Source organism: Ctenopharyngodon idella, chromosome 4 (genome assembly GCF_019924925.1).
Source record: "Ctenopharyngodon idella isolate HZGC_01 chromosome 4, HZGC01, whole genome shotgun sequence".
Classification (NCBI taxonomy): Eukaryota; Metazoa; Chordata; class Actinopteri; order Cypriniformes; family Xenocyprididae; genus Ctenopharyngodon; species Ctenopharyngodon idella.
Window position 1 is genome coordinate 25,279,934 of NC_067223.1, and position 112,222 is coordinate 25,392,155.

At 37.5% G+C, this 112,222-nt stretch overlaps 3 protein-coding genes and 2 long non-coding RNA genes across 54 annotated transcripts; 2 read left to right on the forward strand and 3 right to left on the reverse strand.

Annotated features, from left to right (window-relative positions):
* Positions 1-8,376: 8,376 nt before the first annotated feature.
* LOC127511461 (serine/threonine-protein kinase pim-1) lies at positions 8,377-11,109 on the forward strand. The gene is made up of 7 exons (XM_051892275.1): positions 8,377-8,395; positions 9,337-9,669; positions 9,902-9,996; positions 10,080-10,142; positions 10,236-10,608; positions 10,717-10,875; positions 10,994-11,109. Exons 1-7 carry the CDS (start codon positions 8,377-8,379, stop codon positions 11,107-11,109), a joined length of 1,158 nt encoding a protein of 385 aa, XP_051748235.1.
* A 6,481-nt stretch (positions 11,110-17,590) lies between these two features.
* LOC127511265 (uncharacterized) lies at positions 17,591-61,945 on the reverse strand. Of its 50 annotated transcripts, none has more exons than XR_007929912.1 (27): positions 61,231-61,944; positions 47,604-48,087; positions 46,980-47,119; positions 46,679-46,883; positions 46,493-46,597; positions 46,208-46,399; positions 45,185-46,132; positions 45,017-45,088; positions 44,835-44,928; positions 44,648-44,764; positions 44,519-44,566; positions 44,322-44,405; positions 44,176-44,241; positions 43,595-43,655; positions 39,483-39,533; positions 39,232-39,276; positions 39,090-39,151; positions 38,804-38,851; positions 38,631-38,665; positions 38,364-38,514; positions 35,131-38,235; positions 34,374-34,468; positions 33,744-33,814; positions 25,835-29,715; positions 21,131-23,278; positions 20,761-20,831; positions 17,591-18,474 (listed from the first exon to the last, which is right to left on the reverse strand). It is a non-coding gene; the product is annotated as an uncharacterized LOC127511265 (long non-coding RNA). The 50 variants fall into 50 exon arrangements; XR_007929906.1 differs by having other exon boundaries at positions 38,804-38,856; XR_007929911.1 differs by lacking the exon at positions 39,483-39,533 and adding an exon at positions 43,439-43,489.
* A 15,456-nt stretch (positions 61,946-77,401) lies between these two features.
* Positions 77,402-79,630, forward strand: LOC127511234 (gastrula zinc finger protein XlCGF8.2DB-like). Its single transcript, XM_051892010.1, has 3 exons — positions 77,402-77,495; positions 77,996-78,107; positions 78,448-79,630. Exons 2-3 carry the CDS (start codon positions 78,041-78,043, stop codon positions 79,281-79,283), a joined length of 903 nt encoding a protein of 300 aa, XP_051747970.1. The 5' UTR covers positions 77,402-77,495; positions 77,996-78,040; the 3' UTR covers positions 79,284-79,630.
* Positions 79,631-80,068: 438 nt separating this feature from the next.
* Positions 80,069-85,386, reverse strand: LOC127511299 (uncharacterized). The gene is made up of 6 exons (XR_007929981.1): positions 84,819-85,386; positions 84,426-84,536; positions 84,272-84,340; positions 84,069-84,179; positions 83,610-83,723; positions 80,069-80,572 (listed from the first exon to the last, which is right to left on the reverse strand). It is a non-coding gene; the product is annotated as an uncharacterized LOC127511299 (long non-coding RNA).
* Positions 85,387-99,217: 13,831 nt separating this feature from the next.
* On the reverse strand, positions 99,218-111,406 carry LOC127511049 (uncharacterized). Its single transcript, XM_051891385.1, has 6 exons — positions 111,349-111,406; positions 111,100-111,253; positions 109,074-109,234; positions 108,687-108,893; positions 105,617-105,798; positions 99,218-105,513 (listed from the first exon to the last, which is right to left on the reverse strand). Exons 1-6 carry the CDS (start codon positions 111,404-111,406, stop codon positions 99,970-99,972), a joined length of 6,306 nt encoding a protein of 2,101 aa, XP_051747345.1. The 3' UTR covers positions 99,218-99,969.
* Between the last annotated feature and the right edge of the window lie 816 nt (positions 111,407-112,222).

Sequence of the window (112,222 nt, forward strand, 5' to 3'; positions counted from 1 at the left end):
CACACGTTACCTCCCTTTGGGCAGGGTGTGGTCTCCGTTACTTTCCCCTCCTAGGGGAACGCTTTCCTGGCATTTTGGTCATGGCTGAAAAACATGGGAATTGAGTCCCGAAGCACTCTTCCCCAGGGGTAAGGAACAGCAGCTTCGACCTTCTCCACTGTAACGCCCTGTCCTCTCCATCCCACTGGTATGGAAGACATCCTGGGTTTTACTCAGGGCGCTGGAGGGTTATGAATGTGGGCTCGCACCTGCATTGGGCACGCCACGGCTTGCCAGCATCTGCCTCCCTAACACTCGTAACGTGATTTAGTTGCTATGGCGCTTTCCATTGGACCCCATTACGTCAGTATCGACGTAACGTCGAGCATGACTGATTGAATGGGAACGTCTAGGTTACTATTGTAACGTTACGTCCCCTTGCCATAGCCCTGTGTCACTGCTGAATGGCCGGGTGCCCTGGCTCGGCTCCTCAGCAAAATATGAATGAAAGTGAGTAGGCCGGTCCTATTTATTTAGGAGGGAACGGGGGTTACAATAGTAACCTAGACGAATTTAACACACTGTTTTGTTATTTTCCTTTCTCAACTCTTACTCAATCCTTACTTCCACATTACTAGAATACAATTCCTATAATACAGGTTAAAATCAAGAACAGTAATTCTAATTGTAATAATCAATGCTTAAATTAAAAAAAAAAAATAGTTATACAAACATATAAATTGCAAATAAGGCAGTTTTTGCCTTTACAGCTGCTAAATCTTAATTATAAAATTATTTTTTTACTCCAGTTTGTTTATTGAAATGTAATAACTTACATAGTGGTGTTCATAACTTGTTTTCATGACAGACTGATTTAAACATACATTAAATAATCAAGACATCACTAAAATGTAAGGAATATACAGGCTAATATAGTGCATAGAGAAAGAGTTCATTTCTCTGGTGAACCTACAAGCTGTGGACACTGAATGACTTGCCTGAGGTAAATGTAATGCTACGTGACATTGTTTACAAGCTGTTTTATTGATGTGTTTCAGTAAGTTATACTGTATCTTTCAACATATCATTAGATGTTCATTCATGTTTATTCTGTAACTAGTATTAAAGAGGAACAGATGATCGTGTTCACTTGTGCTTGAACTGTGGCGTCTATACAGTGATCTGTCAAGTCACATCAAAGAGCGTCAAAACTGCATTTTCTGTTTGAATTTCTTGATAAAATGGACACAATATGACAGTTGATACTTTGATTATTATTAAAGTAAAAAAAAAAGGTGGTTAAAAATAAGACTGTTTGTCATGTACATATGTGTATAGAACCAAAAGATACAGAAAATTCATAGTACGATTAATAGATAAACTCAATTTTACAGTATGTAATATATTGCAGGTGTTTTACTTTGAGGATCATTGATAAAAGAGTGAATGGTTTGGTGAGGTACCTTCATTTTTCTTGTTCATCTCTTCCAGAAGGAACGTATGTTGTTCTGCAGCTTTCTCAGCATCCCTCAGTCGCGTCTCTAAAGCTCTGATGTTTTCTTTCTGCTCTGTAATGGTGGTGGTCAGTTCTCTGTTCTTTTCTTTCTGCTCTGTAACGGTGGCGGTCAGTTCTCTGATGTTTGCTTTCTGCTCTGTAACGGTGGTGGTCAGTTCTCTGATGTTTGCTTTCTGCTCTGTAACGGTAGCGGTCAGTTCTCTCAGTGCTGCATGGATGTCATGGAAGCACAGATTGCGGTATTGTTGGCTGTCAGTTGAAGCTTCAGCTCTTAAAGTGTCTGTTTGAGGTGGATTCTGTCTTCCGTCCTCAGAGCTGATCTGTTGACTGATCTCCTTCTCATTGAGTCCTCCATCTACCTGCTGCTGGACGACAAACACAAAGGTTTCCAACAGCAGCAGTATACATACTAAAGCCTTCATTTAAGGTGCACTTAGAATGTTAGTATGCTTTTCACATTAAAAATTGTCATCATTTAGAAATATAAGGCATTTTTCTACCCTGATTTTATCCCTCTGATTTGAACACTCCGTTTTAAGGGGCGTGTCTGCAGTGACTTCAGTGTAAATGCCCACTGCTGTGATTGGCTTTCCAATTGAAATAGCTAAGTATTACTCTGTAAAAAAAATTTAGCTCGTTTTTACTATTACAGCTCTCAAGGTTAATTTATAGTGAAAAGTGTTGCATTACATTTAGATCTATGGCATTCAGATCGTGGCATGAAAGGCTGCAGTGATGATCATTGTAGCCGATCACAGACGTTGTTGAGCGCATGAAAGCAGTACTCTCGTCATTGCAACTCAATTTCTGCAGACTAACGAATGCTTTTATCTTCACTAACAGTGCAAACATATTGTGAGAGATTTGTTGAATAAAACAAGTCCAGAACTCAGTCACTGATAAACTCGCACTGTTTGATTGACAGCTCCAGCGATTGCAAAGGAAGCGTTCTTCAATCGCTTTCTATTTATAATTTAATCACTTTTTAAATAACAGATTATTTTCATCCTACTTATAGAAACAACATGAAGTTGACTGTTTAGTGACTGGTTTGATTTACTGACACATAGACAAAGAACATCTGACTGTACATGAATCATTAATATCAGATCAGGCATTAGAATTAACACTGTTACTTACATGTTGTCGCTTTACTGTCGAGTCCATATCGTAAAAGTTTGCAAAGCCTACACCAAAATGCGAATGATTTATATATCAAAATATATAACCATATTCCTAGCATTAGGATCCTTTGAAAGGTAATGTTAATTTGACCTGTATCGCTCTTTTTCTCCTCCTCATCTCACTAACACACCAGTGGGCGGAGCTAATGTTGCAACAATGAAGTAGTATTTCTTCTGTGACGGCTGCGTTTCACCTATCTATTCCAGTATCAGTCGATCGATGGGTCTGGTGTCAATAAAAGCTTTTATTGAACTAACAAGGAAGTTTTCAGTTCTGAAACTTACAGGATATTCTTATAGTATGATGACCTCTTATATATCAAAAGCTCAAGGAAAAGTTGATTTCTCAATCATGACCCCTTTAAAGTTAATTGTTAATCATAATTAAAGAGTCGTTCCTGGTTCAGTAGTTTAGCTCTATTCACAATGTTTGCGGTAGTAGATTTATGCACTTAAGATAACGTTTACAATGACTTGTTTACTGTATCATAATGTGAGCTTTTTTACCTATGTAGCCTATATTAAATATTTGGGAATATCTATTTTCATATTTTATTAGGTTCTTTGATAAGGTTACAATACGAAGGCCGTAGCAACGTAACTTATGTCCCCAAACCTTTGGCGTGACGTGACACGTCACATAAGCTGCGCGCCAAGCAGCTCCGGCCGCCAGCCACAACAACAAAAACGAAAAAAAAAATAAAAGTGAAGAAGATGGAAGACGAGGTGCGGGAGAAATTGAGGTCGGGAATTTATATAATTAAAAGAAAAACAGGTCAGGCTGCAAAATCTAATGTTTGGGACCGGTTCTCAGAAATAATTGCAGCAGGAGACAACAGTAGTATCGGCTATGTGAAGTGCAACTCGTGAGAAAAAAATTTACAAACACGAGAGCCTCAAAACAGGCACTTCTAGCATGGCAAGACATATTTGTGGGGGGTCTAAGAAAAAGAACGACAGTGACACATCTCAAAATATTACTGCGAAATAGATTAAACCCCGGTACAGTGGATGCCATTCTTTTTTTGCACAGCGAACGTAAAAACGCTAAATGAACATTTCTGTGCGTTAAATGTGTGGTAGATGCTGTGGGCTATTGTCTTTCTCTTTCTCTCTCTCTCTCTTTTCATTTTTCCGTTTAAAATTGGACCTGGAGTCTGTTAAGATTGATTGATTGATTGATTAAAAAAGTTCAGCGGTTATCGCTGTAAACTGTCAGCCTCGTACAAATCTAAAAAAAATGTTTAGCCCATTAGATGAATAGGCTGCTTTCTAAATGTTGAAAATATTTACCATTATCTTGTTATTAATATGACCTGGTTTATGGTTCATATTCAATCGGATGTTGTTGTCAGTTTACAAGGCGATGTTTCCAAGCACTTTCAGGCTGAAATAAAGGCTGTTTATTTGACATTACAATGCCTATACGTCTGTTTAATGGTCACGGGTGCGGGTGCGGTGCGGGGCGGGGCGGGTTGTAAAAGTAGATACAGTGGTGCGGGGCGGGCTGGGGCGGGCCATATAATTTCATAAAAGCGGGACCCGCGGGTTGGAAAAAAAGCCGACCCGCGCATCACTATTAGAGATTGGTGGTGTTACACCGTGTCCTAACGAGATGCGACACGTGATGATAAAAGGTGTCTTTTCCATGTTAATCAGAGGTTTGTTCCTAACTAGCTGCGACGGTGACACGCAATGATTCTGTTTTAGAAACGGTTTCTATTTTTCTGCAACGTTGCGGCTTTAACAACAGCACAAAGTATGGCAATGATAATCTCAGGTAATGCTTTATTTACAGTTTTTTTAATTGCTTTGGTGCAATTTTCACAAGCAACTGGTAAATTTTCAAAACTCTTAGTACTAATATCACAACATATCAAAAGTGCACTTTTTTCAAACATCTCAGCATGTTTTCAATTGTGTTAGTACAATACACAAACTTTTCCTTTTCACTACGCAAAATAAGTGTTTCACCTATATAAAGGTTTCATTCACAGTAACTGCCTTTCATAATGCTATTACTATTATGCTAATGTTATTATTATTATGAATTCTTTTTACATTATAAGCAATTGATCTCATATGATAACCACAATTTTCAAAGTGTGTGTGGTCCTGGTAAACACTGCGTTGTGAACCGAATGTCCCAACAAGGATGGTAATACCAGTAATTTTAGACCGTGTTTGGACATTTTTTTGGTCCCCATGAGGAAAACAGCTTATAAATCATACAAAATTCTATTTTTATAAAATGTATAAATGCAGAAAGTTTTCTGTGATGGGTAGGTTTAGGGGTAGGGGATAGAATATACAGTTTATACAGTATAAAATTCATTATGTCTATGGAAAGGCCCCATAAAATATGGAAAACCAACGTATGTGTGAACAGACAAGTGAATTGCATGACAAAAAAATGTTTCAGTAACTCTGTATGTGTTTTTATAAGGTTAAAATTGTGTACTATTCATGAATTTAATTAAAATTGCCGCTTGAAATCCACCAAGTAAACTGACTAATGGTCTGTTTAGGAGTGACAGCGGAGCACCATAAATGAGGAAGAGAGGAGAGAAGTGATCGGGATTTATGTCTGAATCATTTGCTAATCTCTGGCCCGATTGGTGAAATAATAGTGTTTTGTTTTAAACTGTGCGAGTATGACCAAAAAAATTGATATAGCATCTTGGATTGTTGTAAAGTAAGTAAGTGAAGACGTGAATGCAGCGTGATCTGAATACAGGGGAATACACGCAAGTGAATCGCCGTCATTTAGAAAGAAGATTGCATTTGTCTATGAATCGAGATTGTGATCTTTTTTCGATTAATCGTGCAGCCCTACTCAAGCATAAGAAGGTATTGGAGCAGCTGAAGCCAACCCAAACCACAGCTTGTGTCAAGACTATAGACCTTGAGCAGAGTCTACAAAATTTTGATGATGAGGAGGAGGAGGAGCAGGATAAGGCTGATGAGAGGGGAGAATCAGCAGGGGAAGAGCATGGGGAGGAGATAGGACCTGCGCTTTCAAAACTGAATAAACACTTGCTTCGGAGGCGTCGTGAATCTAAAAAGGCAAACGCAGACCTCTGCTCTCTCATTGTGATACTCAGAGCCTAGAAAAACAGGTTGAGCCTCAGGCAAAATAATCTGCCAATGGGGTAATAATCTCATTTCAAACTGAAAACAAGATTATTTTTGCTTGTTTCAAGGAAAACTTGGACTGGAAACAACAAAAAATCTAAGTAAGAAAAGCAATTTTGCAGTGTGAGTTCACTGTTCATCACTCTGATGATTTCTTGTTATCATTTACATGCGTGAAGTGACTCAAACTTCATCCCTGCATGTGTTTTGAGTAGCATTCATCTGGGAACTCAATGTGCATCGGATTTGTAAGGTACATAATTTATAAACCTACACCAACACAGGAGAGTACGTCAATACGTTTCTAAATATGCAAACCGTTCATTGTGATATCAAAATAAAAGTTTAAACCCTCTGAGCTTACATGTTTTGATGCCCTCATATTCTTGTTCAAGAAAATACAGTGGCTGTAACATTTCTATCATAAAGAAGTAACCAAATATTAAAGATTGAGTAAACATTTTAATTAAATGTAATTTGGTCAATATTAAGCAAGGATCTGTTGTGAAGTGTAACAACACCAGGCCGTTGGCGAAATCTGCAGGCTTTTGTTATAATAAAGATATTATGTATTTTAACTGTGTTGTTCTATAAAACCATATGATTACTTGCTTTTTGATACTGTATTTGGTTCAAATATGACTGCCTCATTGTTATTACATATGTATTCAAGTCATTTTAAAGGCTTAGGTCTATTATTATTACCACAAAAAAACTATTTCTCAATTATTCGTCGAAATAATCAACAGATTACTCAATTATTAAAATAATCGTTAGTGGCAGCCCAACAGAAAATACAGGGTAAAAATAATCATACATGATAATAACATTAAGTGTTATAAAAAGATATGATGCATACAGAAATAAAAAAAGGTTAATAATTAGAAGAAAATAGACTTGCTATCTCCTATTAGTTTAACCTGTTAACTGTCGCCCCCACTTTTTTTTATAGACATGAAAATGCACTATCCAAACATAAATGGCTGTAATTCAAGAATACTTTGGAATATAGACATAAGGTTGGTCTTGTTTTAAAGATGGCAGATTATTGTAGAAGTGAAAAAACTTATGTAAGTGAAACAGAAAAAAAGTTATAGAAGTTTAAGTTTATGAAAATATAAAATGTAAAAATATAATATTTTATATAAAATATATATTTTACAAAACAAGATTTACTCTAAAACTGCAAGGAAATCAAAGCCAAAAATCTGAACAAGTTGTGTTCCAAATTTCAGGTTGATGTCTCAAAAAATGAGCTTTCAGTAAGATTTTGTTTGGGCGCAGTACCACACTTTTTCACTAGATGACAACCAAGCTCCATTACTGACCATATAAGGGCACCTCCATTTCCATATATGGTTTGAGTGATCTGAACCATATATTTCCATTATTTTCATACAATTTATGAAGTAGACATCCTATATAGAAGTTGTATGGGAAGTTTGGCAGAATTTGATATGAATTCAGCTTCTAATAAACATAAAAACAACATGTATGTGGGTTATAGATCACCGCCACAATCAAAAATGTATTTTTTTTTCTATTAAAAACATTTTCAGACCTTTTTTTCTCAAAAAAAAAATGAATGTATGTTATCTTTTGAACTCTTGGCATGAAAACAAACATGTTTCAACCAATCTTTAATGATTTTTCATGTTCATCGCTATTTCAAAATAAAGGTCTGAACATGCCTTATGAGTATGAAAATATGCTGGTTGCAAATTGATAAATTACTGCTCCTCTGTAATGTTTTTTGAAAATCAACATATATGAAAACTAGAGATTCTAAGCTTTCAAATGATATATATAGTTTTAGGTTTAGTATAGGATATTACTGTTTTAAATATGTAATGGCTGTGGGCCCACCGGTGAGCCAGTAACAGTTAACAGGTTTAAACAGTAAACAGCTTGATTTGTTGTATCATATCAACGGACTTGTCTGGACGCGCATGCGCATTAAGTTGCTTACAACTCTAGAATGCCTCAAAACGAGCACAAATAACCTGCACCGAAATACAAATAAATAAACAAGCATAAAGGTAATATGTACAGCGCAGTATTGCTATTAAGACTGAAAATCTTCTTTCATTGGCCATAACAAACTAACGCACGTTATAACCGAAAATATAACAGACAGCGGTCAATCATCACACACACGATCGCTGCAGAGATCAGATTGACGAACAACACCCATAAAACGCTTAAAAACATATGACAAACTGCAAAGATTATCGTCCATATCAGACTCAACTCTCTGTAGGAGGATGTTCACCTGTATCGCCAAACGCTGATCTCGGCAAACGAGGCTCTTTCGAAAACAAACACTTTAGCGCAACGAGCTCGTAATGAATGAAAGCGCGTGACTGCAGCGAGGCTTCACATGAGCGCGCGTGACGTCAATGATTCACAGTGACGTCACAGCGCTATATATGTCGTCACCGTCTGTGAGTTCAGTGAGAATCAGATCAGATGCAAACACTGGAAATCTGTGCAGACAACGATTGTGAGTCTTTACTGAGCTTCATGGCGAGAACTAGCGAACTTTCTCGTACTGTAGCAGCGATGGAGAACAGCTCGACAGGTGAATAAGTTAATGTTTTAATTTTCTATATGTAATTTTCATTTCAAACACATGAAATATATAGCCATACACGGCCGAAAGATATTTGCACAATATTTGTGTTTAACGACCCTACAGCCTTAATAAAAACATTAAATTATGAGGAACATGTTACGTTGGGAATAAATAAACTTCGTTAAGGTATTTCATTGGCAAAAAGGCAAACTACAGCTTAAAACTGAATGTAGGTCATTTTACTATGAAAAAAAAAAATGCATTAAAAAATACTACTGTATAAACAGTTATGAATAATTCCCAATAATCATGTTTCATTGCGTACAAATGAAATAATTAAAATGTGAAGCACATACAGTTTTACACTCTTCAAGCACAACATCACTTTTGGCCAATACTATATTTATAATTACATATTAAATATGTACATTATATTTTTTGCATTTAATTAGATTTTCAATTCTATTAAGTTTTATCGTGGCATTCATGTTTAACGTGAAATGTTTAATTAAAAGAAAGTCGATGTAGTAACTAGAAATACTTTTTTCTTTTCTTCAGAAAAACAGCCCAAAAGCATGAAGAGTCGCTTCTTTTCATTCTTCAAAAACACTCTGGATGTAAAACGTCGAGGCAACAAAGAAGCCGATCTACAGCCTCCGTTTGACACAGATTCACCTGATCCACAGCCGGGCCCGTCCCACCTGGAGTCAGCGACTCAACAGGATCACACTGATCCACAACCGGGCCCGTCCGGCATCAGGCAGAGAATCTGTGTCCCAAATCCAGAAGGTGGGTCTGGTGTCATTTTATGCCTGTCCTGTTTTATCACACTGTGTCAGTTGATTCTGTTAAGTGTATTTGTTGATTCCTAGTCCCGTGAAAGTGTTTAGACTTATAATATCTGGTGGCAATTTATAACTCTTCTGTTTCCATTTTTGTGCTTTTAGAAAAGAAGAATGACGGCAGTACGCTCATCAAAAGAACGTGGCGGACTGTAAAACGTGCAGCAGGGCGTCTCATAAAGCGCAACAGTGCGGCTCCACCTCGTCCACAGCCCGACACGGATTCAGCCCATCCTCAGCCGGGTCCATCTGTTCCTGAGCAAAAGGAATCGCTGGATCTGACTGATCTTGAGCTGGATCCGTCCTTCTTTGAGCCACCGGATTTTCTGGATCTGACTGATCTTCTTCCGTCATTTCCAGAATCTCCAGGTGCTCCTTTGAAGGAAAGCGAAGACCCAACCTGGTTAAGAACCATCTCTTGCCCGGGACCATCTCCCCGTGAGTATTTGACCTTATTTTGTTCCTCCACTGATTGTTTCAGTATGTCTAATTCTTCATCTGATTTTCTCAATAGTACGCTGATGAATCTTGATCCAATTAGTATTATTTTCCTGATTCTCTGTTTAAAGAAGTATGACTGTTAAGAAACTCTTATGATTGTAAAGAGACTCCAGGTCATGTAAGATGATGAATCTCATATATTAACATGTTTTTTGGTACATTTTCGCAGTTCCATTGTCTGAACTTTATGACGTGGAAGAGGATATTGGACGAGGATACTTCGGCACTGTGTGCAAAGGGATCCGGAAATCTGATGGCCAGCAGGTAAATCACTCTTACTATGTTCACCAATATGTTCAGTGCCTTCATCTAGTGCACTTAAAAAATAACTTCTTTTTCTTTTGCAGGTCGCCATCAAATTTATCAAGAAGCTTACAACAGGCCGGTTTGCAGACAGGTTTATCACAGTGGTAAGTTCGCATAATGCATACATTTAAATACAGATAATATATCTTAAATATTAGTGAAAGTCAGCTAATGGTTTGTTGACCTCTTTTCTCCAGCCTGGAGTTTCCGAGCCTCTGTTTGCGGAAGTGGCGTTAAACCTGCTGCTGAATCGGCCTCCGTTAAGCCCCAACATTTTGCACATGCTGGACTGGTTTGAGGAGGAAGATCGGTACATCCTCATCCTGGAGTATTCAGAGCCCTGCAGAAACCTGTACGGATTCGTCTTCCAGGAAAAGCTGAGCGAATCACAGGCGCGTAGCTTGATGTACCAAGCGGTGCTCGCGGCCAAGCACTGTCTTGACGGAGGTGTCTTCCACCGTGACATCAAGCTCGACAACTACGTGATCAATACGGCGACGAACCGGGTCCAACTGATAGACTTTGGCTGCGGTGAAGTCGCCAAAAGTGGCATTAAGGGTCAATTCATTGGTGAGTCGGCTTTTTGTGTTACCATTGCGATTAGCTCCGATACTAGCTAAGAATAGATTTGTGAAAATGGAGATTTGTACTGAATATCTCTTTCTTTTTAATGAACAGGATTTGCCTGCCCTCCTGAATATTTTGCGGACTTTGAATATGAGGCAGAGCCAACCACCGTCTGGTCTCTGGGGATTATGATGTACAGAACGGTGTGCAGCTGTAACCCCCTGAGAAAGGAAGATGGCCGCCTGAGTTTTGACTCCAGAGTCTCCGCAGGTCAGAGAACAGTTACTAATAACAGTGTTAAACACATTTAGTATTAGTATCAACGTTAGTTTGTGGACATACAGAACATACATGACTAACTGTCACTAACTCTTGTGAAACCTTACAGAATTTCAGGACTTGATCACATGGTGTCTGGCTCTTAACCCAGCGGAGAGAGCGACCATGGAGGACATCCTGCAGCACGAATGGTTTCGGCCTGAACGCATGGCCGGAGCCATTTAGGAGTCAGGTAGTATGACTTCAGAGGTGAGGCAGATGACGGCAGAAATTGTCCAAGCAGTGAGATCATGTGCTTCAACTTTTTCAGCAGATTCTCCAAGTCAGCCGGAGTGAGGAAAAAGCAGAGAGTCAGGGTCCTTCAGCTTAGTTTAAGGGCCCTGACACACCAAGCCGACGCTCGGCCAAAGTTGGGCCGCCGTTGAGCGTCGTCGTTTTTGCGGTGCGATCTGCATCGTCTGCACTTGTCGAACCTCGTCGGGTGCTTTCTTGCCGATTGAGCATGTTGAATTGACAAAGCACCGACGGTGAGAGAGAAAACTCTGATTGGCTGTTGAGTTTAGCCAACGAGTTAAATGAGTCCATGAGCCTAAAAGGGAAAGTGATGAAGGCGAGCAAAGAATTCAAGACGCCACAGACAGTTTGCTTACCATTCATATTCAAAGTGGTAGGCAAGCGCTGCTTTGCTCATGTTTTTTTCTCACTAGATCTCGCAGCAATGTTATTAAGTTTGCAGTGGATTCAAACACTTTTCTCGCAGTGTTGCGTGATCAAGATTGGTCCGTCTGTAAACCTGCGCTGCCTGTTATTGGTCCGAGCTGATAAACGGTTTCGTTTCGCTTGGCGTTTTATGTTTCTCACATGCAATATAAAAGGCAGCTCTTTTGGGCAACATGGGGGTGGCACCACTGCGACCTCTAACAAAATGTAGTCGCACCGGCAGGAAAAAGGTCATAAAATGCGATCATTTAGTCGCAGTCTGGAGCCCTTTATAAAAAGGAGCAGCAAATTTAGTGCCCCCCAGAAATTTTTTAGTGCAAAAAAGAGCATAAGATGTATTTCACAAAACAAGAACACTAAAGTAAGCTTATCCTGCGAGATCACAATGACTGTTCCTGCCAGCTCCTCAAACTGCTCCTTATATTTATATTTATTGGGTGGGTGGAGGGTAAATTACTTCAATAACTCATTTTTAATGTGAGTTACGTATCAGTTATTATAAACTTTTCTTTTGGTTGACACACACACACAAAAGGGGGCATTTCATATCATTTTTATATAAATAATTATAAAAAAGCTTAATTTACTCATTTTTACAAATAAGGAGGTCCCCAAAATGAGGTTTAGCCAGATTTAGCTCACTTTTGAGTACAAATTTGTGCCCAAAATAAATAAATGGGTATAAGCACAAACACACAGTGTTGCTTCTCAATCTATGAGGACATTTCATAGACTTTTTGTGTTTCTAATATACAGGATAGTTTTAAAGATTTAACCTAATTCTAATAGGAAACTTAAGGCATTTAAACATGGTTCACTGAAAGAATCGACTCATGAGAATGATTTAATTATTTCTCCCATAGTGAAAATAACAGCAAGACAGATTTATTGCATTGTCATTTAGTTCTCATGTAAACGTATGGCTTACGAACCGCCCAACCAGGGATGGGTATCGATTTAACGGTGCCTGCCAGTGTGCTGGCATTTTTGTGTTTTATAAGATAAGATACAAGAAGAACAAGAACAAAGAAACAAAGTACAAACAAATGGGCAAATTAATACAATAAATATACAGCAAAACAAAGATATAAACAAAATAAACAGTGCTTTAATTTCAGGAAGGCTGGTCTATAAAAGAAATCAAAGTAATCAAATAACACTGTAGTTTTCACTGTATAAATTGATAGATTAATGCTTATTAAAGCTAAAGTCATTCAAGCCGGTCATTTTGTGTGTATTTGATGGTTTAGATGCGCACATGAGCCTAAAGTATAATTTGCTTGTGTAGTTGCGGTCCGTTTCAGAGCACACAAACAGAGAGCGTCTCTTGCGTGAATTATTGTGCTTTTAATAGCTCTTTCTATTATCAAACACGTCCCACAATTTAGAAACAGTGCATTTTACAACTATCATCAATTCTGATGTTAAATTTGGGCTTTTAGGGAGGAACAAATGTGCACCTCTGTTAAACGGAAATGGGCTACACGATAGCTACTAGTGAATCAACATCATGTCTTCAACAACTTTCAGACTTCTACTTTTTAATTTTATTATTATTTTCTAGGTTCATTATTATGTTGGTTTGATCTTCAATGGCCTTGCAACCTTCAAAAATCAAAATGTTTGTTAAAACAATAACTATTATAAACAAAAATATAATAATAATGTATAATAAATATATATTATAATTGACTAAATATATATAAAATTTTTATATTTGTAGATATAGATTTCTAAAAAAAATATAAATTAGCTAATTTTTTTTCTGGTCATAATCATTATTATTATTGTACAGTCTGATTCAGATATGCTGTTTATTTTTTTACTGTAGGGTGGGGTGGGCGACATGCCAAAATATATCAATTTTTTCAGGAAAATCATAGATCAAGATTTTATCACGATTCTTTTTTTTAATGTTGTTTTGCAAGTGACTGAGCCGTACAGCCAAACTAATTTCCCTATTTTAAAAATAGCCTTACAAGGTAACAATATACAAATAAAAAGAATGATAAAAGATAAAAATCTTTTTTACATCTTTGTTCTTATTTTTTTTTTTAATAACAAAGATACACATTTAAAAGAAACGACATAATATACAAATTATATAAACAGTGCTTAATTTTTTTTCAGCTACAGTAGGTGGATTTAACCGTAGCATTCAAGAAAGAAATTGATTAAATGTCATTTCATTTCATTTATTATGCAGGAAAGGTTAAAAAGTAACATTAAGGTACAATTTAAACGGGCCTGACTCTGGCTTCAGGTTCCTGCTCTGCAGAACATGAAACATAAAACACAATTTACAACACAAGGTCAAAAAACATTAGCACAGGCTAAACAAATGCAAACAACTAAAAACAACAATGCAAACAGAAGTAGGGCAATAAATGAACAATCAGTGAGTACAAGTGTAACTGTTTAGAAGAAACAGTTTGTATGCCTTTTTGAAACATGTGATGGATGGTATTTTTCTTATGTGATGTGGAATATCATTCCAAATTTTGGTGTATGCATAAAAAAAGGATTTCTGACCATAGTTGTTTTTATATGGAGGGACTGGTATAAGTGCCTGTGAGACTGACCTAGTGAGGCGTACTGGTCTCATATTGTATGACGGATGAAGTGCAGCAAGTGTTGGTGAAGTGGCTTTTTGAATTTGAAAAATGTAATAGCGTGACTATTTATATAGTGCTGGAAAGTCAGAGCATTTGAGCGTGTAAGTGCAATGCAATGATGAGACCATTTTGGAAGATTACTGTGGATCTTAAGAGCTCGATTGTATAATTGTGCTATTGGTTCAGTAATTTCCTTAGTGGTAAGAGACCAGATTGGAAGACAATAAGACATTGTTGAAAACACAATTGCATGTAGATAAGTTTCAGAAACAGAAGAAGAAAGATATGATCCAATCTTGTTATACACATAAAGTTTCTGATTCAAGTTTTTTGTTAAATTAGAAATCCCGGCATGTAAGATGTGTATCAAGTAACACACCAAGATATTTATAAGTCTTTGTAGTGACAAGATCTTGATTTGCAAAGGTAATAGAATCAGCATAAGAAATGTAAAAAAATAAAACACTACAGACTTCACTGTATAAGTTTGCCAGCAGCAGAAGAGGAGAACGTTTATTAGCAGGTAAACAGGAAGATCAGCTGAAGCACACAGGTAAGTCACAGCAATCAAGTTCAGATCAACACTTAGCTTGAATGATAATAAAGTCTCTTTCCTTTTCTAGGATCCGATTAGCTGAAGATGAGGGCTGAAAAAGACAGATGGCTGACTGGCAACAGGCAGGAACACAGGTACGCGTAGCCAAATCCACTGGAAGGCAAGCCTGCAACCTTTAGCCAAAAAAGCGTAACGGCTAATGCTAACTGGCGGCACATGGAAAGTGTTAAAGATCACATAACCTCATTTCCTTCAATACACAAATATAAATAGCACAATAAAACCTATTATCAACTTCATTTCAGCAGAAATTATAGGAAGTCAAGGGCAATATATGATCCATCTCTTGACCTCGCTGACACACATCAAGGTAAATAAAGAGTTTTTAAAAACCCAAGTACGTGTTCATGTCTTTATACAAAGGGGTTAAGCAAGGGGAACAGAGGGTGACACGCTTTCTCCAATGGTCCTATAATATACAATCTCTGGTATAGCCCTGTAGTGTTAGACGAGACCAGAGTGAGTGTGGTGATTGTGAAGTGTGCTCAGGTGGTAGCCAGAGAGGATTATGGGAGAGGTAGTGTGCTGTGGTGACTGGAGATCTTGACAAATTTATACATTGATTCATATTAAAGCTAGTTTTTTTTTTTTTTTTTTAAGTTTAGAGCTTTATTTATCCGCTAGGGGCAATTAATTCAGAGTCTCATGGTGCTTCACATATATAACACATATACATTAAAATACACAAAATACATTAGAAAAAAAAAAGTGGCGCATAACGGAGGGAAGTGGTAACTAGAGTTGGGAATCGAGAACCGGTTCGTATCTACAACAAAGTGCGAAGATCGTATCCTTTAATAGACTTCTCCCCTTAATGAATATTATAACAATGAGTGCCCTCGCGCTACTCGTTATGCTATTAAAAGATCGCGTTCTCGATTTCATCACCCATATGATCCATTTCCTAAATGACAGTTCGCCCGTGTCAAACCTTTGACAAAAATAAAATCACAACATTCGAATTTGCGTTCGCGCTGCTGCTGATCTAGAGAGAGTTGTCATGTTTAGATATAAACAGCTTCACAAACGATCTGGAAAGACGTAATTAAAACAGCTTGTAAACAATGTCACGTAGCATGACATTTACCTCAGGCAAGTCATTCAGTGTCCACAGCTTGTTAGTTCGCTAGAGAAATTAACTCTTTAGCTAAATATATGCACTATATTTTCTTTGTTTTACTTAAGCTATTACTGATGTCTTGATTATTTAATGTATGTCTAAATAAATCTGTCATGAAAATTATAGCCACTGTGTAAATGTTTATATCTCAACAATGAATTAAAGTAAAAACATAATTTTATAATTAGATTTAGAAGTTAATGCAAATACTGCCTTATGTGCAGTTTAAAATTTACATACAATTTGTTATTTGAGTGTTGATTATTATATCTAAAAATAAATAGCAACTTAATTTAGGCGAATAGTTTGGGCTCTGTTGTTAATCTGTAATATTATAGTAATGTGCAAGAAAGGGCTCCCTATATAGTTTGCAGACTTTTTTTTATTTTTAATACCGAACCGTCAGTTTTGTGTACTGTTACACCCCTAATTATATACACAAAACCAAACAAGGAACTAATGAGATAATTAACAAACAACAGGTGAAAAATTTAAATGCGTTTTTGCAGTTCATTTAAATAACAGTGTCGTTTTGGGGGTCTGAAAATGCAAATGTTTGAAAACGGGTTTCAGAGTGCAAGTTTTTTAAAACAATACCAATGACCACCCCGCACATTTGTATAAATTGCACAATAACCTTGAAGAGCACCATATTATTGTCTATTTTTAGTACACAAATGAAAGAAAACAAATCAAACTTTATTCATAAATGGAAAAGAAGCTATTTAATGTTAAATGGAGAGGGTGAAGTGAAATGTTTACCCCTAAAAATAGACTTTATTCAACATCTTCAGATTACATTAGGGATGCATTGTATACCGGTACTGGGAAAATACCGGTATATATTTTATTTCAAACGGTACGATATCATGATTTTGCTCATTTCGGTATATGCTGCTGTTCCAAAGTTCACCGCTAGGTAGCAGTGTGCTGCACAAACTGACAAATGTGACAACAAGAGGAACAAAATGGATAAAGCAGTTGAATCTCACTCAACACGCCCAAAACTAATAAATAATGAGAGCAGTAGATGTATAATTTGGAATTACTTTGCTTATAAAAATGATGAAGAACCATCAAACCCTGCCAAGCATCTGTCACTTGCTCATCCTGACTCGTACAAGACAATACGTGCATCATTCAAACGATCTAATTTAGACATTTATTTTCTTTTGACACTGATCAACGCACGTACATAAGATCATATCGTTTAGATAACACGAAAGCTCCAGCGTGTGTTTGAACCAGTGATGTTTGGTTGAACCACTTCAGTTTAGTAGTTCTAACAGTATTCAGGTACAGAGACGCTAGTTACAGAAACTTAATAAAGTAATAAATGTAAAATAACTCTGGATAGTCACTGTTAAAATATTAAATAGGTAAATCCTTATGATTAATTTAAAGTTACAAACATTATTTAGTGACAGAGTGTTTATAACGACTCAAACCTGTAGTTCAATGTGATTTTCATTGATGATGGACAAGGACGTACATGCATTTCATTTTATTTTATTTGTTTTAGTTGATTTTACAGCGATCACCACTGCACACACTCTGATCAGAGAGAGATGGCAGCACCTGTTTCTGGTATATGTTGACATATTTGTACTATGGGAAGAAGTGGACAATCACTCATGGTTTTATGAGCTTTTAATAGCAGGAGAACTGTGATTCATTTCTCACTAGATTCTTTCTTTTTCTACATATTTTTTCAAAATGTCACTTTGACCTTTCTGAATAATGTTTTTAAGCACAAAGATGTAATAACAATTATTAGTTTTTTAATTCCAGCAAACATTTCAGGCAGGAAAAAGAAAACATTTGAAACTTGCATTTCTCATTTATTAATTTCCTCAATTTTGACTTGGACATGGGTAATGCTATGCTGATACTCTAAAGACGCTGGTTTGAATTCTTTCAAAGCTTCGTCATACTCTTTCAGGGCCTTCTCAAGTTGATCTCGCTCAATGCTCCCAAGAATGGCCCCAATAATCATGTCGACCCCCATGAACACCACTCCCAACCCAACACTGGCTAATGTTAATGCTCCAATTTTAACAAACGTACTTGTTATTTTTGCCAGAATTACTCCTTTATCAATTAAAAGACTAACTAAAGTAGTAGATCCCACAGTTGCAATACCATAAACTCCTTCCAAAACTTTTGAAATCAGTTTAAATTCTTCAGGAGACAGAGACAGGTTTAGCAGTTTCTCATACAGGGTGGGATCCAGCTTCTCCTTCAGCTCCTTGTCAATCTTCTCTACCTCTGCCTGGATCTTATGCATGCATTCAATCATCACATTACAGTTCTCCTGGAGAGTAGCAGCCTTGTCCAGCTCGATGTGTTCGAAGGAGCAGCTCAAGTGCTCGTTCATAACGTCGATTAGTTCATTGGTGGCATAGAAGTTGCTCTTCATCAGATCTCGAAACTGTTGACTTTTGCGGATAAGCTGCTCCCTTCTCTTAGGATTATCAGGGTAGAAGAGGTCACTCCACATTTTTCTTTATATTAGGATCCTTAAGAAGAGAAATCATTTTTAAGTTAAGTATACTTAAACAGGCTTTAATGCAAGTAATTAATAAACATTAAGTTAAAGGTACTGTTTGTAAGAATTAGAAAATTCTTGTTATTAGTGACACCGGTGGTATTTTCTATACCGTGTTTTTTTAATCACGTTTCATGCGTTTTGCAGATTGTTATGGTTAGGCTATTTTTCAGCTGCATTTTATTCCCTTTCGTCAACAGGCAATCACTTTAAGTCAAATTCAGTCACCTGTACCTGTTAACTAAGGCAAACGTGCCAGGAAAATGTAAATTTTAAGAGCTTTGGCTACAAAATGACCACTTCAAAGACCGTCCTAACCAGCCGTGACATGACAAAGGATTCTATTTATGAAATGGTTTCTATATTTCTGGGATTTTGCAGCTAATAGTTCAGGTCATACAGAACAAGGACATAAATGCACAATGAAAAGTATTTATTGCTTACAGTTTGAACGTTCTTGTTTCCTTTCATTTCTTTTCAAACTCTGAGGTAAATTATATATATAGTAGCTATTAAAGTAATGCAAAATGATACTCAAGCTCAAACCATTTTAATATTATACAAAGCTCAAACAAGTGTATTTCATTACAAAGATTGTATCAGTTGCTGAGTATGTATTTTTAATAATATTTTATGGTTTAATTTAGTTTGATTTTCGTGTTTAGCTGCGAACGGAGCCCGCCAACACGCTGTTATGATTGGCTGTGATTTCTGATTGATTTTGTCGTCTTGTAGCTTTGTCACGTCTGGTTAGGACACGGTAAGTTTAAAAAAAAAAAAAAAAAAGACACCGTAAGCCGTCTTTTCACTGCACACGACATTAGGATACGACTGTCGCATTTCGCCCCCTAGTGGCAGTCGCGCAGAATTTTCAAATTGGTTGTGCGTAGCCGTTACCATCGTTTATTCACCATGGTAGAGTGAATAAATATGAATAAATTAATAAATGCACATTGGATAAACTACCAACATTATTTCTGAAGGAAAAATATATTCCAGGTCTTAAATAATTAATAATTATTTCAAACTTAAATAATCATAACCATTTCACAGAAATAGCCTAGTGTCAAACAGGTCTGCAAAAACTAATTGTGAAGAAATAAAAAGACTGAATGATGACAAACAGAAAATCCTCAAGAGTGTTTAACCCCTGAAAGCATAACAACTATAAATTAATTTCCATAGAAATAGTACAGAAAAATATCAAAGTGCATTTAACGGGTAAAAACGCAAAAAAAAAAAAAAAAAAACGTAGTGTATGAGTGTTTAACTTAGTATTTGTACTAAAACTTCTATGAACAAGTAAATAAAGCTTGCAAATGGATGGATTTAAAATACTGTCTGTGGCTGATTTTTGTCAGCTCAACACAACAGCGGCCTGTTTTTATGTTCATTATAGGTCGTGGGAAAAAAAACAATCATGCACAAATAATAAACTTTTAATATCAATACTTTTCATACATTACAAAGAATAACTATCTGAATTTATGATTTATAAAAATGTTTTGTATTTCAGGTCTGCTTTTGAATGGCTCAAATTGACCCACGAACGTTTAAAATTTCTGTATGCACATTTCACAACACCATCAGCGTGTTGAAACTTTGCGTGCATGTTCATGACCCTAAATGAGAAAAAGTCACAAAATTTCAAGAAAAACAATATAGGTTAGATAGTATTTTAGGTAGATTGAAAAAAAGAAATGATAGCTCATTTTTACCATATGTGGCTGACAAAGTATTTTTTTGTATTGAAATAAGTGAGGAAAAGCTCCTTTTTTAGCTTCATAGGGTAGTAAAAAACTAAAGTATCAAAATATAACCAAGACATGTTATTATTTTGGGTCTGTACAGTTGCCTTAGAGCATTAAAACATGTGGGTCAAATTGACCCGCGAACATCACCAAAGGAACCAAAATTTAGTGTGTATATGTCAAAACACGTCAGCGGGTTGAAACTTTGCATGCATGTTCATGACCCTAAATGAGAAAAGTCAAAATTTCAAGGGAAAAAAACCCCCTGAAAACCAGGTTAACTGATGTTTCCGACAACTCAAAAATCAAAATGGGTCAAATTGACCCGCAACAGTACATGAGGGTTAACTTCCAAAGACACGCTTGATCATGTTTGATCATGACACAAAGAGTTTGAAATAAAATCATCAAAATGACTTCAGCACAGCATTAAAGTCTCAGAAGCTCAAAGTAACCAATGACACATCATAAGTCCACACTCATACATAAAAAAATGAAACACTCACCTCAAATAATATTTGTAGATCTTTCCTTCCTCTGAAACTGTTGAACAGGGGCTCTGAAATCTCCTTCACTTCTAGCAGGACGAGATGTAAGAATGAGACAGTCATTTGAACTCTCATCTGCTTTGTTATTCAGTCTAGTAGTTTGAAAGAACATTAAAAATAGTAATGTTTCCAAACTTCTGACTGGTAGTGCATGAACATATGAAACAAAGAAATATATAACCTATATAATTTGACATATATCTATATTACATATAACCGATATAAACAGCCTATATATAACTATAAGCTATATGAACCTACACACATCTTTGGACGGAAGTACGGAGAAAACACTGCTCTGCCGCCAGCAGTCCCTGATGGAGCTCACCTTCACCACTGCCATGTGAAACAGCAGCCCAATGTAGCGGTACATCTCACCGATGGTCGCATCTGTCCATTTATATTTGCAGCCCTTTGCCGTTGCTTTGGCAGCCTGCGCATTGGTGTTATGGCACAGAGTTGACACAGCACTTTCTGAAAAAAAGAGTTTGAATAGACTCATGGGAGAATGTGACTCAGCAGAGCTCAGTTGTGGTCCAGTTTCAAATGTGGGCAGGAATCGTGATGCAGCCACATTCCTAAACAAAACAAAACAAATTGTTAGCATACATTGTCCAAAGTAAACTGATGGGCAAATAGTGGGTATGGACATGGGTATGTATTTATCTGTTGATGATGGGCCATAGGACGGACAAATATCTACTGATTGGCCACAGGCCACGAGTATCTGTTGACGGGCCATAGGGGAATGTGGGGTAAGATGAGCCATTTTTTCTTCATGAAATAAATCACTTACTTCCTGCGTTTCTCCTGTTAATAAATGTAGCCACCTTATCAGCTCCACACACCAAGCCAAAGAAAATTGCGTCTGAGTTTTTGTGCACATGGCAAGTAAGTATCTCTATAAAACAATATTACGTTATAAATTACATATTGTATAATTGAAAAAACATAATGTTAAAAAAACAAAGGCCTCAACGCTAAATAAAATGGCGTCACTGTGAACCGTTTCAGCTGGTTTAAGCGTGCAGCACATAAATGTCCCGGATGTGTTAGTGAGGTCAGACTCTTCGTAATTTCACCAGTCACAGGATCCTTTTTACCCCAGCTGTGTTCATTAAACACCATAACATAAACTCTTTACTCTAAAACACCAGGATTTTAACACTGTGAGGTTTTCACTAAACCACCAAAACTGATACTATAGAAGACTGAGGATATACTGTAAGTTTTTTTATTTTATTTTTTTTTACCTGTGATAATTATTAAAAAGATTTAGCTTTGTTAAGGCAAGCTTGCCCTTCCCACCCTCCATTTTAAAATATGACATGAACTCACTTGTCATCCACCTGTGCCTACAAAAGAGAAAGGATTTAAATGGTTGTACACATGTGCTATAACATGTTTTAAATGTTGATGATTCTCATTTTGTGACCAGGGGTGCCCAATCCTGGTCCTGGAGGTCTATCTACCTTCAGAGTCCCGTACTGGCCCTGCTCCAGCAGTTCAGGTGCTCCTGAAGATCTTAATGATCTGCTTCAGTTGTGTTTGATCAGGGCTGGAGCTGAGCTTTACAGGAAGGCAGATCTCCAGAAGCAGTGGTGGGTGGACACTGTTCCCTCTCTGGAGTCCTGAAGCCCATTTGCAACTGAATTCTTCTGGGTTTGGCCCACTAATGGAGACCCTCAAGCAGTCTGTTACGAAGGTCTGAGTTGATCTGAAAATAACTACAATTACAAATATGAATGAAAGATCAAAATGCATTTGGAGCACACTGTTTGTTCTCTACTTTTAGTTAAGATGATTATGCAGTCATTGTGTAATACAATGGTTGGCAAACATTTTGCAAATTCAGTCATAGTGCCATGCCCTCTATCCTCACCCGACTCTTTGTGGAGAAGTTTCTCTCACAGTTTACAGCTGACAAGTGAACGACAAGTCCAACATTAATGAGTAAATCTGTTCCCATTCATCACACTCAATGACAAGCAGGGTCATTATTTCAGCTTGGTTCTTGTTCTAGGGAAGTCATTTTAGAGGTTAAGAGGAACCTAAAATTAGCAGAAAAGAAACTCTTCAAACAGCAGATAATCTCAGGCAATCTTCCAATGAATTAAAATAAATGTATTTGCTATTGTATTCACTGCTCACTATGAAGGCAAACTGGCTGGTCTGGTTTTAACATGCCATTTAAATTTATTGGAAGAGTGCCTTGGATTCTTCTTTGCTTTTTGAAACTTCAAAACCCCAAACGAAAGAGCACTTTCAATTTAAAACCTAATTCGCTTTTATATTCTAATCTGGGAAAATCAACAAACAAACAAGTACATTTACCTCTCTAACAAATCTTGTCCACTGCTCCTCAACACGCTGTCCTCTCCTCCTCATGACGGGTGGTGAAGTCTCCAAGTCCAAGGAGGTCATCGAGGTCTTGGTGGCAAAGGGAAAGGAAAGACCCAGGGAGAGTTTTGGGAACCTAAAGTTAAAGGGTTGTCAGTGTTGGTATTGTATTGCTGTAAATATAACCACTGACATACTGCATTATCATTTAATAACAATAAAGCTGAACCATAAGATAATATCATGAAATGTAATTTAGCATCTTGAATAATTGAGTCTGTAGCCCTAATAAAGTATTAATTTTACTGATGAACAATACAACTGTTTATTGTAGTAAAATAGCCATTCTTGTATTAGATGTTTTATATTAGATGTGCTACACACTCTTTCATTGGCAGTTCCTTTCAGCACATCATTGGACAACATGCATTTAAATATATATATATACTTCAAAAAGAATTCAACTCTGAATACAGCCGACCTGTTTTATTACACTTTTATGTGTGAATTTCTATGCACTTCTAGCGTGTGAACAGGACTTTTATTTTGGTCTGCCCCTGTGACGTCATAAGGCGGCGCCGCGCTCCTTGCTTTTTTTCACATAAAAGTGTGAAAACTGATGGTTGAATTGAATTTAGCCGAGGAGGAACAATGAGGTACATCTTTATTTATTTATTTTCTATGCTGTCTTACGTTTGAATAACTAAATTAATGCTATGCCTGACTATTTAAGTGACTATGTTCTGATTATAAACTAAGTATTACACTACTGAAGCTCAACACACCAGCAAATGACATCTCACCGCACGGAGCGTTCTTTAGAGCTTCCGCATTAATATAAGCCAGCTCGAAAACTTCCGGTGAGATGTCATTTGCTGGTGTGTTGAGCATCAGTAGTGTAATACTTAGTTTATAATCAGACTATAGTCACTTAAATAGTCAGGCATAGCATCAATTTAGTTATTCAAACATAAGACAGCATAAAAAAATAAATAAATAAAGACGTACCTCAGTGTTCCGCCTCGGCTAAATTAAATTCGACCATCAGTTTTCAATTCGACCAAAAAAAGCTTCAAAAAATAAATATTTATTGTGCACTTTAGTTAGATTAACTGAATAAAATGTGTGTTTTTACAAGTGTGCTGAAATCATTGATTTTGCGCTGCACTGACTGACAGCTGATGTAATTACAAAGGAAAAGCGCGGTGCTCGCTTTCTGTGTCATTCATTCACAAGAAAAGTTATTGTTTTTCAGGAGATTTTTGAGTACTTCATACTTCACATTGACAAAATGTCTTTAAACCTAGTTATTTTATAATGTTTAACATGTAGTCAAAAATGAAGTGTAAAACGATTAGAGGAAATGGCTGATATATGCGCAAATAAATGCTACTTTGCCGCCATCTGCTGGTTAAAGTGGTAATTATTGTCTTTTTTATTTTTAAATAAGTGTTTTCTATCAAATGTTGAATTTCTTACATTTTTAAACGTTCGGTTTTACAAATGGGGACAATCTCAGAAGGATGAACAAATAATGTTTGTGGTCATCACATTAAAAATATTTACATTTGAAGTGCTGGGAAAAATGCGTGTGCGTGTCTAATTGCAGTCACAGCGTTTTTAAACGGTCCCAATAGCTTCGTCTTTATTGCAATCAATAAAACTGGTTTATTGGCAAATTAGGTAAATGTGCTAACTGCATTAAAATATGAATACAACATTAAAAAGTCAACCACTGATGGTTTTGTGTCAATGTACAGCGACTACAGAATAAACCAGGAAGTAACCGTGCATATAGTCCATTCGAGCCCGAGTCCGACTATGTAACATCTGAAGTAGTCGATCAACCAGAAACTGATTCGCAATCACGACTGGAGTAGGACGTTTCTCTATGGTAAGTGTCACCCAGCGGGACACCACCCCCTGCGAAATCATTCTTAATCAAAAGCAACCACTGACAGGAATAACACAAAATAGGTATAATTTTAAAGCTTAGAAACTCAGCTTTTTAATGCATCCAACCACTTTAGTTCAACTCTTAACGAGTGCTGAGTCATCCCTCTAAAACGAAGTGTACCGCCTGCGAGCGCCACCTAGCTATAAAAAAATTAATAATCATATTTTTCAAAACTCCTGCCATGATCATCACAAAATTGGTGTCATTTGAAAGTTTAGAATCTGAACTTTACAATGAATGAATGTACTGCTGAGTTATTTGCTGAAAAATAAAAAATGTTTTCATAAATTATGATTTTTTTTTGTACTATGTACTGCAATGTGTCAAAAACATCACACAGCTCAGATAATCATGTGTTACATGTCATTTGAAAGGTCTCACAGAGTAGAATACAACAAGAGTAATTGTTTAGGGCTTTGACTAAACTTGAGCGAGTTTTTGTACGTGAAACCCCGCAATACTTATATGTAAATAATAAACCGATGCAGCAGTTATGTCATGTTTCCAAAATTGGACATCATTATTTACAGCAGATTATCACGATTAAAATGAGTCCAACATCAGCATAATTCAATGAACTGATCACGAGATATTGATCACACAATTACGACACATTAAAAACCCATAGGCGCTCTGATGCTAACTAAAACTAAAATGTAGCTATCACTTGGCATTTTAGCTTATAACTTCATGAAACATGCATAGACTGTAGAAAAAAGGCACATCAATACTTACAGTAGATTCTCCCGAATGAAATGAGTCCAAAATCAACATAATCCCATGCGTTGATCACGGGTTACTCCACGTGTGTCACGAACTTGGCCTCTGTGGCTCCCTCCGATCGCCACCAGAGGGCTCCCTCACCCGAGTATTAACTTTCCTGGACTGCATTTCCCATAACCCTGTACCTGGGCTGATTACACACTCACCTGATCCCCATAACCCGGACTATTTAAGCAGACGCACACATTCACCCATTGCGAAGTCTTGTTTTGCCCCGGCTGACACTACTGAGCGTTTCCCTTGTTTACTGCTATTCTGTGTATGACCTTGGACCTTTGGTACCCTCGTGTTTACTTGCTGCCTGCCCTGTGTCTTTCCTGACTGTTTCCTGGATTACTCTGCCTTGCCTGCTGCCTGTTCCTGTTTATGATAACGCTTTGCCTTGGACACTGTTATTGCTGGTGTTTGACCCCTGCCTGTACGACTATGATTGTTTATAATAAAGCTGCATATGGATCCCATCGAGTCTGCCGCCTCGTTACAATGTGAAAGTACGATTTTAAAAATGCCCATTAGGGGGTGACAAGGGCTAAACAAAAAAGGCTATCTTGGTTCCAAATGCTGTAACTTTTGACAAAAAAATTGGATCCAGATACAGCTCACATATAGAGGAACATCACCAAAAATGAATTGTCCTCCTATCTTATTTCCTTCAGGAGATATTGCATGACAAATTAGAAAAATATGTAAAAATTTCCCTTGAACACATTTTTTTTTTTTTTTTTGCACTTTATTAGCAGTTTCTCAGCATGAGAATGTCCAAAATTTATTTATTTTTTTTATTTAAAAAACTGTAAAAAGTTTTCTTTTAAATGATACCAACCTATGCAAAACTTTATTCCATCCAGACAGACAGCTGTACTTGCTTGCTAAGAAAACTCAATATTCACCGACCCGCGGGGCTTCCCCAGAATGAAGGCAAATGACCTCAGTCGCAGAGACCAAAGGGGAACCATACAATGGCTCAGAGATGGGAAGCTTCTCTTTGTGAAGTGGATGGACACACGAGATGTTACAATGTGTTTGACGATGCACAAGGCATATGACGGTGATGCAGTTCTCAGGCGTGTCAAGAGGGTGAATGGGAAAAGAGCAGAATCCCAATGTCAGCGGCAGTGAAGGACTATAATGAATATATAAGAGGTGGGGACCTGTCAGATGCCCTAATTGGGTATTTTCTATTTTATTGCCATTGCGGTGATAAACAGTTTCATTCTCCAGCAGCATCGTTCCAAAGCTCAGAACAAAAGTCTGCCATCTGCCAAAGCAGCAGGAGAGCCATGCTGTCCAGAGTACTTCGGGTCAGATGCCGCAAGTGGGAGGAGAGTTTGTGCTTCGCGCAAACTTTTAAAGTAAAGACTCCTATGTACTGTACAAAGTGCAGCGTTCCCTGTGCTTGGTGCCATCTAGAAACTGTCACACTGATGGACACTCTTGAGAATGTTGTTTTGTCAACAGTTGCAGCAATTTTCATCGGTTGCAACGAACTAACTAAAAGTTGGTCTCATTTTTTTTCTATAGCAACTTGTTGACATTTTTATAGTTATATGCAGTATATAGTTATTTTATATCTTAGATTTGTATATTGTGTTTTTTGCACTTGAAGAGTTAATTTGCAAAAACTGATAAACCACTTAAAAAAAAACGAACTGCCGTGCCTTATTCTCCACATACATCACGTTCTGAACCCTAAATACGTTTTGTCAGAAAAGCCGGTGTTGTCCACTGTCAGGCATCGTGAGTTCACGTTTTACTGCAGAAACCGACAAGCGCCCTTGTTGTTTGTGTACAGAAACCGACAAGTGACAAGGTGATCAGGTGACAAGGCTGCTAGTCACTTCAAAAAGACGCGCTAGCTGAGGGAAGTTTTGTCAAAGCTGACTAAAAGTGATCAAGGATTTATAATTTCAACTCCTGCAAGTCCTTGTACACCATACACGTCTTACATGTTAAAACCTTTTGAGTTTGTGTGTGTGCGTGTTATGATATATATATATATATATATAAAAAAAACATACTTTCTTTTTGCACATTTTTCTCTATACATTTGATTTATTTTCTTGCAGTTCATTATCTTTGTATATAATGAAATGCAAGAACTGCTACTTACCCTCATTTTGCTGAGGTATATAACACATGACATAATGTGTCAGATCATTCTCTTGTCAAGTGTAACAGTAAAAATACTGTTTTACAGGTAGAAAGCCTGTTTTTGCAATTTTGAATAATTTGGGTTTATGGAGGGAACTTGGAGACTTCAGAAAGACATTGCCTCCCTTCAGTTAAAGCTCAATCATTTTTGTGAAGAAGGTGATAGAAAGATTTATTTATTTACTGCCACATAGAAGATTCAAAATAATTCCCCTGCAGGGAAAAACAGGTCCTAAATTACAGACTCATAATAAAAAAATAGAAAATAGACTTTTAATGTGTTTATTATAAAATTGTGAATGTATACAAAAAATATATATATATATATATGCAATATTCCACCACTGTGTTGAAATTTACAGAGTTTTCTGTAAAATAAGACCATTTCTATCCTTTTACTCCAATGTATATGGGTAAGGCACTCTTTTAAATTCAGGTATGCCTGATTATTTTAGAAATTGCAAATGGAGATGATAAAGGTACACTTGGAGACACCAATACCTCATTTTAGTAAAATCTAAATAACTTCTGTTTAGAAGGAGATATCAAGTAGATTACTTTTTCCTCTGTTTACTGCCACCTAGTGGAGTCAAAAGAAAGTTTCTGCAGGGACAGACCAAAAAGATCCTAAATTACAGATTTAAAAAAATATATGCAATATTCCACCACTGTGTTAAAAGGTTTTCTGTAAAAGGAGACCATTTTTTTATCAATTTACTCCAATGTATGTGGGTATGACGCTCTTTTAAATTCAGATATTCCTAATTCTCAAAAAAAAAATATATATATTTATATATATATGCTGCAGAGTTGATGTAGCAGGATAACTGATTTATTTCTCATTCGATTCTTTCTTTTTCTACATTCTACTTATTTCATAATGTCACTTTGAGCTAAATTTTCATATATTTCTGCATGTTTTTAAGCACAAAGATATAACAATTTTTAGTTTATAATTGCAGCAAACATTTCAGGCAGGAAAAAGAAAGAATTTCTAATTCTTAATTTCCTCAATTTTGCATTGGACCTTCATAATGTTACGCTGATACTCTAAAGACGCTGGTTTGAATTCATTCAAAACTTCGTCATACTCTTTCAGGGCCTTCTCAAGTTGATCTCGCTCAACGCTCCCAATAATGGCCTCAATAATCATGTCGACCTCCATAAACACCACTCCCAACCCAACACTGGGTAATGTCCCTGCTCCAATTTTACCAATCTTACTTACAAAGTTTCCCAGAATATCTCCAGTGTGAATTAATATACGAACTACAGCAGTAGCTTTCATTCCTTCAACACCACAAACTGTTTTGATAGCTATTGAAATGCTTTTCAATTGTTCAGGAGACAGAGACAGGTTTAGCACTTTTAGTTTCTCATACAGGGTGGGATCCAGCTTCTCCTTCAGCTCCTTGTCAATCTTCTCTACCACTGCCTGGATCTTATGTAAGCATTCAATCATCACATCACAGTTCTCCTGAAGAGCAGCTTTCTTGTTCAGTGTGATATGTTTGAAGGAGCAATTCAAGTGCTCGTTCATAACATCAGTTAGTTCATTGGTGGCTCGGAAGTTGCCCTCCATCAGATCTTGAAACTGTTGACTTTTGCGGATAAGCTGCTCCCTTCTTTTCGGATTATCAGGGTAGAAGATGTCACTCGACATTTTTCTTTATGTTAGGATCCTTAAGAAGAGAAATCATTTGTGAGGAAAGTGTAATTAAACAGGCATTAATGTAAGTGATTAATAAACATCAAGGCCGGGACACACCAACCCGACTAGCGGCAACAAAAGCCGGCGGTGTTGTCGCCTCACGTCGGCAGTGTCAGGGAAAAAAACAGTGCTCGAACACACTGAAAGAACTTCAGCATGTTCTGCACCTGCGTATAAAGGAGATAACTGTCTATTTAAGCAAATATATTTGTCTATAGTCGTCATTCAAAAAGGGAAAGCGAAACTAAGACTGCATGTATACAAACCATAAACAAAGCAGCGCTTGCTTACCGTTCTGTATATCAATCATGCTGATCCACTCCACTCATGTTATTATGAAAATATTTGTGCATTCGAGTACTCGGGTAAGATGACGTAAAATCAGAACAACCTTCTGTCTGTGCCGTCATGACTTGCTTTCATTACTTTTGCTTATATTCTCGTGAACTGACTCGTTTGCTATACTGAACAGCCAATCAGAGTCCTCTCTTGAGGACCAACTTCAGCCGACAGTGTGGAACACACTAAGAAAACTTAGTCGGCCGACGCACAAAAACTGCCTGACAGCCGATCGTCGAATATAATTTCAGCTTACAGCCAAATGATCATCGAAGATCGTCGTATCACAAAAGTACAATTCAATTACAATTCTTTATCAATTAACTTGCTGTTAGTGAAGGCGGGATAGGCGGAATCGAGCTGAAGAACAACTCTCTCTTGTGTGCAATCAGATCTCCTTGCGCCTGAATAGTCAAATACACGCACACACAGATGTCAAAATGTTCATCGTGTGTGGAGTATCTTGCGTGAATACAGTCGGTTATGGCTTAAGTGGACGTAAACAGGTGGGGAAAAACTGGATATGTGTCAGTATATTACATCCATGCATTCAGCAGCCCAATTAAATACCTGTCTGTCTTTAATATTAATCAAACAACAAAAGATGTTAAATAAACCTACTGTATTTGAAAAAAGATATATTCTTTTAATTTACTATTGTTTTTGTAATTTGCAAATTTTCTTCTTTGATCTTTTATATAGCCTATATTATTCTCCTTATAATGGACTTCAATGGACTCCAAACAGTTGAAGGTCAAAATTGCAGTTTCAGTGCAGCTTCAAAGGGCTTTAAACGATACCAGATGAGGAATAAGAGTCTTATCTAGAGAAACCATCTGTCATTTTCTAAAAAAAGAGCGCCTTCTAAGTGCTTCCGTAAGTCATTAACACTAGAATGCTTCACACGGTCGTCAGTAAAACACAGGATTTGCACAGAAGTTGATTCTCAAAGATGGATCAATACCAAATATTCACGATCCAATTTTTATATATATTTATTTTCGTGATGTTTGCAAATTGTCTTTCTGAATGTTGCATTAGCACATTGCTAATGTACTATTAAATGTGGTTAAAGTTATCATTGTTTCTTGGGCAATTCCAGCGTTATGGACGTGACATTTGGAGTCAAAACTTGAAAAATAAATGCTCAAAGAATGCATTTAATAGCAACATATTGAACCGTCTATTTATATATTCATAATCCCTTAAAGGAGTCCAGACATTAGAAAAATGTCAATGTCTATATAATCGTTTTATATTTTAGATGATACAGCGTTACGGACGTGACAAAAAAAGTCACTAAGTTTTGGGTAGCAACATATTTTTTTAAGAATTTTGTGAATTATACTGTGAAAACCAAAAGTAATACTGCCCACCGAATGAACAAGGGTTGGCTCTCCACAGAACATAAAATAATTATTTTATTTTTCATGTTCGCATAAATAAGGAAAAAACAACGTTACGGATGTGACCGGTCTGAAAGCGGCACAGAAGACTGCTTTAAAACTTTCACAGAGACCTCAAGCAGGCATTTAAAGGTACAATATGTAATAATTTTGGCCACTAGAGGTCGCTAGAAGCCTATTCAAAACAAAGGCGTAGCTTGATGACGCCAAGTTTTAGAGCGGAATCTTGGGACATGTGGTCTCCACCTCAACGGACGGTGCAAAAGAATAGGGATAGGACTCGGGAACAAATCATGTTCATGGATGAGGTTATTGTAGTATGAAGCAGAGCAGGACCGAGTGTTGTGGAGCTGAACGAGGCCGCTGGAGCGATTGCACAACACACGCCTCACGAGCAGCAGAACTTTTATTATGCCACAGTCGCCGGCGCTGCTTCCGCTTTTCCGGTCATGAGTATGAGGTAACGCAGCTCTGTTTATCATATTAGATACATTTGAGTGTGTTGAAAATGATGTTATAACGTTACATTCGCTCGGCGGCTGCTGTGAGACACTGTTGCACACTGCAGTAAGATAGATCGATTTTAGAATATCATATTAAATATTGGATGGCTTGTGTTGATAAATGGCATGTAATTCATTTTAAAACGTATTGTATGATGGAGAAAATTATGTATTACGGTTAACACAAATAATTATGTCTATTAAAACGTAATATATTAAAGCGTCTTTGGTGTTTCCATGGTTTCTACAAAATAAAACCGGAAACCGAGGGTTAACGCGGGTATGACGCAATTGACAGGCGACTCCTCACACGTCCCGGATCCTTGGTTAAAATTGCAATTTTTTACAAATGTGAGACATTTGGGATATTGTAAGTACTCAAGTGAACAAAATATGTAACACTGGCCTAGTGGTTTTTGGATATTTTACTGCAAAAATATTACATATTGCACCTTTAAACCACCAAATATTGAACTCTGGGATACCAGTATGGTAAGACTCCACAATTGATCAACTTTTTACTAAACTTTATACTCTGTTTTGCTAAAGGTTATGGATTAGACCTATTTCTCATGTTGACAAGCGTGTGCGTTGTTCAAGAATCAGAGACCATGATTTTCCTTCTTACAGAACTGCTTGCTAAAATACATTGACAAATATTAATGTTTATCACGAAGCAGTTTAAAATCGCATGTTTTCCCCACAGTCAGGTGAACCGATTGACGTACACTATTGCTCGCAATCATGTCAGTTTTATGTTTTGTGTATGAATGATCACACGGTTTTCGTCTAGTTTTCACAGTTTAGAGTCAAAATGATCAAACTTTACTTCAAGTCAAAATGATTGCAATCTTATTATTTTTATTTTGTCGGCTTGATCGCACAGATTGTGATCAATAGGCTATTCATTTTTTAACCAACAGGTAAAAACACGACATCCCGAGGGAAAAGTCCTATCAAACACAATGATCTTCTATAAGTTGTACTGTATCATAAGCCTACCTTGATGTTCATATTTCGTTCTGTAACTGGCAAGAGGAAGAGAAGATCGGTTCATGTGCGCCTGATCCGCTTGATCTGTCACTTACAGGCGCTGCAGTAGCTAATCTGTCACGCAAATACCGGAGCTCTGCAGCCATTTACTGGTAAAAGTGATCGTTTTTTTACTTTTAAAACTGCGTTTTCCAAAAGATGGGCAAAAATCTTACACTAAACCATGTCAAATTATCCATGTTATCCCCATGAATGAAAGTTAGAAATGTGGGTCTTTTATAAAGTGAATTTTACATAAAAAGCTGTTTTTGTATAAAAACCTATTTTAAAACAATATTTATTTATATAAATTTAAAAGATATGATCAGTCCTCCAAAAACTGCACAAATATGAAGTAAAAACATGAGTAAAATTACATTTGTTTTTTTTAAAAACAATTATTTTGTTTCAAAATTACATTTCGTTTGACCCTGAGTGTGACTACACTAACATAAAAACAAGATATTACTCCAATTTTTTTTTTATTTGTAGATCTAGAAAGTGTTAACAACTGTACAAAGTTTCATGTCATTTGGACAGAGAGAACATTTGTTTTTATTTGAGCAAATGTTCTTTGGGGTCTAAAAAGACCCTATAAGGGTTAAAGCTGGCAGCATTAACAGTTTATATAACAAAATATATTGTTATCGATCAATATGGGAAAAAATTATCGAGATTACATTTTTGCCATACCGCCCAGATCTAGATGAAACACTCACCTCAAATAATATTTGTAGATCTTTCTTTCCTCTGAAACTGTTGAACAGCAGCTCTGAAATCTCCTTCACTTCTAGCAGGACGAGACGTAAGAATGAGACAGTCATTTGAACTCTCATCTGCTTTGTTATTCAGTCTTTTAAAATGATAGGTTCATTCTCAGAAAACACTGTGGTTTGCTTGTCAAAAGTGTATTGTTTTACGGTGCGTAACTTGACACCTACACCAAATTTATTATTCTCAGGTTAAGTAAGTTGATATCAACACATTCCTATCAGAATATTTTTATTTGATATGTAATAAACAATTATTGAAGTATTATTAGGAAGTTGCGTGAATAAGTATCATGAAAGCCATGTGCGTCTGAGGAAATCTTATGGCCCACTGAACAATAACTGTGAAATACGCTGGTTTCCATCAAACTGGATGTTAAAGTTCAAGAAATTATTAGCATTTTGCCCCTGAGAATCATTTACTGACCCACAAAAGAGAGTCTGAAAAAACAATCTTTCCATACAAAGAAAAAGGGGTGCAAAACAACACTGAACCCGTAATCACACGTAATCACAATTTCAAAATGTTTACTTAAGCCTAAAACATATTTACCTTGATAAACCCAGATTACAACTTACATGAACAGAGTCTTCAATGTAAGATCACCAGTGGAGAGCCGTTATGTATTTGTTACACACACAGAAGAGGCGATGAGTTTTTATTTCGTCTCACACTGCAAAATTAATAAACACAACAAGAAATTAGTTAATTTCACAGTAATGTATGTGTTTCAGCTGACTGGCAGTGTGACTTTGTATATGAATGAAACTGCAATTCAATAACCTCACTTTGCACAGTTTTCTGATACATTATGCAAAGAAAAAATTATACCACACAGACTAACTCACTGACATTAACACTCAAGCACTGTTTAAGCACTGTTAAGTATCTTTAAGTAGGCTGTATAACATTTTTAAAGTCCTCATGAACCGTGAGTTTCATCAAGGAATGCCATTCCAGACCGGAAGTAACTTTTCAGTTTTGTTCTTTGTGTACTTGCACAGATTAGTTGTTCACCACAAGACTAGTAACGCGCAAAGTAAAAAGGGTCAATTTTGATTTCATGACTACTTCAACTTTACCAGCATTGTAGTAGCCATTAAACAATGACAAAATGACAGAACACAAACGCATTTATAAACAAATATTACTTAACTCTCTTTTACAAACCATATTGCGCACATTTTAATTGTAATCTTCTCTCGACATCAATCATTTATTCATGACGCAGTTCCTCGCGCTGCTTCAGCAACCAATTTAAAACATAAGTGCCATAAACAAACACATGCAATTCACATATAAACATTTCATGAATATAAGCATCACTCCTCTTACCTGCTAAATTAATAAACACAAGTTCATTTCACAGAAGTTTCTTGTCGACAGGCAGTCCAGCAGTAACCTCACCCCGTTTCTCTTAAGGCTGATACGCGGAAGTGACTTAAACTGAAGTTCATCGGCTGTGTCCGAAATCGCCCCCTATACCCTCATTCACTGTTCCCTACATTAGTCCACTAACATAGTCCACTTGAAGAAGTGAATGAAACGAGAGAGTGAATTCGGACACTCGGTGCACCGGGAGGACTGGCTGTTTAATAATAAATACAAATAAATTAAAGCCTTGTGTTATCCATTGCTGCACATGAATGAGGTAAAGCTTTGTGTTTTACATCACATGTTTACAAGACAGCAAACTCGGAGAAAAAAGACAGCAAACTCGGGTTTGATTTGGGTATGCTACAGCCTCTCTGTGTAATAACTAAAATAATGTTTATATATCATATTTTCTAGCTAGTTTACTTTAGTTTTTTATTATACACCATACTTCAACCCAAGCTGAATAATTAAAAACAAGTTTAAATGGGTAAATCTTCTATAATTATTTTTGATTCTTAATTTTCTGTCATACTCAAATTCTTGTTAAAACACATTAGACATGCTTATTCTGTGCATTTTGAACACTTTTTGTGTGAAATTATATTTATTTTGTCCATCAGAAGTGTGTGCGACGCCCCTGCTTGATGCTTGTCTCTTGTTTATCTTGCCATAACAAACAGCTGGAGCAGCCAGAGAAACACTAACACTAAAACAGTCAAGAGTAAAACTGCCTAACTGAAGCAAGCACTGACCTCGATCATGGTGACAAACTTATTTTCAACAAATCATCAACATCTAAACCTCTGGTAATTCTCAATAACAACTTCTGTAGATGTATGTCAGAAATAAAGTCAATCTGGTTAGTAATAAGTGAAGCTGGTAATGCCGTTTGTGGAGATGTTTAATCAGATTTTGAGGGATTTAATGACTTTTATCTTCAGTTGATTTCATTGAAGTCTGGCTGAAGTCGTAGTTCTTGTTGTTCCTCTGTCCTTTGGTGATTCTGCTCGTTATCACCTAATTATCTCTTTAACTCCAACACCGATTCAGTGTTACATTTAACAGCCTGTAGTGTGCACACTGAGCAGTTAGACAGCCCAGGTGACACCCATCTCGGCGCCACATAGCTGTGCTGGCTGGGAAGAACAAAGAAATTTAAAGTTTTTCAAATTCAAATCTCTTGTCTTCAGTTTCTGGCCTCCTAGTGATGTGAAATATGAGTGGGAGTTTACACAGGGTGATTATTTTGACTTTATTTTGTAATTGAGCTGCGCATCTTGGATGCGGCGTCCTTCAAAAAAAGGCGAGGCGCCTATCTTTAGCGAAGCGGCCGCTTCTGGGACGCTTCTAAAACACCCCGCGGCGCAGCCGGTGTAAACACGAGCATTGACTAGAGTGGCCGCGTATCAGCTCCGGTAGCCGTGTCGCAGCCGTAAAGGCTGATTTATACTTCTGCGTCGGACCTAGACCGGAGCTTCTGTGCCATAGGCTATGTGTCTGTTTTCATTTATACTCCTGCGTCGTTGTCCGCGTCGATGTGCATGCAGACCACTAGTAGGCAGGTCATGTTGAGTATCAAGGCAAAAGCTGAAGAAGCAACTCGTCATGTACGTTGTCAGAGAAGCTTACAAATAGAAGTGGCAAATAGGTAACGACTTTTGTTGCAGTATGACTGCATGTGTCCCCTGAAACATTCCTATGGAAGTTGAAAACGCTCGCTCTTCTCCGATTGCTCCGCGCCAGTTTTTTGACCTGAGGGAGGGGTTCAGGCAGACCAATCAGAGCGCTTGAGGTCCGCGTAGAATTGACGCGTTGTTACATTTTTGAAGAGGTGCACGTCAGGCTACGCGTGGTAAAAACAACCTACGGCGTACACTCGACGCAGAAGTATAAATCAGCCTTAACGCGCCGCACACGTGTGCAGTGTAAACGAGGCTAGAGGCTGCGCGGCAGCACGTAGCAGGAGCAGAAGCCAAGAAGTCCTCGCTGCAGCCTGTAGCACGATGACGTAGCTGGATCAGATCCAATACGTACTGGACGTCGTCACGCGCATGCGCGGTGGTGTTTTGATGACGTCAAAGACGCATGCGCAGTACCGATCTCTGATTATAATGCGCATGCGCTGGTCTTGAGTGACACGCATGCTCAATATTGTATTGAGATGATGTTCTAACCTCTATAGTAGTACTGATGAATAGTAATAAATAATTGTTTACATTTATTTAAAGATTGATATTATAAATGCAAAATAGTCGTCTGGACAACATTTTAAATCACGTGATTTTAGAGTTTTTAAACCTAAATTTGATGGATTAATAGCATAATGTCACCGCAAATATTATTTTTTAATGCGTGTATATAGAACATTTTAAAATAAAGCCATTTTATTCTATTCAGGTCATATTTGCTGTTGAGTGGAAGCAAAAATGAGTCAAGTAATTGTCTCTGTAATTTTAATCCTAAAAGGTACAATACAATAAAGTCTGTATACAACTTAAAATACCAGTACACATTCATGGGGAAAATGCAAAAATATTAACAGCACCAAGAAAAAAAAAAAAAAACTTGTCAGATGTCAAAATAAACAAGTGCTGATGATATATATAAAATGATATGTTGACATTCAACAGTGATCTGTACATAAGATTCCTCTTAATTTGCTGTTCAGTGTCTGCAAGACATGCAAGTACATTTATAAAAAAAAAAAAAATAAATGAAAAAAAAAAATAAAAAAACCCCCCTGAATTTAAGTTTAATATACAAACTGATCACAGCAGTCAGATCAAGCAGTTGTCCCTCAAGTGACCATTTATATTTAACTTTATAAATTGTTGTCCTTGGGGCTATAGTGATTGCCGTCACAGATGGACCAGTCTGCTGAGCAGTAACCTTCAAACTCTTTGGTCGAGTAAAATGCACAAAGGATTCCTTTCCTTCCATCTCCAATATAGCCTGGCGGGAAGTCTTTAAATAAGTCCCCACAACAAAGGCAACTGGTCACTTTATATGGCACTCGATACATCTCCTTGTAGTCACTGGAGTATGCACTCCAGTTGACAACACCTATTGTAAGAAAGAGATTTAAAGCAATAAAAAGTTCTGAGCAAAGCTTAAAATGCATTTGCAGCTTAAACTTAATGTGTAGAACTGTCTACTGGTAAAAATATAAAAATAATAAAATGAAAACTTACTGTCAAGCCAGGCAAAATGAGCCTCTTTTCTGAATGATGCCTCACAAACATCATGGAAAAGCCAGCACGTCAGAGACCGTCTGAAGAAGGCCACATCTCCATCTTCTTTGACCACATTCATGAGGATATGTCTCAGGATCTCAGGTGGCATCTGCTTGAAGAAAAAAAAAAAAAAAAAAAGTAATATTATTCAATATAAAATACTAGTCAAATAATAGCATACATTTAAAATGTTAAAAATAACATTGGAATAAGGAAAACTCCCACCTTACTTATGTAATCAGCTTCCATTTCCAATTCTCCTAAAGAAAGAAAGAAAAAGAAAAAGAAAGAAAGTTCACACCAATCATGAAATATTTATGGAAAAAGGAACTTGAACATTTTATCATCAGTTGTCACAGTTGTTAGTTGTTACAAACCCATTTTAATTAAAGTTATACCTGTTTTCATTTCTTTGCGCCTTTTTCTGAGTAGCTTTCTTTCAGCATCTGATCTTAAATCACATTAAAAAATAAATAAATAAATAAAAAAAAACAAACAAGTGAACTACAGTTTCCCTAGAAAGTATTTACACCACACAGGAAGAGAAAAAAAAAAAAAAAAAAAAAAATCACCATAAAACACCAAATACTGTGAAAATTAACATTATTAAAGAGAGGATAAAAAAAAACTGCTACTACTACTACTAATGTTTTATTTATTGGAAGTACTTGGAAATAGGCTTACTTCACAGGATAATTTGTTAGCAGGAGCAAGCACCACCATCTCCTTACTGCAGCCATGTCAGACTGGAAAATATGCTTAATGTAAATCACAATCACCCTTTGAGAATAAACTTTTTCCCAAATTACTAGTTTTGATAGCTCACCTCAGCAAAATCAAAGACTCCTCCCATTACAACATAGAGTGCGTACTGTAACATTAATAGTAAGTTACATCAAAACAGACATAAACAATAGTAATGAACTTAAATTAAATGATTTTGTTTGATTATATCAATATCTTAAGTTTGTTGATATTGATTTTGCTCAAACTAAAAAATAAATTAACAATGAAAGACAGCAATCTGACAAAGCTATCAAGGAAAATAAACACTTATTGTTAAACAATTCTTCCTACCATCAACACAAACACTCCACAGTTATTTGAACAATTCTGCCTTGGAGCACCCTGTTGAGTTAAATTGAAATAAACATGTTATAAATATTCAAAAATAAACAATGTGGTTGAATATCTAAAATGGAATTTAGTGATGGCAACAAGAAAACTGCCTTAAATGTCCTCCAGGTGAGTTCAATTATCCGTACATCCTGTCAATGAAAAGAGAACATGCTGCAGAAAAATTCCAATAGGCGGGGCCGAAGCCAAACAAAAAGAGAGATCCCCAGCATTCATCACAATACTAATGTGCGGGAAATACTCGTGCAGGTGTGTTACATGAAGCAATCACAACCATACTGTCAGAAAACTGCCTAACTGAAGCAAGCACTGACCTCGATCATGGTGACAAACTTATTTTCAACAAATCATCAACATCTAAACCTCTGGTAATTCTCAATAACAACTTCTGTAGATGTATGTCAGAAATAAAATCAATCTGGTTAGTAATAAGTGAAGCTGGTAATGCCGTTTGTGGAGATGTTTAATCAGATTTTGAGGGATTTAATGTCTTTTATCTTCAGTTGATTTCATTGAAGTCTGTGGCTGAAGTTGTAGTTCTTGTTGTTCCTCTGTCCTTTGGTGATTCTGCTCGTTATCACCTAATTATCTCATTAACTCCAACACCGATTCAGCGTTACATTTAACAGCCTGTAGTGTGCACACTGAGCAGTTAGACAGCCCAGGTGACACCCATCTGGGCCCCACATAGCTGTGCTGGCTGGGAAGAACAAAGAAATTTAAAGTTTTTCAAATTCAAATCTCTTGTCTTCAGTTTCTGGCCTCCTAGTGATGTGAAATATGAGTGGGAGTTTACACAGGGTGATTATTTTGACTTTATTTTGTAATTGAGCTGCGCATCTTGGATGCGGCGTCCTTCAAAAAAAGGCGAGGCGCCTATCTTTAGCGAAGAGGCCGCTTCTGGGACGCTTCTAAAACACCCCGCGGCGCAGCCGGTGTAAACACGAGCATTGACTAGAGTGGCCGCGTATCAGCTCCGGTAGCCGTGTCGCAGCCGTAAAGGCTGATTTATACTTCTGCGTCGGACCTAGACCGGAGCTTCTGTGCCATAGGCTATGTGTCTGTTGTCATTTATACTCCTGCGTCGTTGTCCGCGTCGATGTGCATGCAGACCACTAGTAGGCAGGTCATGTTGAGTATCAAGGCAAAAGCCGAAGAAGCAACTCGTCATGTACGTTGTCAGAGAAGCTTACAAACAGAAGTGGCAAATAGGTAACGACTTTTGTTGCAGTATGACTGCATGTGTCCCCTGAAACATTCCTATGGAAGTTGAAAACGCTCGCTCTTCTCCGATTGCTCCGCGCCAGTTTTTTGACCTGAGGGAGGGGTTCAGGCAGACCAATCAGAGCGCTTGCGGTCCGTGTAGAATTGATGTGTTGTTACATTTTTGAAGAGGTGCACGTCAGGCTACGTCGTAGGCTACGCGTGGTAAAAACAACCTACGGCGTACACTCGACGCAGAAGTATAAATCAGCCTTAACGCGCCGCACACGTGTGCAGTGTAAACGAGGCTAGAGGCTGCGCGGCAGCACGTAGCAGGAGCAGAAGCCAAGAAGTCCTCGCTGCAGCCTGTAGCACGATGACGTAGCTGGATCAGATCCAATACGTACTGGACGTCGTCACGCGCATGCGCGGTGGTGTTTTGATGACGTCAAAGACGCATGCGCAGTACCGATCTCTGATTATAATGCGCATACGCTGGTCGAGTGACACGCATGCTCAATATTGTATTGAGATGATGTTCTAACCTCTATAGTAGTACTGATGAATAGTAATAAATAATTGTTTACATTTATTTAAAGATCGATATTATAAATGCAAAATAGTCGTCTGGACAACATTTTAAATCACGTGATTTTAGAGTTTTTAAACCTAAATTTGATGGATTAATAGCATAATGTCACCGCAAATATTATTTTTTAATGCGTGTATATAGAACATTTTAAAATAAAACCATCTTATTCTATTCAGGTCATATTTGCTGTTGAGTGGAAGCAAAAATGAGTCAAGTAATTGTCTCTGTAATTTTAATCCTAAAAGGTACAATACAATAAAGTCTGTATACAACTTAAAATACCAGTACACATTCATGGGGAAAATGCAAAAATATTAACGGCACCAAGAAAAAAAAAAACTTGTCAGATGTCAAAATAAACATAAGTGCTGATGATATATATAAAATTATATTATTTATATATATATATATATATATAAAAAATGATATGTTGACATTCATCAGTGATCTGTACATAAGATTCCTCTTAATTTGCTGTTCAGTGTCTGCAAGACATTTAAGTACATTTATAAAAATAAAAAAAAAAAACCCTGAATTTAAGTTTAATATACAAACTGATCACAGCAGTCAGATCAAGCAGTTGTCCCTCAAGTGACCATTTATATTTAACTTTATAAATTGTTGTCCTTGGGGCTATAGTGATTGCCGTCACAGATGGACCAGTCTGCTGAGCAGTAACCTTCAAACTCTTTGGTCGAGTAAAATGCACAAAGGATTCCTTTCCTTCCATCCCCAATATAGCCTGGTGGGAAGTCTTTAAATAAGTCCCCACAACAAAGGCAACTGGTCACTTTATATGGCACTTGGTACATCTCCTTGTAGACACTGGAGTATGCACTCCAGTTGACAACACCTATTGTAAGAAAGAGATTTAAAGCAATAAAAAGTTCTGAGCAAAGCTTAAAATGCATTTGCAGCTTAAACTTAATGTGTAGAACTGTCTACTGGTAAAAATATAAAAATAATAAAATGAAAACTTACTGTCAAGCCAGGCAAAATGAGCCTCTTTTCTGAATGATGCCTCACAAACATCATGGAAAAGCCAGCACGTCAGAGACCGTCTGAAGAAGGCCACATCTCCATCTTCTTTGACCACATTCATGAGGATATGTCTCAGGATCTCAGGTGGCATCTGCTTGAAGAAAAAAAAAAAAAAAAAAAAGTAATATTATTCAATATAAAATACTAGTCAAATAATAGCATACATTTAAAATGTTAAAAATAACATTGGAATAAGGAAAACTCCCACCTTACTTATGTAATCAGCTTCCATTTCCAATTCTCCTAAAGAAAGAAAGAAAAAGAAAAAGAAAGAAAGTTCACACCAATCATGAAATATTTATGGAAAAAGGAACTTGAACATTTTATCATCAGTTGTCAGATTAGTTGTTACAAACCCATTTTAATTAAAGTTATACCTGTTTTCATTTCTTTGCGCCTTTTTCTGAGTAGCTTTCTTTCAGCATCTGATCTTAAATCACATTAAAAAAAATAAAAATAAATAAAAAAAAACAAACAAGTGAACTACAGTTTCCCTAGAAAGTATTTACACCACACAGGAAGAGAAAGAAAAAAAAAAAATCACCATAAAACACCAAATACTGTGAAAATTAACATTATTAAAGAGAGGATAAAAAAAAAAAAAACTGCTGCTACTACTACTAATAAATATGTTTTATTTATTGGAAGTACTTGGAAATAGGCTTACTTCACAGGATAATTTGTTAGCAGGAGCAAGCACCACCATCTCCTTACTGCAGCCATGTCAGACTGGAAAATATGCTTAATGTAAATCACAATCACCCTTTGAGAATAAACTTTTCCCCAAATTATTAGTTTGATTTTGCTGAGGTGAGCTATCAAAAGGCACCTCCCATTACAACATAGAGTGCCTACTGTAACATTAATAGTAAGTTACATCCAAACAGACACAAACAATAGTAATGAACTTAAATTAAATGATTTTGTTTGATTATATCAATATCTTAAGTTTGTTGATATTGATTTTGCTCAAACTAAAAAATAAATTAACAATGAAAGACAGCAATCTGACAAAGCTATCAAGGAAAATAAACACTTATTGTTAAACAATTCTTTCTACCATCAACACAAACACTCCACAGTTATTTGAACAATTCTGCCTTGGAGCACCCTGTTGAGTTAAATTGAAATAAACATGTTATAAATATTCAAAAATAAACAATGTGGTTGAATATCTAAAATGGAATTTAGTGATGGCAACAAGAAAACTGCTTACGTTGAGATCATCACGTCCATACTCTTTCCACGGCCCAGGATGTCGTTGCTGTGCAAGTACTCTACAAAACATTTAAACAACAACAACAACAACAACAACAAAAATGGACTAAAAATAAAAATGAAATACTAAAAAAAAAAAACAAACTGGGGTGGAACAACCCCAAACAAATTCATGGCTCATTTATCATTGTTTAAACAATTTTATCTTTGAGCTATAAAATATGATTCCAGCGATAAGGTAGATTTAAATAGTTTAAGCATCAATAAAAAATGAGCCATAAAATAAAAAAATAAAATGCATGCAAAAGGATGTATGGCACAAAACAGAACTACCATAATCCTGAACTTCTTTTGAACTCTTAATATTTTTTCTGAAAAAACCTGTAGGGATCAATGTAACGACAGTCGCTGAAGTCAGGGCCGTACAGTGAATCAAGCATCTCTCTGCTTTTTGGTTTCATGATCTGTAAAACTGGTTCTATTAAATGATTCTTGGAAGATACAACTGTTAGTTATGTCAAAATATCTCAGTGTTACTTGCATTAAGGAGAACTGATCATTTAAACACAATAGACTTACATATACCATCCAGTGGTTTGATGCCCAGGAAGGCAGTAAGATGAAGTCACATTCTGCTATATGGTCCTAATACAGACAACAAACATTTATAATGCCACCTAAAATGACCCTAGTTAACTTCTATTAAATATTTCAGTCATACTTACAGGTAAGTTAGCTGAAGGGTCTGCACACAATGGTGGCAACCATGTCACTGTCACATACGAGCTAAAACAATGGACCTTTATGTTCTGTTAGATACCATTTAAAATTACAGTTAATTGGATTGCAAATAAAGGATCACTTATGCACACTTTCTCACTCCAAAAAAAAGGTTCTACAGAGAAGACAGGAAAAATATTACCTTTAAGTCAGCAATATCTCTGACCATTGAAAGGCAGGCATTCAAAATCTGTAATAATTTGAGAGAAACCAAATTTAAAATTCACTTATCACAAAACAAAAGCATGATATTGCATGTGATAATACTCACAGTCCCTTCAACATCATTTGGATGTCCCAAGGTAATAAAATCTGATCGGTCCAGAATTGTTGCTCCTACTTGAGCCAAAAATTGTTGTGATTCCTTTTCATTTAAAGCATTTTTTATCTAGAAAAACAAAAACAATTGTAAGTATGATTATACACTTTGCATAAAAATGCAAAACAATTCAACATACCATCTTCATTTGGTCACTGCTTTGTGGATGCATGCCCTGTTTGGCTGCACATTTCGTAGGGCTGTCATGTCCATCACTGAACCTTGGCTGGGGTCTGAAAAGAGACAAAATATTATGACCCAACTGTATTTATTAGATGAAGAGAGATTTTGCAGTGCAGTGTTTATCATGACATTACTTACAGTGTACTTGGTCTATTTGTGTAATATCACAGGTGAGTCTCTCACTATCATTTAGGGACTGTGGAGGTGTACCTTCACATACAACACAAGACAAAGTGATTTTTACAATACATGAAAAAATTAATAGTCATTGTAAGGTATATATATATAAAAAAAAAAAAAACTTACCAAGTACTATCTGACCGTAACCATTGAAGGTTAACTGATCACTTGGTGATACAGCTTTTCTTAGGCTGTCCTCCATGTTCTTATTCTGTGCTGTATTATAATGGTGAATGATGTTGTGCATCAAAAATGTGTGTCCTGATGGCGTGAGCATGGTCAGGAAATAATTGTTTTTGCGCATTGCAGCAAAAAGTTGCTCTGCGGTTTGAGTATTTACCCATCCACAAAGTTCTGGGACTACTTGGACTCTCCTAAGAGCATCTCTTGGGTCTTTGGTGTTGAATTCATGGAATCTGTCATACAAAGCATAATGATCTGATGATCCTGTCAAAGGATGGCAGTTGGTATCCTCCTCCTCCTCATTTTTCAACCATGGTAGATTAACTTTGAGCTTGCCTTCTTTTGCTAGCTGGACATTTGCTGTAGTTGGTTCAGCAAGTCTCCCTTCATGGGGACTGAAAGGCAGAGAATCTGCTTCACGAAGATTAACGTGTGCTGCAAGTCCTCTAGCAAAAATTAGGTTTTCATAATTTCTTCATACCTGTGAATCTACCTACTTTTACCAACAATTTGTCCGTGGGTTGACTCAGAGACTAGTTTACTCAGTGTTAATTAACCCATGTATAAATTGCAAGTAGGTTTTTATAGCAAATGAAATATTGCGTCTTCCAGTGAATGCTTTGCTGAAAATTAAATGTCCATCAGGATAAATTTTAAACTCCCGGGACATTATTATTATTTTTTTCAATCAAAGCTACATATTCATGCATTATTAAAATGTATTATTATTATATAGACATTTAAGAGATGAGAGTTAGGCAATTTACCAGAAGCACCCCAAATCTGCTGGAAGATTTTGTCGTACGCAGAGCGGTTTTGCATCTCTGTTCGCAAACGTAACACAAGATCCATCCTTGAACCCTTTTTGCACAGCTTCCTCACTGCATCAACCTAAACACATGACAGGCTTTGGTTAAAACCAAAATTGTTGCAAAACATAATTAGATGTTGTGCATGTGTTCTTACCTTAAGATTACAGAGCTCATCACCTAACCTTTCCTCTGTGACGTCAAGATCTGGAACATCACGGGACTTTGTTTTTTGTAGTTTTGCATGCTCAGTGTTTAGAACAATGTCTGACTTTCGGATATTAGGTCCAAATCCAAGGAGCCCAGCAATCATAACTTGGGTAAACTACGAAGGGATTTTTCCTGCCACCTTAAGAGAAATACAGAGCGTATAAGTACATTAAAGAAAATTAGTTTCTTTAGTTACACAGACCTAAATAATATTACATAATAAATAACTTACTTGAAAGAAATCCCCGGCCAATCATCTCCATTGTTACGGATTCCCAAAAAGAGACAATGTTTGTATCACCCTTGAAATCTGATGGTGGTGTGGCTATTTCACTGACTGCAAAACACAAATTCACAAATGAGGAACATGCCGTTTTTAGAAAGCATTTGTAATACAATGTACACAACACATACTTACAAGGAATACTGAAGACACCTTTCTTGTGGAGATCCATAATCACCACTTTGGGGTAATAACCACAATTGATGCAGGTGTAAGAATAAACATGGCTGCTCGAGGCTTCAAAGTGAAGGTACCCATGGAGCACTGTGTCTTTGCTGGGGAATTTTGCTTTGGCAGTGGCTTCAAGTATGCTCATTACTCTACTAACAGCAGTGTGATTCTAGACATTCACAGAGTATAAAGAAAAAAGATTATGTTACATGACATAATACTTATTACACCAAACAATATCAACACCAGCAGTTACACATATTACCTGAAGAGCATTGCGAAGAATTACACACAAGTGAAGAGAAAGCAGAAGGTGGTCACAGAAGTTATGGATACCATCAGTGAATTCCTGGTATCTGTACATCATGCTGCAGTTGCTACATACTTTGTAGTAAGTTGAAATTCCTTAATGGAGAGCAGAAAAGTTAAATACAAAATAACAGTACACTCTTTAAACATGTGATCTTCTTACTGTCATATACAACAGTCACTCTTCCAAGTCTGCAGTAATAAGACATTTTTGGCTCATACACTGATAGATATTTTTTTGTTGATGTGATCGCTACAGAAAGTGGCACATCTTCTTTGTTTGCCATGCATTGCCTTTCGATGCATGCATCTTTCCTACTTTCTCCAAACCATTTTTCTTTCACCATCTCGTTTAGGGTTTCCTCTTCGAGATTAACAGAATTGCCATCATCTTTGGGACAGAAAGCTAAGGACATGAGATGGCAGCACTCACGGCCACTCCTATGTGCAAAATCAGCACCATTACATTGGTCTAGTTCACACATAACTTTGTCATTCACACCCCAAATCCTTTTCTGAACATGGATGGGAATTGATGGTGCACTGAAAGATTTTGCCACTGCAAAAATTCCATGCTTACCGTCAATGACCTGACAAAGTAAACGTCGTTCTAATGTGACGGCCTCTTTAACTGTGGTGTGCTTTCTTCTAATGTGAACTCGCAAGTTCTTTTTATTCAATTCCATATCACAATGATCACATCTGATTCTGTTCTTCTTTGGTTGAGGACGCTTTACTGTTGGTTGCCCTGGTGGAACAAGGACAGAGGAAATATTCGGAGATGGAAATACTTGGGTGGATGCAGAAAGAGGAAATGGAGATGTAGATTTTCGGATAGCCATGGGGAAAGACAGGGGAGGCGCCTGTGTAATGACATGAGAAGTCTGTGCCGATATAGTGGAGCAGTGGCTGCTGGGCTGTGCAGGAGTGGAGATTGAGCTTCCTGGCCAGGAATAGCCAACTTTTGTTTACATTTTTGAAGTTGAGTAATTAACTGCACTTTTCTTATCACTGTAGCAGGACAGTAACAGCAGTGAAAATGTGCATTTTCTCTACAGTGTAATCTGGGGGGAAAAAGTTACACACATGTGACATGCATTACTCTGATCAAATTTTAAGGCAAAATAATATTAGTAGAGGTGAAATTATACTCACCATCATGGTGTACTGCCAATTTTAGATGATTCTCTACATGGTTATCAATGGATAGTTGTGGTGTGGTTTTGTACGTCTCACAAAAAGGGCAGTGGTACTGGTTACAGCACTTTGTGCACCTTGAAATTACTGGGCAACTGCCCTTTTTAAAGACATTCATCTAGAACAATGTAATAGCAAATAAGTATTCATTAGCAGGTTAATTTTACATTAGCCCTGCAGTCTGTCCATAGTATTATGTACTTAAGTATAAGATTAAAATGAGAATCGCTGTGAGCATTATACATGTCAGCGAAACACACCATCGCGCATGCGCGTAACAACATCCAGTCTCGCAGAAGCCGCAGTGCCGCGATCGTATCGACGCTGGGTCTATTTTTGCTGCGCTGCTGACGCTCAATTAAAGTGAAAGTACACCTTTGATGGACAAAATAAATATGATTTCACACAAAAAGTGCTCAAAATGCACAGAATAAGAATATCTAGTGTGTTTTAACAAGAATTGGAGTATGACAGGAAAGAAAATTAATATTAAAAAATATTTATAGAAGATTTACTCATTTAAACTTGTTGTCATTTTGGGTTAAAGTATTGTGTATTATAAAAAACTAAAGTAAACTAGACAGAAAATATGATATTTAAACATTATTGTAGTTATTACACAGACGGCTGTATCATACCCAAATCAAACCCGAGTTTGCGGTCTTAACATGTGCACGCGGCAGAAGATGTAAAACACAAAGCTTCCTCATTCGTGTGCAGCAATAGATAACACAAGGCTTTTATTTATTTATTACGTTTATATGTGAGTGGGGATCTGTAGCCTACAACATGTTAACAAACTTTCAAGACTCGCTGTTTTCAGAAATCTTCATTTTGCTGTTCTCTCACTTGTACTATAATTCGAAGAATAGATATAATTTCATGAAGGCATTACATAGTGAAGCAGCAACTCTTGTAATTGTTAATACTGTAATAAACCTCTGATTTAACTTAAAGAGGTTTAATCAAATTAATGAAGGACAGAGGGTACATTACAACACCAGGACTTTATAGAAAGGTATTACTTTATTGACAATTGTATACAGAGAAATATAACCCTTATATAAAGAAGCATTTAAATTAGTTCAGCGAACATTTACTCGGTACACTCTCACTAGGACAAATGGCGCTACACCAGTGAAACTTTAACACTGCACTACACTGCACTCTAGTGGTTATTCCCAGCCCTACACTGCACACTAGAAATCGTGATCCTGCAATCGATTTAGAAAGTGAAAAGATCAGCGCCGCCCCCGTCCCGTACACAGAGTAATCATGTTCATAAAACTGTAAAACTCACAATCACACATACACACAACACATGAAAAATAATTAAAATGTAAAACACTTCCCCATCTCCAGGAAACAAGACCCCACCCCGAGGTCTAGGGAAAGGAATCAGTCCCGCAAGAGCGGCAATTATGATCAATCCTCTTGGCGTAATAAAGCGTCTTTAAAACGCTCCTGGAACATGTGGCCAGCGCTCCTAAACACCCCCCACCATTATCTAACTACACACATACCATCTATCTAACTATCTTCATTGCCGGACAAACCCTAATGGTCTCGAGCAACACAAAGCGTTCCCCTGAGCGCAAAAAGCCAGTCACGTTCACTCTCCCCCGCTTCTCTCACCTGTTGTCCCTTAAATGTCCTCCAGGTGAGTTCAATTATCCGTACATCCTGTCAATGAAAAGAGAACATGCTGCAGAAAAATTCCAATAGGCGGGGCCGAAGCCAAACAAAAAGAGAGATCCCCAGCATTCATCACAATACTAATGTGCGGGAAATACTCGTGCAGGTGTGTTACATGAAGCAATCACAACCATACTGTCAGAAAACTGCCTAACTGAAGCAAGCACTGACCTCGATCATGGTGACAAACTTATTTTCAACAAATCATCAACATCTAAACCTCTGGTAATTCTCAATAACAACTTCTGTAGATGTATGTCAGAAATAAAGTCAATCTGGTTAGTAATAAGTGAAGCTGGTAATGCCGTTTGTGGAGATGTTTAATCAGATTTTGAGGGATTTAATGACTTTTATCTTCAGTTGATTTCATTGAAGTCTGGCTGAAGTCGTAGTTCTTGTTGTTCCTCTGTCCTTTGGTGATTCTGCTCGTTATCACCTAATTATCTCTTTAACTCCAACACCGATTCAGTGTTACATTTAACAGCCTGTAGTGTGCACACTGAGCAGTTAGACAGCCCAGGTGACACCCATCTCGGCGCCACATAGCTGTGCTGGCTGGGAAGAACAAAGAAATTTAAAGTTTTTCAAATTCAAATCTCTTGTCTTCAGTTTCTGGCCTCCTAGTGATGTGAAATATGAGTGGGAGTTTACACAGGGTGATTATTTTGACTTTATTTTGTAATTGAGCTGCGCATCTTGGATGCGGCGTCCTTCAAAAAAAGGCGAGGCGCCTATCTTTAGCGAAGCGGCCGCTTCTGGGACGCTTCTAAAACACCCCGCGGCGCAGCCGGTGTAAACACGAGCATTGACTAGAGTGGCCGCGTATCAGCTCCGGTAGCCGTGTCGCAGCCGTAAAGGCTGATTTATACTTCTGCGTCGGACCTAGACCGGAGCTTCTGTGCCATAGGCTATGTGTCTGTTTTCATTTATACTCCTGCGTCGTTGTCCGCGTCGATGTGCATGCAGACCACTAGTAGGCAGGTCATGTTGAGTATCAAGGCAAAAGCCGAAGAAGCAACTCGTCATGTACGTTGTCAGAGAAGCTTACAAATAGAAGTGGCAAATAGGTAACGACTTTTGTTGCAGTATGACTGCATGTGTCCCCTGAAACATTCCTATGGAAGTTGAAAACGCTCGCTCTTCTCCGATTGCTCTGCGCCAGTTTTTTGACCTGAGGGAGGGGTTCAGGCAGACCAATCAGAGCGCTTGAGGTCCGCGTAGAATTGACGCGTTGTTACATTTTTGAAGAGGTGCACGTCAGGCTACGTCGTAGGCTACGCGTGGTAAAAACAACCTACGGCGTACACTCGACGCAGAAGTATAAATCAGCCTTAACGCGCCGCACACGTGTGCAGTGTAAACGAGGCTAGAGGCTGCGCGGCAGCACGTAGCAGGAGCAGAAGCCAAGAAGTCCTCGCTGCAGCCTGTAGCACGATGACGTAGCTGGATCAGATCCAATACGTACTGGACGTCGTCACGCGCATGCGCGGTGGTGTTTTGATGACGTCAAAGACGCATGCGCAGTACCGATCTCTGATTATAATGCGCATGCGCTGGTCTTGAGTGACACGCATGCTCAATATTGTATTGAGATGATGTTCTAACCTCTATAGTAGTACTGATGAATAGTAATAAATAATTGTTTACATTTATTTAAAGATCGATATTATAAATGCAAAATAGTCGTCTGGACAACATTTTAAATCACGTGATTTTAGAGTTTTTAAACCTAAATTTGATGGATTAATAGCATAATGTCACCGCAAATATTATTTTTTAATGCGTGTATATAGAACATTTTAAAATAAAACCATCTTATTCTATTCAGGTCATATTTGCTGTTGAGTGGAAGCAAAAATGAGTCAAGTAATTGTCTCTGTAATTTTAATCCTAAAAGGTACAATACAATAAAGTCTGTATACAACTTAAAATACCAGTACACATTCATGGGGAAAATGCAAAAATATTAACGGCACCAAGAAAAAAAAAAAACTTGTCAGATGTCAAAATAAACATAAGTGCTGATGATATATATAAAATTATATTATTTATATATATATATATATATATATATAAAAAATGATATGTTGACATTCATCAGTGATCTGTACATAAGATTCCTCTTAATTTGCTGTTCAGTGTCTGCAAGACATTTAAGTACATTTATAAAAATAAAAAAAAAACCCCTGAATTTAAGTTTAATATACAAACTGATCACAGCAGTCAGATCAAGCAGTTGTCCCTCAAGTGACCATTTATATTTAACTTTATAAATTGTTGTCCTTGGGGCTATAGTGATTGCCGTCACAGATGGACCAGTCTGCTGAGCAGTAACCTTCAAACTCTTTGGTCGAGTAAAATGCACAAAGGATTCCTTTCCTTCCATCCCCAATATAGCCTGGCAGGAAGTCTTTAAATAAGTCCCCACAACAAAGGCAACTGGTCACTTTATATGGCACTCGATACATCTCCTTGTAGTCACTGGAGTATGCACTCCAGTTGACAACACCTATTGTAAGAAAGAGATTTAAAGCAATAAAAAGTTCTGAGCAAAGCTTAAAATGCATTTGCAGCTTAAACTTAATGTGTAGAACTGTCTACTGGTAAAAATATAAAAATAATAAAATGAAAACTTACTGTCAAGCCAGGCAAAATGAGCCTCTTTTCTGAATGATGCCTCACAAACATCATGGAAAAGCCAGCACGTCAGAGACCGTCTGAAGAAGGCCACATCTCCATCTTCTTTGACCACATTCATGAGGATATGTCTCAGGATCTCAGGTGGCATCTGCTTGAAGAAAAAAAAAAAAAAAAAAAGTAATATTATTCAATATAAAATACTAGTCAAATAATAGCATACATTTAAAATGTTAAAAATAACATTGGAATAAGGAAAACTCCCACCTTACTTATGTAATCAGCTTCCATTTCCAATTCTCCTAAAGAAAGAAAGAAAAAGAAAAAGAAAGAAAGTTCACACCAATCATGAAATATTTATGGAAAAAGGAACTTGAACATTTTATCATCAGTTGTCACAGTTGTTAGTTGTTACAAACCCATTTTAATTAAAGTTATACCTGTTTTCATTTCTTTGCGCCTTTTTCTGAGTAGCTTTCTTTCAGCATCTGATCTTAAATCACATTAAAAAATAAATAAATAAATAAAAAAAAACAAACAAGTGAACTACAGTTTCCCTAGAAAGTATTTACACCACACAGGAAGAGAAAAAAAAAAAAAAAAAAAATCACCATAAAACACCAAATACTGTGAAAATTAACATTATTAAAGAGAGGATAAAAAAAAAACTGCTACTACTACTACTAATGTTTTATTTATTGGAAGTACTTGGAAATAGGCTTACTTCACAGGATAATTTGTTAGCAGGAGCAAGCACCACCATCTCCTTACTGCAGCCATGTCAGACTGGAAAATATGCTTAATGTAAATCACAATCACCCTTTGAGAATAAACTTTTTCCCAAATTACTAGTTTTGATAGCTCACCTCAGCAAAATCAAAGACTCCTCCCATTACAACATAGAGTGCGTACTGTAACATTAATAGTAAGTTACATCAAAACAGACATAAACAATAGTAATGAACTTAAATTAAATGATTTTGTTTGATTATATCAATATCTTAAGTTTGTTGATATTGATTTTGCTCAAACTAAAAAATAAATTAACAATGAAAGACAGCAATCTGACAAAGCTATCAAGGAAAATAAACACTTATTGTTAAACAATTCTTCCTACCATCAACACAAACACTCCACAGTTATTTGAACAATTCTGCCTTGGAGCACCCTGTTGAGTTAAATTGAAATAAACATGTTATAAATATTCAAAAATAAACAATGTGGTTGAATATCTAAAATGGAATTTAGTGATGGCAACAAGAAAACTGCCTTAAATGTCCTCCAGGTGAGTTCAATTATCCGTACATCCTGTCAATGAAAAGAGAACATGCTGCAGAAAAATTCCAATAGGCGGGGCCGAAGCCAAACAAAAAGAGAGATCCCCAGCATTCATCACAATACTAATGTGCGGGAAATACTCGTGCAGGTGTGTTACATGAAGCAATCACAACCATACTGTCAGAAAACTGCCTAACTGAAGCAAGCACTGACCTCGATCATGGTGACAAACTTATTTTCAACAAATCATCAACATCTAAACCTCTGGTAATTCTCAATAACAACTTCTGTAGATGTATGTCAGAAATAAAATCAATCTGGTTAGTAATAAGTGAAGCTGGTAATGCCGTTTGTGGAGATGTTTAATCAGATTTTGAGGGATTTAATGACTTTTATCTTCAGTTGATTTCATTGAAGTCTGTGGCTGAAGTTGTAGTTCTTGTTGTTCCTCTGTCCTTTGGTGATTCTGCTCGTTATCACCTAATTATCTCATTAACTCCAACACCGATTCAGTGTTACATTTAACAGCCTGTAGTGTGCACACTGAGCAGTTAGACAGCCCAGGTGACACCCATCTGGGCCCCACATAGCTGTGCTGGCTGGGAAGAACAAAGAAATTTAAAGTTTTTCAAATTCAAATCTCTTGTCTTCAGTTTCTGGCCTCCTAGTGATGTGAAATATGAGTGGGAGTTTACACAGGGTGATTATTTTGACTATTTTGTAATTGAGCTGCGCATCTTGGATGCAGCGTCCTTCAAAAAAAGGCGAGGCGCCTATCTTTAGCGAAGAGGCCGCTTCTGGGACGCTTCTAAAACACCCCGCGGCGCAGCCGGTGTAAACACGAGCATTGACTAGAGTGGCCGCGTATCAGCTCCGGTAGCCGTGTCGCAGCCGTAAAGGCTGATTTATACTTCTGCGTCGGACCTAGACCGGAGCTTCTGTGCCATAGGCTATGTGTCTGTTTTCATTTATACTCCTGCGTCGTTGTCCGCGTCGATGTGCATGCAGACCACTAGTAGGCAGTGTACGCGGTCATGTTGAGTATCAAGGCAAAAGCCGAAGAAGCAGCTCGTCATGTACGTTGTCAGAGAAGCTTACAAACAGAAGTGGCAAATAGGTAACGACTTTTGTTGCAGTATGACTGCATGTGTCCCCTGAAACATTCCTATGGAAGTTGAAAACGCTCGCTCTTCTCCGATTGCTCTGCGCCAGTTTTTTGACCTGAGGGAGGGGTTCAGGCAGACCAATCAGAGCGCTTGCGGTCCGTGTAGAATTGACGTGTTGTTACATTTTTGAAGAGGTGCACGTCAGGCTACGTCGTAGGCTACGCGTGGTAAAAACAACCTACGGCGTACACTCGACGCAGAAGTATAAATCAGCCTTAACGCGCCGCACACGTGTGCAGTGTAAACGAGGCTAGAGGCTGCGCGGCAGTGCGTAGCAGGAGCAGAAGCCAAGAAGTCCTCGCTGCAGCCTGTAGCACGATGACGTAGCTGGATCAGATCCAATACGTACTGGACGTCGTCACGCGCATGCGCGGTGGTGTTTTGATGACGTCAAAGACGCATGCGCAGTACCGATCTCTGATTATAATGCGCATACGCTGGTCTTGAGTGACACGCATGCTCAATATTGTATTGAGATGATGTTCTAACCTCTATAGTAGTACTGATGAATAGTAATAAATAATTGTTTACATTTATTTAAAGATCGATATTATAAATGCAAAATAGTCGTCTGGACAACATTTTAAATCACGTGATTTTAGAGTTTTTAAACCTAAATTTGATGGATTAATAGCATAATGTCACCGCAAATATTATTTTTTAATGCGTGTATATAGAACATTTTAAAATAAAAGCCATCTTATTCTATTCAGGTCATATTTGCTGTTGAGTGGAAGCAAAAATGAGTCAAGTAATTGTCTCTGTAATTTTAATCCTAAAAGGTACAATACAATAAAGTCTGTATACAACTTAAAATACCAGTACACATTCATGGGGAAAATGCAAAAATATTAACGGCACCAAGAAAAAAAAAAAAACTTGTCAGATGTCAAAATAAACATAAGTGCTGATGATATATATAAAATTATATTATTTATATATATATATATATATATAAAAAATGATATGTTGACATTCATCAGTGATCTGTACATAAGATTCCTCTTAATTTGCTGTTCAGTGTCTGCAAGACATTTAAGTACATTTATAAAAATAAAAAAAAAAAACCCTGAATTTAAGTTTAATATACAAACTGATCACAGCAGTCAGATCAAGCAGTTGTCCCTCAAGTGACCATTTATATTTAACTTTATAAATTGTTGTCCTTGGGGCTATAGTGATTGCCGTCACAGATGGACCAGTCTGCTGAGCAGTAACCTTCAAACTCTTTGGTCGAGTAAAATGCACAAAGGATTCCTTTCCTTCCATCCCCAATATAGCCTGGCAGGAAGTCTTTAAATAAGTCCCCACAACAAAGGCAACTGGTCACTTTATATGGCACTCGATACATCTCCTTGTAGACACTGGAGTATGCACTCCAGTTGACAACACCTATTGTAAGAAAGAGATTTAAAGCAATAAAAAGTTCTGAGCAAAGCTTAAAATGCATTTGCAGCTTAAACTTAATGTGTAGAACTGTCTACTGGTAAAAATATAAAAATAATAAAATGAAAACTTACTGTCAAGCCAGGCAAAATGAGCCTCTTTTCTGAATGATGCCTCACAAACATCATGGAAAAGCCAGCACATCAGAGACAGTCTGAAGAAGGCCACATCTCCATCTTCTTTGACCACATTCATGAGGATATGTCTCAGGATCTCAGGTGGCATCTGCTTGAAGAAAAAAAAAAAAAAAAAAAAAAAGTAATATTATTCAATATAAAATACTAGTCAAATAATAGCATACATTTAAAATGTTAAAAATAACATTGGAATAAGGAAAACTCCCACCTTACTTATGTAATCAGCTTCCATTTCCAATTCTCCTAAAGAAAGAAAGAAAAAGAAAGTTCACACCAATCATGAAATATTTATGGAAAAAGGAACTTGAACATTTTATCATCAGTTGTCAGATTAGTTGTTACAAACCCATTTTAATTCAAGTTATACCTGTTTTCATTTCTTTGCGCCTTTTTCTGAGTAGCTTTCTTTCAGCATCTGATCTTAAATCACATAAAAAAAAAAAAAAAAAAAAAAAAAAAAAAAAACAAGTGAACTACAGTTTCCCTAGAAAGTATTTACACCACACAGGAAGAGAAAAAAAAAAAAAAAAAAAAAAATCACCATAAAACACCAAATACTGTGCAAATTAACATTATTAAAGAGAGGATAAAAAAAAAAAAAACTGCTGCTACTACTACTAATAAATATGTTTTATTTATTGGAAGTACTTGGAAATAGGCTTACTTCACAGGATAATTTGTTAGCAGGAGCAAGCACCACCATCTCCTTACTGCAGCCATGTCAGACTGGAAAATATGCTTAATGTAAATCACAATCACCCTTTGAGAATAAACTTTTCCCCAAATTATTAGTTTTGATAGCTCACCTCAGCAAAATCAAAGACACCTCCCATTACAACATAGAGTGCGTACTGTAACATTAATAGTAAGTTACATCAAAACAGACAAACAATAGTAATGAACTTAAATTAAATGATTTTGTTTGATTATATCAATATCTTAAGTTTGTTGATATTGATTTTGCTCAAACTAAAAAATAAATTAACAATGAAAGACAGCAATCTGACAAAGCTATCAAGGAAAATAAACACTTATTGTTAAACAATTCTTCCTACCATCAACACAAACACTCCACAGTTATTTGAACAATTCTGCCTTGGAGCACCCTGTTGAGTTAAATTGAAATAAACATGTTATAATTATTCAAAAATAAACAATGTGGTTGAATATCTAAAATGGAATTTAGTGATGGCAACAAGAAAACTGCTTACGTTGAGATCATCACGTCCATACTCTTTCCACGGCCCAGGATGTAGTTGTGTGCAAGTATTCTACAAAACATTTAAACAACAACAATTTAAACAAAAATGGACTAAAAATAATAATGAAATACTAATAAACAAACAAACTGGGGTGGAACAACCCCAAACAAATTCATGGCTCATTTATCATTGTTTAAACAATTTTATCTTTGAACTATAAAATATGATTCCAGCGATAAGGTAGATTTAAATAGTTTAAGCATCAATGAAAAATGAGCCATAAAACAAAAAACAAAATGCATGCAAAAGGATGTATGGCACAAAACAGAACTACCATAATCCTGAACTTCTTTTGAATATTTTTTTCTGAAAAAACCTGTATGGATCAACATAACGACAATCGCTGAAGTCGGTGCTCTACAGTGAATCAAGCATCTCTCTGCTTTTTGGTTTCATGATCTGTAAAACTGGTTCTATTAAATGATTCTTGGAAGATACAACTGTTAGTTATGTCAACATATCTCAGTGTTACTTGCATTAAGGAGAACTGATCATTTAAACACAATAGACTTACTCATGCCATCAGAACATGGTCATGTCCTGATGGCGTGAGCACGTTCAGGAAATAATTGTTTTTGCGCATTGCAGCAAAAAGTTGCTCTGCGGTTTGAGTATTTACCCATCCACAAAGTTCTGGGACTACTTGGACTCTCCTAAGAGCATCTCTTGGGTCTTTGGTGTTGAATTCATGGAATCTGTCATCCAAAGCATAATGCTCTGATGATCCTGTCAAAGGATGGCAGTTGGTATCCTCCTCCTCCTTATTTTTCAACCATGGTAGATTAACTTTGAGATTGCCTTCTTTTGCTAGCTGGACATTTGCTGTAGTTGGTTCAGCAAGTCTCCCTTAATGGGGACTGAAAGGCAGAGAATCTGCTTCACGAAGATTAACGTGTGCTGCAAGTCCTCTAGCAAAAATTAGGTTTTCATAATTTCTTCATACCTGTGAATCTACCTACTTTTACCAACAATTTGTCCGTGGGTTGACTCAGAGACTAGTTTACTCAGTGTTAATTAACCCATGTATAAATTGCAAGTAGGTTTTTATAGCAAATGAAATATTGCATCTTCCAATGAATGCTTTGCTGAAAATTAAATGTCCATCAGGATAAATTTTAAACTCCCGGGACATTATTATTATTTTTTTCAATCAAAGCTACATATTCATGCATTATTAAAATGTATTATTATTATATAGACATTTAAGAGATGAGAGTTAGGCAATTTACCAGAAGCACCCCAAATCTGCTGGAAGATTTTGTCGTACGCAGAGCGGTTTTGCATCTCTGTTCACAAACGTAACACAAGATCCATCCTTGAACCCTCTTTGCACAGCTTCCTCACTGCATCAACCTAAACATATGACAGGCTTTGGTTAAAATCAAAATTGCATAATTAGATGTTGTGCATGTGTTCTTACCTTAAGATTACAGAGCTCATCACCTAACCTTTCCTCTGTGACGTCAAGATCTGGAACATCACGGGACTTTGTTTTTTGTAGTTTTGCATGCTCAGTGTTTAGAACAATGTCTGACTTTCGGATATTAGGTCCAAATCCAAGGAGCCCAGCAATCATAACTTGGGTAAACTACGAAGGGATTTTTCCTGCCACCTTAAGAGAAATACAGAGCGTATAAGTACATTAAAGAAAATTAGTTTCTTTAGTTACACAGACCTAAATAATATTACACATTAAATAACTTACTTGAAAGAAATCCCCGGCCAATCATCTCCATTGTTACGGATTCCCAAAAAGAGACAATGTTTGTATCACCCTTGAAATCTGATGGTGGTGTGGCTATTTCACTGACTGCAAAACACAAATTCACAAATGAGGAACATGCCGTTTTTAGAAAGCATTTGTAATACAATGTACACAACACATACTTACAAGGAATACTGAAGACACCTTTCTTGTGGAGATCCATAATCACCACTTTGGGGTAATAACCACAATTGATGCAGGTGTAAGAATAAACATGGCTGCTCGAGGCTTCAAAGTGAAGGTACCCATGGAGCACTTTGTCTTTGCTGGGGAATTTTGCTTTGGCAGTGGCTTCAAGTATGCTCATTACTCTACTAACAGCAGTGTGATTCTAGACATTCACAGAGTATAAAGAAAAAAGATTATGTTACATGACATAATACTTATTACACCAAACAATATCAACACCAGCAGTTACACATATTACCTGAAGAGCATTGTGAAGAATTACACACAAGTGAAGAGAAAGCAGAAGGTGGTCACAGAAGTTATGGATACCATCAGTGAATTCCTGGTACCTGTACATCATGCTGCAGTTGCTACATACTTTGTAGTAAGTTGAAATTCCTTAATGGAGAGCAGAAAAGTTAAATACAAAATAACAGTACACTCTTTAAACATGTGATCTTCTTACTGTCATATACAACAGTCACTCTTCCAAGTCTGCAGTAATAAGACATTTTTGGCTCATACACTGATAGATATTTTTTTGTTGATGTGATCGCTACAGAAAGTGGCACATCTTCTTTGTTTGCCATGCATTGCCTTTCGATGCATGCATCTTTCCTACTTTCTCCAAACCATTTTTCTTTCACCATCTCGTTTAGGGTTTCCTCTTCGAGATTAACAGAATTGCCATCATCTTTGGGACAGAAAGCTAAGGACATGAGATGGCAGCACTCACGGCCACTCCTTTGTGCAAAATCAGCACCATTACATTGGTCTAGTTCACACATAACTTTGTCATTCACACCCCAAATCCTTTTCTGAACATGGATGGGAATTGATGGTGCACTGAAAGATTTTGCCACTGCAAAAATTCCATGCTTACCGTCAATGACCTGACAAAGTAAACGTCGTTCTAATGTGACGGCCTCTTTAACTGTGGTGTGCTTTCTTCTAATGTGAACTCAAGTTCTTTTTATTCAATTCCATATCACAATGATCACATCTGATTCTGTTCTTCTTTGGTTGAGGACGCTTTACTGTTGGTTGCTCTGGTGGAACAAGGACAGAGGAAATAGTCGGAGATGGAAATACTTGGGTGGGTGCAGAAAGAGGAAATGGAGATGTAGATGTTCGGATAGCCATGGGGAAAGACAGGGGAGGCGCCTGTGTAATGACATGAGAAGTCTGTGCCGATATAGTGGAGCAGTGGCTGCTGGGCTGTGCAGGAGTGGAGATTGAGCTTCCTGGCCAGGAATAGACAACTTTTGTTTACATTTTTGAAGTTGAGTAATTAACTGCACTTTTCTTATCACTGTAGCAGGACAGTAACAGCAGTGAAAATGTGCATTTTCTCTACAGTGTAATCTGGGGGGAAAAAGTTACACACATGTGACATGCATTACTCTGATCAAATTTTAAGGCAAAATAATATTAGTAGAGGTGAAATTATACTCACCATCATGGTGTACTGCCAATTGTAGATGATTCTCCACATGGTTATCAATGGATAGTTGTGGTGTGGTTTTGTACGTCTCACAAAAAGGGCAGTGGTACTGGTTACAGCACTTTGTGCACCTTGAAATTACTGGGCAACTGCCCTTTTTAAAGACATTCATCTAGAACAATGCAATAGCAAATAAGTATTCATTAGCAGGTTAATTTTACATTAGCCCTGCAGTCTGTCCATAGTATTACGTACTTAAGTATAAGATTAAAATGAGAATCGCTGTGAGCATTATACATGTCAGCGAAACACACCATCGCGCATGCGCGTAACAACATCCAGTCTCGCAGAAGCCGCAGTGCCGCGATCGTATCGACGCTGGGTCTATTTTTGCTGCGCTGCTGACGCTCAATTAAAGTGAAAGTACACCTTTGATGGACAAAATAAATATGATTTCACACAAAAAGTGCTCAAAATGCACAGAATAAGAATATCTAGTGTGTTTTAACAAGAATTGGAGTATGACAGGAAAGAAAATTAATATTAAAAAATATTTATAGAAGATTTACTCATTTAAACTTGTTGTCATTTTGGGTTAAAGTATTGTGTATTATAAAAAACTAAAGTAAACTAGACAGAAAATATGATATTTAAACATTATTGTAGTTATTACACAGACGGCTGTATCATACCCAAATCAAACCCGAGTTTGCGGTCTTAACATGTGCACGCGGCAGAAGATGTAAAACACAAAGCTTACCTCATTCGTGTGCAGCAATAGATAACACAAGGCTTTTATTTATTTATTTATTTATTCATTACGTTCATATGGGAGTGTTGTAGGCTACACATCCCCATGTTAACAAACTTTCAAGACTCGCTGTTTTCAGAAATCTTCATTTTGCTGTTCTCTCACTTGTACTATAATTCGAAGAACAATAGATATAATTTCATGAAGGCATTACATAGTGAAGCAGCAACTCTTGTAATTGTTAATACTGTAATAAACCTCTGATTTAACTTAAAGAGGTTTAATCAAATTAATGAAGGACAGAGGGTACATTACAACACCAGGACTTTATAGAAAGGTATTACTTTATTGACAATTGTATACAGAGAAATATAACCCTTATATAAAGAAGCATTTAAATTAGTTCAGCGAACATTTACTCGGTACACTCTCACTAGGACAAATGGCGCTACACCAGTGAAACTTTAACACTGCACTACACTGCACTCTAGTGGTTATTCCCAGCCCTACACTGCACACTAGAAATCGTGATCCTGCAATCAATTTAGAAAGTGAAAAGATCAGCGCCGCCCCCGTCCCGTACACAGAGTAATCGTGTTCATAAAACTGTAAAACTCACAATCACACATACACACAACACATGAAAAATAATTAAAATGTAAAACACTTCCCCATCTCCAGGAAACAAGACCCCACCCCGAGGTCTAGGGAAAGGAATCAGTCCCGCAAGAGCGGCAATTTTGATCAATCCTCTTGGCGTAATAAAGTGTCTTTAAAACGCTCCTGGAACATGTGGCCAGCGCTCCTAAACACCCCCCACCATTATCTAACTACACACATACCATCTATCTAACTATCTTCATTGCCGGACAAACCCTAATGGTCTCGAGCAACACAAAGCGTTCCCCTGAGCGCAAAAAGCCAGTCACGTTCACTCTCCCCCGCTTCTCTCACCTGTTGTCCCTTAAATGTCCTCCAGGTGAGTTCAATTATCCGTACATCCTGTCAATGAAAAGAGAACATGCTGCAGAAAAATTCCAATAGGCGGGGCCGAAGCCAAACAAAAAGAGAGATCCCCAGCATTCATCACAATACTAATGTGCGGGAAATACTCGTGCAGGTGTGTTACATGAAGCAATCACAACCATACTGTCAGAAAACTGCCTAACTGAAGCAAGCACTGACCTCGATCATGGTGACAAACTTATTTTCAACAAATCATCAACATCTAAACCTCTGGTAATTCTCAATAACAACTTCTGTAGATGTATGTCAGAAATAAAATCAATCTGGTTAGTAATAAGTGAAGCTGGTAATGCCGTTTGTGGAGATGTTTAATCAGATTTTGAGGGATTTAATGTCTTTTATCTTCAGTTGATTTCATTGAAGTCTGTGGCTGAAGTTGTAGTTCTTGTTGTTCCTCTGTCCTTTGGTGATTCTGCTCGTTATCACCTACTTATCTCTTTAACTCCAACACCGATTCAGCTGTTACATTTAACAGCCTGTAGTGTGCACACTGAGCAGTTAGACAGCCCAGGTGACACCCATCTCGGCGCCACATAGCTGTGCTGGCTGGGAAGAACAAAGAAATTTAAAGTTTTTCAAATTCAAATCTCTTGTCTTCAGTTTCTGGCCTCCTAGTGATGTGAAATATGAGTGGGAGTTTACACAGGGTGATTATTTTGACTTTATTTTGTAATTGAGCTGCGCATCTTGGATGCGGCGTCCTTCAAAAAAAGGCGAGGCGCCTATCTTTAGCGAAGCGGCCGCTTCTGGGACGCTTCTAAAACACCCCGCGGCGCAGCCGGTGTAAACACGAGCATTGACTAGAGTGGCCGCGTATCAGCTCCGGTAGCCGTGTCGCAGCCGTAAAGGCTGATTTATACTTCTGCGTCGGACCTAGACCGGAGCTTCTGTGCCATAGGCTATGTGTCTGTTTTCATTTATACTCCTGCGTCGTTGTCCGCGTCGATGTGCATGCAGACCACTAGTAGGCAGGTCATGTTGAGTATCAAGGCAAAAGCCGAAGAAGCAACTCGTCATGTACGTTGTCAGAGAAGCTTACAAACAGAAGTGGCAAATAGGTAACGACTTTTGTTGCAGTATGACTGCATATATCCTATGGAAGTTGAAAATCCTCGCTCTTCTCCGATTGCTCTGCGCCAGTTTTTTGACCTGAGGGAGGGGTTCAGGCAGACCAATCAGAGCGCTTGCGGTCCGTGTAGAATTGACGCGTTGTTACATTTTTGAAGAGGTGCACGTCAGGCTACGTCGTAGGCTACGCGTGGTAAAAACAACCTACGGCGTACACTCGACGCAGAAGTATAAATCAGCCTTAACGCGCCGCACACGTGTGCAGTGTAAACGAGGCTAGAGGCTGCGCGGCAGCGACGTAGCAGGAGCAGAAGCCGCAGTGCCGCGATCGTATCGACGCTGGGTCTATTTTTGCTGCGCTGCTGACGCTCAATTAAAGTGAAAGTACACCTTTGATGGACAAAATAAATATGATTTAACACAAAAAGTGCTCAAAATGCACAGAATAAGAATATCTAGTGTGTTTTAACAAGAATTGGAGTATGACAGGAAAGAAAATTAATATTAAAAAATATTTATAGAAGAGTTACTCATTTAAACTTGTTTTTAATTATTCATTTTGGGTTAAAGTATTGTGTATTATAAAAAACTAGCCAGAAAATATGATATTTAAACATTATTGTAGTTATTACACAGACAGCTGTATAGCATACCCAAATCAAACCCGAGTTTGCTGTCTTTTTTCGCCGAGTTTTCAGTCTTAACATGTGCACGCGGCAGATGATGTAAAACACAAAGCTTACCTCATTCGTGTGCAGCAATGGATAACAGAATAACAGATAACAGCGTTATGAATCTTTTGTGTCGAATCATGATTCAGATCGCGTGTCAAACCGCCAAACTGCTGAAATCACGTGACTTTGGCGCTCCAAACCGCTGATTCATAACGCTCCGAAGCTTCCTGAAGCAGTGTTTTGAAATCGGCCATCACTATATAAGTCGTTATTTTGTTTTTTTGGTGCACCAAAAATATTCTCGTCACTTTATAATATTAATATTGAGCCACTGTACTCACATGAACTGATTTAAATATGTATTTAGTACCTTTATGGATCTTGAGAGAGGAAATGTCATTGCTTCCTATGTAGGCCTCACGGAGCCATCGGATTTCATTCAGATATATCAGCTGACCAACTCCCTCCACTTTACATTCATTCTAAATGATTGAAAAGACCCCTGTTGAGAGTGTTCTCTTACTGCCAAGGTAAAAATCCTTGACTGGTGCCCCGAACTAAAAGAGAGGGGAAGTGATCATCTGATGTACTCATAAACACACCTTAAGTGACGTGTGATCCAAAAATCACAACATCAGCGGAGACTTGAGTACCAATCTCCACTTAATTGGTGTCCCTGGTTGAGAGAAAGTAAAATCCCTACAGAGAGAGAGAGACCAGAGAGTTTGCTTACTCAGCACACAGGCTTCAGTTGGATTAAAACTAAATAATATATGTAGTGTTGTATTTATTATCCCCCTCAATCACTAACTTTTCAAACACACATCTCTACAATCCTTTTCTGCATCAAAAGATTTGGCCTTACCTTCAGATTAATTGGATTGAGAGCGTTGCACGACAATTAGAGATTTCAAGGTGGAGTCCACACCAGCTCAGTCAGGATCCGATGCTCTTGAAGCTCGATGGAAGTAATTTAATTACAGGTATTGATAATAGTTTATGTAAAAGTAATTCACTCTGAGACTTGTTATAGAGAGGTTTACGAATCACCAAATACAATGGTTTCGGTTTAATAACAAGATACAGAATAAAAAACAGAACATAAATACGAGAAAGTCTTCACCCGAGGTGTGGCAACCTTCTGTTACGATGTTTTCAATATATAGTCTCCAAAGATCACATCCTTTTCCCAACATAAACATTTCCTTATTTGTAAACAGGAGTACAGCCCGCTGAAGCTTCCATTGTCAAAGCTTCAACCTCGTTTGTAATCTGCTCCATTTCACCCATAAAAGTACTCAAAGCATATGATTGTTTTATAAGCATAATCAATTTCAAATTAATTTTCTGTTGCTGCCTCAGCAATTTAATCATCTCTTTGGCCTTGGAATCCATCTTCATTCCTCCCATCCTAGTAGCTCTTCTTCTTCTTCTTCTTCTTGTCTTTCTCGTTTTGCAAACCTTGAGTGATCAAATCAACCATATCAACCCTAAGTTCTTGCTTTATGTGGTTCTTTTGGCAGAAATTTATCAGTAAAGTTCATCTCATTTGTCAGACTCTTCTCAACAGTAGCCAAAGTAAAAACATTAAATAGCATGTGATTTATACGTAAAGTGGTTCCCTACATTATTAGAGGAAAACGTCATGTCATTACTGTGCCTGGGGTGGCTCCAAGGGGCCGGTTACACAATACCATTTTCGACTAAAAACAGAAAACGTATGCGTTTTGGCCGTTCATTTACATGACAATGGTGTTTTGGTGGCCTGAAAATGCAAACCTTTGAAAACAGGTTTTAAAGTGCAAGTTTTTGAAAACACTCTCCATGTAAACAACAAAAACGCGAATCTGTGAAAATGATGCTTCGATTCGATTCAACATGGCAGCGGGTCGGCTGAGAGCGGAGAGCAGAGACAAGCATAAGGGCACAAAAATGGCTGGAGGATTTTCGGCGGACGAGCCCGGTGAATTTGTAAGAGACCCTATATATGACGACGTGAACAAAGATCTAATACATAATAGGTAAGGGGGAACAATTTAAAAAGAATTCAATAATACAGTAAGGGGCTTTTGTGTATATGCAGTGACTTACGGGAGACATTGACATTGAAGAAAATAATATATCTAGTATGAGTGCAATAACCTATAACAGGCTGCATCTCATATCTAGAAGGGGGCCCTCCGTTCAGCAGAGGCTTTCCCTCTCAAGGGAGACAGTGACTCAAAACCCTAAGAGTAAAAGACCTCGAGTGCATTACTCAACACTCCAATTACCTAAAGAAAAAGGTGGTATGGCTCTTCCAAATCTAAAAAATTATTTCTGTGCAGCACAGTTACGTCCCATCTTTTATTGGTGCACTTCCAGCTACATAGCCAAATGGAAAGACATAGAAACAAATATACAAGATCTTCAAGTTCAGTCATTAATAGGGGAGAGTGAATTCCATAGCAATAGTGAAGACAAACTGGACCCAATAATGACATTCTCATTGAAGGTTTGGCATTCTATTGTTAAACATCTCAAATTAGAGAAAGAAACTGGAATACTTATGTGGATTACTTATGATGAGGAATTTAAGCCAGGAAAGGAAGATCCAATATTTCAGCAGTGGAAGCAGAAGGGAATAACAAGCATTATTCTGTGTAATTGCAGATGGTGAAATTAGAAGCTTCCAGGAATTAAAGGAAAGACTAAGAAATAAGGATTATTTCTTATTTAGATATTTACAGTTAAGGGATTACTACAATAAAAAAAGGAGAATTGGAGTAAATGATTTTCCCTTACTAAAATGATGATTGATGCCTATGACCATGTACTACCCAGAATAATTTCTTCTCTGTATGAGGTGTTGATGAGTTGCAGTCCCTCCTCCACATTATACAGTGGGTACGGAAAGTATTCAGACCCCCTTAAATTTTTCACTCTTTGTTATATTGCAGCCATTTGCTAAAATCATTTAAGTTCATTTTTTTTCCTCATTAATGTACACACAGCACCCCATATTGACAGAAAAACACAGAATTGTTGACATTTTTGCAGATTTATTAAAAAAGAAAAACTGAAATATCACATGGTCTTAAGTATTCAGACCCTTTGCTTAGTATTTAGTAGAAGCACCCTTTTGATCTAATACAGCCATGAGTCTTTTTGGGAAAGATGCAACAAGTTTTTCACACCTGGATTTGGGGATCCTCTGCCATTCCTCCTTGCAGATCCTCTCCAGTTCTGTCAGGTTGGATGGTAAACGTTGGTGGACAGCCATTTTTAGGTCTCTCCAGAGATGCTCAATTGGGTTTAAGTCAGGGCTCTGGCTGGGCCATTCAAGAACAGTCACGGAGTTGTTGTGAAGCCACTCCTTCGTTATTTTAGCTGTGTGCTTAGGGTCATTGTCTTGTTGGAAGGTAAACCTTCGGCCCAGTCTGAGGTCCTGAGCGCTGTGGAGAAGGTTTTCGTCCAGGATATCCCTGTACTTGGCCGCATTCATCTTTTCCTCGATTGCAACCAGTCGTCCTGTCCCTGCAGCTGAAAAACACCCCCACAGCATGATGCTGCCACCACCATGCTTCACTGTTGGGACTGTATTGGACAGGTGATGAGCAGTGCCTGGTTTTCTCCACACATACCGCTTAGAATTAAGGCCAAAAAGTTCTATCTTGGTCTCATCAGACCAGAGAATCTTATTTCTCACCATCTTTAGCAAACTCCATGCGGGCTTTCATGTGCACTGAGGAGAGGCTTCCGTCGGGCCACTCTGCCATAAAGCCCCGACTGGTGGAGGGCTGCAGTGATGGTTGACTTTCTACAACTTTCTCCCATCTCCCGACTGCATCTCTGGAGCTCAGCCACAGTGATCTTTGGGTTCTTCTTTACCTCTCTCACCAAGGCTCTTCTCCCAAAATAGCTCAGTTTGGCCGGACGGCCAGCTCTAGGAAGGGTTCTGGTCGTCCCAAACGTCTTCCATTTAAGGATTATGGAGGCCACTGTGCTCTTAGGAACCTTAAGTGCAGCAGAATTTTTTTTGTAACCTTGGCCAGATCTGTGCCTTGCCACAATCCTGTCTCTGAGCTCTTCAGGCAGTTCCTTTGACCTCATGATTCTCATTTGCTCTGACATGCACTGTGAGCTGTAAGGTCTTATATAGACAGGTGTGTGGCTTTCCTAATCAAGTCCAATCAGTATAATCAAACACAGCTGGACTCAAATGAAGGTGTGGAACCATCTCAAGGATGATCAGAAGAAATGGGCAGCACCTGAGTTAAATATATGAGTGTCACAGCAAAGGGTCTGAATACTTAGGACCATGTGATATTTCAGTTTTTCTTTTTTAATAAATCTGCAAAAATGTCAACAATTCTGTGTTTTTCTGTCAATATGGGGTGCTGTGTGTACATTAATGAGGAAAAAAAATGAACTTAAATGATTTTAGCAAATGGCTGCAATATAACAATGAGTGAAAAATTCAAGGGGGTCTGAATACTTTCCGTACCCACTGTATATAAAATTTAAATGGGATAAAGAATTAAAAACTGAAATACCAGAAACGGATTGGTATGAGATGTGGTTAATACACCAAACTACTACCAGTTCACAAATATGGAGAGAGTTTATATATGTATTTGTGTGTATGTATTTATATGTATATGGGCGTGCATGTATATGATCATTGATATCTAGGAATAAGCACTGATACGTATGTATAAGTATACAGCTGTGAAACATACATTTGCTGTTCATATATGTATATTTTCTTTCCTCCCTCTCTGTTAATATTGCTTGTTGTTTTTGTTTTTTCATTGTTATCCTTGTAATTAAAAAAAATACAAATAAAAATAAAAGTTAAAAAAAAAAGTGTTTTAAGTTTGGATTCATGCTTATTTTTTAAAATGTGTATTTATTTATTTTTTATGCTTAACCAGGTTTTTTGCTATTCTGATAATTTTGCATTTGTTTTTCAGTTTCGCACAATATATATTTACAGGTGTTTTTGAATAAAAGTCTTCCCAAAAGAGTGAAGCTTATTAAAACAGCAAAGGGGAAATAAATATGGGATGGGAAGCTCAAAAATTTTGTTTGATGATCAGGGGTGCACATACTTTTGGTGTATAGTGTTGTGCAGAACTGATATGTTTGCAGGAACTTACTAGGGTTGGGACAGTGTTGAGAGAGACGCTCAGAGGTGCAGTACAACTCAATCTGGGAACCGCCGTTGGTTTCTCTTAAGATAAAAGTGGTGTGGCCTTTATGGGTGTTAAACTCGAACTCAAAAGTATTCCAATTGTGTTTATCATATTTGAAATAGATGTAACGAATGACTGCCTTTTCCTCCTGATAGGATGTTGTGCAGCCAGGATGGATGCATGTATACTGGGGAGCAGAATTATACATCAGTTTCCATCAGAAAAGCAGTGGATAAACGGTAACACTTTAGAATACTGTTCCGTCATTAATTAATAACTACACAAGAACGAATAACGCAATATTAACACTCTAGTAACTACTATTAACTAACAAGAAACTCTGAATAACAAATTAGTAAGTGATAGTGCTTAAATGTAGTTCACTATTACCTAATCAGTAACTACTTTACATTGTGTGCAGAATTATTAGGCAAGTTGATTTTCTGATCTTTTTTTTTTCCGGGCACATCTTACCAATTGGGAGTTCAGTTTTAGTCCATCTCTGCAAAACTGACTTCAGGGTAGGAGATGGACTAAAAATGAACTCCCAAAACTTACTGCCAGATTCTGGAAGATGAATTCTTCAAACAGTGCTACATGTAATTTATTACTCGTGCCGTTCCACACCCGTAAGACCTTCGTTAATCTTCAGAACACAAATTAAGATATTTTTGTTTAAATCCGATGGCTCAGTGAGGCCTGCATAGGGAGCAATGACATTTCCTCTCTCAATATCCATAAATGTACTAAAAACATTTAAATCAATTCATGTGAGTACAGTGGTTCAATATTAATATTATAAAGTGACGAGAATATTTTTGGTGCACCAAAAAAACAAAATAACGACATGTATAGCGATGGCCGATTTCAAAACACTGCTTCAGGAATCAGCGGTTCGGAGCGCCAAAGTCACATGATTTCAGCAGTAGCAGTTGGGGATTTTCCTCTATAGCCCCCCCTGGTGGAGGATTGCAATTATTTTGCCCCATTATCATGATTACGCCTCTAATGAAAGCAAGACGGGAAAAAGGGTTGTGTGCGATCAGCCGTTTTTTTGGTTACCCCGCTTGTTTCCCTGCTTTCCTTTGTCCTAGTGGAGTCGTTTGTTTCGGATCACTTATTTCTCCAGTCTCAGGTATGTAATTGTAACTTTGGTTTGTAATCAATCGTTACACACAGCCTGAGTGCAGCGAGAGTATGTTGCAGAACCACTGCAGTCACATTGACTATTTTAACCATGTTTTTAACTACCTTTCTGGACGTCAAAATGTGCAATGACATTGTTGCCTACGTATGGATCAGATACCCTCGGATTTCATCAAAAATATCTTAATTTGTATTCTGAAGATGAACGAAGGTGTAGAAAAACATGAGGATGAGTAATTAATGACAATATAATATAAACATAATGAGTACAATTGTTGTTTTCAGTGATGTGCAACGGTACATATCTGTTAACATCTCAAAAAAATGTGTTTTAGGGTTTCATGGCCCTTTAATGATGGAACAATATTCTAAAGTGACACCGATTAAAACAACACATAAAGAACAAACTGATATTGTTGCGAGATATTATGTCATGCTTTAAGATATTATCTGGCTAATCAGAGGAAATGCTAACTAGGGAAAAAGAAATATGAAACAAGATTTAGAATTGCATAAACAATCTTGTACAGTAAATGCACAAAAAGTTCTTACCTGAGTTTTGTCCCGCTGAGTGGAAAAATGCCAGATAAGTTTAGTCTGATTTTGGACTGAAACATTGACACCCATTATTCAGGATAATCTGTTTAAAAAAAAAACCCACAGTAATCATTGGTCAGTAATTAACAGTTATACAAAGTAACTAAAATTGCATTATATTATTATAATAACTATAGCAAAAAGAAACGGAACCTGATTTCAGTCCTGTTCAGAGAAGTCCTTGGCTGGGAGGAAAGTGAAGTAGCTCATGCATTCTGCTGCTCTTTATAAACTGTCCATCAGAAGGTGAGCACAGAAGGGGGCGGAGCTTAGGAATAATTAACATAAATGATGTGACATACCTTACTAACATTTTAATGAGATTCTATCAACAGGATTCTACAGGAATGAGAAGCAGTTTTCTCTCATTATGACCTCCTCTGCCAATAAACCTTCTACCTCAGTGTGCTCAAATGTGACAGGATTGTGTCGAGGCTACGAAACAATACAAACAATACAAAACCTAGTGGTCACTTGCATGTGTTGCTCTGAATTAATATTGACAAGCTTTGATGAATTATAAGTGTGTGGGGAGTGGATAGTGTTCTTGACTGGCATCCTGCTGCCGTCTTAGGTTTGAATCCTGGTTATTGGTCAAATAAACACCTTTTACAAACATATTGCAAATGTTTTATTGAAAGTAAAATCTATAAATCATATAATAAGATTGAATATCAGGTGTCTGTATAAAATGCATAAATTTTGAGGGCTTGTTTTGTTTGTTTCATGGATGGCTCGGCTAAATTGGCCAGTAAGAGACTATTAACTACTATTATACTGCTATAATTATTACTATTATTATAGGCCTACTAATGTCTAATTAAAACATCTACAAATGTATAAAAGTGATCAGAGATCAGGTAAAACTTACAGACACTTGATTCATGGGTTCACAAAGATCAGATCCAGCAGTATATTTAACCGTGGCATGGGGTATTTTTTATCCATGTGTGCACCACACCCATCTGGTGGGTTTGCTGCCAAAAAGCTCTTTTTTTAGTTTCATCTGAACATAGAAGCCGGTCCCGTTTGAAGTTCCAGTGTTGTCTGACAACTGAATATGCTGGAGATTGTTTCTGGATGAGAGCAGAGGATTTTTCTTGAAACCCTCCCAAACAACTTGTGGGGATGTAGGTGCTGTTTGATCTATTTTTTAGGCTTTCTGAGACTCAAGACTCAACTAATCTCTGCAATTCTCCAGCTGTGATCCTTGGAGAGTCTTTCCTCCTCATCGCGCATTAGTACGATTTAGACACACGTCCTCCAGGCAGATTTGTAACATCTTTAGTTGATTGGAACTTCTTAATTATTGCCCTGATAGTGGAAATGGGGATTTTCAATGCTTTAGCTATTTTCTTACAGCCACTTTCTATTTTGTGAAGCTCAGCAATCTTTTGCTGCACATCAGAACTATATTCTCTGGTTTTCCTCATTGTGATGAATGATTAAGGGAATTTTGCCTTTGAGTTTCCTCATGTTTACACTCCTGTGGAACAGGAAGTCATGGCTGGACAACTTCATGTTCATGATCACCCTGGTGTGCTAAAAATTGTAAATATGTATGGGAATATACTTCAGAGATATTTTACTCATAAGATTTTATAGGGGTGCCAATAATTGTGGCCAACATGTGCTGAAGAAAAACATTTATTTCATAATGTGAATTTCCCCCCACTTTCAATTGTTTTACTTCAATGAAAGGTTCGATTTTTGTGAATTGAATGAAAGATCAAAAGGATAAACAATGCGGATTTATTTTTGCAGGCTTCTTTGATCATATTTACCAAGTGTGCAAATAATGGTGAGCAGGACTGTATATTTTTAATGATTAAAATATCTCTGAAGTACATCGCCTGTCATGTTTACAGTTTTTAGCAAACCAGGCTGACTAGGAACATGAAATTGTCTTGCCATGACTTCCTGTTCCACAGGAGTACAAATATGAGGAAACACAAAGGCCAAATTCCCCTAATCATTCATCACAATGAGAAAAACCAAAGAACATAGTTCTGGGCCCGTATGTATAAAACTTCTCAGAAATGCTCTTAAGAATAGTATTAAGTTTTGACTTAAGTGTCAAAAAATTCTTAGTAAAGAGTAGGACTTTTCTAAGAGTAGGAGACTTTTATAAAGAAGCTAAAAGCAACTTTTAGTAAAGTCTAAGACTGATTCTTTAGTGCTGACTGAAGTCGCATTTAAGTGTTGTGAAGTAAAGACTACAATGATGTCAACTCAAAATGGCCGCCCTCAACCTCTGAATCAGCCAATAGCGAGTCTGCAAGGGTGAAGTCACAGCAGCACAACACCAATCATTTAATGTTATTATAAAAAAAATCGTTGAAAAAGACACTGAAACGTTTTAATATTTAAATTTATTTTTAAAAAATAGCTTTGCATTGTGCTAAATAATTTAGGAGCTGCTGAGACCTTGTCTTGACACTTAGGAACCTTTATGAATCATACTTATTCTACTGCTGCTCGGTCCTCAATACACAATATGCTTACAAAATCTTTAACACATTTTTAATAATATTTGAATAAAAGGGTGAATATGTCGTTTTTTTCAAGGCCAGACATCACTCTTGGTCACTACTGTATGCCAGTTCATGGATTTTCCAACTGACTGTCAAACCATGTGGCAAAAGCAAGCCACTTTTATGAGGATTTCAGGCTTTCCTGGAGTTGTTGGAGCCATTGATGAAACTCATTTTCGCATGCTCCAACTGTAATTGTGGAGACATATATTGTTACGTCCCAGTCTAGGAGCAACGTGGAGTAACATAAATGAGGAACGTCACATAAGGACAGTGTGGATTTTCTTTCATTTATTGTAGGAGTATTCAGTCATATTTTTTTTTTTCGTTTACAAGCCACTATGCAGCTTCAGAAATGGGCATGTGCCAAGATAACAAAACAGAAACTAGCTATTATTTTAACCTCTACCTAATCCTAACAAAGAAAAAATAAAACAAAAATACATTCCACTTACCTACCTACCTATCTAATTCAAACCAAGAGAAAATATGCTTTTAAAAATAACAGGCACCCATCTCCTACAAAATAGTGTTGTTACTCTATTTACAGATTACCTTTTGATACAGACACAATATTAAAAATAAGAAAAAAACAAGCAGAAATGAATGTTTGCATGTTGCACGTCATTATCCTTGCAGAAATGAGTACACCCTAGATTTAATTCAACAAATGTATAATATTCTAGCACTTAGTATGCCCTCCGTAATTTTGAATATACTGCTCTGACACTTCTTGGCACGGAGTGTACAAGTTCTTGTCAAATTGTCACGTGTCCTGTTTAACTCCTGGATGATGAGCTCCTTAAATGCCCTGATCTTTAATGGGGAGTGTTGCTCAACTCGTCTCTACAGAATCCCCCACAGGCGCTCAAGAGTGTTAAGATTGAGTGAAATACATGTCCACAGAAGGGTTTTCACCTTGGGAGAATGCATATCCTCATTGTCATGTTGAAAAAATCCCAACAATGCAGGGAATGAGGAAAGGGTAACATCTTCTGTTTTAAGTTTGTGTATTAAATTACACAGTGGTGTGGGAATTCATGACAGTGTCGGAATCTTCAATTAAAATTAAAAGTAATTAAAATGCTACAAGGACAGGCGGTAAGCAACAGTCTCGAATTCAATATGTTCAATATATTCCAGAGCAATGTATATAATGCTATCAACATTGAGCACCCAAAATAGAGTACACAAATTCATGCAAAAAAGTAAAATAAAATAATTAAAAAAAAACAAAACAAAACATCAATCTCTGTGGATTCTAACTCTTTTGATGGTTTTGATGGAGAACATAAAAAAATGACCCATGGACGACTTTGATTAGATTTTTTTGCCACTTCCCATCAAAATTTTGACATTTGTGCATTAGCATATAGTTAACCAGCTTAGGTCTGTTTCCTACGCTGGTTTCGTCTTGATCGGACTAACGGTTTCGAAGATATTCACGATCGTTTTTTAAGCGCTAAATCATCACGTTGCACAAACCGTAAGTCGAAACCTAGCAAGTTTGATATCGTTGGACTCGGCAAGGATTCAGGAGTGTAAGGAGAACATAAGTTGACCACACCCAAAGTTATAAGAATATAAAAAAAATTCTCCACTAGGTGGTGCAGGTGCTGGTCAGGCTCCTTCAGGGCATCGTGCTGATGACCCATAATGAGTTTCGTAACGATACACTAATGCGTACATAAAATACAGCATTTTAGCACAAAATTCAAAATGGCCGACAGCCAAAATATGGGAAAATTGGATATCATTCAACTCGGCATGTCGCCCTGAATCTAATGCCCTAAATCATTTATGATTTTTGTACAAACCCATCAGCAGTTATAAGCAAAAAGAGCCTTTTTTTGTATCTCCGGACCAGTAGGTGGCGCTGCGCCAAAACACTGCACGTTGCCTTAGGTCATGCTTGTGATGACATGTACCAAGGTTGGTCTGAATACAATAAAGCATTGTGGAGATATAGCCTCAAGTCTGATTTGGCTAGCTTTTCGTCAAATTCATTTATGCAGTTTTCGAGAACGGATGGATCTATCAAAAAGTTTTTGATAACTTTTTGCTAGCATGGTCTAAAGATGATCTGGTTCAATTTTCGTGATAATCGGAGTAACGGCCTAGGATGAGTTCGAAAAAGTAGTTTTTTCCACAAAAATTCAAAATAGCGGGAACATTTTTGCAATCGAATCATCTTGAGCCACGGAATCAGAGGAAACAAGAATTTTGTTTCTAGCCCTTATGGTTCAAAAGTTATTAGCACAAACGTGAGTGAAATTTTGAACAGGTGGTGGCGCTAGAGGGATTGAGTTAGAGACTCCAAATTTGCTATGGACACAGTTCAGACTGTCCTCTAACTGTGTGCCAAATAACTTTTTAGCATACGGTTCTATGGGCTGCCATAGACTCCCAGAACGGAAGAACAATAATAAGAAAACGAACGATTTCAGTAGGTGCCTACGCACTTGGCCCCTGAATATTTAACTAAATTGGCCTATAAAATAATAACATGTTTTAAATGTTGATGATTCTCATTTTATATAGATCAGGGGTGCCCAATCCTGGTCCTGGAGGTCTATCTACCTTCAGAGTCCCGTACTGGCCCTGCTCCAGCAGTTCAGGTGCTCCTGAAGATCTTAATGAGCTGCTTCAGTTGTGTTTGATCAGGGCTGGAGCTGAGCTTTACAGGAAGGCAGATCTCCAGGAGCAGTGGTGGGTGGACACTGTTCCCTCTCTGGGTGTCCCCCCCACAATTTTGTGCTGTAGTAGTAATTTATTTATTGGTTACAAAGATATGAATGGGCACATTAGTCACATACACAACATAAAGTAAATGATAGTTCATGAATGGTCAAACATGTAGAGTATACATTTGAACCATCACACATATGTTGCAAAAGAGGTTACCTTTGTTGAATTAATTTATTTCTAGAATAATTAGAGATAATAATATTAAGATAATATCATGAAATGTAATTTAGCATCTTGAATAACTGAGTCTGTGGCCCTAATAAAGTATTAATTTTACTGACGAACAATACAACTGTTTATTGTAGTAAAATAGCCATTGTTGTATTAGATGTTTTATATATTAGATGTGCTACACACTCTTTCATTGGCAGTTCCTTTCAGCACATCATTGGACAACATGCATTTAAATATATATATATATACTTATATTATTACTTTTATGTGTGAGTTTCTATGCACTTTTAGCGTGTGAACAGGACTTTTATTTTGGTCTGCCCATGTGACGCCATAAGGCGGCGCCGCGCTCCTGCTTCTGTTGTGATTCGGCTGAAGAAAGGTTTGTGTTTTTAAGCATTTAAAATTTTAAAATCGATGCAGACCCTTCAGACATTTGTATAGTTTATACAATAACTGTATAACGGATCAATTATTATCAAGTGTAACGTTATAACGCTTTATGGAATATTTATGAGCGTTATTTTGTGTGAGTAAAGGGCGTCTGTACATGATAACACAAAAGCTGCGTTTCATTTCGCTCCCTATATCGTGAATCAGTTTATCATAAACACGAATTTAGTCACTTGGCGAGCAGTGATTCAAACTCCGAATCAACTGAATAAAATGATTCGCCAAATGATTCACTTGATGACACCTGCTGGTCAAACTGTGTAAATGCAGCGAGAACACAAACGAGTCTAGAACTAATCATGTGTGACTTTATGAACCAAGAACTGATAGTGTCGTACTTATGAGATCAGAATGTGTGTAGTTATTGACTGGTTGTTCATAACAGGATAATGTGTTTCTTTCTGTTAATTTTTCTCCTCTCAAACACAGAAAAACGCCTGGTGAAGAGACTGTGAGACACACACTATCATAAAGATGGCGTTTATCAAAGAGGAGAGTGAAGACATGAAGATTGAAGAAACATTTAAACATGAAGAAACAGGTTGGTTTCATTCTCAAAGCTGAACTCAATCATTTGATCCTCGTTAAAATGTTCGGATCTACAAAAATGAATATTTTCACATGCGTTTTGTCTATAGAAATGGGTTATTAACTATTATAAAGCAATGTGACTGGCTGATGTTTTCCGAGAGCGTGACTAATCGATGATTAGACGATTATTTTCATTGTCGATAATATCAATCAGTTGTTGCAAGCCTAATTCAAAGTATATTGCAATACATTGTAATTGTTTTTTTTTGCACAGTATATTACCATTTTAATGGAAAACAGTCAATTTTCACAGTGTGGGGTTAACATGTACTTGTCTTTTTCCACTGTAGACCTGATGGCACTGAAAGAGGAGAGTCAAGAACTGAACGAAACGGAAGAGAAGGATCCGTATCAGGAAGGTCATGTTTTCATAACTGGAAACAAAAAATCAACACAGACTGAAAAGAGTTCCTCACAAAAAAGAGCCCAGAAGAAATCTTACAGGTTTAGCACCTGCCCTCAGTGTGGAAAGAGCTTCAGTCGGAAACGAAACCTTGAAGACCACCTGAGAATTCACGCGGGAGAGAAACCCTACACGTGTCAGCACTGTGGGAAGAGCTTCACTCAGAAAGGCAACCTTAAAAACCACATGAGTATTCACACCGGAGAGAGGCCTTTCACCTGCCAACAGTGTGGAAACAGCTTCACTCAAAAAGTACACCTTAAAAAACACATGACGAGGCACACCGGAGAGAAGCCGTTCACATGTGATCAGTGTGGGAAGAGCTTCACACATAAAGACACGCTCAGCTCCCACATGAGAATCCACTCGGGAGAGAACGGCTGCATATGCCATCAGTGTGGGAAGAGCTTCAGCCATAAAGTTAGCTTCAAGACTCACATGAGACTTCACACGGGAGAGAAGCCGTACACCTGCTCCGAGTGTGGACAGAGCTTCAGATATAAACCATCCCTTGATGTCCACATGAGAGTTCACACCGGAGAGACGCCTCACACCTGCAGACTGTGTGGGAAGAGCTTCACACAGAAAGGCTCTCTGAAGACTCACATGGACATTCACACGGGAGAGAAGCCCTTCACGTGTGTTCATTGTGGAAAGAGTTTCAGACGTAAAGTAACCCTGAAGTACCACGTGAGGATTCACTTTAGGAGAGAACTGTTCTAGATCATCAGTGTGGAACACCTTAACTGTAAAGAGGGCATCGGAAAATTAATTTATTGCTATTTTTTTTATTAGGACACAATAAAACAGGACTTTTATTTTTTATTTTAAAGGGATAGTTCACCCCCAAAAATGAAAATTTGCTGTTAATCTTCTCACCCTCAGGTTATCCAAGATTCATAAAATGTTAGTATTTTTACGTATAGTGTGGTTCTACCAAAAGTACATTTACTTTTCATACACACTGAAACGTACAATATTGACAGCATAAAAACACAATTTTGAACAACTTAATATAGGTACAAATGCGCACGTTTATTTATGAATAATAAAATCATGGCATTAATGTTTTGATTCTGTTGCATTCAGTTTCATATGAATGACGTTTTCAGTCACATTAAATGCAGTTTACTCTTTTAATTATGAAATAACATTTCACTCTGTTCGTGACTTTTGCTCCAAACATAATGTTAAACAAGATTACACTATAAAATCTTAAAATGAATAACATTTCTGTAATCGTTTAACCATTAATTTTCATGTAATATTTATTTTGTTTGCCGTTGGACAGAAAAGGCGTTTTCTCAGTATAGTCCTAAACTGTGACTGACAATAGAACCATAAAATAATGCAACATAAATTCACAAAAGTTATCAGTTTTATGTGTTCGCTGTCATCCAAATCTTTAGAATAATTACGATTGTGAGGAACAGATCCAAATTCAGCCCTTTGTCCAGCGATCTTCATCTTCATTGTCAACAGCGACCATAAACGTCAAATCCCGCACTCGTTATGAATTCAAAATTTTCACCTCAAGAAGCGTTAAAGCTGCGGTCCGTGACTTTCTTGTGTTCAAAGTTTACAAAAATTATATAACGAGAATGTACAACATAAGATCAAGTGATGTATTTCCGTCAGTTTCATCACCTTTTTCAAAAAAAAACATTTTGTCTTTGTTTAATAAGCCATAAATCTCATTGACACAAAATTTGGTATACTCTTTACTCATGGGGAACATAATCACAGTTGTTCAAAACAAACCATTCAGTTATGCAGCAATTCATAAAATTATGTAGTCACTCTTTTGGTATACTTTAAATTGTAAACTTTTATTGGAAGGACAGTATAGTAAAGGGACAGAAATCATTGGGAGAGGCCGCACACCCCACACAAACATCCCGGTGCAAGGTCTACACCACGACTCTGCTCTCTTCATTCACCTTTTTGTCACTGCGCTGTGAGGGGATTTCTGCAGACTGCTGAGGCATGGAGGAGTTGCTGATGACAAATATCTGACAAACAAACAAACAAATGGGGTCAGGGCAAGCTTATGAAACAGACATGTTTATACACTACATCAAAATATATGTTCACAGATGCATAACACATGCTGACAGTTCCAGTATTATCACTACTGCAACTTTAAAGGAACACTCCACTTTTTTTGAAAATAGGCTCATTTTCCAACTCCCCTAGAGTTAAACAGTTGAGTTTTACCGTTTTCGAATCCATTCAGCCGATCTCCGGGTCTGGCGGTACCACTTTTAGCATAGCTTAGCATAGTTCATTGAATCTGATTAGACCGTTAGCATCTCACTCAAAAATGACCAAAGAGTTTTGATATTTTTCCTATTTAAAACTTGACTCTTCTGTAGTTACATTGTGTACTAAGACTGACGGAAAATTAAAAGTTGCGATTTTCTAGGCCGATGTGACTAGGTCACAGGCGCTGCGTAATATCATTGCGCCTGCTGCACCCATGGTACGGCAGCAAAGTTCCTTGATTATTACGCCGGAATGAGAGTATAGTTCCTAGTCATATCGGCCTAGAAAATCGCAACTTTTCATTTTCCGTCAGTCTTAGTACACGATGTAACTACAGAAGAGTCAAGTTTTAAATAGGAAAAATATTGAAACTCTTTGATCATTTTTTAACGATATGCTAACGGTCTAATCAGATTCAATGAACTATGCTAAGCTATGCTAAAAGTGGTACCGCCAGACCCAGAGATCGGCTGAATGGATTCGAAAACGGTAAAACTCAACTGTTTAACTCTAGGGGAGTTGGAAAATGAGCCTATTTAAAAAAAAAAAGTGGAGTGTTCCTTTAAGGGTACTAAAAATGGAAAAGTTTTTTCTTTGTACAAACTATCCCGGTTCACACGGATACGTGAAAATGACTAAAAATGCTGAATTACGCATGCCAGACAAGAAAGTCTACGTGCTGCAGGGCTCTTCGCTTACATTTCTTTTTAGGAGCACTTGTGCTCATAATTTAAAAAATTTAGGAGCACCTTCTGATCAATGACAGAAATTAAGCTTCCCATGATATTTGACTCCTTAAAATGACTTGCCAGGGAATTATAATTATTTTATTTATTTATTTTTACCTTTGTAAGGGCATTTTTCTAACCTTATTAAATGTGTCATCTTTTAAGTCAAATTCATACATTTTTATTTCTAAATTGAGTTAGAATAATAGGTAACACTTTACAGTAAGGTTCATTTGGTAACATTAGTTAATGTATTAACTGACATGAACTAGCAATACATTTGTTACAGTATTTATTAATCTTTGTTAATGTTAGTTAATAAAAATACAGTTGTTCATGTTAATTCACAGTGCATTAACTAATGTTAACAAATAATAATAATGTATTAGTAAATGATGGAATTAACATGATCTAAGATTAATAAATGATGTAGAAGTATTGTTCATTGTTAGTTAACTAATGAACCTCACTGTAAAGTATTACCGAATAATAAGGCACATCCAGGAAGGTATATTTACAGACTGTTTAATGAGGCTCAGAAGTGGCATGAATGCAATAAAATTAATGATAATGTTTTGAGATTAATACCACCAGTAGGGGGCGGCAAGTCACTGTCTTTGTCACTGAATAATTCATTGAGTTCAAACGGCTGATTCGTTCAGGCACATAGCAAGCGACTGTCTTTCGGTGCGTTCCAAACGGGATATATCACCTTCCGAAGGGCACTTCAGAGTGAAAACAATTATAACCGCCATAGTGAAGGGTCGTTCTAAACCGAAGTGCTCAAAACTGGCCATTTCGAAGGGTACAACTGATAGACACTTCCGGCCCCCATGATCCTTTGCACAGGGAAGTTGTTTGACGTCACAGAATAGGTACAAGAGGTTTAGAGTTCGATTTTACCTATAAATGTACGTAGTAAAACTTATACTACGTATATAGTATATCTAGTACTAGTAGTACTAGTATATTTCTATACTGTAATATTTATACGAGTTAGATTTGGTACATTATTATGGTCAAAATGACATTGTACTTCAACAAAAATACTTTACAGCTCCCTTTATCAGTCCATTCAAATGTTTCAAATACATAGACACAATATGGTGCGATAAACCAAAAAAAGTAAAAATAAACTAACGTTAAACAAAAGGTGCAGCTTGCACAATCTACTCATCGTTCAGAGCGTGTTTTTTGGGGGGTCAACTAGCGTACAAAATGTGCGACGAAGGTGCCTCCTTGATTGTCTCCAAAAATATGAGTTTTTTTGACCCCTACACCCTTCATCCCTTCAAAGCTCTCACTCCAGAGGGTAAACCCTTTGAAGGGATTAGGGCATAGGGATGAGCCCTTCCGAATGGAACGCAGGGTTTATGAATGTGTCATTGAATCATTGACTCAATAGATTTGTTTGAAAACGCAGATTCATTCGTAAACGAAACACCGCTGTGTCTACTCAGAGATGCGCAGCAGTTCAACTGTGACTATTTTCATTAACAAAATAGAGCAAAATCTGAAAATGCTGTTTTTTGCAGCTTAAACAGAGATGACAACGGTATCGTTTTCAAAAGTTTGCATTTTCAGGCCACCAAAATGCTGTTGTCGTGTAAATGAACGGCCAAAATGCATACAAAGTTTTCCGTTTTTAGTTGAAAACAGTGTCGTGTGAACAGCCCCAAAATTTAATAAGTGAAAGGAAAAGATATGTCCAAGGGCTTCATTTATATAGCATGCATTCATTAGGCGGTGTTTACAAGGCGGAGATCTGAAACCATTCAGCTACACACAATTTCAAGATCATTTGTGATTTATAAATTTCACATCTGGAAGAGAGGCGTACGCATTTTTTTTTTTTTTTGTGCGTACATTCATTCTCTGAATCACACATTTGAGAAATGATCGTAAGATCAAATTGTAGAACAGTTTCTATAAGCAACGAGGCCCCTGGTGTGGAAACTATATGGCATTTTCTGGATTCACCATTTGTTATCTATTTAGAAACTTTTTTCTCTCTATATAACTAATCATTTATAATATTTGTTACCACACGACTCACCTGAGGAGTACAGCAATCATTGGCATTGCAGGAGATTACTGACAGAGAAATAGAGAGAATAAACTCCAGAATGGCGAACATCAACAATACGCCAGAGATGCCCTTGAAAAGTGCCTGAATAAAGAAGATCCCAAACAAAAACAACCAAATTAATAATAATTACACTGGCTGCACAGTTTTCTAGCATGTACCATATACTTAGTCAATTTAAGATTAATGCATTTTTAACAGCAAATATGTTTTGTTTTTTGCAATCTTTGCAGAAACCAATGATTATATTTACAGTATACAATAACATCAGACAAAGATGTAGGAGCCCATTAAAACAACTTATTCTGAAATAGTGGAGAAAGACTGGACAGATAAGCTGGAAATAGTTGAAAATATAATTGGAGTGACTTCACAGTGATGTTAATTATAAAAAATAATAAATAAAATTGAGTAAAGCAAGTGACATACATCATTACAACTGTCCTTAAATGATCCTAAATCCACATCCACTGAAAGGAAAACGATGGCAATCGTTGCAGTCACAGCACTGGCAATATTCATTCCATATGAAGCTCTTATCTAAAGACGGGTTAATAAACACTTTTACAAGTTTCCATAAAGCAGACAATAAATATAAACATGGTCAAAAAGAAGTAGTATCATCCACCTACCAAACACACACTTGATGCTGAATTAAAGTCGTTTTCTGCAGCAATGCACAGAGAGCCAGCAATGATGTACTTAAAGGCAAAAAAAGAGGCTTCCATTAAAACATTTGCTTACATCTGACACAACACAATTATATAACTGTGTAAATATACTTACAATGAGAGATCCCCAGTAATACACTCCACTATAGATAGCAATAGATGGTCCATGCAATGTTAAAACAATGCCAAACAGAAAAGTCAGCAAACCTATCATTAAATGGACAGTCTGTGTAGAACAAGAATGACAACAAGTCTTTTTATTGCAAAGGGAACATATCAGGAATATAAAATATTTTTGGGAGTGTTTTTACATATTGCAGTCACCATAGTGAATTACAACTATCAGCTGCATAAAATGTATAAATTATGATCCTTACACAAAGTCTTATGTTGTTGTTGTTTTGTTTGTTTTTTTAACCAAGGAACAAATCACCTTCATTATTCAAACTCTCTATGCATTGTTTAGATACACATTTAAAAACATTAGAGTTTTTGAAAAATGTCTTACCCCAATTGCTTTTGATTGGCTTTTCAGAAACCCCTGGAGTCGTACAGAATCTCCCAGCACCTGCTGTACATTTAAAGGGACAGATGCATTCGTCCCAGCTCCTGCTGGTGCTGTGTGGGACATTCTTGAGACCAGTTATTGAATTTGAAATTGACCTGTACAAAGTCATATTTAAAGGATATATTATTATTATTATTATTATTATTAAAAAAAATCCTGTAGTCCTCATGTTTAACACTATTATGTCTAGTAGTTATTAATGTTTAGAGTTATGTTTGTCCACTGGATGTAACTAGAAGAACTTGAGACCTTGATAATTGATAATCTTCATACATCATATAATATATTATAAACAGCTTATTAGTTTACATTGAAGGTATTTAGTATTCTTTTTTCCAGAGAGACTTAATGGATCCATTTGTTACCAATAAAAGAAAATCCCTTCATAAATAAATGTTTAGACTAAAAAAAACAAAACAAATGCAGATATAATGCAAAAGTACATAGAGGTACAAATGTAGCCAGTTGTAACAGATAAAATATAACTGTTTTACCAAGAAAGCTTGCCCTCTTCAGTTGTTATTTGGTGCTCTGCTCTGTAAGTTTCAGTTCACTCTTATGAGACAGAGCAAGAAAAGTCCTATGTTACAAGTGAAAATACTGATACTGTTACTAGAGTGAAAGGTAGAACAGGTGGAGGAGGTAGGAGGGGTCACAATGCCCAACCAATGCTACCTGGAAATCAAGCCTATATATATATATATATATATATATATATATATATATAGATGAGAAAATGTTGCATAATTTAACAGTAGTTTCCCATGTTTATTAAAAGTGTGAAATTCCATAGAAATGCATACATTTACAATGTTTTTCCAGTTATTTAACTGATTACGTCTGTTACTGTAAAAAAAAAAAAAAAAAGACCTTAAACCAGAACTAAGTAACTTTTTTACCTTCATAAATAGTTTTCTAAGTCCTTACGATGGTTACAATTGACTTGTAGTGGTGTGTCTGAGGCGTGCACTAACCCCCTCTGGCACGTCTACGCCAGAAAACTATGTTACTACATGGTGGGATTGATGAGTGTTTCTCTATTTGTCATGTATGGGCTTTATGTGAGACAACTGCAGTTCAACCGGTAGTTTCAATAGTATAGTAAATTCCCAGAATATTGTTTACATTGCGTCAGCGACTGGTTGCACTTGGAGTATTTACGACAGTGTGATTCACTGAAGGAACCTGTAGGGGGAGCTTCGCAAATCTTACTTAGTTCCGCTTTAAATAAAGGCAAATGTCTTGAATGTCTTGAACCTGAGATCAGTGTTACGAATTGCACTACTTTAACACTGTTGCCGTGGTTTTTCATTTCCGCGGGTTGAAGCACCCCCGAATAACACGATATTTAGCTCTTGGAATGCGAATTTTATGCGGAAATGTGATTAGGCTACTTTTAAGTAGCAATTGGGCGGGTTTTGTTGTGAAAACGTGGCAACCCTGCCTGAGATGTACATAGATTGAGCATTAGTGATGAACACCTGCTGTTAACAAGCAGAATCACTGAAGGAAAGAGAAACAACAAGAACAGAAAAAAGAGAAATAAAAGAACTACAACTGACTTCCAACCACAGCCATAGATGAAATCAACTGAAGATAAAAGAAGACATGAAATCTCTCAAGATCAAGATTTTGCGGAGCAAAGAGGACACTGACAACACGTCGACAGACAAGACAGAGCAGGTTACTTATGATATTAAACAAAGTCCCAGCTTTCAAACTGTGTAGTTTATTAAGAAATTCAAACAATAAAAACCGTTTTGTGGCTCTTTAATGTGTCGTGACAGATTAAATTAAACGCATTTACAAAGCAGGAATAAACACTGATGCAGTGAAAGTTTGAGAAGACAGCTAAATCTGACTATATCAATGCATGTGAATCAAACAAACAGACCAAATAATTAATATAGTTTCACAAAGAGCTCAAAAGAATACATCTAAGCTTAATCTGTTTAAAAGCTTTATATATTAATATATTATATTTATTTTAATTTAAAAGCAAAGTTTAATATTGTCAATTAATATAATAGGCCTAATTATATGAATGTCATTAATTATTATTCATTATTTTAATTTATTTAATATAAATATGAACAATTAACAGCAAATGTTGAGCAATTTTGTCTCTAAAATGTTTTCACTATAAACAGATTTAATTTGGAGCGAGAGATACAGGGGGAGTGGCTTTATTGCATCAGACACATGTGACTTACTTACAGCTGATTGGATGAGTTTGGGTTTGTGATCTCTAACTCAGAATAAAACCTGCTCCTGAGCAGGTTAGTCATGTAGCATCAGTTACCATAGCAATGAACCCCGCTAAAAACCAATCCACCTTCATAAACCCGAAAAACCAGAGTTTGCTCAAACTAATCTTGAACTTACCTGGGTAGAAACTGAAACCAGCTTTGTGCAACAGGCCACTGGAACAGGATTGGACACCTCTGATATAAACACTGAGTAGTGTTAATTTAAAACTAATTAGTTCCTTACATTTTATTGGAATATGAACATGAATATATTCTTGACAGGTTTTTGTGAAATGCAAATATATTATTATAATGCTTTAACATATGTCTATCTGTTCTCCTCTTTGTCTGTTTTTACCTCCTTCTTTCTCTGCTCTCCTCTCTCTTCCCATGATCTGTGTGCTCTCATTTGATATTCAACAGGAGATTTCAGCAGTGCAGTCAAATTTCTAAACATGATTGGGTTGCAGCCAGCCCAACTAATGAAATAAATGCTGTAATTTTTACTCTACCATTGAGAATAATAGAGATTTACAAAATAACATTTCTAAAGCATTATGGTAATGGGAATTTGGTGTGTTTTATGAAGCTGGATTGCATCCAGGTAACAATAGACATTAGTCAGTGTAGCATTTCTAACAGTAATGAAAATGAGGCAGGGGAAGGGATAAGTACTGTGTGTTGAATAAATTGTCCAGCTGAATAAACATTTTTTTCCAAAGAAAAGAAAAAACTACATAAAGCCGGTTTGAAAGTTGTGAGCTGGGAAAATGATGTGTGGTCTAAGAGCTTTATACAGTGTGTGCCGTTGTAAAGACTGTAATTCTGTCCCTCACAGCCTCTCATTCAATTCAATTTGGCACAACTGACTGGGGTCTTAACCTTTTTTCTCACTTACAATGGTTCATTTTAAGAAATAGTGCTTATCTTTCTTATCTTTTGGATTTCACAAGAAAGCAATAAGGTATACCATTACATTCGTTTTGCCATAGACTGACAAAGTGTATTGTTTCCTTGCAGAAAAGCATTGATTGCGACAGCAAAATAATCTGTGGAAAAGAGAAACTAAAACTCTTACTTTTGTCATTATACTGCAGAATACATTATGCACAGCTAAACACTTTGCGTGTATAGATACTAAACAAAATATTTGAATCTAAAACTGAACATGATTATTATTTTTTTTTGTATAAATTTGTACAACCTACTCCGCGTTCCAAATTATTATGCAAGTGACATATCAGTAAGATTTCAGTAGAATAAACATTCAGATTTTAGTTTTTCTAAGAAAATGTTTGTTTGTTTATTTATCCATGTCTTTTTAGATAACTGGTATCAATCTCAGACAAAATTATTTGCTAGATCTATGGAAACCCTATTTAGAGGATGTTCCACATTATTAAGCAAGTTACAGTTCTCATGCAATATGAGAGGAAGAAAGATCTTTCTGAAGATGAAGAGCATGAAATGGTGCAATGTTGTGCAAAAGGCATGAAAACAACTAATATTGTGTGAAAACTGAATGGAGATTATCAAATTATCATAAGATTTGTGAGTGATTTAGAGCACAGCAGAACTCGGTCAGATAAAGGCTTATTAATGAAAGATCCTGTCAAAAAAATTAATTGTATTAAAAGGGCAGATATAAAAAAAAAAAAAAAGCCAGTGTTGAGCAGCAAACAGGTATTTGAAGCTGCTGGTGTCTCTGGAGTCTTGAGAAGCTCTCCATGCAGGCTGGCAGTTGTGCGTAAAGATGCATTTTAGCCACTCCAAACCAAAGCTCACAAAGAGAAACATTTACAGTGGGTGTAGAAATACATTTTCAAACAGTTTTATTGCTGTGGTGTTTTTTGCAGCATGGGATAGTGCATAGTGCATTGTATTTCAGAAGGCACTATCCTTCCTTTTATACCATAGCTGAAAATGGCCAGTTATGAACTCCACATATCTTGCAAAAGTCATATTAATAATGTGGAACAACCTCTAAGTAGGGTTTCCATAGATCTAGCAAATTATTTTGTCTGAGATTGATACCAGTTATCTAAAAAGACATGGATAAATAAACAAACAAACATTTTCTTAGAAAAACTAAAATCTGAATGTTTATTGTACTGAAATCTTACTGATATGTTACTTGCATAATAATTTGGAACGCAGTGTAAATCTAATAACATAAAAAAGTCACCCTATTTTTCTCCCTCTCTCTGAAGCACATGAAGTACACTAAGTGTTGGTTAAATCAGATATTGTAGGGTCAAAACCTGAGATTAAGTGTCACATGCCTTTTGCTCTAGATCTGTTGAAAAGGGTATTGACACAAGTGATTGCACAAGTGTTCTTTCATGCCCTATATGTGTAATATACCATTTATGGAAGGTGAACAATGGTCATAAAAGCATATGGCTTTACAAAGAACTTTGAAACACTAATAAACCCTTTTCAGAAAAACACAAATCAGCAACATCTGAGAATGAAAGTTGAGAATTCTGATCCCCTATGTGTCATGACATTTTGGAATTAGAGTTCATACATTACCAAAGGCCTGCTTACCTGCTTAGATTCCAAAATGAGTTGTCACAAATTTTGTATGAAGTGCACAAAGATGAAGGTTGAGGATGAGGAGATGGCAAAAGGATGGAGGGAGGAGGAGGAACAAAAAAGTCCAAGCTGGTGATGGAGGTGGAGGGAGCCATGGGATGATGTTTATCCTGTAAGGCCCGCCCAATCGGCCCCCTACAGTCGCCTATATAACAACTTGGTTAAAGCTCAAACAGTAATCGGAGGTTATGGCTAAAGCAATTTAACAAAGCAGCCCATGCTTGCAATTGATAAAAGGTACCCATGTAGCCACCTATAAGCAACTGCATAACAACTTAACTAAGTCGAGCAGTTAGTCAGAAATCTAGAATCTCATCCTATGTCCCATATAACGTGAGATCTAGTATGTACTTAAAACCTGGGCACAGATTTGTGGTAATATAAGCCAGACTTACTGCCAATCCCACCGAACGCTGTGTCCCTGGAACCCCCTCCTGTGACTAACAATATCAAAGCGCAGATCATTGCCGGTGCGGATATAGATTTATCTTTGCTACTAACTTTTTTCCCTGCTTCCAATTCAAAACGATTGTGACAATTTTAATATTAAAATTACCTTATTGCTATTTTCCATCTTCTTAGGACACAAATAACACAATTTCATGATTTTTTTTTTTTCAAAACAGGACTTTATTTTTTTTATTTTAAAGGTATAGTTCACCCTCAAAAAATAAAATCTGTTGTCATCCAAGATGTAGGTGCCTCTTTTTTTTCAGTATAACAGTAAACAAGATTTTAATTGAAACCTTTGTCCTTGCTGATTCATATAATGCAAGTCAACGGCTACCAAATAGACAAAATTAACAAAATTGGACAGTCACAAGATCACAAGAATATGTGTGTATTTTTACATATAGTGTGGTTCTACCAAACGTACATTTACTTATGCTTTCACACACACTGAAATGTACAATATTGACAGCATTAAAATGTAAATTTGAACAACTTAACAGACATACAAATGTGCACAAATGTTTATTTATGAATATTAAAATCGTGGCATGTTTTGATTCTACTGCATTCAGTTTCATATGAATGATGTTTTCAGTCACATTAAATGCAGTTTACTTTTCTAATTATGAAATTATAACATTTCACTCTGTTCATGACTTCTGCTGCAAACATGTTAAACAAGATTACACAATAAAATCTTAAAATGAATAACATTTCTGTAATCGTTTAACCATTAATTTTCATGTAATATTTATTTTGTTTGGCGTTGGACAGAAAAGGCGTTTTCTCAGTATAGTCCTAAACTGTGACTGACAATAGAACCATAAAATAATGCAACATAAATTCACAAAAGTCATCAATTTTATGTGTTCGCTGTCATCCAAATCATTAGAATAAGTACGATTGTGAGGAACTGATCCAAATTCAGCCCTTTGTCCAGCGATATTCATCTTCATTGTCAACAGCGACCGTAAACGTCAAATCCCGCTGTCGTTATGAATTAAAAAAAATTCACCTCAAGAAGCGTTAAGACACGCTTTACGGCAGTGATATCAAGCGCTCATTGGCTCTAGCCTGCTTCATCACAGATTGCGATGTGTCGTGTACGTTTAAATGAGAAACGCACACCTTCATAGAGTGGTCGGAAATAAGATTTTATTAATTAATAACTTAATTAATTCTGCTCTGTACCTCATACAAAACTATTAAATACGTTTGGTACTGCTTTTCACATTTTTGCAATGAATTATTGTGATTCCACTTGTCTGTCTGTTATATTTTACTTTATAACTGTACATATTTGTTTATGGGTAGAAATGGTTATGGGTAAGTTTAGCGGTAGGAGTAGGATTAGTGACTCAAATTATCTTTTATCTTTGAATAATTAATTGTAACTTGTAATATTATTGATATTATAACTCTGGATTGGCCTCTCCAGGGAAACTATTATACATGTTTTCTTGTCATTTTGCCCAGAGACTAAGCGATGCCCCTCAGTAAGGGCATCATACACTGCTTGAGGGATCTGAAGCAGGCCTGATACTGCACTGTCTATTCCACATGTGGTCTACCAACTCTTGCAGACGTGACCCGTGACTGTCTACACTTCTTAATGCATGGCAGAGTATAGCTAGTTCTCAGTCTAGCCATCAAGGTGTCATTTTCAGGCTTCCAAATGAAAAAGGGATGAAGCTGGAAATACTTGGCGACGGTAGATCCGAGACAGTGTCTATCAGCTCTGGCTGAGGGAGTAAACGCCACAGTGAGACTGTCTTCATGGGGTTGATCACAAGAGTTGAGCCTGGCCATAGACCCATGGATTCCAGCTTTCTCTTCATCCAGATCTTCTGCTGATGGGAGCACTTCCACTGGCTGACAATTACTTTTTGAGAGTCAGAAATATCATATATGTTATGAGTGATATTGGAAGGAGATGCAGATATTTCTCACCTGTCTACCCAGTAGTAATTAGTCTTCTCCACCCCTGCATCATTGTACCTATTTGCTAACCCCTTGTACATGGGTTCAAGGGACTTCTCTCTCTGACTGGACCATCGCCCAGTAGGCAATCATCCAATTCTCATTCATAACTGCATAGCTTGACATGGTGCCAGATGACAAGGTCAATTTTCGTGCCACCTTCCTGCTGTGGTCAGACCTGAAGACCTGCCCAAAAGTGCCCTGGAGGAGTTTGGTCATGGCTGTCTCTTGACATCTGAACTCATCTAGTAGGCAGTCGGTCAGGTAGAAGCTGGACACAGAGACTCCATACCAGCCATCTTGATCGTCATTATGCCCGAAAGCACATGGTGTGTTCTCCTTCCTCAGGAACTGTTCAGTGAGCCTCTGTCCATATATGCCAGCCTCAGCATCCCTGGCGCTTTCTATGGCATGCAGGTATGCCAGGTGAGCTCACTCATACTTGAGGTGCATGAACTCATGGTTTGCCATATCTGTTGGTGACTTGCCAGTGCGCCTCAGCTCATCCATCACAGATTTGCAGATGGCCTCCTTCTTAGGTCAGGAAGACAGGCAGAAGGTTGGTAAACCACTTGGGCAACTTCTCAAACCATCGTGGATTGTCAGCAAACCAGTTCCTCTGACAGGCCTTGCAGCAGAGTTGTGAGGACAAGATGTAATACTGACCACTGGTGCCAACAATCACCCGGGGCCTGCCCACACCTGCAGAGACCACCTGTGGATGAGGACACTTATGCAGACATGGCAGGAGGTAATTGTTCCTCAACCTGACCATGATGTGACTCTCGGGCTTCCAGATAAAAAATGGGTGGAGCTGGAAGAAGTTGGGGGATGGGAGCTCAGCTACCGTATTGACAAGCTCAGGTGGTGGAGGAAGACGCCACAGTGAAATTGTATTACCTGGGTTACGCACTGAACGAGAACCAGGCCACAGCCCGAGATCCTGAAGCTCTATCCTCATCCAGAACTTCTGGTGTTGAGAGCAGCTCCAGTTGCTCATGTCGTGGTCGTGCCCTGGCAGGAGAACGGGAACAAGAACAGGTGGCTGAGCTGAGGGAGCTAGAATTGAAAAAAAAAAAAAAAAATGGATAGGGCAAAAAGAATATACTGCCCTGATTATTATTATAGATTGCATAGTGTGAAAAACAAAATGATTAAAGCAGAGTTAAGACAACATCTTAGTGTCAGGAGTTCACAAAATGGAGGGGTTGTCTACATGCGGATTATTCTTTTTCACCACTGTCCTCAAAGGCAAGCGCTTTGCGTGCAGAGGTGCCAGCGGCACGTGTGAAATGAAGTGCAGTCTTAATGTTTTGCATTTGTACAGGCTATTAATATCATGATATGATGACAAATTTTGGTTGTGTTTGTGAAATGATACTGAGTTAAATCTGCTATGCATTAAGCAGATGTAAAATTGAGCAACAGCTCTGAAGAGTTCTGAAACACTACTATCACATTAGAAATCCTGAACGTGAAAGAGGGACCATTCAGGAAGTGCATTTACTCTCTCTGGTAAATGAGGACAACAAATTTGATTCATTACTTGGGGAATGAGAGTTGACATGTTCCACACAAGCATGGAAATGCCAAACCCAACAAAATTTTTATTCACTCCCAAAAAAATAGTAAAATAAAAATAAAATAAATAAATAAAAACAGGTATTCTCTGACATTTCTCAATGATCAAGGTCTAGCCCCTTTATACATCGATAAAACTGTCCTGGCTAAAACATGCACCGGTATTCAGTGGCACATGCCAGTAAACGCCCCACGTAATCTGAAACAAGTCCAGGACACTGTATATGCACAATGATGCAACCAAATAATCTCACAAGATGAACTGTTTAGTTTGCATTAATTGTCTTACAAACTGCCCAGTTTTACTTGGCAAATTACTACATTGTTGGACATTCAATGCCAGATATTGTTGATTTAGCATGTGCCAACTTGGAGGAATCAGTGATTTTTTTTATTCATTGTAATAAGTGATTATCAATGACACAACTTTTCAGATCAGGGATTTTTGTGTCTGTGCTGGCTGTGAGAAACATGGCACTGGTCAGTTACCTGGTCTATACAGTCAGCTTCTTGTTAAATGAATGCAACAATCAGCTAAATAAAAATATGCCCCACTTAGAAAAAGATCAGTAAAAGCTAAGAATGCACCTTGGCACGATGATGATCTGAGGTCATTAATGCTTCAAAGAAATAAGGCAAAGGAGGCAGCACAGAAATTAGGAAGTGACTGTAATAAAAAAATCCTATCATAAGTTAATATAATTTAATTTAGAAACCCTATTTCTTGAAAAGAGGAAATCTTATAAGATGTGCAGCTGGTGATTGTAAGAAAATATGGAAAACACTAAATGAAATAATGTGTAGGAAGACATAATTATCAAGGGTGTGTGGAAAATGAAGGACAGTATATCACTAAACCTTTAGATATAGCTAATTATTTTAACATCTTTTTTCAATAATAAAGTGAACAATTTATAATCTATCATGTATGGCAATGATTTACAATTAGCGTGTGGTCCTATTGTTAAAATGATGACAGATAAATTATGCAGTTTAATTTTAGTCCTGTTGATCAAACTACAGTAGAACAGATGTTGCTTTCAATTCCAGACGATAAATCTTGTGGAGTTGATCAGTTAGATGGTAAATTGCTAAAAATGGTGGCTAGTCAGCTAAAAATCGTAGAGTGGTTTGTGGATTTGTGTGGTTCAACATACGATCACCTCGTGGGCTTAAACCCGGTTCGCGCACGCAGGCAATGACATGGCTGCCATTTGGGTGTGAATGGGAGGGGGAGATTCGTGACTTGATATGATTTTCGCAGAACAAGGGCAGTTCACCCTAAAGAGGCTGATTATTTGTTCTTTATATCAGTTATATTTTCTATATTGAACTATTTTCTTGTTTAATGTAGTTTTTCTTTATTTAATTTGTTTCATGCTCCTTTCTGTCCTTTGCTTGTAACCTCATGGGACAGAAAACCAGGGTGATTCACTCTTAAGAGGCTGCTTATTTGTGTGTTGTATCAGAGGGAATAAAAGGCCCAGAGAAACCGCTGCCTACATTGCGAGCCACTGGTTACACTCGGCTATCAATATTACTGATAGTTGAATCTTCCCTGCAAAGTGGGGTCGGTTCCCAAACTATGCCTCATATTCGTAATACTTTGGTAATGCACAATTCGCAATCGCGCGTTGTTTTCTGTGCGTACACACGCTTAAAGCATGCACGCTCACAGAGACGCCTTTCAGATGGTGCCCGAACACATAATCGAGCTCTGTTTTGGACTAAAAATAACTGCTATGTCATTAATTGTCAAACAACAAAACAACTTTAGCAATAATTAATCTATATTTAATTTATACAGTGAACACTATGCATGCAGTGTAACTACAATTATATGTATATTTATATTCATTATTACATTTCTGTACCTGAATATTAGGCTACTGTTAGACCTAACTTTATTTGTAACTGTTCTGTAGTATTGTCTGTTCACTTGTCTTTAATAATGTTTAAGCTTTATTAGTTAGGAGTTTTTGCTGTGGTATCAAAGTACTTAAAGTGTTTTTTAAGTTATAAATGGGAAGCAAAGTTATATTTTTCTTAAAAAAACATTTTTATTTGTATTTTAATATACGTGTTCTGATGACCAGAATTGGCTATTTAAAATGTGTAATTAAACGTCAGTGACAAAAATGAAATTTCCCTTTAAGGGTTAGTTCACCCAAAAATTAAAATAATGTCATTTATTACTCACCCTCATGTCGTTCTACACCCGTAAGACCTTCGTTAATCTTCGGAACGCAAATTGAGATATTTTTGATTAAATCTGATGGCTCAGTGAGGCCTGCATTCACAGCAATGACATTTCCTCTCTCAAGATCCATAAAGGTACTGAAAACATATTTAAAACAGTTCATGTGAGTACAGTGGTTCTACCTTAATATTATATAATTTAATTCAGTGATGTTCAGTGATATAATACAGTGTTGTAAATTACTGAATTTTCACACACACACTCTCTTCTCAAACAGCATCTCGAGCTTGTACTTATATCAACTGGATTACAGTTTTGGCTTTTTGGAAATCTGGAGTATTGTACCTCTTTTTAATGGAAGAGTATGACTAGAAGGCGAAAGCCAGTGTAACGCACATGATACCAGTCACAGCCTATCCTACATGACGAATAAAAACCACAAACAAATTATGTAATATCAATTTGATTTAAAACGAATGAGGAAAATAAAGTGTGTTGAATCCAAGCAGCTCTAAAAGATTTTAGAATAGTTACAGAATCTGGCATCCTTCTGAAGGCAATCCGTCTGTGCTTGAGCTTTTGAATGCTCTGTTGTTAAACCATTTAAACATGTTAATTACACAGATACAATTTTTAACGTACTGTCTCTGGGAAAAAAAATCAACAGTGATTAGCTTATATTTAATTATTTACTGTATACTTTATTATTAAATGGTTAGTTCACCCAAAAATGAAAATTCTGTAATTAATTACTCACCCTCATGTCGTTCTACACCCGTAAGACCTCTGTTCATCTTCAGAACACAAATTAAGATATTTTTGATTAAATCCAAGAGCTCTCTGACTCCTCCATAGACAGCAATTTAATTACCAGTGTCAAGATACAAAAGACATCGTTAAAACAGTCGATGTAACTGCAGTGGTTCAACCTGTTATTACGACGAGAATACATTTTGTGTGCAAAAACAAGACAAAAATAACGACTTTATTCAACAATCTAATCTTTAGTTAATCTTGCTGGCGTGAAATTAAATAAACTAGGGGTATTTTCAGCTGTGACCTGCAGAGGTCCTCAGTGATCTATGATAATGATCTGTGATGATCTGGAAACTGTCTGAAAAACTTATGTTTTTGTTTAACAGAGTGAAGGGGAAAAACTTTTGGTAACACTTTCCTTAAAATTTTGCCTTTATGTACAGTACCTCACAGAAGTGAGTACACCCCTCACATTTTTGTAAATATTTTTTATCTTTTCATGTGACAACACTGAAGAAATGACACTTTGCTACAATGTAAAGTAGTGAGTGTACAACTTGTATAACGGTGTAAATTTGCTGTCCCCTCAAAATAACTCAACACACAGCCATTAATGTCTAAACCGCTGGCCACAAAAGTGAGTACACCCCTAAGTGAAAATGTCCAAATTGGGCCCTATTAGCCATTTTCTCTCCCCTGTGTCATGTGACTCGTTAGTGTTACAAGGTCTCAGGTGTGGATGGGGAGCAGGTGTGATAAATTTGGTGTTATCACTCTCACTCTCTCATACTGGTCACTGGAAGTTCAACATGGCACCTCATGGCAAAGAACTCTCTGAGGATCTGAAAAAAAGAATTGTTGCTCTACATAAAGATGGCGTAGGCTATCAGAAGATTGCCAAGACCCTGAAACTGAGCTGCAGCATGGTAGCCAAGACCATACAGCGGTTTAACAAGACAAGTTCCACTCAGAACAGGCCTCGCCATGGTCGACCAAAGAAGTTGAGTGCACATGCTCAGCATCATATCCAGAGGTTGTGTTTGGGAAATAGACGTATGAGTGCTGCCAGCATTGCTGCAGAGGTTGAAGGGGTGGGGGGTCAGCCTGTCAGTGCTCAGACCATACGCCGCACACTGCATCAAATTGGTCTGCATGGCTGTCGTCCCAGAAGGAAGCCTCTTCTAAAGATGATGCATAAGAAAGCCAGCAAACAGTTTGCTGAAGACAAGCAGACTAAGGAACCATGTCCTGTGGTCTGATGAGACCAAGATAAACTTATTTGGTTCAGATGGTGTCAAGCGTGTGTGGCGGCAACCGGGTGAGGAGTACAAAGACAAATGTGTCTTGCCTACAGTCAAGCATGGTGGTGGGAGTGTCATGGTCTGGGGCTGCATGAGTGCTGCCAGCACTGGGGAGCTACAGTTCATTGAGGGAACCATGAATGCCAACAGAGCATGATCCCCTCCCTTCGGGGACTGGGCCGCAGGGCAGTATTTCAACATGATAACGACCCCAAACACACCTCCAAGATTTTGAAGCCCCAAAAAAAAGTTTGATGCGTACAGTTGTCTTACGGAAGCTAGTTATTATAGTTTATAAAGTTTTAAATATGGATATTTTTCTTATACAAACACATTGGTTCGCTTGAGAAGGCATTTATTAACCCCCTGGAGCCATATGGATTACTTTTATGATGGATGGATGCACTTTTTTGGGCTTCAAAATCTTACGCCCCCTTCACTACCATTATAAAACTTGGAAGAGCAAGGATATTTATTAATACTACTCCGATGGTGTTCGTCTGAAAGAAGATAGTCATGTATATCTAGGATGGCTTGAGGGTGAATAAATCATGGGATAATTTTTGAGGTGAACTATCCCTTTAAATGATATTAATCAGATGGAAATCTGAAACCATTTAGCTGCACACAATTAAGATAATTTGCATTTTATAAATTTGACATCTGAAAGAGGGGCGTATGCACTTTCTTTGTCCATATGCCCACCATTTGGCACAAATCCAAATGTTTCCATATTCACAATGTAACCTAACATTTGGTTGCTAAACTATTATTTGTTATGTAAACAAGGCTTTGTCCACGTAAAACAGCATCCTTCACATGTGCATGTTTGGAAAAAAACACTATGGTTTACTGACCAACAGCCCTATAAACAACAGACAATTTAAACTGAGCTGTTTAACTTTTTATGTTTGGTTGACTGCTTTTATTTTAATGATGAATGTAAAGTTGGCAAGTGTGATATAAAGTTAGCAATGCTAAAACTGATATGTAGTGTGTATGCGTATTTGTGTGCACTTTGCCCATGTTTTCCATGCTTGACGTTAAATACATTATATAAGTAGCTTTGGAATATAAGTCAGCATGTTTCAGATGATAAACAAACTGTGAAAACAGCATTTAGATATATAGATAGCTATCTAATAAATAAAAATCATGAATATAATGAAAAATGTGAATAAAAAGAGATGACTTTCTACATTTAATTTCTTAATGGTTGTTGCATACAGTATATACCCACTCAACATGTCACACACCATTACAGTCACAGCTGATACACCAATCACAACAGTACTTAATTGTTCTTTACTCAGTTACTTCTTTCAGTGTAGTTTTACTGATAAATGATCATAGCATACTGACATCTTATTTTATGGTACTGCATACTGACATTCTATTGCATACTGACATCTTATTAACATTTGCATTGTAAAATATTATCATGACACTAGTATTTACTTCAGAAAATCTATTTCGGAAGTCCAATAATCCACGAACACATCTTTACTGTTTTTAAACATTTTAAACATTGTCCAGGAAATATTATAACTCTTACTAATGTAATTGTATATATCTGTTTAATACTTTATTTCATATTTTCAAGGATTTCATTTAATCTCTGTTGTAATGTGTTTGTAGTTTATTCCTAATGTGATCAAGGGAAAAAAAAAAAAAAAAAAAATGATAAACAATGTTAAGTCCATGGTCACATTGATAATGATACTGTATTTGCTAACCCAGAGGATACAGGAATCTAGATAGGTATCACCCAGAATCTTCATAATTCCCTCTAGGCAACCTTTCAATTGACTAGATGTAAAATTTGTGAAGTGTAGTCATAATATAGTCAAGTTTAACTAAAGTTAATACAGTACTAAATACTGTACACTCATTTCATACCAAAATTTGTTTTGAGGCTATAAAAGACTGCTTTGGAGAAATATAAATCACCATTTTAAGTATTGGAAATGCTCTCAACTGACAGTCTGATTGTCTTCTACACAGCTCTCCTCCAGGATTTTGATAAGTGTTGACAGTGTGCTATTTGGATCCAGTAGAGTCACTAGAGGGACATTCACACCTCTGTTACTGAAGATAAGGTTCTGCAGAGTCATGGCTAACATTGAGTCTATGCCTAAATCAAAAAGATGGATATCATCATTCAGCTCTTCCATCTCAACACCAGCCGTTTCACCAATCATGGACCTCAGATAATCACGTGGTGAGGATAATGTCATGGGTTGCTTAGGTCTAGATATATTCACTCCAGCTATACTGGCGGCTTCCTGTGCTATTTTGTACAAACGTGCACTCAGCGATTTGTTTTGACTGAAAACGCTATTCCAGCTGTTTTTAAAATTGAACCTGCATACAACCTGTTGAGGTTTGTTGATTAAGAGGCACTGTTCAAGACTTTCACGGATTTCTGGAATCTCCAAAAGCATGATTCCCTTTGCCTCCAGAAATTTCTGGAAATGGAATTTGTTCAGAAGAAGGCCAAGATTCAGGGCCCCCCAATTAATAGACTGCCCAGAAAGCCCAATGTTTCTGCGGTACTGACAGAAAGTGTCCATGAATGTATTAGCCGCAGCATAATTAGTTTGTGTGGCATTGCCAATAAAAGCAGAGATGGAGGAATAGCACACAAAGTAATCCAGACTGCATTTTATGGTAGCACGATGCAGGTTAATCACTCCATTCACTTTTGGCTTCATAACTTTCTCATAAAGAGTTTTGTCAAGATGTTCAATCAGCCCATCATGCAAGACAACTGCACTGTGAAATACCCCTTTGATGGGACTGGATGGAAATAGTTTTCCAATATTAACAATTGCCTGGTTCACTTGCTCAGAAACTGAAACATCACATGGCAGAGTTTTAATGACAGAACCCCAATTGCTGTTGACCTGACTTATCTCTTGTTGCATCTGAGGGTCTGGATTTCTTCTAGACAGAATGACAATGTTCCCTCCTCCTTTCTGAGCAATGAACTTTACTGTCTCAAAGCCCAACCCTGTTAGACCACCTGTGACAATATAGACTGAATTTTTCTGGAATAGTCTGTGTTTGGTCGTCACTGGAATGTCAGACAGCTGGTTCTTAGTATCACTGTTCAGGACTATAATGGGTAGCATCCGGCATGTGAAGTATGATTCGGATTCTTTTGCTGACAAAAGATCAGTGTCTTGAGATTTCACTCTTTGAATAACTGTTGCATCTAAAGACAAGAACTTTCTGTCCAAATGCATGGATTTCAGCCAACGGTAGATTTGTGGCATTTGTGTCTGAAGAGAACATTTCTGCATTATATGGGACATGAAAAGGAAATGGAAATGGACTTCCTCATTTGTGCCTTTGAATGTTGTCGAATTTGATGGGATATCTGTCTGTTTGTCACAGACAAACACAATGTCTTTAATGCCTTTAACACTGCTAGCTATTTCAGCAATTTTTACATTATAAGGAGGTAGAAGAACAGCTCCTACAACCTCACTAAAATCACAAGACAGCTGATCAGCCTGTGAACTCACTCTGACATTCCAACCTGATCTGTTTGCAACAGCAATTAAAACAATCATCAAAGTTGAGTCAGGGACAGTGGAGAAAATGCACAATTTCCTTTGCCGTTTAGCCTTGGGTAAAGCTTCATGGAAGATCTTCCAAGCCAGTACCATATAAGAGACACAAGGCATGTCATTCAGGAATGAAAGACTTTTAGCTTTGCTGCAAACAGCTGCTGGGAGAACTACTTTAGAGGTGGCACCCACAGGGTAGCAAGACACAACATGATCACCAACTTTAAATTTGCTGACATCTTTACCCACAGCTGTGACAGTGCCACTGAAGTCAAGGGCTAAGAGCCTATGGTTTTCAGTTGTATGCTTGTTCCAGTACAATGTCTGACCATAATTCAGGTCAGAAATGCTGACTGGAAAGTAGTCTGATGAATGAACACAGATTTTACTGAGGCGAAGCTCAATATTTTTTCCTTGATTCAGTTCAATGGAATTATCCATTTGTGTTGCTGACAGATTTGTCATTATATATGGGTGAGATGTTTGCAAGATGAAGTCTTCATCTTGCAACATGTGGATATTTTTTGAAGAGATTGTCATGTTTGGCAATGGAGTGTGGGTGATTTCAGGTTTGAGAATTTTGCCTTCCTTCACTACTAGCTCTGGATATTTGTCACAGGGGTAAGACCTGAGGACCTGAACTAAAGCGTTGATGTCTTCAATAGTGGCAGAGCCTATGTCAATCAACTGGAAGGAAAGTTCTGACAATTCAGCTGCACATGCTCTTGTCATGCCTGACAGAACAAATCCAGAGTTGAGGGAGTCCACTATGCTCTCAGAGCACCTATAGGTTATTACTCTGATTTCACCTGGGAAATTAAGTGCCTTGAGATATCCGACAACCTTTCGGAAAATCTCACAACACCCCGCCATGTTGTCCAAGACCTTCTCTGTTGCGAGAGAGGTTAGGTCTGCATCACCCCACATGAACAAAATTTCCTGAAAGTTATTCTTTACACTTGAAATGTTCAGTTTTGACAAAAGAAGTTCAACTTCACCTTCTAACAGTGTGTTACTACTTGAAGAAGATATATATATAGATGCTGGGTCCAAGAATTGTTGCAAATGTTCAGAAATTCCTGCCTGGTCAGAAAAGACCAGTGCCTTAATCTGCGTATCAAACATGGCAACTTCTGAGCTGATACTGAAACTGTTATGGAAGAAGAACTCCTTGACTACTTGGTAACGACTTCCTACCATTCTGATCTTTACACGCTTGAGTTCAACCAACACCCTACCCTGTTTGTTGGCTAAGCAGCCACAAATGTCAAAATCATCATCTCCCACATGTACTGCTCTCAGATATATAACCATCTCCTCTTGCAATGGCTCAAATACAGTCAGGCTTTCTATTTGTGCAGGAAATTGGGGTCTTGCTGATAGGTCATGCCCTATAGTTACAGGAACAATTTGTATGACATAATCCAAGACCACAGGGTGAAGGTGATAGTCATGTAATTGAGGCAGTAATTCCTCTGGGACCTTCACGACAGATATAACCTCTCTAAATTCTTCCCCACAATAAATATCTGCCTTATTTCTGAAAACAGACCCATAATCAAATCCTGTTTGACTTAAATGCTTATAAAGATCTTCAGTCGTCATGTGGAATGTGCATCTTTTGTAAATACAGTCTAATGAAATGAACTGTTCTTCAGGCGTTCTACCTGGTTTTGTTTCTACTGTGCCAAATGCATAGACTGCAGAAGTAGACTGTATTTTGAAGTTACATGTGTTTACTGCCAAAGGGTCTGATGGATCCAGCTGTACTTTTATATCTGGGGCATTCTGGGTGAAAACTAATGGACTCTGGAATGTTATGCTGAGCTGCAGAGAACTTAGTGGAACCTTAGGTTTTGCATAAAACATGTAAGTTGCTAAACCCAATTCTGCATAAAATGCACCAGGAATGATGGCAACCCCATTGTGCTTGTGGTCCTGCAGGAAGGCCACTGATTCAGAGGATAAATCACAGCTGAACACTGAACTGTCTGTACCCATTTGTGTAACTACTGGATGGTTGCCTGTGGGACCGATCAACTGCAAATGTGAAGCGAAGACATCTCTCTTCACATCATCAAACTGGTATCGTGGGTAGGGAATTGGTTCAGCCTCAAAACCTTTGTAGAACATTTCCCAGTCCACTTTAAACCCAAGCTCAAACAGTTTGGAAACAACAGAAAGCATTGTCTCGTGATCTTTATCAGGCTGCACTGAGGGAATCACATTGAAGTCATTTCCCAGAGTCTCTGTGATGTACCTCTGCAAAGATCTTCTTGGACCAATTTCAACAAATATCACATTCCTTTTGTTTTTAGCTGCAGACTTCACAGCTTGTTCAAATGCAACTGGCTCTCTGATATTCTTTGCCCAATATTCACCAGTAATAAAATCTGAGGAACACAAACTAACACCTGTCACTGTTGAGAATAATTCAGTCTCCAAATTATGTGCCTGCAATGTGCCTATACTTTCTTTTACTTTGGATACAATTGGATCCATCTTGTGACTATGGTATGCTGCAGGTACATTCAAAATACGAAGGAACAGTTCAGTTCCTCTGGCTGAGATACTCAAATTCTGATGCAACCTGTCAATGTCATCTGCATCTCCTGAGAGGGTGCATGACTGTGGGCTGTTATAAGCAGCCAGGCAAACCCTTCCTGAATAAGATGGAAGAATTTTCAAGACTTCAGAAACAGCCATATTACTGACTACCAGCATCTTCCCTCCTGTCACAGTGCTTTGCAAAGAACTGCGATAGTGGATGACTTTCACTGCATCTTCAAGTGACAACAAACCAGAACAATGAGCAGCAGCAACTTCTCCAATCGAATGCCCCAAAACAGCATCAGGACTGATGCCCCAGTGTTTCAGAAGTTTGGCAACAGCAACCTGAATAGCAAACAGAAGAGGCTGGACAATCTTGGGATCAGATGGCTCTGTACTTTTCTCAGATTCACTTTCCAGCATTTCTATCAGATTGAAAGTTCTATAGCTTTGCAACAGAGTTTCAATCTTCACGATTTCCTCTCTGAAAACAGGCTCTTGTTTTAGGAGCTGCTTGCACATTCCTTGATATGTAACACCATTTCCACAAAACACAAAAACTAGCTTGGAGTCTGTCTTTGATGGTACAATCTTTTTTTCTACAGCTGCAGTAAGTTTCTCTTGCAGATCTGTCAACGATGATGCCTGAAATACAATCCTGTATTTGTGTTTCAAGTGACTTCTTCTACATGCAGATGTGTACAGTAAAGACTGTAGATCTGAAATTTTCCCTGCACTGATCTGTTCTGCTGTATGTTTAGTAATATTTTTTATGGATTTTTCAGAGGCTGCAGAGACCACAAAAAACTGATGGTATTTGCTGATCAGCTGAATTGCTGGCTTTTTTGACTGCACATATTGTCTGACAATTGCATGTGCATTTGTTCCACCAAATCCAAAGTTATTGATTCCTGCAAACCTCCCTGCTCTGCACTCATTAATCCATTTTTCTGCTGTTGTGGGGATTTTCATATTGAGAGTTTCAACATCTATGCTGGAGTTTTCCATTGAATAGAACAATGATGGCACAATAGTTTCATGTTTCATCATCAAGAGAACCTTTATGAGCCCTGCTACACCTGCAGCAGATTCCGTATGTCCAATGTTGCTCTTAACAGAACCAATGATGAGTGGCCCTGACTGTTTAGGTCTTGCTTTGGCAATGACTTTTGAGATGCTACCTGCTTCGATTGGATCTCCGATCGGAGTCCCAGTCCCATGAGCTTCAATGTACTGGACACTAGACAGATCAGTCTCTGTTGAGTAAATTTTTCTAAGCAGCTCCTCCTGCTGAACCATGGATGGTTTGGTGATTGGACTAACGCTGTGACCATCCTGATTTACTGCAGTTTTGCTAATGATGCCCCAAATGTGATCATGGTCCTCGAGAGCCTATCAAAATAGAGACAATGTATGTTTCATAGTTATAATAGTTTATCATTGGTGCACTGCTGTGATGGCAATTTGTTTATGTGGAAACAATCTATTTGTTTACTTTTTTCAGAGGCTTTAGGAGAAGGATGCCACAGCCTTCACCTCTCCCATATCCATCTGCTTTGCTGCTGAAAGTTTTACTGGTGCCATCAGGGGAAATCATTTTTGCCTTGGAGAGAGCCACAAAAACTAGTGGCTCCAAAATACAGCTCACACCCCCACACACAGCCATTTCACAGTCTCCTGTTGAGTGGAACACAGACCGCCAGACAAAAGCTATATATTAGTGTATTCAAAAACGCTTTTAAAGACACAAATCAGATAAGTGCTATAATAGACAAATCACACCAGAAAGATTAAAGGGTACCAGGGTACCAAATATCGCATGTACACAGCGTTAGTAAATACAACCCGAATTCCGGAAATGTTGGGACGTTTTTTAAATTTGAATAAAATGAAAACTAAAAAAAATTTCAAATCACATGAGCCAATATTTTATTCACAATAGAACATAGATAACTTTTAAAATTTTAACATTTTATGCACAAAATGAGCTACAGGTCTCAAAATAGTTGGGACGGGGACATGTTTACCATGGTGTAGCATCTCCTCTTCTTTTCAAAACAGTTTGAAGACGTCTGGGCATTGAGTTTCTGGAGTTTTGGTGTTAAAATGTAGTCCCATTCTTGCCTGATATAGGTTTGCAGCTGCTGAAGAGTTTGTGGTCGTCTTTGACATATTTTTCTCTATAGGTGAGAGATCTGGACTGCAGGCAGGCTAATTCAGCACTCGGACTCTTCTACGACGAAGCCATGCTGTTGTAATAGCTGCAGTATGTGGTTTTGCATTGTCCTGCTGAAATACACAAGGCCTTCTCTGAAATAGATGTCGTCTGGAGGGGAGCATATGTTGCTCTAAAACCTTTATATACCTTTCAGCATTCATAGTGCCTTCCAAAACATGTGCTTCTAGACTATGTTCACATATGGCTTCCTTTTTGCATGATAGAGCTTTAGTTGGCATCTGCAGATGGCACAGCGGATTGTGTTTACTGACAGTGGTTTCTGAAAGTATTCCTGGGCCCATTTAGTAATGTCATTGACACAATCATGCCGATGAGTGATGCAGTGTCGTCTGAGGGCCTGAAGACCACGGGGATCCAATAAAGGTCTTCGGCCTTGTCCCTTACGCACAGAGATTTCTCCAGTTTCTCTGAATCTTTTGATGATGTTATGCACTGTAGATGATGAGATTAGCAAAGCCTTCGCAATTTGACGTTGAGCCACATTGTTTTTAAAGTATTCCACAATCTTTTTACGCACTCTTTCACAGCTCTGCCCATCTTTACTTCTGAGAGACTCTGCCTCTCTAAGACATCCCTTTATAGCTAATCATGTTACAGACTTGACATCAATTAACTTAATTAGTTGCTAGATGTTCTCCCAGCTGAATCTTTTCAAAATTTCTTGCTTTTTCAGCCATTTGTTGCCCCCGTGCCAACTATTTTATGTTCTATGTTCTACTGTGAATAAAATATTGGCTCATGTGATTTGAAAGTCTTTTAGTTTTAATTTTACTCAAATTTAAAAAACGTCCCAACATTTCCGGAATTCGGGTTGTATATCTATGAAAGTTTTATAGAATTGCTGTTTTTTTAATGTATCTGTAACACTGCAATAATATGAACTCAACCTTGAATCCAGTCGAAAACAAACTACTCGTAAAGCTCACAGACTCACAGCTTGGGATAGGTACCGAAACCCAGTATTAAATGAGACCCGGGGCTAAATTAAAAAACAACAGCTGTAAAAACAGTTGTATCAATAAGCTCCGACGTTAACGGTTCTGCTGTCGGTATTGGGGAAATTAAGAAAATATACATATTTATTATTGCTATATAGATGTTATCTTGCAAATTCTATCTTGCCAGCTATTTCTATATGTAATATTAAACCATTTGTCTGTGATGCAGTTTTGCTATTCACAATCCAGAAGAGAGACAGATCTCTCACGCTGAGCTACAGCGTGCACGACACGAAAGTCCCATGCTTAAATAGTGACGACGAAGGAGAGAACTAAACATTCAAACATCTGGTTACAATTTAGACCTATGGTAATCAAGTTTTATTCATTACGTATATAAATAAAGATGTGTTTGATAATAAAAAAAAAATATTAAAAGCTCAATAATCCACGCGAGAAATGATGTTTTCAACTTAAAGACGACTCTCTGTTTGCGCACTTCGAAACGGACCGCAACTAGACAAAATTAATACTTTTATTTTATATATATTTTATAATTTTAATTATACTTTAGGCTTCATGAGTGCATCTAAATGATCAAATACACACAAAAATATGTCAAAATGACGGGTTTTGGAGAGTATTCACTTAAACACAGTTTATTTCTTAAATGGGAGTAATTGGGAGAAAATAGGCAATGTGTATTAACCTATTACATCTGCATTCGATCTTAGTGGCAGCAGTCTAATAAACCTGCTGACAATTGCACCATTAATGTGAATCAAACAACAAAAGGCAAAGACAAAATTACTCACAGCTCTTGAATGAATAACTTTAGCTTTAATAAGCAATAATCTATCAATTTATACAGTAAAAACTATGCAGTGTTATTTTACATTTGATTACTTTATTAGGTTTCTTTTGTAAGCCATATGCTTGAACAGAAATTAAAGCACTGTGTATTTCATTTATATCTTTGTTTTATTGTATATTTATTTTATTTGTGACCATTTGTTCTTACTTTTTCTTTGTTCTTATTGTACAATTTATTATACATTTCAGAATACAAAGCAATGTTAATTATGTTCTTAATTTGTTTCTTTTTATACAGAAAATATAACAAAAAGAACGGACAAGAATACCATTAAAGTACCGTAGTAATACCTTTAAAACCTTAACGATACTCATCCCTACTCACAGCTCACAATGCTTGGACTGATTACCTGCACACCTGTTTCTTATTACTGTGACTATTTAAGCTCTAAGCTAACTCTGCTAAGTGCAAAGTTTTGTTTTGCCCTGGCTGACATTACTGAGCATTTATATGTAAACAAAAAGCAAAAAATGTACCCCAAGTTTTACATACAGTACATATTTGTGAAGATTACCTTGTTTTATGGCTTGACAAGCGAAGTGAAGGGCGACGAGGGATGAGGAGCAGGCACAGTCGATGGATACTGAGGGGCCAGTGAAATTGAATATGTATGAGATGCGGTTGGCAGCTATGCTCATAGCGATACCAGTGCCAGTGGTGTGGTCGATGTGTTTTGGATGGATCCTCACACTTGCCAGTTCAAACTCCCTGTTCATTAGGCCTGAAAATCAAGCAAACAAAAGCATACAAAATGAACTACAGATTGTTCCTAGAGCAATTACCATGCAAATATAAATGCATGCATATATAAATCCACTGGGATTAATAACTAAACACACACATACGTTTTTTTCCCCAGGCTTTAGCAGTAAGAACATATGACTTAGTTGACTTATGTTACCCAAAAATACTCCTGTTCTCGTTCCACTGGCCTTTTCCATTGGTATTCCAGCATCCTCTAGGGCCCTGTAGGTGCACTGAAGCAACAGTTTGTGCTGAGGGTCCATGGTGATTGATTCAGCATCAGTGATGCCGAAGAACTTGTTGTCGAACTCATTCAAACTGCGCAGAATAATGATAGGGTTACTGCTTTTAGAGAGTGAACTGATGCAAAAAAGAGGCTAAATAGATGGGGCTCAGCATCTCTCTCTTGTCCTTATACAACCTCTAAAGTGTCATAGAGCCTATCCCAGTTTCCTAGGCAGAATGCAGGCGAAAACACCTGTGATGGACAGCTGGCCAGTCCATCACAGGGCTCTCACACACTTACATGCACAATTAAAGGGATAGTTCACCCAAAAATGAAAATTTGATGTTTATCTGCTTACCCCCAGGGCATCCAAGATGTAGGAGACTTTGTTTCTTCAGTAGAACACAAATGATGATTTTTTAACTCAGATGACTTTTTTTAACTATCACTTTTTACCTCTAAAACACCACTATGTCCAACTGCCTTGCGCATCCGGTTGGTGAGGTCTGAAAACGCGTTCTGACGACGGAAGTGATCTCTCGCGCTTATACTTCAATGAGTGTGAGACATCACTTCCGTCATCAGAGCGTGTTCAGACCTCACACACCAGATGCGCAAGGCAGTTGGACATAGTGGTGTTTTAGAGGTAAAAAATGATATACTGTTCGGTTTCTCGCACAAACCGATCGTTTCGTGTCTTAGGACATCAATGTGTCGTCACGAGCCGCAGGGTTTAATTTGGATTTGTCTGTGCATGTTTTTTTGACTCTTATAGATGGAGTTCCCACTGACAAGCATTATACGACTGACAGACTTCAACGGTTGGAGTTAAAAATCATCATTTGTGTTCTACTGAAGAAACAAAGTCTCCTACATCTTGGATGCCCTGGGGGTAAGCAGATAAACATCAAATTTTCATTTTTGGGTGAACTATCCCTTTAAACACTGGCTCAGCATGTCATCCTCAGAATGGAGCATTTCAGCCACTATTATTACATTTAAACTATTTTTTAACTTGACAAACTTGACCATTAAAGGTGGGGTAAATGATATTTGAAAAATGCTGTTTGAATGTTGGCTCAAACAGACACAACAACAAACGTGTAGCCAATCAGCATTAGGGGGCGTATAACGGATTGACGGTGGAGGAGAAATGATGAGCAACAGGGAGATTGAAGAAAGACTGCACAAAGACAGATGGGACACAATACAAAAGAGAAAAGCTCATAAGAATATCATTGGAAAATGAAGGGTTATGAACAAGAGAGAGCTAAGCGGGAAGGCCTGAAAACAGATGCGTAGGTTGCTTTTGATTCTGCTCCATACGCGAGTATGGATTTTGTTTTGAGAGTTGTTTAGCGCCCTTGTTAAGCCCAGAACACACTAAGCCGACGCCAACGAACTAGTGGCGACGAAAGCAGACTGCAGGGTCGACACCCGACGGCCAAGTAGCACGTCCGTTCTGCGCCAGCGTAAGAAGAAATGCCTTTCCGTACCAGCAGGTGGCAGTAGCTGAACAGCCAATCAGAACGATCAGATGGCCCGACTGACTGACGAGCTCCGACGCCGATTCGACATGTCGAATCGGCCGAAAAAAAGCCGATGAGGACCAACTTCAGCCGACGATGCAGAACACATTGAGAAAACTTAGTCGGACGACGAACAAAAACTGCCCGACCGTCGGCTTGGTGTGTTCCGGGCTTTAGTGCACCTGCCTCGCATGTGATCGGGGTTCGAGACTGACTCGAAGCAGGGCAGTTAGGACTGGAGGGTGAACTTTTGAGGCAGAGCAATGATGAGAGGGGTGTGTTTGTTTGGGTTGATTTCAAATATCTACAATGTTCAGCAACGACTTTGAGAAATAACATACTGCACCTTTAAGGAGTATAATGATGTAAAAACAGAATGCATGAACCCTTTGATTTCTTTTGTGAGCGCAAATTAATTGAAGTCTTACCCATTAATAAGTGCTGCCTTTCCTGTGTATGTCTTTCCTGCTTTACTCTCATCTGGATCGTACCATTGAGAGAGATTAAACCTGTCGTTTGGTATCTGGACTGCACAGTTCTCTCCATGGAGGAGGACTCTCCAGAAGTTTTCAAGTCCTTCACCTAAAACAGATAAGAACATATACAATGCAAATACACTTTAGGCCAAAATCATGACATGAAGAAATAATGAAACACTGTAAATTGTTAACAATTACCTCCAGGAAAATTGCATCCAATGCCAACAACAGCGATTTTTGGATCAGCATCATCCATCATGTTTCACATGCTTTGTTTGCAGATCCATTTGACTTTATGCTCTGTAGACAGCAAAAGTAAACATTAAGGAAACTGTATTAAAACACAGCCACACATTTAAATGGATTTAAAGTGTTAATTCCAAGCATTTGTACATCCCATAGAAATCAAATTATCTCCACTAATTCATTGACGAATATGTCTGATGAATGAACATGCATTTACCAGGACATTTTGTGTATTATTACTGTTTGTATATTGTCTTTTTATATTGTATAGTGTCCTGCATGTCTGATGATAGAACTACTAATTGACTAATTACTAATAGCCCCATTTATGTGGAGTCTCCTATCAAAATAATCCTCATTTAATGACTCACTTTGGTGGACATCACCTTCTCGTAGAAGGCAGTGTGTGTTTGTTATATTTGTCAGAGTATAAATGGACACAAACTGCTAGCTTACTCCACTCATGCAAATGAATCAGCTTCCAAAGGAATTTTCCCGCTTGGAACCTTTCTCAATCTTCAAATCAAAAGCTCAAAGGGTGTGACCTCTATGGAACTTAAAAGCCAGCACAAAATTCCCACCGGACTCTTGCGTCCTCTCCCGATTGCTGTCAGAGTGAGATCTCACGTGGCCCCAGAGTCGGCGCAGTAGCATCTGCAGGCCTCAAAACAGCACGCCATATATACCTTCCTTGACCATGATGGAGTCTACCACTGCAAGTTCATAATTGTTTGTTCATTCAACATGGAAAAAATCGATTGCAACTTCACCACTATCGGACCGAACCATCAAGACTTTCACCTGAGACTGTATATCCGGACGCTCT

Coding starts and splice junctions, on each gene's coding strand:
- LOC127511234 (XM_051892010.1), top strand. CDS start 78,041: ATGGCGTTTATCAAAGAGGAGAGTGAAGACATGAAGATTGAAGAAACA. Junction 78,108..78,447: donor ATTTAAACATGAAGAAACAG/GTTGGTTTCATT, acceptor TTTCCACTGTAG/ACCTGATGGCACTGAAAGAG.
- LOC127511049 (XM_051891385.1), bottom strand. CDS start 111,406: ATGGATGATGCTGATCCAAAAATCGCTGTTGTTGGCATTGGATGCAAT. Junction 111,254..111,348: donor TGGATGCAATTTTCCTGGAG/GTAATTGTTAAC, acceptor TATCTGTTTTAG/GTGAAGGACTTGAAAACTTC. Junction 105,514..105,616: donor TCCTAAAGCCTCTGAAAAAA/GTAAACAAATAG, acceptor CTATTTTGATAG/GCTCTCGAGGACCATGATCA.
- LOC127511461 (XM_051892275.1), top strand. Junction 9,997..10,079: donor GGAAATCTGATGGCCAGCAG/GTAAATCACTCT, acceptor TTTCTTTTGCAG/GTCGCCATCAAATTTATCAA. Junction 10,143..10,235: donor CAGACAGGTTTATCACAGTG/GTAAGTTCGCAT, acceptor TCTTTTCTCCAG/CCTGGAGTTTCCGAGCCTCT.